The sequence below is a fragment of the Canis lupus genome, chromosome 8 (assembly GCF_048164855.1).
Source record: "Canis lupus baileyi chromosome 8, mCanLup2.hap1, whole genome shotgun sequence".
Classification (NCBI taxonomy): domain Eukaryota; kingdom Metazoa; phylum Chordata; class Mammalia; order Carnivora; family Canidae; genus Canis; species Canis lupus.
In genome coordinates, this window is record NC_132845.1 from 59,216,729 (window position 1) to 59,340,264 (window position 123,536).

Below are 123,536 nucleotides of genomic sequence, written 5' to 3' on the forward strand. Positions count from 1 at the left end.
CAAAGCTAAGAGCTGAGAAGAGGCTGTTTCTTCTGTGCACAGAAGACAGACAAAAACAAAAAATCCATCCACAGTCCCTGGGTTGCAGCAAGCAAGCCATCCAACAGGTAGCGGTTGGGAAAGTCACCATGAGAAATCAGAACCCCAAGGCTCACCAAAGTATGGGCTTGCATTTTGACTAAACTTCCGGTAACAAACACCTGAGAAACACTCTGAGAAACTCACAAATGGTCAGAAATCTGTGTTGCCCGTAAGACTGGGGTAGAAGCCAAAGCAAGCTGGCCCCTAGGAATGGGCAGGGGGCCAGGGGACTCAGGGGACTCCGGCAGGTAGGAAAAACATGAAGAGGTCAAAGAAACCTCCCCTGGTGACACCACCATGGGAAAATTCAATCCACTATGCAGATAACAGTAACCATGCCATGCCCCCTCCCTAGTGCTCTTCTTTAATTGGGAAAACCGAGGGTCATTGAGCTTAAGCAAGTTACCAACAGTCAATTAGCAATCAAAGTATTTAAGTTCTCTGTGACATTGTCTTCTCTCAGCTGTAAAATGAGAATAATTTTAGGTATCTGTCCCTCATAGGATTGCTCCAGAGATAAAATGAAATGCTACTGGTAGGGCAGTCCAGGTGGCTCGGTGGTTTAGCTCTGCCTTCGGCCCAAGGCATGATCTTGGAAACCCTGGATTGGGTCCCACGTCGGGCTCCCTGCATGGGGCCTGCTTCTCCCTCTGCCTGTGTCTCTGCCTCTCTCTCTTTGTGGGTCTCTCATGAATAAATAAATAAAATATTTAAGAAAAAAAAAAGAAAAAAGTGCTCAACGCACTTAAGTGGATTAATACCTAAGTTCTCAATGACCTTGGGAGGTTATTGCAAAGATTTTTTTTTTAATTTATGAGAGACAGAGAGAGAGAGAGAGAGAGAGGCAGAGACACAGGCAGAGGGAGAAGCAGGCTCCATGCAGGGAGCCCGATGAGGGACTCAATCCTGGGACTCCAGGATCACACCCTGGGCCAAAGGCAGGCACCAAACTGCTGAGCCACCCAGGCATCCCGCTTATTGTAAAGATCAAATGAGCTGATTGATGTTAGAATATATGAGATGTTCAGTAAATGCCAGTGATGACCACCCTTCCTGGACAGCTTCCTCTTCCTTGGGCACCCACCACCACTGGATAAGCAATCACCCAACAACTGGATGGTGGCAATGGCAGGCAAATGAGGGAGATGGGAGCAGGCCAAGCCACAGGAGGAAAAAGGCCCCTCTGTACCCAGGATGCAGCTCTTCCTCCTCTGCTGGATTCGAGTGGGGGATAGGAGTACTCACCTTCCCTTCCCCTCCCATACACAGCATTTATGTCATAGGATTGGAAAAAGTCATTGAGTTTATTGGAGGAGTGCAAGGGGAGCCCAAGATTCATTGGTTTACACATATGCGCGCACACACATACACACACACAGATACACATATCCAAGGCAATGCTGCTCCAGATGTTGACGCTGTCTGCTTAGGTTCCCAGATTTCAGGATCAGATACAGATCTCAGGAGGAGCTTAAGGAGGCCCAGGCTAGGTAGAAGACATGGTGATGGGGAGGTTCCAGAAGCCCGCCCCCTGAACACCAGGCTTGGGAACCCCTTCCCCCTTCCCTCCCTGAAAACCACTTCCACTCCTACCATCTTCCTCTTTCTCCCCCTTCCTTAGAGGACTGTTCCCAGCTCACCTGAAGGGAATCATCTCGTGCTCCAGGTGCTCATGCGACCCCCTCCTCCCCACGCTGGTTCTGGCCCATTGGGATTATCCATGTTCTCATAGGAGTCTGCATCTGGTTAGGACCAGGAAAGATAAGATGCATCTAGAGCCAGAAGTAGGCTGGGAGGGGGTGAGCCTCAGAGGACAACAGGGGACAGCAGCAGAGGCACCCACCTTCCTCGTGACTGGGACCAGGCTGCGCCCGAACAGAGCGGAGCTGGGGGGCTGCATACAGGATCCCTCTCATATCCTCGTAGGACTGGGAGCCTGCTTGGGCAGGAGAGGTGAAGGCCTAGAGCCACGCTGGGCTTGGAGAAGGGAAGTGCAGCCTAAGATACAGAGGGAATCTAAGGAGCAGAGGGAGGCGGAAGGCCTGGCCGTACTAGGAAGGGGTGGTTAGGGTCAGCATCACATTCGGGACCCTTGTTAACAGTTTGGTCAGATGTGGGTTGGATTATGATCATTGTCAAGAACAGAACTGGCACAAGTCAAAGTCAGAGCCATGAAGAGGTTGTAGAGACAGCTAGAGTCAAAGCTGTGGTTTGCATGGGGGCCGGGGTGATGGGCAAGTCAAAATCCAGGCGGGAATCCCACTAGGATCTGAATAGATGTTCATAAGTTAGGGTTGGGGTAAATACTGGGATCAGGATTAGGGTTGAGGTTAGTGTTAGAATCCATCCAAAGCCAGAATTACACCTGGGGTTAGAGTCAAGGTCAAGGTTGAGGCTGAGCCTGGAGTCAGAGCTGAGGCCAGGTCAACCCAATCTGTGCAAGGCAGGGACGGTTCCTAGCATTTCTCACCAAGAGAGGTTGCCTCCTTGCTGGGGTCCCAGACTGACCCACGGGGGCTCAGGAAGTCTAGAGAAGGGAGATGGAAGTTATTCCTCCTGGTCTCCAGGTCACACATATACTCCCCTACACACCCCACATTAATGTGACACTCCTCACACACACCTACTGTCCTGGTGACTGGCTGGGCCAGCTCTTCATCCTCATTCTCGTAAGACTCAGCAGCTGCAGAAAGAAGAGAACTCCAGAGATCACTCCTGCCCTGTAGGGGCTCCACAGCCAACTGGGTCCTCCCAAGCCTCTGAGGCCCCACAAGGACCCCAAATTACCGCTGGAGAAGGAGTCTTCATCCTCAGGACCCAAGGCCTCATCCTCAGGATTCTCATAGCCGCTGCCATCTGGTAGTGGAGAAGGAGGGGGGTCCAGCGTGGGCTCACAGTCCATGGCTGAGAAGGTGGGGGAGCCGTGGGGGGGGCGCGGTCTTACCCTGGGAGAGTTGGTCTTGCCCACGGTTGGAGTCATTCTCGTAAAACTCGGAGCCCTCCTCACTGTCTGGCTCTTCATAGGCCTCCCCTTCCTCTTCTTCTGGGCCTGGGGTTTAGGGACGCGAATAGGAACTGAGTCACGGCCCTCCCACCCCCGGCCTCCAGGCGCCGTCAGTCCAGCATTCCTGCCACAGAGCCTCAGGGGAGGACCCCCCCACCCCCCCACCCCCGTCCCCCAAGCACCTGCCGGCGGCGGGCTCCGAGACCCCGCGGCTCCAGCCTCCGGGACGTCGCTGCGCGGGCTTCCGTAAGACTGGACGGCGGCCCCGAAGCCTGCAGCCCACCTCAGGGCGCGTCCTGGAGGAAGGAGCGTGGTAGCGAGGGAGAAGGGATGCCGCGGGTCGAGGCTAAGGGTCTGCGAGGCTGTGCAGGGGACGGGAAGGTCCCGGGGCGGCGGGGGCGGGGCGGCCAGGTGCGCCTCCCGGGCCGGAGCCGAGGGGCGGGACCCACAGCCGAGGGCGTGGCCTCAGTCTCAGGAGGTGTGGCTCTCGGAACTAGACTGCAGGTCCCGCGACCTGGGGGCGGGGCCAGCGCCAGGGGCGGGGCCACGGGCTTTGGGGACGGGCCCTGGCTTTGGGGGCGGGGCTCGAGTCTGGGCGGGACTCCGCGCCCCGGGGTGCGCTCTTTTTTTCTGAAGGCGGAGCTCTGAGCTCGGGGAGGCTGGGCGCCCCGGGATTGGAGTGACGGAAAAGGGGTGGGGTTCAGCTCGGAGTCAGTGACCTGGCGGTGCCTCCTACCCGTGCCAGAGGTGGGCGTGGGAAGGGAGAGCACGTTGCCGTACTGATTCTGGGCCCCGCTTCCCGGGGGAGGCGTCACTTTGAAGAACCTGGAGGAGGACCGGGAGTTGCACTGTGAGGTCTGGCCCTCAGCGCCTAAGATGTAGTCACGTGTATTTGCTCCTCTGTTCTGCCGCGGCTTACAGAGGGGTCTGGGATGACTTCAAGGAGGTCTTCACAGAGGAGGTAGCTTTGGAACTTGGGCAGTATTTCAGGGGTAGAGGTGGGGAATAACACGATGAGCGGAGGACACAGTAAGTGCAAAGCATTGAGCCAAAGTGCAGGGATGAAAGACTGCAGGGGCGCTCGTGTCATTACCGTCTGGTGGGATCGGTCATTCGCTTTCTTTTCCTCCTGAGGATCAGGGCTGGTGAGAGTGAGGGGGCGTGATCAGAAGAGGCAGGGGGAGGTCACTTGGGTCAATGGAGGGGAGGGGACTTCAAAGTAAGTTGGAGGGCGGTTAGAGGAGTGGGAAGCAGGACTGGAGATCTGTGGGGGAGGTATGGGAAGAGAAAAGGTGGCTATCGGACTGGCTGGTGTGAGCTGTCCTGGGCGGTCCTGGGGAAGATGGGGTATGTTGGGCAGACAGGCTGGAGGACATGACTCACCTCTTCGAAGATGAAGAAAGCTCACCAGGGAACCCAGGCAGAAGATCAGATAAAGTAATGGCACAGCAGGGACTTTCCAGCCACCAGTCTCCAGCAGCCAGTACCTTACTGTGAGGGAGAAGCAGCTATGAGAAGGGACCCCAGGCTGGCATGCTGCTCCCCAGCCTCAAGACCTCAAAGGGGCATAAGTCTGGGGACATGGACAAGACACAACCCCCAAATCACAAGCTACCAGGGGGGCTCGCCTCCCTCCCTCTGAGGTCCGGGACCATGCCCCAGAGCCTGACCTGAGGCCTAGGGCAGTATCTACAGAAAAAAAACATTACTATAGTTAGACTATGTTGGGATTCAGGAGAGCATGAAGATCAGCTTCCTGCTGCAGTTAAGGACAGTCATGTTCAAAGTGAAGGACAGAGTCACATTCACAAAGTTAGAGGTAGGAAGCAGCAATGTACTGGGGTGAAGTGTAGAGTGAAAGTTGAGGTTGAGTTTGAGAACTGTGGTTACGGTTAGCATGGGAGGATTATATCAAGGGAGTAAGAAGGGGCAGAGCACTGTGACCAGTTTGATGGGTGGGTGAGGAAAAGGAAGGATACCCAGGTTCCTGGCTTTGGCCCATGGGCAGGTGGTAGTGTCCTTCACTGACACACAGACACCCACAAGACTTGGGGAAGATATTGAGTATGACTGTATATTTTGAACCTTCAGGGGCATCAAATGACAGGAAATGGCTGGGGGTGAGGTGTATGGAGCCTGGAATCAAGTCACTAAGGCGTGGAGGCCTAAGGAGTCATGGGAGTAAAGGAGGTCAAACAGGAAGAGTGTGTAAACAAGAATGAGAGAGCACTGATGGAACAGGATGAGGCCTCAGAGGTCCAACAGTGAGGGGGGAGGAGGAGAAGGAAGACCCTACCAAAGCAGTTGGGAAGAAGTAACCAGTGATAGGAGACCCAGAAAAGTAGTGATTTGGAAACAAGGGAGGGCAGAGGTAGCGTCAGTGGTCAGGATAGAAGCTGGGGTTTGGGATGAGTCTGGTACTAGCTCCCAGGTAGGGGCGCCAAGGTTGACTGGCTCCCAGTTCTTCCCAGGAGCCCCACACAGATGCCCCACCATTGGGAGAAGCTCTACCTGACTGGGCAATGACCTTCAGCTGCATCTCGACGGTCCTGTTGCCATGGTAACAACGATAGGTACCAGCATCTCGAACTGTGGCCTGGGGCAGCAACAGAACAGCCCCTCCGCTGAGGGTGCCCAGGACCCACATCTCTCTGCCTGGGGCATCCTCCCTCAGGTCTAAGCTCAGCAAGGAGATGTTATGCTTCTTGGGGCGCACGTGGGTCCAGGAGATGGGGCCTCTGGCCACGAAGGCAGGGGGCACCTCACAGGGCAGCCAGAATGTGGAGCCAGGGGCCACGATGAGGTCTGGGGCAGGGAGAGCCAAGGCTAGGAAAATGTGATCCTTGGGGTCTCCTCCCTGCAAACCCTCCAATTCCCAATCACCATCCCCTCATCCCTGAAACCCTCCCTTCCCGGCATCTCCGCAGCACCTTACCTTGGTTGAGGCTCTGGTTCAGAGTGCCCCGGGGCAGGGCACATTCAGGGTCTGTCTCCCAGATCTCAGGGTGGTCTTTTTCCCACACGTACAGCTGGGAGCTTGTGGGGTAACGAGAAGAGGGCTTGGGGCCCTCTGAGGGTCGGTTCCCCAGGCCACAGCCTGAGTCATTTAGGGCTGAAGCATTCCACCGGAAGAGCTCCCCTGGGAAGAGACCCAGAACCAGATACAGACACATCCAGGAAAGGCAGAGAGATACAGAGACCCAGAAAACCAAAGACAGATGGAGACAAAGACCCAGAGAGAGAGATAAGAACGACAACTCAGAGAGAGGAGAGAGTGAAAGATGGAACAGCTCAGTGTTGAAGTCACAAAGCCACAGGAGTTTTGAGGAGCCACCTGGAACCAGCGGCAGGCATGCTCGATCCTCAGCCCCTCCAGCCCCTCCTCCCAAATCTGTTTTAGCTGCTGAAGGCCTCCATCCGAGCTGGGCCTCCCTCTTCTCGTCCGCCCCTCCCTGCCCCAGCCCAGACCTCACCACTGCCTTCCACGCTGACTGTCCAGCCGGACTGCCAGGCCTGCTCGGAAGGGGGCCCCGGCTGGCACAAGTAGAAGCCCCCCATCTGGTCAGAGACGTTGAAGACGAACAGCTGGATGCCCAGAGACCCCTTCCGGACGCCCAGGCCTTGTGACCAGAGGCCCAGCTCTGACTGAGCCCCCTGAAACCAGGCCTGCTGCTCAAGGGGACCATCTGAGGGAACTTTGAGGCATGGCAGCTCAGCTTTGCCTCCCTCTGAGGAGAAAGAAAGAGGGAGAGGAACCCTTCGCCCCCTTCATTCCTCACACTGGATTATTACCCAGCACCCCCCACCAGCTGGGAGTGTGTGAGCTCTCAGAGTCCCAACTCCTCCCTGAATTTTGCAAATAACAAAATGAAGGCCCAGAGAGGGTGGGTTCCTTGGCCGAGGGCACCCAGCGGAAGCCAAGTTTCCACCCCCAACTCTTTCCATCTGTACCCTTTGGACATACCTTTAGCCTCCACCTGCAGTGTTTCCTGGGGCCTGACTCCCTCGGGTGTAAGGAAGAGGAGGAAGAAGAGGAGGAGAGGAGGTGGCATGGCGGCCAGACTCCCCGGGGCACCCAGCTTGGCCGCGCAGGGGATGCTGGGGCAGGCGGGGGCCTGGGGGGCACTGAACCATGAGCGTCTGTGGGGGCGGGCGAGCGGGCAGTCCCCCAGGGAGGAAGGGGTGGTCACACCTCCAGTCCCCTTCTCCATGCACCCCTCTAGACCCACAAAACTTGTCTTCTCCCTGCCACGCTTTTATTTTCATCCCGATACTTACCACCGTGTGAAATGATCTTGTTTGTGTGTCTACTTGTTCACTTTCTGTTCCTCCCACTAGAATGTAAGCCCCTTGAGGCAGAGCCTTGGTCTTGTTCAACACTGTATGCTCGGTGCTCTGGGACGGTGCTTGGGGCATAGCAGGGGGCCCAATAAATATTTGTTGAATTGAGTGGCTCCACTTTTGGGGGCTCTCTCCTCCCCTTCCCTTCTTTAACCCCAGGCTTTAAACCCATTTCTCTTCACACACACACATACACCCCATTCATTTTTTCGACTGACATTTCTTGGGCCTCCTTCCCACTCGGTAAAACCAGCCTGTCACACATCCTTTGAGATCTGGAAGACTTGACTGAATGCTCTGTGCCTGGGCAGCCCGGGTGGCTCGGTGGTTTAGCACTACCTTCGGCCCAGAGTGTGATCCTGGAGACCCAGGGTCGAGTCCCACGTTGGGCTCCCTGCATGGAGCCTGCTTTTCCCTCTGACTATGTCTCTGCCTCTTTCTCTGTGTCTCTCATGAATAAATAAATAAAATCTTAAAAAAAAAAAAAAAAAAAGAATACTCTGTGCCTACCACTTGGCTAAGTTTCTTCATCTCTCTAAGCTCTGGTTTCTTTCTCTGTAAACTGGGGATAATAATAGCGCTAGCAAAATCTCATTTGGGGGGCACTGGGTGGCTCAGTGGTTGAGCTCAGTCTGCCTTCAGCCCAAGGCAGGATCCAGGATCCTGGGGTCCCAGGATCGAGTTCCGCATCAGGCTCCCCTTGAGGAGCCTGCTTCTCCCTCTGCCTATGTCTGTGTCTCTCAAGAATAAATAACTAAAATATTTTTTTTAAAATCTTGTTTGTGAACAGTTTTTAAAAAGATTTTACTTAATTATCCATGAGAAACACAGACAGAGAGGCAGAGGAAGAAGCAGGCTCCATGCAAGGAGCCCGATATGGGACTCAACCCCAGGACTCCAGGATCACACCCTGAACCAAAGGCAGGCGCTCAACCACTGAGCCACCCAGGCGTCCCTTGTTTGTGGACATTAAACAGGGTGGTGTACCTATGGCATTTGTCCCCAGGGCCCAGTACATAGTAGGCCCTCAGTTACTGAGAGACAGCATCAGTCAATGGCCAAGAGCACAAGCCAGGCTGCCCCTGGAGCTCCTGCACAGCAAACCCAAGACATGCCTGGTGACAAATGCCCCTTAGTCTCCCACTTCTTCCCCCAAGAAGCCCCTGCTTTGGTGATGGAAGGAACCCACTTAGAAATGGGGAAATTGAGGCCCCCAAAGGGCAAAGTGTTGCCTGAGATCACACGAGAACTGGTGGTATAGTGACGCCTGGGTGGCTGAGCAGTTGAGCGCTGAGCGTCTGCCTTGACTCAAGGTGATTCCAGATCTGGGGATCAAGTCCTGTATCAGGCTCCCCACAGGGAGCCTGCCTCTCTCTCTGCCTGTGCCTCTGCCTCTCTGTGTCTCTCATAACTAAATAAAATCTTAAAAAAAAAAAAAAGAGCTAGTGGTGCACTAGAACTCCAGGGTCCCAACTCTGAAATCTGTGCTCTGCCACCCCACCCCCCCACCCCCACCCCCACCAACGTCTGTCTCTTCGTCTCCCTCCTCCTCTGGCTCTCTCTGCACGTTTTTCACTCTGCAGTCACTCGGAAAGGGGCCAGGCACCCAGGAGATCTGCTCTCTCAGTTGCTGGTTCCCAGGACCGGGGCTTGCTGGGCTGCAGCTTCCTGTTTGCTTCAGGCAAACCCCAGGGGACCCTCCAGCTGTCAGGGCCCCCACTTCCTTTTGGTCGGGTTGGGGTGGCCCAGAGGGGGAGAGTGGGGCATTGGAGAATGAGAAGATGAGGTAGCAGGACCCCGTTTGCCTTCCGTCCAACAAAATCTGTCCAGTTCTCTTCATTAGCTTTCCAGCCGCCTCATGGGCAGTTTCCTGATGAGCACACATCATCCCCCTGCTCAGAACAAGAATGGCTGTTTCTCTGCCTAAAATACACACTCCAAGCCATGGCCTCCAAAGGCCTGAGGCTCCCCCAGCTGCAGTTCCCACCTCCACCCTCCGCTGCTCAGGGCAGCCATCACTCCAAATAAAGCCTTCGCACTTCCTTGCTGCTCTTCCTCCTGGATGTACCCTCGGCTCTTCAGTCTTCAGGGTCTCAGCTTCACTGGCTCCTTTTCATCCCTCAGGCCTCCATTCAAATGTTACTTCCTCACAGAGGTCTTCCCTAACACCCCCTCCCACCTACTTTTTGATTTCACACCCCACTTTTATTTCTTTCCCAGCATTTGCCTGGTTCCCAAATATGCTTGTTTCTTTGTTCATCCCTCATTTGCTTCCTGTGGCAGAACGTTTGCTCTTTCACAACAGGGATCTTTCCTGTCTCGCTCTCCAGCATCTAGTAGGTGCTCAATTAAGTATCTGTTCCGCCAGAGCATGAGAGTCCCTCAAGGGAAACCAGGCCAGAGGGGGAGCTTTCATGCTGTACCACCCAACCCCAATCATAGGAAGCCCAGTAAATTACAGACCCAACAGAAAAGCCCTCCAGGGAAACAGTCACCAGTTACAGGCCCTGGGTGGGTTGATGTAGGTTGGAAAGATGTAGGTTGGGTCTCCTACAAGAAAAGATGTAGGAAAAGGAAGGATGGATGTAGGTTGGGTCTCCTACAAGAAATAGACCACCCCTACAACTCAGCCAATAAGAAACTATCATCGCCCTGAACTCCTGCTTTTCCCCAGTGGACTTTCTTCCAAACAACCCCTCCTGACTTCTTTTTCCTTCTCCCTAAAATAACATTCCTCTCCTTTGTTTGTTGGGCTAGCCTATGGTTTTTGGTGTGCTTGCCTCTTCTGAGTTGCAAGTCTCTGCTCTTCCCAAATAAACTCAGTTTTTTTTTTTTAATTTTTATTTATTTATGATAGTCACAGAGAGAGAGAGAGAGAGAGAGAGAGGCAGAGACACAGGCAGAGGGAGAAGCAGGCTCCATGCACCGGGAGCCCGACGTGGGATTCGATCCCGGGTCTCCAGGATCGCGCCCTGGGCCAAAGGCAGGCGCTAAACCGCTGTGCCACCCAGGGATCCCTAAACTCAGTTTTCGCTGGTAGAGTACCTTTTATTTTTAACATCCACAAAAGGAAGGAAATTAGGAAGAGCAAAAGAAAACTTTCTCTTCACTTCCCTCTCATGCACTCAGTTGCCAAGGCTAGCACAGTTTTCATCCTAAATATTTCTAGGATCAACTTCCTCCTCTTATTGGACTCTTCCCTTCCAATCAGAACCACATCAACAGCCTCTTTTGTTGTGGGCTGTCTTCTGCCTCTTTTGCTTTTACCTATACTCCACACAGAAAGAACTTCCTTGGTATTAGTCAAGTGTGTCTCCTGCTCAACAGCCTTCAGAGGCTCCCAGGGTCTCAGGATAAACTCCAAGCCTAATAGTTGACTGGAGCTGTTATCATCTTCATTTCACCTTTTCAAGAAACTCTGCCTCACACACAGGGAATCTTAGGGCAGTCAGCCACTATGGGCAGTAAGCTGCTGGGGATTTATAAACTGGAGTTAACCTAGCTAGATTTCTTTTTAAGTTTACTTATTTTAGTAATCTCTACATCCAACATGAGGCTTGAACTCACAACCTGACCAGGAGATCAAGGGTCACTTGCTCCTCATGCTGAGCCAGCCTGGCACCCCTAATCTGGCCAGATTTGCATTTTCTAAAACTCTCACTGGCTGGCTGCAATGTGGAGGGGGAGAGTAGAGAGAGGCCAGAGAGATCACTAAGCAAAGTGTTCATTCTTCATTCATTTATTTATTCATCAAATGTTTATTTTATTTTCTTTAAAGATTTTATTTATTAATTCATGAGAGACACAGAGAGAGAGAGAGGCAGAGAGACACAGGCAGAAGCAGGCCTCATGCAGGGAGCCCGACTTGGGACTCAATCCCCGGGGCATCTAGGATCACACCCTGGGCTGAAGGCAGCACTAAACCGCTGAGCCACCTGGCTGCCTCCCAAATGTTTATTTACTATGTTTTGGTTGTTTGTTTTTAAAGATTTATTTATTTATTTATTTATTTATTCATGAGAAACACAGAGAGAGGCAGAGACACAGGCAGAGGGAAAAGTGGGCTCCTGCAGGGATCCTCAATCCCGGAATTCCAGGATCACACCCTGAGCCAAATGCAGATGTTCAACAGCTAAGCCATCCAGGTGTGTTCCCCCCCCCCACCCCCCGCCCACCTTTTTTTTGTAATCAGGCCCTGTGCTAGGTGCTGGGGAAATAGCAGGAGACAAGACACTTCATAGAGTTTTGATTCAAGTTTTGGGGACTTGGAAGGGCAAAGAGTGACAGGTAATAAGCAAGTTAATCAGTAAACAATTTCAAATGGTGAGAAGTTATCTAATGATGGATCGGTGATACAGGTAGCTCCTTGAGACAGGATGGTCAGGGAAGGCCTCATGAAGAATGTGACTTCTGAGGTGGGGAAAAGTTTAGTATTCAAGTAAGGTCATGTTTAGTTTTGTTAGGAACTGTTTTTTAGAAGTTTGCTTGTTTATTTAAGTAATCTCTACACCCAATGTGGGGCTAAAACTCGGTACCCCAAGATCAAGAGTCACATGCTCTTGATCAGTCAGGCACCTCCAGAGTGGCTATACCGTTTACATTTACCACCAGGAATATAAGAGAAATCCAGTTTTTCCACATACCCACCAGCATTTGGTATTATCACTCTTTTTTTTAATTTTAGCCATCCTGGTAGGTTTGTACTGATAACTCCTTGTGGTTTTAATCTGCATTTCCCTAATGGCTGATGACTGCGAAAGTCTTTTCTTGCGCATATTTGCCATCCGTGACATCAGTGAAAGGTCTATTCCTGTCCTTTGCCCGTGCATTGAACTAGATTTTAAGCTGACATATGATGTTTTTGCAAAGATCACTCTAAACGCTTTGAGAATTAACTAAAGGAGCCAAAAGGTGACACAGGGAAACAGGAGACGTTATGGAAGTCTAGGAGAGAGATGGCGTTAGTGGAGAGAAGAAAAAGGAACACCTTCTGGAATATTCAGTCCTTTGGAGGTAGAGGTTTACAGGACTTGCAGGCTCCTGGAATGTACTTCAAAGAGGGAGAAACGGGCTTGGGAGAATGAGAATCAAGATCCTAGACCTAAGTTTGAGCTGCTTGTCACCGCCCAAGGGAAGATGTCAGGTCGCCTGTTGGAAAGTTCACAGATAATGAGACCTTGATTTAGGGCAGGGGCCCCGGGAGGAGAGGAGGGATTTGAGAGGCCCAGGAAAGGGCGGCGGGGCGGCGGGGCGGCGGGGCGGCGGGGCGGGGAGGGGGGGATTAGCAGGAAGCCCTGACTGGTTGAGTATCAAGGTGGGGGCGGGGACGTGGAAGTTTCCGACTTCTCGAACGGACTACGCGGGACTCCGGCGCCCTGAAAAGTGAAGCCGACGCAGCCCTGCCCCGAGGGACGCTCTACCAGGGCAGAGGTGCAGGCAGGCTCGGCCACAACTCGCTGTCATGCGAGCCGCGCCCCGGCGGAAGGGGGTCAGGGGACCATCGAGGAGCTGGCTGCGGGGCTCGGAAGAGACCGCGAAGCTTCACCCCCTTTAGGCCGAGGCGGGCGTCCCGGAGAAGGTGTAACTTGAGCAGACCCTCCAAGGTCACGCGGAAATGCCAGAAGGCCTTTGATGAAAGCACTTCTTCAGGGTTTGAAGGACAAGCGTCCTTCTGGAACAGCGCTGCCCAGGAAAGAAGGCGGGGCGGGGCGGGGCGTGGGCCCGCGGCCGGGCTCGCGCTGCGACTCGGAAATCTTCGGCCCGGGCTCGGCAATCGGGCCCCGACTCCCGCCTGGGCCTCGAGCCCGGGGCCTATCCGGAAACAGCCGAGCGGATCCGGAAACAGCCGAGGAGACCCGGAAGGGGTGAGCGCCGTCACCGGGGAGTGCTGGAACCCGCCGTTTGCGCGGAGGCGATGGCGGCGGCTGCGCCGGCGGCCGCGGGCGAGGATGGCTGGCCACGGCGGCCGGGGGCCGGTACGTGAGGGCGCGTCCATGCACGCGAGGGGCGGTGGAGCCGGAGGCGGGGCCGAGCTCGGAGCGGGCGGATGGGGGGCGGTGAGGGGAGACTGGAGAAAGGGGCGGGGCCACGCCGTCTGGAGGGAGGGGGCGGGGCCTGCGGCCACCGAGGAGGGGGCGTGGCCCGGCCGTCGAGGGGGCCCTCGGCAGGTGAGAGGCGGCACCGTGGGGGAGGGGGCGGGACCATTGGAAGGGAGGGGTCTCGTCTGGGAGAAGAGGTGGGTGGAGGGGGAAGGCGGGGCTCCAAGCAGCACGTGGCAGAGCGAGGTGAGAAGGAGGCGGGGCCAGGTGAGCGGGGCGGGGCCAGGTGGGGGTGGGAGGACCGTGGCAGCAAGCGCTAGGTTGCAGTACTTATAGATTTGAGAGTCTGGGGGTACAGGGGAACCTGGGAGTGATGGGGAAAAAGGTTGATCCTTGTCCTCCACAGCCCTGGACCCCCAACCCCAAGAGGGGGCGGAGGTTGAAACCGAGTCAGAGCTCAGCCGGCTGCGGGCTGAGCTGGCAGGCGCCCTGGCAGAAATGGAGACCATGAAGGCTGTGGCGGAGGTGAGCGAGAGCACGAAGGCTGAGGCCGTGGCTGCAGTGCAGCGGCAGTGCCAAGAGGAGGTGGCTTCGCTGCAGGCCATCCTGAAAGGTGAGGCAGCCCCGATCAGAGGGCCCAGATGTGCTGTGGGGTAGGTTAATGGGGCTGCCTAGCATGGGGCAGGCCTCAGGGCCCAGAGGAAGGGGTGTCCTTTTCTGATTTGCATAGAGGTGCTGCCCCTGCTAGAAGCAGCTCTATTGGGTTCCAACTAAGTTTAGTTCTGAGCTCCTACCTCTTCCCTTGCCCGGTGTCATTTCTGGTCCCTCACTGATGACTGATCAACCCTGAAAGATGGGCAAGTTTTCAGTTCCTGGAACCAGCCTCATGTAAGCCTCTGGGTTTCAGACTCAGCCCTGGGCCCCATTGCTGTGAGTCTAACCCTCTGGTTTCCTTCCTTCCACAAGCACTCGTACATTTGTACTGCCCTACACATATTCAGACTTTCTGTCCTCCCTTCCATTCTGTCCTTGAGCTGCACCAGCTCCCGATACCCCAGATTCCACCCTCCCCCACCCCGCCAGCCAACGTTGTTATTTCCCCCTTCTACTCTAGTCTCTGAAATTGCTTCCAGCCCTCTCCCACTCCTCTGTTTCCGTGGCCCCTGCTGAAGTGAGGTTCTGGATAACTCCCCTAGAGCATGCCCCCAGCCTTCTCACAGGTCTGGCCCTGTAGTCTGGCCTTGACATTGGCTTCCACAGTAAACTTCCTAAAATTCCCATCTCACCATGTCATTTCCTTTTCTCACAACCACTGCTGGCTCCAGACTTCTATGGGTCTGTATCCACACTGCAGGCATCCACATACCATCTGTGCACCATGGTTATCTCCTCATACAACTTACTCTGTTATCTACTTACTATTTATTCTTTAAATTAGATCCATTTTTGGGGAGTGCTGGGTGGCTCAGTTGGTTAAGCCTCTGGCTCTTGACTTCAGCTCAGGCCATGATCTCAGGGTGGCGATATCGAGTCCCATGTCAGGCTCTGTGCTGAGTACGGAGTCTGCTTAAGATTCTCTCTCCCCGGGGGACCCCTGGGTGGTGCAGCGGTTTGGCGCCTGCCTTTGGCCCAGGGCGTGATCCTGGAGACCCGGGATCGAGTCCTGCGTCGGGCTCCCAGTGCATGGAGCCTGCTTCTCCCTCTGCCTGTGTCTCTGCCTCTCTCTCTCTCCGTGACTATCATAAATAAATAAAAATTAAAAAAAAAAAAAAAAAGGATTCTCTCTCCCCGGGATTCCCGGTGGCTCAGCGGTTTAGTCCCTGCCTTCGGCCCAGGGCGTGATCCTGGAGACCTGGGATCGAGTCCCACGTTGGGCTCCCTGCATGGAGTCTGCTCCTCCCTCTGCCTCTGTGTCTCTGCCTCTCTCTGTGTATCTCTCATGAATAGATAAGTGAAATCTTTAAAAAAAAATAAAGGATTCTCTCTCCCCTCTCCACCCCTCACATTTATTTTATTTTAATTTTTTAAAATTTTTACTTATTTATGATAGTCACACAAATAAGTAAATAAAATCTAGAAAGAAAAAGAGAAAAAGAAAAAGAAAGAGAAAAAGAAAAAGTTTGGGGCACCTAGCTGGCTCAGTTGGTAGGAACATGCAACTTTTGATCTCAGGGTTATGAGTTGAAGCCCCATGTTGGGTGTAGAGATTACTTAAATAAATAAACTTAAAAAAATAATGATGAAGAAAAGAAATTTCCTGTCCGTATGAGAGAAGCTGTGTCCTAAATGATAATAATGTAGGTTTCCCCCACTATCCAAAATTCAAGCATTCCTATGAAAATTTTCTAAACCAAAATAGCGTGTAAAATGAAGGTGAAGGCACAATTACCACTAATTTATGTGGAAAATTTTTTGAGTATTCCCAGATCTAAAAAATAATCCCTGATACTTTATGATTTTTCTGATACTTTACCACCCTTTTCTGATGCTTTACGACCCATTTTGCTCATGAATGCATAAAATAAATCAAGATGCTCACACAGTTCAAGGCCATGATACTGAGAGGCTGAGTGTAGTGCCCTGGCAAGGGGCGTGGCAGTGCCACTGTGGCTGCTCGGGGTGCACACTGCCTCTGAGGGCTCTGCAAAACAAGCACTAACCACCATTTTCACCTTTTGCCATTTTTTTGCAAAAGTGAAAATCCTCTTTGGTTTCTTTTAGTTAGTAAAAACAGGTACTAATACAGGATTTTTGTAAAAGTGAAGTGGTGTAATGTGAACTTTCGAAAAATGCAGCATACCTGTAGTCATAATAATAACAAAAGTCAACGTTTATTTGTTTTATTTTAAGATTTTATTTATTTATTTGAGAGAAAGTGAGACAAGAGAGAGCACAGAGGGAGAGGAAGATGCAGACGCCCCACTGAGCAGGAAGCCCCACTTGGGGCTTGATCTCACAACCCAGAGATCACGACTTCAGCTGATACCAAGAGTCGGATGCTCAACTGACTGTGCTACCCAGGTACCCCAATAGTTAACATTTGTTGAGCACTTACTATGTGCCAGGCTCTGAGTTAAATACTTTATGACTATCTATTTAAATTTTATTTATTTGGGGGTGCTTGAGTGGTTCAATTGGTTAAGCGTCTACCTTCAGCTCAGGTTATGATCTCAGGGTCCTGGGATCAAGCCCCACATCAGGCTCCCTGCTCAGCGGGGAGCCTGCTTCTCCCTCTCCTCCCTGGTCATGTTCTTTCTCTCTATCTCTGTTGCTATCTCTATATCTCTCAAATGAATAAATAAAATCTTTAAATAAATAAGTAAATAAATAAATAAATTTTATTTATTTGGGACGACTGGGTGGCTTAACGGTTGAGCATTTGCCTTTGGCTCAGGGTGTGATCCCAGGTCTAGGGATAGAGTTCCACATTGGGCTCCCAGTGAGGAGCCTGCTTCTCCCTCTAATGTCTTGCCTCTCTCTCTCTGTGTCTCTCATGAATAAATAAGTAAAATCTTTAAAAATAAATAAATAAATTTTATTTACTTAAGTAATCTCTATATCCAACCTAGGACTCAAACTCACAACCCTGAGGTCAAGAGTTGCATGATCTTCTGACTAAGGCAGCCAGGGACACCACTTTATGAGTATTTAATCTGCATAACAATCTCCATGAGGTAGGAATTAGTATCTGTTTCCATTTTGCAGGGGATGCTTTGAGGCCCAGAGAGGTTAAATAACTTGCCCCAGGTCATACAACTAGAAAGCAGAAGATTGAACCCAGGTAGTCTGGAAAGAGAATCTTTACTTCAAATGTTAGTACATGTTAAAATAAATAACTATGCAAATAAAAAGTGGTGGGGCGCCTGGCTGGCTCAGTTGGTAGAGCATGGGACTCTTGATCTTGGGATTGTAAATTTGAGCCCTACATTGGTTGGAGCGATGACTTAAAAAAAGAAACTTTAGGGGGGCGCCTGGGTGGCTTAGTCAGTTAAGTGACCCTTAATTTCGTCTCAGGTCATGCTCTCACGGGTGTGAAGTCAAGTCTCGAGTTGAGCCCTACATGGGGCTCTGCACGAGGCTCTATGCTGGGAGTGGAGCTTGCTTAAGATTCTCTCTCTCCTTCTGCCCCTGCCACTCACACATGCGTACTCTCTCTCAAAAAAATATCTTTAAAAAAAGTGGCCCCGTGCCACCCAGCATCACCTCCACCTCCCACTAACCCGTAGGACAAATTTCAAACTCCTTGGTGTGGCATTCAGGGCCTCAGGAGCCATCCACTACCACCCTGTCCCGCCTTTCTGGCATCTCTCCTCAGGCACCTTCACTCTAACTCTTGCAACATGCCCAGCCTGCCCCAGATACACCATCCACTTCCCCACTGAGCCTTTTCTCAGGCTGGTCCTGTGACTTAGTCTGTCTCTTGTCTCCTCCACTGCCTGCTGGTGTCCTCTCCTGGCCAGGCAAGCAGACTGGAGAGCTCCTCCTCTGAGACCCACAAGCCCGAGAATGGTCCTCTTGGAGCTGTATATCACGCTCCTCTGTAGCTGTTCCCACAGCTGCCTTCCCCATCAGAATGTGGGTTTCTGGTGTCAGCCTTTGTGTTTGATTCATTTCTCTGTTTCCGGAACCCAGCTCAGAGTCTGGCCCAGAGTAAAAATTCACTACTGTTATTGGAGGTTGCTCGTTACTGGTGCATAGCAATGAGAATAGAGATCATATCTTCCTCATTTATTGTGTACCGGGAGGAGGGCTGAACACCTTCCAGATGTCATCTCATTTGCCAACAAGCTTGTGGGGTACTCGTTAGTGTCCTCGTTTCGCAGCTGAGGACGCCGATGGCCCAGGGCCATCTCTCCACAAAGCCCATGGCCTCCGTCGCTCTGATAAATGGCCTCGCAGAGAGCGATGGGGGTAAAGAGCCCCCCCGTCGTCACCCACAGGTAGAGCCAGGGCGCTGACCCTTTCTCCTCTGCCCTCCCCACCTCTCCAGACTCCATCAGCAGCTATGAAGCTCAGATCACTTCCCTGAAGCAGGAGCGGCAGCAACAGCAGCAGGACTGTGAGGAGAAGGATCGGGAGCTGGGGCGCCTGAAGCAGCTGCTGTCCCGGGCTCACCCCCTGGATTCCTTGGAGAAGCAGATGGAAAAGGTTGGGGTGACTCCCCCCCCCCACACACACACACACTCCCCAGGATTTGGAAAGATGTTGAGGCAGCCAAGGTGACCACGGGGCAGAGGGATTGTTGGAGTCCCATTCCCAGATGGTGGGGAGCAGGGCACCCAGTAATAATTCCAGGTGTGTCACATACGGACTCTGTACTGGGCAAGGTCCTGGCTTTACTGCTTCCTGGCAGGATGGCTCGATTTGTTTGCCTCCAAAATGAAGGAGATCACGTAAGGGGAAGGGAGCTGACACTTAAGGACGGCACTTGTGCATCAGGCCCTGAGAACAGTGCTTGACAGATCTGTCTCCAAGCTTTCCTCATTGGCCCATTTCACAGATGAGTAAGGCAAGGTTAAGAAAAGTTCAGTAAATCTCCCGGGTTATACATATAAAATGCAGAGGAGGGATTTATTTTATTTTGTTTTGTTTATTTTTTTTTTAAATTTTGTTTATTCGTGAGAGACAGAGAGAGGCAGAGACATAGCCAGAGGGAGAAGCAGGTTCCCTATGGGGAATCCATTGCAGAACTCGATCCCAGGACCCTGGAATCACTACCTGAGCCAAAGGCAAATGCTCAACCACTGAGCCACCCAGGTAGCCTGCAGAGTAGGAATTTAAAAATCTAGGCAGTCTGGTTCTAAAAATCTTGTTCTTAATCTCTGTGGCTTATCACCGCCTTTATCATCGGTGTCCCCTTGATGTGGTAGGGAACTGATTTCCCAGACTTCAGTCTTTCAAAACGAGTTCACATCATTACCTCATTTGATCCTCAGAGCAGCCCTGTGAGGTAGTGTAGGTGCTTACCTCATTTCATGCAGGAGGAAGCAAAGGCTCGGGAAGATGGCCTGGATAGAAACACAAAGATCCAAATAGGAGCCTGAGAAAGGAGGCTTGCAACCCACGGCTTCCCAGCAGAGGCTGCTGCTTGCATTGCCAGTGATGCTAGGGAGCAGTTCCACGGTGGGTGAGGGAGAGGGCCCTGCCGAGCAGTAGCCTAGTGCAGCGAGCAGAAGGACAGCAGGCGTAGGTTCGGGCAGTCAGTCCCCACCCACCTCCTGCATCGGCCATGTCCGCCCAGTGCACGGGCATCTGCAGAGCGTGTATTCCAGGACTTCGGATGGGACCAGAAGTGTTTTTATTTGGGCCATTCAGGCTTACTCTGCTGTTGCAACTTTTCACAGAAGGGATTTGGAGGGTTAAACTGAGCTTCCTTGAGACAGGCGTTTGAGTGATTCAAGAGGTAGAAATGGCATGGATCAGAAGAGGTTGGGTGACTGGCAGATTTCAGCCTTGGACAGCTGGGCAGGTGACCTGATGCCCATAGGGGGACAAACAGCGTTGTAAGTGCTTGGCTGTACTTGAATAGAGGAGCCTGTGTGACATCCAGGTAGAGATGGCCAGAGGCCATTGGCTTTGCAAGTTCACCAGGATCCCAAACCTGAAAACAGACCAAAAAGAAATGGCCAGCAATGCGGGGGTGATGGGAGTAAATGACATATCAGTTAGGATGAGATTTGAAAACCCAAATCAACGGTAGCTTAAATAAGATAGAAGTTTATTTTTCTTAAAATCCACAGATAGACATTCCAGGAATGATGTTAGCTCAACAAGTCATCAGGAACACAGGTTCCTGTTATGTTACTGTATTGCCATGGTAGCTTATTGCCTCACAGTCCAAGATGACCGCTGGAGTGCCAGCCATCATGTCCACAGTCTAAGCATCAAGGAGGAGGAGGAGTAAAGAAAAGCACACCCTGTCCCTTGAAGGAGTTGTCCCGGAAGTTTGCATTAACATTTCATTAGCTGGAAATGAGTCATGTGACTATGCTTAGTTACAGGGAAGCTGAAAAATGTAGATGGTGGTGTAGGATTTAGGGCATGTGTTCAACTACAAATGTAAGCGCCTGTGATAAAAAATACAAGTGAAAAAGGATGGTGGGGAAGGAAAGGATGATGAGTGAGTGGGCACCAGGCAGATGGTCATGACTTCAGCCCCTTTGCCTCCTGTGGGACCTGGGCAAGTCGTGTAAGTTCTCAGAGCCTCTGTGTTCTTATCTTTAAAACGGGGATGGGGGTAGCCCTGGTGGCGGCAGCGGTTTAGCGCCACCTGCAGCCCGGGGTGTGATCCTGGAGACCTGGGATCGAGTCCCACATCAGGCTTCCTGCATGGAGCCTGCTTCTCCCTCTGCTGGTGTCTCTGCCTCTCTCTCACTCTCTCTGAATGAATAAATAAATAAATCTTTAAAAAATAAATAAACAAAATAAAATAAAATGGGGATGGACAGCACCTCCTGGGGAGGATTAGAAGGGTTGACATGCTTAGAGAGAAGGCTCGGCACAGACCTGAGGGTTCCAGTTGTCTAGAGATGGGGGAGGGGGGCCTGCTACCACCTAACCCCCTTCTTCCAGGCCCATGAGGACTCGGAGAAGCTTCGGGAGATCGTGCTGCCTATGGAGCAAGAGATTGAGGAGCTGAAGGCAAAACTGCTCAGGGCAGAGGAACTGATTCAAGAGATCCAGGTGAGGGGGCGGCCAGGGGGTACGGCGGGAAGAGGGGGCACTGCAGGACCCTGGCCCCCCAGCCTCCTCCCTGATCCTTCCCCTAGAGACGTCCCCGGCACCCCCCTTCCTTGCACGGCTCCACGGAGTTGCTGACTCTGTCCCGGGACCCATCGCCCCCGCTGGAGCCTCTCGAGGAGCTGAGTGGAGACGGTGGTGCAGCGGCCGAAGCTTTCGCCCACAACTGTGATGACAGTGCCTCCATCTCTTCCTTTTCCCTCGGCGGTGGGGCCGGCAGCACCTTCCTGCCCCGCAGCCGCCAGGGCCTGAGCCCCGAGCAGGAGGAGACAGCCTCTCTGGTGTCCACGGGCACCCTGGTCCCCGAGGGCATCTACCTGCCCCCTCCTGGTTACCAGCTCGTGCCTGACACCCAGTGGGAGCAGCTGCAAACAGAGGTGAGTGGAGGGGGCGGGGCAGCCCACCCAGGGGCACACATCCTCTTCCTCCCCCGGATGCTCACTGAGCACCTGCTGCGTCCACACCCAGAGCTAGAAGCAGGGCTCGGGCCACAGAAGCAGGGGGGCCAGTTGGAAGCTGTCTCCCCACCCCTGCCTAGCCCCTGTGATGCAGAAGCAGCCCCAAGGGGCACAGTGAGGAGTGCAGGCCTCCGCTTGGAGGCTGAGACTGAGGCTGGCATCTGTGGCAGGGGCGGCAGCTGCAGAAGGACCTGGAGAGCATGAGCCAGGAGCGGGACGAACTGCAGGAGGGCCTGAGACGGAGCAACGAAGACTGCGCCAAGCAGGTGGGGCCCGCTCTGCCGCCGTCCCAGCAGGGTCCCTGGCTGCTTGCCTCCTGGCCCCGACCTCACCCTTGCTTCCTACCCGCAGATGCAAGTACTCCTGGCCCAGGTCCAGAACTCAGAGCAGCTGCTACGGACCCTGCAGGGGACTGTGAGCCAGGCCCAGGAGCGGGTTCAGCTACAGATGGTGAGGGGCCGGGGCATGAGGGACAGGAGTGTGTGACGGGAATTGGCTGAGAGGGGCCTGCAGGAAGGTCAAGGCACCTGTCCTGCACCGCCCGCCTCCAGCCACTCCAGCTGCCCCCTGGAGTTTGGTGCCCGGTGCATAAAATGTTTCCAAGTACCAGGCACTGTGGTTGGAGCAGGAGTTCTAGGGGGCCCACCACATACCAGCTCTGTGATCTTGAGCTGATCCCACGAGTTCAGAGCCTCTGCCTTACCTCCTTGAAATAGAGATGGCAGGATCTCGCTTGCGCTTGCAGAGTCATGAGTGAGGCTTGCAAAATCAAATGTGCCCGGAGTCAGGCCAGGTGTAGACTGGAAGGAGCAGTGCGGAGGCCGGGAGGCTCGCAAAGGGCTCTGCTGTCCCTCGGCTCTGTGATGGGAGCCACGTGGGAATGTGAGCCCGATGCCAACACACTTTCTGATTTGTCAACAGAAGCCAGAAACCTGGGTACTTCTGTATTGTCTCCCAGTTTTTAAAGTTGATGACTAATTTCATCTTTAAAAAAAAAACAACAAAAAACACATGGAACAAATAAAACACTCGAAGTGGCCTGCCACTTGTGACCTCCAGGCCATCGGGGAGCATGCATAAAGAGCTTGCGGGTCAGGGGCGCCTGGCTGGCTAGTCGGTGGGGTACACAACTCTTGATCTCAGTGTCGTGAGTTCGAGCCCCACATTGGCATGGAGTTTACTTAAAAAAAAAAAAAAAAGAGCTTGGTGGTCAAAGGTACTTAATAGAGTATGATCCTTCCTTTCTCAGCAGAGGAGGAGTATGATCCTTCCTTTCTGGCCCTCAGCGGTGTCGGGAGGAGGGTTCAGGGTTTGGCCTCATGGGGCACTGGTGACAGCTGGTCCCCATCATCCCATCCTACTGACTGTCCATCCCCAGGCAGAGCTGGCCACCTCACACAAGTGCCTGAGCCACAAGGTGAAGAAGCTGACTGAGGAAAACCAAGGGCTCCGGGCTGAGCAGCCGCCGTCCTCAGCCCCCTGGGGTCTGGAGCAGGATGAGGGCCATGAGGACTCGCTGCCCAGCTCGGTGCCGGTAAGCGGAGTGTGGGTGCTGAGGACCCAAGGGCCACTCCTCTGGCCCCCTCCCTCCACACACAGAAAGGCATTGGCCCGGGACCATGGGACTCAGGAACTCACCCCGGGCTGCTGTGTATTAGCTGTGTCACCTTGACCAACTCACTCGACTCGTCTGAAAAATGGGACTGTACCCCCTTCCCAGCCTTGGTGTGAAGAGAAAATGAGTTAGCAGAATGTGTGACACGGAGAAGCAGTGATTTGGTTGATTAGTTATTTTTAAGTGAGATCCACAAAACGGAGTTGATCATTGTCTTGGTTTATAAGAAACTGTCATCATTGACTGAGTTCATTAGAACCCTTGCCCACCCTGAGAACCACCACGTCTGCCTCCCGACATGCACCCCTGCGGTCCTTGGTTCTGTGTTTGCTGTCCTGACCTCTGCCATTGCCTTGCTCTTTCTTGGTGTTGTTTTCACAACTGCACAGCTGCCCAAACACAAACTGACCTTTGTGTTCTTTTTTTTTTTTTTGACCTTTGTGTCCTGAGCATGACAAAGGGGCATCCTGCTCTAGGGAACTGGGCAGGACTATCACTAGGCACCGGCACCGGGCCTGGGCTCCTCCTCCAGGTGGCCATCTCTGGACGTCCCCACTCCTTGTGCCCGGCACTTTGGTGGTTTCCCTTTTAAGTTTCCTCCCTCCCTCCCCTCCTCCTCCCCCCCACCCTTGGGATGGTGGCTCCCCTCCAGGACCTACAGCAGCTGGTGCGCCACACGAGGCAGGAGGCACGGGCCCAGCAGCAGGCCCGGGAGCACGAGGCCGAGAGGCTCCGGATTGAGATCGTGACACTCCGGGAGGCGCTAGAGGAGGAGACAGCAGCCAGGGCCAGCCTGGAGGGGCAGCTGAGGGTGCAGCGGGAGGAGACAGGTAAGGGAGGAAGAACGGAGGCTGACCTCCCCCACAGGGGAGCACCTGGGCTTGCCAGGAGGGGAGAGGGAGGAGCCTGTGTGAGGAGGAGCTTTGACCTCTCTCTCTTTCTCTCCACACAGAGGTGTTAGAGGGTGAGTACCGCCAGAGCCCTGCCAGGTGGGGCAGGATGGGAGGGAGGGAGGACAGAGGGCGTGGGCCTGACAGCTGGCTCCTGCCTGACTTCCCAGCCTCCCTGTGCAGCCTGAGGACAGAGATGGAGCGGGTCCAGCAGGAACAGAGCAAGGTGAGGCTAGGCTGGGCTCTGGAGCCAGACTCTGTGACTGTGGCGGGAGGGACTACAGTGTGGGGACCCTCAGTGGGCCCTTCTGTCCTTTCTCCAGGAGGCCGGGTGGGGCTCTGGCCTCACAGAAGAGGTCAGAGCCAGGGATGGCTCCCCTATCCAGACCTCCTGTGTCTCCGGCTCCACCCCCTCCCATGTGGCACAAGGCCCCACCCCTGTGTTCTGTCCCCCCAGGCCCAGCTCACAGACCTGCTCTCGGAACAGAGGGCAAAGGTGCTGCGGCTGCAGGCGGAGCTGGAGACCAGTGAACAGGTGCAGAGGGATTTTGTCCGACTGTCTCAGGCCCTGCAGGTATGGTGTGTCCCCTTTCCATTGGGCTGGCATGGTCCAGGTGGCTAATCCTAGGTCCTACAACAGTCCCCCAATCAGGGGAATCCTCTTCCTCCTCCTGAGGCTGTCATCCTTTTATCCTCTGAGCTTTGTTCAAAACAAACTGTTGTGTGCAGGTCTCTGTTGGATGTGTAAAGCCCCGGGCCCACCCAAGGATGACACCTGGGTGGGAGTCCCAGCCCCTTCCGGGCACCAGAGGTGCAGGCTTCACCCTGTGGCTTTAGCTACCATGCTGCCTCCTGGGTCCCAGCCTTCTTGCTGCTGCCCCCCTCCCAGCTGGACTAACAGCCTGTTATGCTGCCGTGCCTTCCTGAGGCACAGCCAAGCTGAGACTGGTGGCTGGGAGCCTCTGGCTTGTGGCAGCAGTCCCTCCACACTCCCTGTGTCAGCCCCACCTGCCCTGCCCACCCTTGGTCAGGCCACTTTCTTAGGACCCATTTCTTCCCTTGAATCCCAGTTTCACCGTGGCTTGGGGAAGGTGGGGACCCTTGCCCCATTAGAGGCCTGGCAGATGGGAGGGGGCTGCATTTACCCACCAAGGGCCCTCTTCCTCCCGCACTGAACCCTGCAGGTGCGCCTGGAACGGATCCGCCAGGCAGAAAGTTTGGAGCAAGTGCGCAGTATCATGGATGAGGCGCCCCTGAGGGACGTCAGGGACATCCAGGACACCTGAGGGGCTAGGACCCACCCACCTGGGGGAGACTGCCTTTCCCCACATCTGAACTGAGAGGCCTGGGCTTTGCAGGTCTCAGGATAGAGGCTTGATCCCCTCCAAGCCCGGGCTTGAGGTGATGGGGCCTCCACTGCCCTGTCTCTGCAGCACCTCCTCCCAGGGGTGGCTGGCCTTCTGCTCCCGAGGATGACACCTGGGTGGGAGTCCCAGCCCCTTCCAGGCACCAGAGGTGCAGGCTTCACCCTGTGGCTTTTGGCTGCCATGCTGCCTCCTGGGTCCCAACCTTCTTGCCACTGGCCCCCTCCCAGCCGGACTAACAGCCTGTTATGGCACCGTCCCTTCCCGAGATACAGCCAAGCTGTAAGCGGTGGCTGGGCGCCTCTGGCCTGTGGTAGCAGTCCCTCCATACGTGCACCTGGGACAGGCAGCTGCTTTCTGGACTGCATGACACTAAGATGCTTGTCCCCCCAGGGCCCCACCCAGGCCCCAAGATGCGCACGGAGGCAAGACCAGACTTTTCTGTCATTTATTTTCAATAAATAAGCAGCTCAGCTCAATCCGTCGCCTTGTCCCTGCAAGCCCCACGGGGTTGGGGAGGGGAGGTTTTACAAGAGCAGAAGGGAAGATGGGGTGTTGAGGGTGCAAAGTGGAAGGGACCATCATGTTTATAAACAGAAAAATGTCAGGGAGGGGAACGTGGGAGTTTGTGCCACAGCTCTGGCTGAAGATGCATCACTATCAGGGTGGGGAAGAAGGGGCAAAAGGACTGGTTACTTCCTTCTTTCATCTTCTGGATCTGGAAGGCGAAAGGGGAGGATGAAGTGGAGTGAGGGGGGGCAGGAGGGGAGAGGTAACGTCCCTCTCAGGCTCTCTGTCCCCTCTCCCCTGGCACACTCACCTGGAGGGTTGCTGCAGCCCCCCCCCCCACTCACCTGTGTCCCAGACCCCACTCCTCCCCAGCACTGCAGCCCAGGCAGCGGACAGCTCAGCGCCCAGCCAGCGCAGCGCAGCGCAGCGCAGCCCAGCAGGCACCATGCCGTCCGAGGCGGGGCGGCACTGACCGTACAGGGTGAGGGCAGCAGCCCACCCACTGGGAAGCGTGGCAGTGGCAGCAGCGGCTCCGGGTGGAGCAGCGAGCGCAAGTGACCTCGGATGCCACCGAGGGGGAGAGAGGAGGACGCGCGGGGGGCGGGGGTGGCACAGCAGCTGGGGGCGAGGGCGAGAAGGGGGCGATACCTGTGACACGGTTCAAAGAGATGGAGGAAGGGGAAACGGGTTATCCTATGGCCAGAGAGGACAGAGAGACAGAGTTACGGAGGGCAGAGGTGGGCGTGGAGGGCCAGAAAGGCTAAGGAGGCTGTGGGCACCTGCAAAGGTGCAGGGACGTGGGGGCCCGGGGCAGGGACGCTGGTCCTCTCAGGGCCAGAGCACCCTGCTGAAAAGGAAGGGGGGCGGGCACCTTCGCAGCGCAGAGGGAGGGCCTGTGGGGGGCCAGGGGCAAACATGGCTCAGAGGAGGGCTGAGGCTTACCCTCCAGGTAGTTCCGAGCAATGAACTTGAGGACCTCATCGAGCCCAATGACTGGAAATGAGATCTTGAGGACCATAAGCCACTGGGTGAAGTCCAGGGCCCGGAGCTTGAAGATCATCTGCGAGGGCAGGTGGAGGTGGTGAGGACTGGTGTTCCTCTCTGGGAGGGGGCCAGGGTTCCGGCACCGCCCCCCTCACCCTTTCCTCCCTCTGTCTGCGTCCCCACCCACAGAGGCTCCCTGTGGGGTGCAGAACAGTGGTCCCTGGCCCAGAGAAGGCTCACCGGCAGAGGGTCAACGTAGAGGATGAGGAAGTGGAGGGACATGGAGAGGCAGATGGAGCCCAGCAGCCAGATGTTTACCCAGGGGGGCATCCGCAGGAGGGACTGGTTCTCAGACAGGCTGCAAAGGGCCGGGCAGAGGCCAGGGTGGGGGACAGCACAAGAAAGTGGTGGTGAGCAGAGCAAGGAAGGGGGAGGACACAGAGGCCCCTGGAAGGCAGCCGGGGTGGGTGGGCAGGCCTAACCTGTTGAGAGCGTTGCACATTTCGATGGTGACCAGCACGGACAAGGCCATGGTCATGGGCTCAGGGGCCTCAAAGATCTCGCAGTCCACGCCCTCAAAATTAGGGTTTTCCTCATTGCACTGCATGAAGTGAGTCTGCAGGGGGAGGAGTGAGAAAGTGGCATCCCACAGAAGCCTCCATGCCTCCCTCCTGCTCCCCACCCTCCTCCTTTCTCTGTCCTCCCTACCAGCTGGCTGTAGGTGACACCGGGCCCGTCATCTGCATACATGAACCACCAGGCAGCAGCTCCCACAGTGGCTGCACCCACATAGCCTGTGGTAGAGAGAAGATGGAATTTGGGGTCCCAGCTGGGAAGACAGGAATTGTCAAGAGGGCTCATGGCCATCAACAGCTTGTTGAGGAAGAGGGCCCTTGAGGTGTCTGTGCTAGGGGAACAGGTATCCCAGAGGGGGGGGTTAGTCCCAAGGGTTGGGAAGGGTGGGGCTCCCATCCTGCTCACCCCCAATTGCCATGTAGCGGAAGAAGAGCCAGCCACTGATGAGGGGCTCCTTGGGGCTCCGGGGGGGGCGGTCCATGATGTCTAGATCTGGTGGGTTGAAGCCCAGGGCCGTGGCCGGGAGCCCGTCAGTCACCAAGTTCACCCACAGCAGCTGCACAGGGATCAGGGCCTCAGGCAGCCCCAGGGCGGCGGTCAGGAAGATGCTGCCAGAAGGAGGTGGTCACATGTCTGGCCTGGCCCTGGCCCTGTGGTCACCGGCCCTCCACCCCCACCCACCGGCCCTGGGTTCCTGCAGGGGCCTGCCCTGGCTGCTCACCAGACCACCTCGCCCACATTGGAGGAGATGAGGTAGCGGATAAACTGCTTCATGTTGTTGTAGATGGCACGGCCTTCCTCCACCGCAGCCACGATGGTGGAGAAGTTGTCATCGGCCAGCACCATCTCAGAAGCAGTCTTGGCCACGGCGGTGCCAGATCCCATGGCAATGCCGATCTCGGCCTTCTTCAGGGCAGGGGCGTCATTGACTCCATCACCTGTCTGAGGGCAGAATGAGAAGGTGGAGCGTGGACTCTTGCACTTACTCCTCCTTGGGAGTTGATCCCCCTGCCCCCCCTGCTCCTGAGACCCTCCTGTCAAGGGGCTCTGGGCAGAGACTGCCCCTCACCCCACAGCCGCACAGCCCCTCTGTCCGCTCACCATGGCTGTGATCTCATCGTAGGACTGCAGGTACTCCACAATCTTTGACTTGTGGGATGGCTCCACGCGGGCGAAGCAGCAGGCACGACGGCAGGCCTCACGCTGCTCTGCCAGGGGCAGGTCGTCGAACTCTCGGCCTGTGTAGGCTCGGTCCGCCACCTCCTCGTTCTCCCCGAAGATGCCGATCCGCCGGCAGATGGCAATGGCTGTGCCCTTATTGTCGCCAGTGATCATGATGACGCGGATTCCGGCATCCCGACAGAGCTGAATAGAGCCGGTGACTTCCTTTCGTGGTGGATCCAGCATGCCTACCACACCAACGAATGTCAGGTCCGTCTGAGGAGACAGCAGAGAGTGACGGGGTCAGGGAAGGACTTGGAAGTAAGCCAGGGAGGAAGCTCAGGGGTTTGGGGGTGGAGATGGGGAGAAAGCTGCCCCTGGCCTGGTGTGCACATCTCAGTGGGGTCCCATAAGACCAGGGGCAGGAGACGCTCCGTGTTCACATGCGTGCCTGTAGGTCTGGCGCTGCCAGGCCCAGAGTAGATAGCGACCGCCTGTATTTCAAGGAAAGAACTGGAGCTGGGAGTTAGAGCAGTGATTTCTGCCTTCAGTGGGGCCACTTCCTTGGCCTACAACCCTGAGCAAATCCAGGCTACCTGCCGGGCCACTGGGTCCCATCTAGAAAAGGAAGTGGTGGACTTTGGTGCTATTTGGAAAGCCTGTCCACCATAAGATAAGGCGCTGGCACCAGAATGCAGGTCTATGCCCCGTTTCTCGTCTCAAGGGTGTCTCACTACGGAAACATGTAGCAGAACCAAGAATGGCCAGCTACCACCTGGGTCTCTGTTCTGGCTGCAAGCGCCTCACCTCATCCGGGACAAGTCCACGACCACAGGCAGAGCAGCCTTGGACTAGATGATTCCTGACACTCTTCTTCCAGATTCTAAGTCCTTTCCTGGGACTCCAGGGCCCGTGACGCAATAGGAATGACATGGGTGGAGCAGGGGGGTGGCAGATGATTCTGAGGCAATGGGAGGCCCCTCGCTGCTCACCTCATATTCCATGAACCTGGCAGAGTCGTCCAGAATCATCTCCTCTCGCTTCGGGGGGGTGTCCCGGGTGGCCAGGGCCAGGCAGCGCAGTGTGTCCCGGCCAGTGCCCCACTCCTTGATCACCGACAGGATCTTGTCCTTCACCGGCCCCGTCATCGGCACTCGAGTGGTGCCAACTCGCACATAGTTACAGCGGTCAATGACCCCCTCAGGGGCGCCCTAGGTGACCAAGAGAGCTTTCAGAGACTACGGTCTTTTTTCTGGGCCACAGTGACAGGGAGCAGGAATAGGAGAGGGCTCTGAGATTAGGAAGAAGAGGGGGACTGAGGCCCATTCTGATTTCTGACCTTAACAAACATCTTGTTGCCCACAGCAGCCCGGGATTTGGCTGGGGAGCAATAGACAGACATGGACTTTCTGTCCCGGGAGAACTCCAGGGTAAATTCCTTCTTCATTAGCTGGCGGATCACCTGGAAAAGAGGAGACAGAGAGGGAGAGGCCAGATGTGAAATTGGTAGGCTGAGAATGATGATGCTGTGCTAGAAGGGCAGAGTCTCAGACCCCGTAAAACACAGCCAAAGATGATCTGGGGATCAGAGCAGACCCCAAGCTGAGTCTCAGACTGAAGCTTAGTCTGGTGCCTGTAGCACAAATGGAGAGAACTTTAAGACTGATGCTGCCACTTTCTTAGTGTCCAGTTTAAAGCGCAACAGGAACAGGATGGCACAATATGGCACCGTCTAGTGGAACTTTCAGGGTTGGCAGGAATGTTCTGTACTCTGAACTGCCCGGTAGGATGTAATTAAGCACGGTTATTCAAGATGGAAAATATGGCTAGTGAAGCTGAAGAAGTGAGTTTTTACTTTTATTTATCAATTTAAATTGGAAGAACTATATGAGAGCTCCTAGAGACGCGTTATCAGACAATGCAGCCCGAGTGCCTGGCATGCAGTGATAAGCACTCCCCAAAAAGGAATGAGACCCTTTTTTCATCAAATGTGTCAGAGGTGTTTCAAAATAAAACACGAACAAAAGTAACAATAAATAGAAGTTGACATTAATATTCTCATTTGTAAATTTCTTACAGTACTCTCTACTGATATTTAGATCGTTTTCATTAATCTTGTCATATTAGGCAGCAATGAGCATCTTACATATGTAAAAAAAGAAAACAAAAGAATGAGCTATATGAAGAACATAATATATAAGAGGAGCTCAATATACACATTCAGTAAATATTAACAGTAGCATCCTAGAGAGGAGCAGAATGGGTTTGTTCATCTGGACAAGGGGAAGCACTGTGATGGGTGGCTTGTGATTTCTGTGCCCAGTGCCACTGCTTCCAGCTAGGGACACAACGGGAGAAGTGTCATCCAGGGAGGCTACAGCTAGGCGGCAGACGGCACGTCCGTCCACGGGCAAGAGGTCTTGCCCCTGCCAGTGGCGTCCCAGCTTGGGGCCTGAGGCCCTTCCTGGCTGGACTGGGGGCCTCTGCTCCCCTGAGGTTCTCTGGTCCTTGCCTGTGCAATGCGACACAGGGCAAAGAAGGACCCTGTGGAAAGGAGCGCCCACACTCACCGAGTTGCAGGCATTGGCCCTCTCCACCTTTGAGAGGTTTCTCACGTCAGTGTTGAATACATTCATCTTCTCCACCAGGGTGGTGAGTGCAGTCTCGGTGGCCTCACCCACCTTCTCATAAACACCTTTGGTCTGAGAGGACAGAGGAGGAAGAGGAAGTAAGTGCCCTGTGCTCCCGGCCCCTTGCTTCCACCTTCCCCCTAGAACGGGAAGGGGGCCAGCCACTCCTTCCCCCTTCCACCCAGAAGAGGACTCAGTACAAGGTGTCTCCCTCCCATGTGGCCTTGGCCAGCTGGAAGAGGACAGAGGGGCTGCGTCAGGAGTGAAGAAGTTACCTCATTGAAGTCCAAGGCGGAGTCATTGCAGAGGGCACAAATGGTGGCCAGCTCCACCAGCCCATCATACTGCCCTGACCGGACTGGCTTATCATTCTTCAAGCTGGTAGCAGGGCAGGGAGGAAGGAAGGAAAAGAGACAGGTAGAGAATAGAGACCGAGATGCAGAGAGGACTTGGGGAAAGAGTGAGGGACAGTCAGGGACGTGGCAACCAGCATGGAGAATAATCAGGGTGGGAGGGGGAGAGAGAACAAGGTCGGTGAAGGAAGAGGAGAGAGGAAGGAAGATAAAACGAGAGGGAGGCCCTCGGGAAAGTGGGGTGTGCATGTGTCTAGTGGAGGCACAAGGAGCTGAGGGAAGGGCTTTGGGGCACTTACACCTCTCCTTCTGGAGCGTAAGTGGAACCAGTGATAGCGAACTCGTTCAGGACACAGAGGTTTCCATCCACCTTGTCAATGATAAACATCTGCAGGGAGAAGGACACGAGCACACATGTCTGGTTGTCACCATCCCTGACAGTTGGTACAGAGGAGAGGCTGGCGTCCCGTTCCTCTCCCAACCACCCTTGTAGACTAACCAAGGCTCCCCACTACCTGCCTCCCTTCTCCCGCCACCCCTTGGCTGTCATTCTCCTTGTTCAGTGTTTTGTTTTTTTTTTAAAGATTTTATTTATTTATTCATGAGAGACACAGAGAGAGAGGCAGAGACACAGGCAGAGGGAGAAGCAGGCTCCATGCAAGGAGCCCAACATGGGACTCGATCCCGGGTCTCCAGGATCACACCCCAGGCTGAAGGCGGCACTAAACCGCTGGCCACCAGAGCTGCCCTTCTTGTTCGGCGTTAATGGCTTCAAAACAGAAGTCATTAGTTTCTGAAGGCCACACTGGAGGCTCCTTTAGATGAGTTGGTAAAAGCAGGTGTGAGCAATAAGGTACACAATAGCATGTGGCCCAGCTATAGCTCTAGCCACTCATGGCCAGGATCTTCCAGTTTTGCAGGAAGAGCCAGAAATTCAGGTTATTTTCCTGTGAAATCTCTTGACTTTCAAATGAGGGCAATCAATTCATTTTTAGGAACCGGTTGCAGAAGCCTGAGGTCTGGCTTTGAAGCCTGTGCTTTGGAAGGTCCCAGAGAGAAGCAGCCCATCCCAAACTGTAGCCAGTGGGGGCCGGGGGGGGGGGGGGAGGGGGATAGGGCTTAAGACAGGTTCCAAGAGAGACACCTGGGTGGCTCAGTGGTTGAGCATCTGCCTTTGGCTCAGGTTGTGATCCCGGGGTCCTGGGATCAAGGTCCTGGGATCAAGTCTCACATCGGGCTCCCTGCAGGGAGCCTGCTTCTCCCTCTGCCTATGTCTCTGCCTCTCTCTCTCTCTCTCTCTATCATAAATAAACAAAAATTAAAAAAAAAGAAAGAAAAGAAAGGAAGGAAGGAAGAAAAGAAAAGAAAAGAAAGAAAGAAAGAAAGAAAGAAAGAAAGAAAGAAAGAAAGAAAGAAAGAAAGAAAAATTTCTTATTTTCTCTCTGACATGAGCATTTCCTTCCAATCATGAATGTAGGCAGTGGATCACATCGATATTAGCAAAACCCATAACTTTACCACCCATATGATCACAGATCCCTTCCTATCACACTGCACTGTTGCAAAGCCCTCAAAATTGCTCAGACCCGCCGCTAGGTCTGCTACCGAATGCATTCGTGCAGAAGCATAAGTGTGACCACATCACAAATTTGTTTTTAAAATACTTTGATAACTGTATCTCAATCACTGGTTTCCTCTGTAACCCAATGCATTTTTAAAAACAGAATCCTGTGTATTTTATTTTATACATTTAAACTATTATATTGAGAAGAGGTCCAGACTGCTTGAGTCTGAGGCTCAGGAAAGATTAAGAGCCCTGGTTTAGGAAATGCTATTAAAGATTACTGTGGCCAGACTCCCCAGATCCTGCCATGGAGGGCCATTCTGAGGGCAGGGGGTCATCTTTTTCACAGCTGGCAGGGTGGCAATCTATACCTGTCCTCTGTACATTTATTTCCCTGGCCAGAAGCAGAAGCTGCCAGTGATGAACCGCTAACCCCATCTTTGGAGGGCTTATTTCCCCTCAAAGGCAGTTTTTGGAGTGGGAGTCTCCCACACTTCCCCTGACCTTGCAGACAGACATCTGGTTGGTGGTGAGGGTGCCCGTCTTGTCAGAACAGATGACAGAAGTGCAGCCCAGAGTCTCTACAGAGGGCAAGCTCCTCACGATGGCATTTTTCTTTGCCATCCGCCGGGTGCCCAGGGCCAGACAGGTGGTAATGACTGCAGGAAGGCCTGTGGGGGAGGAAGGAGAAGGAGTGAAGGGTCAGTGATGGGGGAGGACCACAGCCCCCCAAGGAAATTGAGTCCTGATCCCTGGAACTTGAAAATGTTACCCTGCTTGCAAAAGGGGCCTTTGCAGTTCAGATTAGCCAGTGGGAGATGAAAGGAAGCTTGCCGTACCTTCTGGGATTGCGGCCACAGCCAAGGCCACAGCAATTTTAAAGTAGTAGATGGCCCCACGGATCCAGGAGCCCCCGTGGACGGGGTCATTGAAGTGGCCGATGTTGATGAGCCAGACGGCCACACAGATAAGGGAGATGACCTTGGAAAGTTGCTCCCCAAACTCATCGAGCTTCTGCTGCAGAGGGGTCTTATCCTGTTCTGTGGCTGCCATTTGGTCTCGGATCTTCCCGATCTCAGTGCTCACACCAGTGGTGGCCACGATGCCTAAGGCCTTGCCAGCAGCAATGTTGGTACCCTGAGAGGGCAAGCAAGAGGCAAGGACTCAGGCGAGAGGCAGCCCTCACTCGGCACCCTCCTGATGGCAGGGCTCATCTCTCCTCGCACTGCCACGTCTCTCCCACACCAGGGCCTCTGGCTCGAGCGCATGACAGCTGGCCCTGCATGGCTCACCGAGAAAAGCATGTTCTTCTTATCCTGGTTGACAGCTCGGGGGTCAGGGACGGGGTCTGTGTGTTTGATGACGGACACGGACTCGCCTGTGGGGAAGGAGCCAAGAGGTTTCCAGATGACATCATGTCCTCCTCCCATCCTTCCCACCCCTAACTCGCCCTGCTTGGCAGGACAGAGCCTGGTAAGGACCAAGCTGCAGTCCTGGAGGAAGGCTGAACACTGGAAAAGCCACTGGAGGCAGATAGGAAATCCATATTTTTACTTACAGTAAAAAGACCTTGACCTGAGCCTCAGCCTGACCATTGAAAAGCTGTATAATTTGGGATCACTTAACCTCTGGTCTCTGTAAAATGGGGACGATGCTATATAGCCTCCAGAACCAGGTCTTGGTGAAAGTCAAAGAAGCTGACATATGTGAAGAGGTGGGGTCAAGGGCAGAGCCGCCTCCTTCCCTACATTGGGCAGGGGCTCAGGCAGCTGCCCCACACCCGTCCAGCCTTGCCTTTTTGGACCACAGGGAACGCTCGCTGGCTCTTCACCCTCTCTCTCCCAGCAGATAAGCAGAAGCAGCTGTGGTTTTAAGTGCATCCAGACCCTCCATCTTGTCCTAGAATCTATGGTTCCTCACTTGGGGGCTTTTGAAGCAACAGGACAGTTCTCTGGGTGTCTGAATGTCCATGGGGAAGGATGGGGTCGATGACCATGTGGAGAATGGGCACAAATGTCCCACCCTCTCCCATGACCCCTTTTGTTTCAGGCTTGCCATGATGAATGAAGCTGAGCCATGCTGACATCACTGTTGCTACAGAGCCAGGAGCGGGCCATGTGGCTGGCTATTCTTTTTTATCCACCTAGAGTTTCATCCTTGTGTGGCACTCAGCTCCCCACTTCATCCCCACACCCCCTTGAAGCATCCTCCCACCTCTGGCCCACCAGACCTGTCAGGATGGATTGGTCCACCCGGAGGGTGGTGGACTTGATGGACAGGATGCGGATATCTGCAGGGACTTTGTCCCCCACTGTGGAGAGAGTAAACGAGAGTCAAGTCAGTTGAGAAAGCAGTTTTCTTCCTTCCCATTAAAGCCCAACCTCTGTCTGACAACCTCACCTCGTCCTCAGGTCACCAGGGTTGGCTGCCCATCATGGGCTTGAGTCAGGCCCTTGGCATGGGCTCCTGTAGCTCCAGCAAGCATCCCCCCTCTCAGCACTTATTCCAACTGCCCCCTCGTTGCTTTCTCTCCCCTTCCCTAAACCCTGGGGCAATGAGCCTGTGAGAGGGCCCTGCGCACTGCCTGGCACACAGCATGTGCTCAATAAACGTACGCTGAATGGCTGAAGGGAAAATTAGGAACCATCCAGTTGTGTAATGAGACAGCAAAACCAAGAGGGAAACAAGAGAAAGAAAGATGGAGAGAGAAGAGCAAGAAAAGAACGAAAGGAGACTGAATTTGAAAGACACGCCTGGAGGGGGAGAGTAGGTCGTGGAATCACAGACGGGGGCGGGAGGGGGACAGGAAGACACAGGAAGAAACAGGAGAAGTTATGAGAATCGAGAAAAGCAGTGTCCAATAGGACAGAAGGCAGAGCAAAAGAAAGGGTAAGAAGGGCAGAAGCAGAAGGAGAGGGGAGGCACAGGGGCAGAGGGTGCAGGTCCAGCAGAGCCTGGTGAAAACCACCTGTCAGACCCCTGTCAGGCCCCGGTTTGTGCACCTGAAGGAAGGCAGGAAGCCACAGCGAGTGAGTGAGCCGGGGAGATGGGCAGGACAGAGAGAAGGGGAGGTCTGCAGGGAACAAGGAACGGCAGGGCAGGAGGGAGCCGAGCCAGAGTGGGGGCAGAGCGCAGGAGATGCATGGGAGAGGGTCAGTACAGGAGACCCCCCTGCAGAGGGGCTGACAAGGCGGATGATGCCCCCCTGGAACTTCAGGGCTTTCCACTGCCTCGACCTAGTGCCCCCTGTTCCAACGGGGGATACTGGGGACAAGGCTGGTTGGGCTGCTTTCTTTTCCCTGTTTTTAAGGTTCCTCCTCCTATGTCAGAGGAAGCTGACAGAGGAGGGAGGAGGTCGGCAAAGGAGTTGGGCGGGACACCCTGTCACCCAAGCCCAAGCGATATTTATAGACATTCATGGCGCTGACTCCAAACTGTCACCGTGGCAGGACGGCCCTGTGATGGTGCCCCGGGGTCCTCAGCCTGCTCCCCCCTCCCTAGGCTTCCTGAGGTACAACTGGGGAGTCTAGTGGAGGGAAGCAGGCCTAGATCCTTTCCCCTCTGCCAGGGGCCTGAAGATGTGGGAAGGCCTGCACAAGGCAAATATAAAAACCGCTGAAGGGGGCAGAATCCCAGTAATCTTAGCCACCCGGCCCCCACCCCTCCCTGGTCAGGCATTAAGTGTCCCTCACCGGAGAGGCGGGGCCCCTCCTTGAGCTCCCCTCCTCCCAGGTCCCGTGTTCCCCGCTGGGGCCTGAGTTTCCCTTACATGGTTGGGGGCTTGAGCCTTCGGCCCCCCTCCTCCCTTCTACCCTCACTCCTTCCCCTTCAAGAGGCCTCAAGGGCACCAAGAGGTCAAGATTTAAAGCTGACCAAGCTTGGGGGTGGGTGGAAGGAGAGAGAAGCCAGGCCTCGCGAGGGGGGTGGAGACGGGGCCATTGGCAGGGACTAGGTTCCACCTGTTGCTTGCAAGTGCTGGGTGAGAGGAGGGGGAGCAGGGGGTCCGCCTGGAGCGTCAGGGACAGGACTGGCTGTTCCTGCTGAGACTCCGACAGGGAGGGGTGCTACAGCCACGGTGCCCTGGGGTGACCTCCTGAGGAGTCTGAGAAGGAGAAGCAAAGACTCCACCATCCCAGCTACATCCTGGACAGCAGGATCAGGGGCCCCCACCCTCACCATATGCATCCTCTCGGCCTCAAAGTCAAGACTTCCCTTCCTGGACCACTTATTCCCATCACTCACCAGCCACCTCCACAATGTCTCCAGGGACAATGTCCCGAGCCTTGATCCTTTGCACTGACTTGCGGTCAGCCCGGTACACTTTTCCCATCTCGGGTTCATATTCCTTCAGAGCCTCGATGGCATTCTCTGCATTTCGCTCCTGGAGGGGCAGGGTGGAAGAGAGAAGGGTCATCGGAGGGAGGAAGGTTGGGGAATGGGAGGGGACTGGGTGGGGAGAGTTAGGAGGGGCAGGGGCCAGAGTCCTGGGGGAAACAGGGACATTACAGAGGAAGAGGCAGGTCATGCAGTAGTGGCTCCTGGCATAGGAGTAGACAAAGTCTACGTGAGGGTAGGTGTCTGTGTTGAGGAAATTGCCATTTATGGCTGAAGACACATAAGGAGGCTTAGGGGAGAGAAGAAAAGAGAATCAGAAAGCAAAGGACAGGAAAAGTAGAGGGTGGTAAGGGAAGAGAAGGAAAACCAAGCTAGCATTTATTGACCTGCTACTATATGTCAGGTGCAGGGCTGGGCATGCCACATGCATCACTCTGTTCCATCTCAGCACAACTCAGGGACAGGATTATTAGCCCCATTTTATGGATGAGGATACTGAGGCTGAGAGAGGTGAAGGAACCTGCCTGGGTTATGAAGCCAGCAAGTGACAGTGGGAACACCAGTCTCCCATCTCTTTCCTGCACTCCATCCCCTTTCCAAACTGGGCATTAGAGACAGGGATCAAGGCAAGTCCAGAGGAAGTGACGGAGGAGGAGGAGACTGGGAGGAAGACAGTGAGGCGGGGTCATGGCTAACCTGCCAAACCCCTACAATGGCGTTGGCGATGAGGATCAAGAGGATGACAAAGGGTTCCACAAAGGCAGTGATGGTCTCTTCGCCTTCCTCGAACCAGGCCAGCACCTGGGGAGCAGGGAAATGGAGACTAACGGTAATGAAACCCCTCAAACACATAGTGAGGGTGAGTGTGTGTGCAGGAGCAAATGGGGCTGGGCATCTCGGGGATACTGCAGCCCCTCATCAGTCTGAGGTCCTACACACTCCACAGGAGCACTGCCCCTGCTCTCAGGCAACAGGAACTGGCAGGTGTAGACATGCACAACTCCGGATTTAACTGGGAATGCTTTCAGGTTTTCCCTGGCCGGGCTGTTGGCCTGTAAACAAAGCTCATGGGCCACCCAGGCCAATGGTCCCCTACAGCCACATCCATCCCACGGGAGCCAAAACTCCGCAGGGAAAACCCTGTGGTCCTTGCAGACACTGCCCGCACCCCCCCCCCAGCCCTCCCCAACAGCAAGGGAAGCTCCAATTTCATGAGGGAACAGGAGGGGGGATAGTGTTACGGGGCCTCCTGTACACACCCCACCCCAGCTGTTGCCACTGCCAAGCAACAGCCACAGGCAAATGTCAAGGAGCAAATCTGAGACGGGAGAAGGGAGGCCCTGCCAGCTAGTACTCAGAGGCCCACAGGGCCTCCGTGAAGGAGACCAGGGGACAGGGAAACTTCTTTGCCCCCAGCCTTATCTTCTGGTGGGACTAAGATGTTAAGGAAGAAACTCCAGAAGGCAGGCGGTCTGCTGGGGTGGTGGGTGCTGGTGGGGGGTGGGGGGGGGTGGCCTCAGGGGCCAGAGAGGTGGCGGCCTTGCGGCTGCGAGGGATCCAGAGAGGGCGGGCAAGGTCAGGCCGGGTGGGTGAGGAGGGGGTCCCGGAGCCCTAGCGCTGACGGGCGGCAGGCATCAAAGCCCGGGGCCAGCGGAGGGGTCCGGCCGGCCGGCCCTCGGGTGCACTCAGAGGCACCCTCACACCAGCAGCTCTTTCCCGCCTCTGGGAGGGAGTCTCTGCGGCGACCAATCAGCGCCAGGAGGGAGGGGCGGGGGCGCCAGGAGGCTCGGGGATTGGTGGAGCGGCTGCGCGCCTCGGGGCATGCCGGGAGTGCTGGTGCCTGAGCGCCACAGAGCCGGAGCCGGAGCCGGGGAGCCCGGCGCTTGGGGGTAACCCGAGCCCTCGAAGCCCTTGAGGCTGCGGGGGTGGCTTAGCTTCAGTGTTTTGGCTGAGAACACCCTTAAAGCTTAAAATAAAACCTGCCTGTGGGGTGTGGAGGAGGACCGAGGCGTGCGCATCAGCGCCCCTCCCTGCCCCCTCAGTTCTGGTGTAGGGGAGAGGATGGTGAGGACTTGGACCCGAGGAGCCGAGGAACCGGAGCGCCCCCGACCCACACCTCAGCCCGCCCCCAGATGCCTGCCCAAACTTACGAAGGAAATGCAGGCGGCCAGGAGAAGGATCCGCACCAGGAGGTCTTCAAACTGCTCTATCACCAACTCCCACAGGGTCTTCCCTGGGGGAAGAGGCAGGGGAGGGTCCCCCCCCGGGGGAGGGGGTTAAGGTCTGGAGGATGAATGGCTCGGACTCTAAGGGCAGGCTGGGATCCAGGGACCGACAGTGGCCTAACTTCCAGCCTGAGCAGGAAGGTTCTAGGGGGATGAGCAGGCCGCCTGGCACTGAGAGGAGGCACTCTCGCCGGGAGTCCTGAAACGGGCTCCACAAACTGGTGGTGGGCAGTTAGTTGCTCAAGGACTGGAGGCCTCTGGGAGAAAGTGCCTGGAAACTCCTGCCCCCAGCCAGACTCTAACCTTTGGAGAGGGTATTTGCCCCGGGAGTCAGTAGGGAGAAGGTGGGGATAAAGGAGTGGGCACAGGGGCTGGGAGGCGGGGGCTGGTCATTAAGAGAGCTCAGGGATTCCAGTAACTTACCTTCCTCAGCAGGGAGCTCTACCCAGGAAAAAGAAGAAAAGGACATATTCATTTGGGGTTCAGTCTAATGCCCCCCACACCCAGGATTCTGGCTAAGGTAAGAGAATCAGGCTACCTAAAGGGCATCTGAGGTTCACCAAGGTCATCCCATGAAACCTCCCAAAACTCTCTCAGGCACTCTGTTTTGTCAGAATCCCCTGCAGTCACTGGACCATGGCCCAGCTCTTCCCTGAGGTACTCTGGAGGGAGAGACTCCAGTGTAAGTGTGTGAGTGTGTGTATGTGTCCGTCTGTGTTGTGAGGGAGCAAGAGGGCGTTACCAGCCTCTCCTCCAAGAGACACTTACCATTGGGGCCATATTTCTCCAGATGCCGCTTCACTTGGTCCGGGCTAAGGCCTGTAGTCTCGCTCACCCCAAAATAGGCCAAACATTCTTCTGTGGTCTTGGAGTGTGCAGCCTCCATTGTGCTCCCTTCCTGGGGGCCAGGGGGCGGTGTGCTCCTTCTGGGGGGGTCCTCACGCTTTGGGGGCCTTCCTCAGTGTCCACCTGCCTGTTTGCCTGGGTTTCTTGCTTTTCTCTCCTGCCCCCCCCCCAGGTTTTTCTTCCTTCCACAAAGCTCTGACCCCCGTCCCACTTGCAGCAGCCGGCCACCCCCCAACCCCCAGCTGGTCCTTATGAGGGAGTAGGGGGGGCCAGCCTCCCCCCCCCCCAGATCAGGGATTGGCTGGCTAAGACTCTGGCAGGAGGGGTCAGAAGAAAGATATTTCTGCTGACAGAGGGGGAACAGTGGGGCTGCAGCCTGAGATGTCACTCATGAGGGAAGCTAAGGTGGCCCCAGCCCCAGGGAAAGGGGGCAGGGAGAGACTTCACTTTCTGTCTTTTGCTGACCCCTCCCTCAATTGCCCAGACTTCCTCAGTTGTACCGAATTTCCTGGTCCAAACTTATCCCTGAAGTTCTCCACTTCTACTCTCAGGCCTCCACCTTTCTCTTTTCCTGATCCCCTCCCGTCCTACCCACTCTCAACCTGTTTCTATTGCCACAGTCTCCTTCCTCACCCAGTCTGCTGAAAGGGCAGCAGATACTCCAGCCTTCAGGGGACTGGAGAGGGGAACAACATCCTTTGGGGGCGAGAGGAAATGGCTCTAGAGGGACAAGGGGAAGTAGGGAGGGGAGAGGGTCAAGGCGACAGGGCAGAAGACGGTAACCCTACCCTCGGGAGGGGTTGCTACAGCCATCAACAAGGGATTTAGTGTCCAAGCCCTGGTGAGCAAAGCCAGGACTGCCTGTCTCTCCCCCAAACACCCCCCCTCCCCATCGCTCTAACTCAGCCTCTGGAAATGTAGCCTTGGGGGGCCCCCTTCCCTGACAGGGAATTCCCCCCCCCCCAAGAAAATGGGATACCCAGGCAGCTAGGTAATCCAGGAGGCCACAAAATGTGCTGATGGTGAGGGGGAGGGATGAATGTTTCAGGATGGCGGCAAGAGTCCCTCCAAGTGTTGGAATGAGGGTCCCCTCAGCCTCTACTGTGCTCTTTAACTCAAGGGGTTCACATAGCAGATCCCAGATGGTGTGTAGTCCGCACTCTGCCCTGGCTCTGAAGTGTTTCCTTCAGGGGAGAGAGGATGGCAGCTGCATGCTCAGGTGCTGGGCGTATAACCTCCAGGAAGAGGCGCGAGGGAAGAAGCGTCAAAGACGGGGCTGAGAAGCTGCACAGAGCAGACAGACACTCCAGACCAAAGGAGTGGGGAGGGGGCAGACTTATGAGGACAGGTCTAGGGGAAATAAGGACAGAATCGGACTGGGGAAACCGAGACAGGGCTGCCAGGGTCAGAGGGAAGTCTGAGGAGCAGTGGGAAAAGGGACAGCAGGAAGCTGGCAGGCAGCAGCCAGGTGGGTGGGGGCCCAGGGCTGGGTGCAAAGCCACAAGTTGTTGCTGAGCGGCTGGCCTTGGTGTCAGCTTCCTTGTAGAAGCAGCTGCTTTGAGCCCCCCACCCCCACCCCCGCTCCTGGATGGGGGCGTCTTGGTTACTAACAGGGCAGCTGCTGGAGGAGCAGACAGAGGATAGCCTGCACCGGGGGCAGGGGAGGAAAGGGCAGAGAGAGGAGAGCCTCTCAATGAGAGTTAGTGATGGAAGGTCCAGGAGGGGAAGAAGGAGCCTTGAGCCCTTCCTGTGGCCAGGCCTCTGGCTTCCTGAGATGGACAGTCAGGAGTGTGGGCCACTGAAAGGGTTCTCCAAGCAGCTCCCCCTTCCTGCCCCCAGCACTCAGGTTCCTAAGCAGAGGATGGCAGGCAGACAGTGGGAAAAGGAAAGGGCAGCCCCACTTCTGGGGGAGCAGGCAGGCCAGGAGACAGGCCAGGAGCCCCACTTCTGGGGGAGCAGGCAGACATTTAAGGACTTAGCCCCCCCCCCCCCCCCCCCCGCACTTATCCCTTCCTCTGCCTGGACTTGGAGGGGAGGGGAGCCTCGGGGGTGAGGTGAGGACACGGTACTCCTTCCCTGCCCATTTTCATGGTTCCCATGAACCCCTCCTTTGAGCTGTGACCTGAGGAGGGGGGTGCTCAGACAATGAGATCCCATCCCCAGGCACCTCCATGTGGCCCAGCATCCCCCTTATTAGGCAGAGTCAGGCTCAGCATGGGCCAAGCCTTTTGGTGCTCTCTGGCTTCTCCCTGCCACCACCTGGAGGAGTGACAGGGGCACGGTCCCGAAAGGAGCAGGAATGCCCAAACATGGAGAAGGGGGAGAAGACTGGAGGGATCCAGGCTTCAGAGGAGCTGAGAGCAGGAGGCTGAGGACAAGACACTGCTGCCAGCAGGGGCCCTCTAAGGTGACCCCGCCCCCCACCCCCAACTTCCAGAGGGGAAGCCGAAGCTAGAGAGGGAGAAACAAAAGGCTGGCAGCTGGGGAGGCTGGGGGTGTGGACTGGGGTGGAGGACCAGTGTCTTACTGGTTCTCTAGGATTCCTCCCCCCCCCTGCCCCGCCCCCCGGGGGGGTCTCCAAGCCCACAGTGGGAGTGTTCCTCCCCTCCTAGGAGGGCTGAAGCTGGGAATGGGAGAGGCCTGGTTCCGAAGGACAGGGACACAGAGCCTGGCTGGTCTCTGGCTGGTCCCAAACTTCATCTCAACCCCATCCTTAAAGCAAAGCTGAGAGGGAAACAGCCTCTTAGGCTTCTCCAGCCAAGACATGCAAACCTTGGGGTGGGGGGTTGCTCCTTGGCCCCCTCCCCCACCCAACTTCAGAAGGCAAGTCCCTGAAGCTGATAGGGTTTAGGGGGAGGGGGAGCCTTGCAGCACCAGTTGCTGCTAGATTAGGAGGGGATCAGTTCCTGCTTACCCTGGGGTGCCACAGCCTTCACTCACCACCTCCTTTTCCAGAACACAGCACCTAGATCCCCAAACCATCCCCTCCTTTGCAAGGCCAATTCTATCCCCGGTCTCCTGAGGTCAAGGTTTGGGGGAGTCCCAGGAATTAGACAAAACTGGGAGAGCCAGCAGGCTTCCCCCAGCTAGCCCCCAGCCTGGGTGGCCTGTGAGCCCAGCTGTCTCCTGTCCATCTCCCAACAGGACACAAGGCCCAGAATAGCAAGGTCATAAGCATGGCTAGGGCCTCTTAGAGGTGGGGACAGTGGCTGAGGGGCGTGAGAACATAGGCTCCATGCTGCCTGCGAAGGAAGGTGATAGGCAGCCCTGGGTGGAGGTGAGGAGGGGAGAGGGCCAAGCAAAACAGGTTTTTTCAAATCTGGCCCCTCCTTGTGGGCACCTGCCACCCAAAGAGCTGGGAAACCCAAAGGTGCCCTCCGTTGGAGGAGGGCATGGCTGCAGTTCCGTTAAAAGAGTAGAGCCTGGGTTTAATGAGGGGTGCCACAATGAGGGAGAGATGTTGCAAACTCATGCCCAGTGCTGAGAAGGTCACATGGGTGCAGTGGGCCAGTGGGGATGGAGCAGGTGTGGAATGTGGAAGGTGGGGAGCATGGGAGGTTGGATCTTCAGATTTTCAGAAGCCGGTAATCTGAACTTCTATTGTGAAATCCCAATGGAGATGATATCCAGGCCAAGCAAATCATGTCCACGGCACCAACCCAGATAAAACCTCCCACTCTACAGATGGGGACACTGAGGCCGCAGAGCCTACCTCCTTGCCTAGGCCGAAGAGCAAAGGAGAGGAAAAGCCAGGAGTGAAAAAAAATGGGGCTCCATCCTCTACCCTCCAGCTTCCCAGCTCAGCCCTGAGAAGGGGGCAGCCAGCCTGTGACTGCCACTTTAAATTTCTTCTGACACAGCCACCAACCAGGCCCTGGCCCCACTCACTCTCCCTAGGGTGAGAAGCCTTAACTGAAGAATTCAGAGTGTGTGTGTGTGGGGTCCTTAGAAGTTGTCAATCTCGTTGCTCCCTGTCCTGTCCTGTCCCATTATGAGAACTTGGCTGGAGACACTGGGAAGCAAGGTATGGCTCTGCACTTACCACTCTACAGCACAGGGGAACAACGGGCCGAAAGCACAGTGCTGGAGGGCAACAGGGACTTCACCTGACCCTCTGGCCTCTCAGCTCTGGAGTGGAAACACTGAGTGGACTGCCTTCCTGACTCCCCTGTCCCAGCCCCCCACTGCAAACACTGGCCACAGCCATCGCGATGCAACTGAGATAAACCCTTTTATTTATTTATGCTTCTCCATTTTGTTTAAAACAACAACAACAACCACCTTAATATAACTGACAGCCCTTCCCCCTCACCCTTCCTCGGGCTAGGGGGTGGTTAGCGGGGAAATGGCCCCCAGGGGTGGGGCTGACCATAAGAGCCCCTCGGGGAGGTAATGGAGCCCAAATCCCCTGCCCAGGGGATGGGGCACCTGTAGTGTATGAACTGGGGAGTTAACAGGGCTCTTGAACCTCTTGTACCAACGTATATTCCCTTGGCCATCAAGGGTCAGGAAGCACATGGGGGAGGGGATTCCTACCGCTCCTCTACGACCGGCCCAGCCCCAATTTCACGCACTAGGGGCTGGGGAGCAAGAAGAGTGGAGAAAGGGTGGGGTAGGGTGTCTCACACGAAGGAGTACTGATTATTAATGGCTCTGGGATGGCCCCCTTCTTCTCCATCGCCCCCTAGTGGTAACTGCTGGAGCTGCACCATCGGGGTGGCTCCTGGGGCCCCACCGGATCCAGCGCCTCCCTGGTCCTCCTGGCCTGGTGCTACGGCCTCTTCCAATTCAACCACGGGGACCAGCTCAACCACGGGGACCAGCTCTTCCTGGACCCCTCCACTGCCCGCTTTCTCTTTCTCTTGCCTCTCTTTGGCTGCTGCGGCTGCTGCTGCCGCCACTTCTGGCGCCCCCGACGCCTCTTCTGCCCCAGGATGTGGGGGATCTGTCCATGAAGGGGGTTCAGGGGGCTGGGGTGGGTCATGGGAGGTGTTCGGTTCTGGATAGGAAGGGCAAGAAGACAGACTGTGGAGGGAGGCCAGCTCTCGCAGCAGCCTCCCCTCTGCACTCACCCCCCCAGAAGCCATGTGCTATCTCCCCCACAGCCCATCTCCTGAGCAGCACCCCCCCCACTCCATGGAAGATGGATCATGGGCGGTGGTGAGAGGAGGACCACACTTACACACAGTCACTCGCTCCGAAGGGCATGAGGGTGGAGGAGGCATCGGGGTAGCATCGATCTCCCTCGCACACCCCTGCATGGCTCCCGGCCTGCTCCCGGCCTGGGGGGGGAGGGGCAATGTGGGGACAGATGGGACGTTGGGGTGGGGAAAAGGAGAGATCAGACATCAGGGAAGGAGGGAGCAGGATCAGACCAAGCATCCCCAAGGAGGACAGGCCCAAGGCAAGACTGTGACAAAGGGCAAAGACAAGGCTGAGGAGGATGGATCCAGGAGACACACAGATGATGGAATGGGGATGCACCAACCCAACTTCCACTTCCTCCCGGCTCCAGCAAGGAGCCCTCTGCCTCCCTATGTCCTTAGCGTCCTGATTCCTCTTCAAAAGCCCAACACCCAGAAACTTTCTCTACCCTACTCTCCCTCACGAAGCTTCTCCTCCTCATAGCCCCCCCCCTGCCCCGTCTTTCTGGCACACACACCTCCTCACTTCTTGGGTGCACGGGCACCTCCTCCCCTGCAGACCTGCTCTGCTCACCCTGCTGTCGCTGGGAGGACACGACATAGCTGACAAGAACAACGTCACTGGAGCCTCCAGACTCCAGAGGGATGGGGTGCACCCGGAAATGCTCGAGCATATCGAAAATGGACTGGAACCACAAGTGCTGGACCCGGCACTGACCCTCCTCATTCAGCGACAGGCGCAGGTGCTAAGGGCGGGATGAGGGAGGTGAAACAGGAGCCCACGCCCTGTGTGTCCCAGAAGCACCTCCCCTGGCCAGCCCCACTCCCGGCAGGCTCCCTCTGTGGCACACAGCCTCTTCCTCACTGACCTTGGCCTTGCCCTGGAAGTTGAAAGTGAGGACGTACTCGCCCCGCCTCGTCTCACTCTGCCGTACCAGGAAAACACCATGGGAGCCAGTGCCTCCGGCCAGCACCAGCTGCGCAGCCTTGAGTCGAGAGAGCATCCCGTGGAACCAAGGGTACCCTGAGAGGGGCTGGTCCCCTTCACCTCCCTCTGACTCCCCCTGGAACAGGAATGATCCTTCAGGAAGGAGAGAGGGAGGGAAACCGGGGCGTCAGGGAAGCCTCCCCCATCCTGGGAGAAGAGAAGCCTGGCTTCCCCTCCGCCTGTCACTTCCTTCCCCCGGGGTCCGATCCCTCAGGATCCCGAGACAAGGGTTTAGGCAGCTGGGCCTGGAACTGGACACACGCTCACCTCTGGTACCTGTGGCTGTCTCTGGAGTGTCCAGGGGTGGGTAGGGGGCCGAGAGGGGATGAACTGTGCCCGCTGGGGGACCCTCTTCAATGGGGATGCGGGGGGGCAACTCTGGGGGGAGCAGTTCCATTGAGTCAAAGTGGGAGGCAGCGATGGAGGCAGAGCTGGGGGAGATGGATGCTGAAGGGCGGTCAGAAAGACCCCCATAGGCCCCTGGGAAGAGAGGGAGGAGGGCAAAGTTGAGAACCAGCGAAATTGCCCTGTGTGTGCTGGATGTGCTGTGCTCGGGCAGAGTCAGTGGGCTGAGATGCCCACCCCTTCCTCAGGCAGCCACTCTGATGGTTCTGCTGGCTGCAGGCTCCTGACTGAGGCTCAGGCACTGCTAGGGGACCGGAGAGTTACTGCAAGGAGGTCCTGGAATCCAAAAGTGCCTCCATTTTTTATGAATCAATAGCTGAAATGACAGCGATTGTTGCCAGGATTGGGGGAAGAATCCTGCAAGTATTCTCACATTAAAAAGTGTCTTTTTTTTTTTTTTTTAAAGATTTCATTTATTTATTCATGAGAGACAGAGAGAGAGAGATGGGCAGAGACACAGGCAGAGGGAGAAGCAGGCTCCATGCAGGGAGCCCGATGTGGGACTCGATCCCGGGTCTCCAGGATCACACCCTGGGCTGAAGGTGGCACTAAACCGCTGAGCCACCGGGACTGCCCAAAAGTGTCCTTTTTTGGCCTACAGGACAAAGTCCCCAAGTCTCAGAGGCATCAAAGATCCTCCTATTAATCAGCCCAACCTCCCCACCTTGATGTTCACATTGGCTTATATTCCTGGAGTCTCCACATGAGCTTGATCATCCTGCCCGATTTTCCCAAGCTCCCAGGCTCTCCCCACCTTAGGTCTGGCTCTGGCCATTTGCTTCCTCTAAGCCCTGTTCTCTCTCACCTCCCCTGTGTGGTATCCTGTCTATCCCACTTTCCTCGATTCCCTTCTTCCTCTGAGCTCCCACAGTGCTTCCTGCTAGTGCTGCTCAGAGGACACTAGCACAGGCTCTCCATTCTGGAGTCCTACTTTTCAGAGGGAGTGACAGCTTATCAATTCAGCTGGTCTGGGACAAGGAGCTCATCTCGAGCATCTCTGGGTTCCTGCATCCTGCCCCAGACCCTAGCACAGGCTCAGTTGTGGACTAGGGCATTCCTGAATGTCTGCTGGCTGGCAGGCCTGAGCCTGTGGGAATAGGCTGAGCACATAGTCAGTGCTCAGAAGACAGGTGTATGTGGGGTATGGAGAGCAGGGGGGCAGAGAGCAGACTTGCATAGCCTTGGTCTTTTTCAGGGGCTTTCGGGTACCCTCAGAAAAGCCATTTCCCAGGGATGTTTGGGTGGCTCAGTGGTTGAGCACCTGCCTTTGGCTCAGGGCGTGATCCTGGAGTCCCCAGATCGAGTCCCACATTCGGCTCCCTGCATGGAGCCTGCTTCTCCCTCTGCCTGTGTCTCTGCCAATCTCTCTCTCTCTCTCTCTGTCTCTCATGAATAAATAAATAAAAATATTAAGAAAGAAAGAAAGAAAGAAAGAAAGAAAAAGAAAGAAAGAAAGAAAGAAAGAAAGAAAGAAAGAAAGAAAGAAAGAAAGAAAGAAAGAAAGAAAGAAAAGAAAAGAAAAGAAAAGAAAGAAAAGCCTTTGCTTCTCCCTGGTCTTAGCTGCCTGAGGGGCATAGAACCGATGACTTGTAAGGTCCATCTTAGCTCCAAGACTGTTCAATCTGTTTGTTTACTCAGTGAGCACAGCCAGGGTGCCAGGCACCACTGAACCTCCACTCGGAATAGAGGAGCAAGACAAAGGGAATAAAAGAGTCTAAAAAGGTGAGAGCTGGGCCAGGCAGACACATGTCTCTGGGCATACCTGTGTGCAAGTCGGGCTGTGTATGTTCAGTCAGGCCAAGAAATAAAGAGTCAAAAACATCTGGTTTTTGACTGAAAAACATCGACATACCTACAGAGATGCAGAGTAAAAGCAAAACAAAGACGTGTATGAAGTGTTCCAGAAGCTTGGGAAAGAGAGTCGTTATCTCCAGCCAGAGTGGAGGTCTGCACGAGCTTTATAGAAAAGGAGCAGGGATCCCTGGGTGGCTCAGCGGTTTAGCGCCTGCCTTTGGCCCAGGGTGCGATCCTGGAGTCCCAGGATTGAGTCCCACATCGGGCTCCCTGCATGGATCTTGCTTCTCCCTCTGCCTGTGTCTCCGCCTCTCTCTCTATGTGTCTATCATGAATAAATAAATAAATCTAAAAAAAAAAAAAAAAAAAAAGAAAAGGAGCAAAGGCTGGGTACGGAAGGCTGGAAGGGAGTTTGCTTGGGGCTCGTGCAAGGTGGTGATGGTGATGATTCTAAGTGGCCAACTGTGGCAGGGTACGTTCTGGGACAAAAGCCAGACATTCGGTGTGTAGGGGGTGCAGCTGAGGGGCAGGAATGGGGTGCGCAGTTGAGTTTGGAAGGAAGTCCTGGGCCTGGCACGGGGGGCGGGGGCGGCTTTGAGGTTCCCAGCCCTGTGAGGTTCCACCCTTACCCTGCGACAGGCGATCATTGCTCTCACTGGGTCCCAGCAGCAGATCCTGGCTAGGCAGACTCTCTGAGTGATTGAGACAGGGCAGCTCCAGGCTGTCTGTGTTCTCCCGTGTAAGGAATGAGGTCCCAGGGGCCAGGGGGAGGGTCATAGGGCGGGGACTGGTGGAAGGGCAGGGTCTGCAGAGACAGGGAGAATGGTGCTGTGAAGAAACTCAGCAGGTGAGAGGCACAAGGCTGCTCCCCATCCCCTCCTGATCCCCTCAATGACAGCAGTCAGGCTCCTCACCCTGGGCTCAGGCATTCTTGGATGTCAGACACCCAGGCCTTCACATGTAGAGCATCAGTTGTCTCCAGGATGTACTCGGAGGGGCCTTCCACCTACGAGGACAAGAGGAGGCCCACAGGCCACTTCCAGGTCCAGAGGCTATAAGCCTCCCCTAATAAGAACAAAAACATCCTCCTCCTGTTCCCTCCTGCTAGAGAAGCTACAGCCCCAGGGACACACTCTCAAGGCACTTGACACACAGGCACCTCCTTCCACAAAGTCCCTTCCTTCAATGAGCTACGTGAACTTCTTCCCCAACACAAGTGCTCCAAAGGGGGCAGGAGCTCGGAGCTCCTACCTTAACCACAAACGTATTCTCCCGGTCAGGCATCTCCAGGGCTGTTGTTGTCCGCACGTCCGTGATGGTAGAGCAGGGAATGCTGAGTCGAGGCCGAGACGCCTAAGTTGGGAAAGAGAACAGGATCCAAACTTTTGGTGTGCAGGAACCACCTTTCACTTCCTTCCAGAGACCCATCTTTCCTTCTATGCCCTAAGGGGGTTAGACAAAGGGTCATAATGTTATTTTTTCAGCCCTGCCCACAACTACTACCCCAGAGTCAGAAGCTGGCTTTAAAAACCAAAGTGAGGGGATGCCTGGGTGGCTCAGTTGGTTAAGCGTCTACCTTCGGCTCAGGTCATGATCCCGGGGTTCTGGGACTGAGCCCTGCATTGGGCTCCCTGCTCAGTGGGGAGTCTGCTTCTCCCTCTACCCCTCCCTCTGCTCATGCTCTCTCTCTTACATACTCTCTCTCTCAAATAAATAAAAATCTTAAAAAAATCAAAGTGAGCAAAACTATGCACATGGGCTCAACTGCCCCGCTCCCGGGTACCCACCCTTGTCGGAGCCTCACCTTAGGCGGTACAAAGAACTCCAGACGACTTCCTCCTCCTCCTTCTCCTTCACTTCGGAGCAGTAAGCGACACTTCTGCCACTGAGGCTGCCCTCCTCCCCCTGAGGTAGGCCCGGCTGCCCCTCCTCCCCGGCCCATTCCTGCTGGGTCAGGGGCTGCCTCTTCGGCCCCCATGAAACTCAGCAGCTCTTCCCTCTGCACCATCCCCGCTCCGTCCTTCAAGGCGCCCCCTCCCCGACTGAGTCTCAGCCTCTCAAATCGGTGAGTCCATCTGTCTCCAGGGGATGTTCCGTCACTAACCAGTCCCCTGCCAATGGTCCCAGCCCCACCAGAGGAGTTGGAGTTGCTGTTTCCACCCAGGACTGGGGGGCCTGATGAGGTCTCGAGGGGCCCAGCAGGGGACGGGGGGTCAACAGTCCCCCGCCACTGTAGGATGCCACGGACTGAACCGCGGACTGAGCGACCCACTGAGCGGAGGGAGAAGCGCTTCTTTAGCTTCGGCTTCGAGGAGGTCGTAGAAGAGGAAGAGACTGAGGAAGGGAGGGGGCCGGCCAGGTCCTCAGATGATCGAGAAGGGCCCAGCACAGCCAGGGGCCCGCCCACCCTACAGCTCTCAAGGGACAGGTCATGTGGCGGAATCTCCACACCGGGACTCAGGGGAGCCAGGATGGGTGGCGAGAGGGAGCCGGAGGCCCGGGCCACCTCAGCTTCAAAGTGCTGCAGGAAGAGCTCAGCAAAACGGCGGGAGAAGGCAGCCTCAGCCCCAGGCCCTGCATACTGGGGGTGGGAGGCCAGGTAGAGGCGGAAACGGCGGGCAAAATCCAGGGCAGCAGCCCGGGCATGGGACTCGCAGAACTCCCGCCAACTAGGAGGAGGGGGTGGTGGCAAAGGGGGAGGAGAGGGGGAGGCCCCGTCCTCTGGGGAAGGGGCACCATTCATGATGGTCCCCAGGAGGTGGAGAGGGAGAGCCTGTAGGGAGGGGCAGCAAAGAGGGAAGCGGCCAGAAGACACGGGGTGAGCGGCAGCAGCTGCAGAAGGAAGAGAGGCACATACAGAGTCACTGCTGAGGTGGGACTGGGGGCTGAGCCCCACCCCCAGCCAGACTCCCTACTCTGGTCTGGACTCCTTGGAGAGCCATGGGGAACACCACACACTGCCCCCCTTCCCTCTCCCGATCCTCACACCCCACACACCCCCAGTTGGCTGGCTCCCCGGGGTCCAGCCCGCACCTACTCTGCTGCCATCCCAACCCACTCCCCCTGGCTCTGGTTCTGGGAGTGACAGACAGCTGTGGAGCACCTTCCTCTAAAAAGGAATCTATCCCTCACGCCACCTCCCTTCTCTAAAACAGGTCCTTCAAGATTTATCACATGCTTCCCAGGTGCTGTTCTTACCTTTCCCTGTAACAGGCTTTAATAACCTTGACAACAGATGAGAAAACCGAAGCTCAGAACAGTTTCAGAACCCCCAGTCTACAGTTTTGCCTACTGCATAGTCCTCATCCCCAGGGACTGGCTGCCCCAGCCTCATGCACAGCCCCTCACTGCCCCAGCTCTCAGGGGAGGTAGGTCTGCAGCGCTTACAGACCCTGCCTCATATGTCCTGAGATCCAGCTCTGAGGAGGGTGGCTGCTCAGGAAGGAGGACAGATGAATGATGGATCGAAACCACACCTGTCCTGAAAGCAGACCCCGGGGCCCAGTTCCCTGGCACAGTGTGACGGAGGCTTAGAATGGCCACAGCCCGCTTCTTTGGTGCCCCTTCACCCTGGGGCCCAGAAGCAGCAGCACCAGGCAGGGAAAGACTGTGGGTTGGGTCAGAGCAAGTCTCTGCTGGCCACAAAGTAAATAAAACATAACAGGGAGCTGGGGCCCTAGGCTTTTTCACTTCCTCTTCTTTCACTAGGGAGTGTGCCCTAAAGGCTGGTTAGCCTGGTGGTTAAGGCTATCGGATCTGGAGTTAGACCTGGGATGAAATCCCAGCTCTGCCACCTATTAGCCGGGTGATCTGGAAGAGATTATATATCCTCTCTGAAGTGCAGATTTGTAGCTATAAAAGAGCTAATGCTCTCTAACCCACAGAATCATCGGGAGAATTAAATGGAACAAGTCAGGGTTCGATACAAAGTAAGCACACAATAAACGACCGCCATTATTACTAACTTTATAGGTTCCAATTTTTCTAAAAGAGCAACGAGAAAGGAAGAGGCCTCCCAAGATCTTACAACTAGCAAGTGGCAGAGCTGGGCATGGCATTTACAACCCATGGCTCTTTTGTTAGTGTTCCTCCCCCATATTATACTGGAAGATGACTGGCACCAGGACAGGGAGGGATGGGGGAGGGCAGCTCAGGAGCTCAGGAAAGTCTCCCCAAACCTCAGCCTTCTGCTCAGACCCACAATCCCACAATCAGCAACCCCTCCCCTGCCTCCTTGGCCTAGACCCTACACATTCAGATGGCTCCAGCCGCAGGGACAATTCCAAACCAACGAGAAGCAGCCAAGAGATGCAAGAGTCATGGAGCACAGGGGAACCGAGCCAAGAGGTGCAGACACAGCAGGGAGACCAATCTCCAGGCAGAGGCCACCTCAGCTCACACAGGGCCCACCCAAACCTCTGCACCACAAGCAGACCCAGCCCCCTTCAGGCCCGCTGACCCTGCGGCTCCTGAGCTGGTGACTCAGTTTCTCTTCTGCCAAGCAGGACTCAGACACATTTTCCCGGTGCACCTGCCTCTTGGCTCAGTTCTGAAATTTCCCGAAGGGCGGGTGGTGGAGGGTGCAGGCTCCGCTCCCGGCTCGGACCCTCCGGGCCCGGTGGTCAATGCACTCCGACCCGACCCTACTCCCTGGACACCCTCGACCCGCCCATTCCCCGGGGCCGCAGACGCCTCGGGACCAGCCCCGTCTGCTGCACTGTGCGGGGCCGAGCGCCCCTCCTGCCTCTGGCCCCCCTACGCCCGCCCCCACCCAGGGCTCCTCTCAGGCGCCGGGGCCGGGTCGCGGAGAGGGAAGAGGTACTTGAAGAGGGGGGTTCCGGTTCCGGTCCCACCTGCATCTCGGTCCCCGCGGTTTGCTCCGGCGGCGGCGGCGGCTCCCGCTCCCTGCCCCTCCCCCCGCACTCCGCGACTAGCTCCCAGGCCGCCTCTGCGCAGGCGCCGGGACCCCTTTTCCCGTCACCGAAGGAAGCGACCATAGAGAAGAGCGGCGAGAGGGAAGGGCGGCTATACACTCACTTCCGCCATCCTCCTGTTCCGCGCCGGCCCTTCGAGTGCTGCGAGGTTGCGACTCTCGGTGGGCTCAGGGCCTTCTCCGGTTGCCCCCGAAAGGGCCCTAAAAGCGGCCGTGGGAAGGGGTTCCCACCAGGAGCCCTCCCGGAGGAAACTCGGCACAAAGGAGAGGCGCCAGCCATAGGGAAGCCGGCCTAGGGGATCGAGTCCCGAGGCCCTGTTGTGGGCTAGAGCGGCCACCGGCTACCGGAAACCAGCGAGCTGAGGAGGGTCTCTGCAGGCTCGCCGCCGCCGCCTAGAGCGCCGGGCCCTGCGGCTGAGGGGTTCGCGGACACCGCCCCCAAGGAGCCAGGCGAGGGAAGACGCGGGTGACCTTGGGTGAGGCCCCGCGAAGAGGCGGCGCCTGAACTTACGACCTTGGCTTCTCGGAGCCGAGGGACTGGAGTACACGTCTAGGAGATTCCATCTGAGGCGGGAAATAAAGACAGAGGGCGGAAATAAGGGGGATCCCTTCGGACGTGCGTGTGGGACGTCAGGGCGCCGGTGGACATTCCGCCTGGAGCTCATTAGAGTCAGCGAGGCCAGTTACAGACCCTGGGAATCGTTAAGCGAGAGCGAGCCGTTGAAATCCTAAGCATGATGAAGATCAGTAAGGTCTGTCACTGACCCACCTCCAACTGGCCTAAGGAAGAGGGGAATCTTGGCTGAAACCATTGAAAAGAACAGATCGAGCTTCTTCAGCAACAGCCGAGTAAAAGAGACAAAAGATGTGAGGAACCGTGGTTCACTTTCTCTGAGCTCTGCCTTCATTCGCAGGCAGGCCTATCTCCGTGGCAAAATGGCTTTCCATGGCTCCAAACTGAATTCCTAATAGCTTAGCAACTCACGTGGAAGGAACGTGCCCCTTTCCAAGATTTGCCAAAAAATTTCCAGAACTGACCTTAGCTGATTTGCTTCCATCAAATGCTCATCCTGGAACACAAGAGACGGGGGATGAGTAAATGCCCTGACTCACACAAGGATGTTTGGTCAAGGCTGAGGCTGCCAGATGGAATTGGAAAACTTCCTTGCGGAGGGCAGGTTCTGGCCTATCCAGCCTTAGTCCCCCACCTCTCCTCAGTGTTCTAAGCAATCTAACATCAGCTCACAGGTGGCCTTTGCTAAGGTCCTCATCACCATCTTCGTCCATCCGTCTTCCCAGTTCAGAGGAAGATATCAATGGAAAAGACTCTAGTTCTTTGGTCACCTCCCTCGTCCCTGAAACCCTTCCACACCCTCTCTCTCTAGTTTCTAGTTTCTGTAGTCTCTGTAGTTTCTGCCCACTGTCTCCAGGAGAGGGACACAGTTGAGGAATACAGAAAAGCAAGGGTCTGGTGATGATGAGTTAGGTTTGGAAATGTGTCTAAGCTGTCCAGTAAGACTTTCTGCCATGATGGATGTTCTGTATCAGCACTATCCAGTGTGATAGCCTGGATCTATTGAGTAGCTGTTGAGCACTTGAAATGTGGCTAGTGAGACTAGGGAACAATTTAAGTTTTAATTAAAATAGCCACATGTGGCTAATGACTATTAGTGTAGGGGTGTCTGCGGACAGCTAGGTGGAGCTGTCCAGCAGAGATGGAGCTACAGTTTGATAAAGCATAAAGCAGTTTGGTGATAATCAGAAGTGAGGAGCAGCTGAAGGTATGGACATGAGTGCCTGTCCAGGCAATATCTATAGAGAATAGCACCCAGGACCTAGCTGTGGAAAACAAGCCACGTTTATTAGGTAGGCAGTGAAAGAGTAGAAAGTACTCAGATGATCTCTTGGGCCAGGTTTCCCAGAAGCAGACCTTGAGATGAGGATTTATGTGTGAGTGATTTAGTCAAACAATGCTACTAGAAGAAACCCGTAAGGAGAGAAGCAGGAGAGGGTAGGAGAGAAAAAACAAACATGATCTCAGGCAGAGAGTAGTTCAACTTGATCCTGCAGAGGAGCTTGATGAACGTTATTTGTCAGATTTGTCCAGAGCGGGGCCTTTCATATACCAACATGCCTCAGCCGTTGACCAAGGAATACTCCTAGAGACATCAGTTCATCAAGACAACGCCTCCAGTGGCCTGGGGACATTGCTCCAAAAAAGAAAAAAATCTGGACATTCTAACTGTTGGAAGAGAAACCACACAACAAAGATCAGGGGGTGTGGGAATATAGAATGTGTGTGTCCGTGTGTGTGTGTGTGCAGTTGGTCAGATACATCACAAGCAAATGATTAGAAAGGTATCCATGGCACTGCCATTGTCTCCTATGGAAAACATTGATGACTAATGATGTGGGGCCATGGGTGAATGGTCGAGAAAGAATTCTTGAGGTGTTTTTGGTGCAAAAAGGTGCTTTTATTATAGCATAGGGACAAGACCTGTGGGTAGAAAGAGCTGCATTTTGCCCTATGAAGCTGGTGGTTATATGCTTAGTGTTCAGGGGGAGGAGACATGTAGGGAGATCATAAATGTTTTCTTCCAATTTCTACTCGTAACTACTTTCGCAAGATTTCTCTGGTGCTTATCAGTCAGTTGGATATTAACTATCAGTGAGATGTACAGACAGTCACAAGACCCTTTAAGAATGTAGCAGCCAGCACGTAGTTGATCCTTGTCAGGGCTATGCAGGGGTTAGGTCAGCCTTCCGGGCTAAAGGTGAATATTTTTCTACTTCTATCCCTCATCACCTAAGACGGCATAGGGGCTTTAGTGAGAGTAATTTTAGGTAAGTGGGAAAAGCAGAAGCCAAATGGTAGTGGATTGAGGAATTAATGGAAGTGAAGAAATGGGAGGAGGAATATTGAGAGCTGTCCCCAGGGAGACTTGATCATGTGGAAAGTCTAAAGAGAGGGATGCCTGGGTGGCTCAGTGGTTGAGCATCTGCCTTCAGCTCAGGGTGTGATCCCAGGGTGCTGGGATTGAGTCCTGCATCCAGCTCCCCACAGGGAGCCTGCTTCTCCCTCTGCCTGTGTCTCCGCCTCTCTTTGTGTGTCTCTCTTGAATAAACTTTTCAAAAACAGGGCAGTACGGGTGGCTCAGTGATTTAGCGCCACCTTCAGTCCAGGGCCTGATCCTGGAGACCTGGGATCTCAGGTCCGGCTCCCTGCATGGAGCCTGCTTCTCCCTCTGCCTGTGTCTCTGCCTCTCTCTCTGTGTGTCTCTCATGAATAAATAAATAAAATCTTAAAAAAAAAAAAAAAAAGAAAGAAACCTTTTCAAAAACAAAAACAGTCTAAAGGGAAAGGAGCCAGTAGAAATGACAGTAATAGGGGATCCCTGGGTGGCGCAGCGGTTTAGCGCCTGCCTTTGGCCCAGGGCGCGATCCTGGAGACCTGGGATCGAATCCCATATCAGGCTCCCGGTGCATGGAGCCTGCTTCTCCCTCTCCCTGTGTCTCTGCCCCTGTCTCTCTCTCTCTGTGTGTGTGTGTGACTATCATAAATAAATAAAAATCTTAAAAAAAAAAAAAAAGAAATGACAGAAGAAGGGTTTGGGGAAGGTGGAAACGGTAGGATGCAAGACCCATGTTAAGCCAAGGTATTAATACAAAAAGGAGAAACACTTTTTCCTCAGGAACAGGGGATGTGATGGGATGCTTTTAGCTACCGGTAATGGAACCCTCCACCACACACACCACACTCCCAATTTAAAGTAATTTAAATATGAAACGAGAGGGAGCTTACTGGTTCACAGAATTGAAAAATCAGAGGTAGAATGACTTCAGGCATGGCTGAAGCCAGAGGCTCAAATAATATCCATTTGAACTTGTTCTCTTAGCTCTGCTCCCCTCTGGACTATCTCAATTCTTAGGCAGATTGTCCCCTAGTAGGTAGCGAGATGGCTACCAGCAGCTCCAAACATACATCCTACTAGCTTAACAATTGTAGTGGGAAAAGATCAGAGCTTTCCCAATAGCTCTGGCAAATGCAACAGAACTGACTCTCATAAGCTCCGCCTGGGTCACCGGGTATAATGAAGAATTTGGGTTTTGTCCTAGCTTCCTGGCACAGAGCTTTTAAAATACTTGGAATTTACCAAGTAGTACCAAGAAGTGCCCCTTAGATCACACCCGAGTTTTAGCTAATGAGATAACTAATGGTAAGTCCCTAGATAGAGTCAGGATGAGGGCTGGTCACCAAAGAGCCTATCCTGGTGATTAGAGGTTTGGGATTTTTTTTAAAGGTTTGTTTGTTTAATCTCTACACTTTTTTTTAAAAAAGATTTTATTGATTTATTCCTGAGAGACACAGAGAAGCAGAGACATAAGCAGAGGAAGAAGCAGGCTCCCTGTGGGGAACCCAATGTGGGACTCCCATCACAGATCCCGGGATCACGCCCTGAGCCAAAGGCAGACAGATGCTCAACCACTGAGCTACCCAGGCATCCCTTAATCTCTACACTTATCATGGGGTTTGAACTCACAATCCCTGAGATCAAAAGTCACATGTTCTCCTGAGTCAGCTAGGCGCCCCAGAAGCTTGGGATTTTGAGGCAGCTGGACCTCCGGGAAGGGGAGGAGGACCTAGAGATTCAGTCACATGGCAATGATTTAATCAAGCATGCCCAAGAAATGAAACGAGGTCTCCCAGACCTCACTCTATGCCTCTCTTCATTTGGCTGTTCCTGACTTGTATTCTCTACTATAAAACTGTAATCATAAGTATAGCATCTTCCTGCATTCTGTGAGTTGTTCTAGCAAATTATCACACCTGGGGCGGGGGGGGGGGGGAACCCATGGGAAACTCCCAGATCTGTAGCAGGGTGGTCAGAAGCAAAGATGGCTGGGGAACCCCACCTGCAGCTCACATCTGAAAGGGGTCAGTCTGTGGAGTTCTGAGCCCTTTAACTTGTGGGGTCTGAGTTAACTTTGGGCAGTTAGTGCCAGAACTGAACTTCAGTGCACTAGTTGGGATTGAAGCTAGAATACCAACCCTGAACCAGTATTTATGATCACAAGGGATAGATTACTGGATCACAGACCACTCATCTGAGATTGGGATGGGCTGAGCACGGCAGAAAGTAGCTCTTCAAAGGATAACTAGGGAGATGCCTGGGTGGCTCAGTGATTGAGCGTCTGCCTTCGGCTCAGGGTGTGATCCCGGAGTCAGGGGATAGAGTCTCGCATAGGGCTCCCTGTATGGAGCCTGCTTCTCCTCCCTCTGCCTATGTCTTTGCCTCTCCTCTCATGAATAAATAAAATCTTAAAACAAAGAATAACTAGGGTCTCTGACAGGAAGGGAAGTGGTTGCTCATGGGATTCTTCTGGAGGTCATCTTGACCCTACCCCATTGTAAGAGATGGGGATTTCTCCTATTATGTCGTCTTTTCTGGGATGTCAAATTCAGCTTTGGTGCTTTGGTCAGGACCTCCTGCCCCTCTAAATCATACTCTGCTCACTCAGGACATTTTGACAGCCTAAAATACTCCAGCTTCACTCCATACACCATTTCCCCTACTTGTGCCAAGCTTCGTCCTTCTGTTTCAGGCTTCAAAGTGTGGCGTCTTCTTGGATGGCCAACCCACCTAGGCCACCTCAAAAGTGCCTTCTACTCCTTTGTTATTGTGTGATATTCACAAAGTGTTTCCAATTGGAATGTCTTCAGTCACATCTGAGTGACCGGGGTAGTAGTGATCAGATTTATGTGTTTGGAAGGAAATCCAGGGCCAGTATGGGGGTGGGTGGGGACTGGAAGCAGAGGAGACTAGTGCTGTGGTCCAGGAGGGGCTGGTGCTGACCTGGCCAAGGCAGTACAGTGGGGTTAGCAGCAAGGAGAATAACCAGTGAGATCTCTGAGGAGGCACTGCCAAGGCTGGCTGGTGGGGAAGAGTGAAGAATGCCCTTGAGTTTCCAATAAGTCTGATGAGGACAAAGCTCTGGGCCCTAGTGCCCCATTTGCCAATAAGTTGTTGACCAACCTACTACTCATTCCAGTTACACCAGACCCCACCCTCCCTTTAGAGGTCAGACCTGGAAGAAACCTTAGAGATCATAACATTTAACTTCATCATTCCCTCCCAATCTTATAAAGCAGAGGCTTCAAGAGTTACAGGGGCTCACGTTTATTTTTAACATGAATGTGATTACAAGAATTGCTTTCCATTGAAAACATCAGACACTTAATAAGCCCAGCATAAATGCTCAACTGAAATAATTCAACACATAGCTGCTTCAACAAATCCTTCTTCACCTGAGTGTCAGGCACTGTTCGCAGAATTAAAAAAAAAAAAGCTCTGATTGTCATGATCTGGTGAGACAGGGAACAGCAACAACCCCAGAAACCAACCAACAAGCAAACTATTAAGACAGTTTTAGACATTTAGGTGCTATGAAGAAAATCACAGAGGACCATTGGTAAGAGGATGGCTAGGAGCTACTTTGGACAGAAGAGGTGGTATCCGAGGTAGACCTGAATGGTGAAAGAAACAGCCCTGGGGAAAGCTACATTGAAGAACACAACAGGGACAGGGAAGGCTGAGGTAGAAACAGTGGTGGGATGTTTGCAGAACAGGATGGCCGGTGTGGCTGGGAGTGAGGAAAATCATACTAGATGGAGTCAAAGAGGTGGGCCACAGGGGGAGTTTGGATTTTTATACAACTTTATTGAGATACAGTTCATCTGCCATACAATTTTCCCATTTAAAGTAGGAATTGGGATTTTATTCTAAGTATAGTAAGGAATCACAAGGGGAGGGTTAATTTCTGATCCACATTAATTAACTTATTTAAATTTGAAAGGCAATCTTTATTTTTATTTTATTTACTTATCTCTACATGGGTGGGCCTCGATCTCACATTCTCAAGACCAAGAGTCACATGCTGAGGGTGCCTGGATGGCTCAGTTGGTTAAGTATCTGCCTTTGGCTTAGGTCATGGGATCCCAGTCATGGGATTGAGTCCTGTAACAGGCTCCCTCCTTAGCACGGAGCCTGCTTCTCCCTCTCCTTCTGCTCCACCTCCCTGCCCCTGCTCTCTCTCTAATAAAAAATCTGAAAAAACAAAACAAAACAAACTTGCATGCTGTACCAACTGAGCCCCTTCTGATCCACATTTTAAAGGCTGATTTGAGGACTGGGTGGAGGATGGATTTGCCAGCTATTGAGAAGAACAGGAGCTGTAGAGGTTGTGAACTAACCTAGGTGACAGATGATCCCAGAATGAACCACAGGGTTGACAGTGGAGATAGACAGAAATGGTCACATCTGAGATAATTTTGGAGACGAAACCAGCAGGCCTGAGTAAATGGGTTAGACTTTGGGCTTGAGGGGAAGTTAGAAAGGTGGCACCTTTTATTCAGATGTGCAAGCAGAGCTTGGGAGAGAATGAAGGGTTCTGTTTTAGACGTGATTGTTTGGTCTATACACACCACATGGTGGCACCCTTTAGTTTGGAAGGCTCATTAATAGTTCAAGCGCAATCAACCAGAGCCCTACAGTGGCCAAGCGGAGGATACAGACAGAAAGGAAATCCATTCCTTGCCCTACTCAGGCCACTCTGTCTCAGACAAGTGAAACCAAGAAACATGTCTCAGGGTATCAAGTGCAGTAAGACAGATTATCTGTTAGGAGGTATTTGAATGCAAACAGAAAACTGTGACACAGTCTGGCTTAAATAATGACATTCGTCTTCACAAGGAGTCCAGTCTTCTAAAATCCTGTTTTGCCCTCTTCTGGATCTCGGCTTCATCACTGACTGGAAATATGATGGGCAGAGCAGTTCCAGGTTTGGTCCAGTGTGCGTCCAGACCCACCCAGCAACACCCAGAATCAGAAGGCAGTCCATCTCTTTGGTGTCTCCTTCAGAGTGAGGGACCCTTTCCTGGAAGCCCCCCAAAGCAGATCTCCTCTTACCAATCACCGGCCCCAAGAAAGTCACACACCCAACCCTAAACAAAGCCCCTGGCAAAGAGAATGGGACCACCAGAAGTAGACGAGACCTGTCAGGATTTATTCTCAGAACTGGGAAAAGGGCCACCTTGAGCAGACTCGAGACCCTGTGTGTAGGAAGATGGAAAAATGGCCGTTAAGCATGAGCTCAAACGCACAGACTCCTGGCCTGTGATTTGCCATTTGATTTCAAGAGTATCTTTTTTTTTTTTTTCAAGAGTATCTTTTTAAAGAGTTCAAGATTCTGCACAAAAAAGTCTTTATAATCACTCAAAAACTCACGTCTGAAAGAGAAAAATGTTTCTCTAAGCAAATTCACAGCCTCCTAAAGTCCTGATTTTTTTCCCATTTCCTTTGCTGTTCATCCCCTCACTCCCCATTCTTCCTCTAACCCTAACCCTCGCCAACCCCCACATGCTGTGTTTCTCCAGCAGTCAGCCTTCCTTCTTCACTTGGCACTGCTCACAAGCATTTTTCCAGGCGGTTGGCTCCCCTTGTCTCTGCAACTCTGAGCCCCCTCTATTACTATGTCATCTAGTGGCTATGCCAGATTCATGCTCCCACATCCACATGCAGGACATCTGGGTTCACTGGGCAAGGCTGACACCTGGGGAAATTCCCTGCTAGCACTCTTGTTCTCCAGCATCAAAGTGAAGCCAGCTCTCTCAGACTCCTCTGACACAGACACAGGATGATTTAGACTTCTCCAATCAGACGCATTCAAAGGAGGTTTTGAATGTGCCTGACTTTGGGGGGCAGGAGGGTCGGAAGGGAAGGTCATTTTCTTGATGTAGACGTGGCTTCAGTGCCATGAGCAAGTAGGTGGCACAGATAAGTCAAAGTCCTGGCCTTTTGCGTTTGGTGGCAGTAGCGAGAGCAGCGCTTCTCTTGCCAAGTCAGATTCAGTTCTGTGGCTTGGTAGTAATTTTTCTAGCCTGTCCCACAATTCTGTAAGCTAACTCAAACAGTTAAACAAATCCTTCTTCTGTGTAAACCAGCCAATGTAAATTCTGTTACTCGTAAATCAAGGAATCCAACTTTTACAGAGGATGCCACAGTCAACAGCTCATCAACAACAAAAAGTCTTCTTCCTTTGGACTCCTTTCCAGCGGCTGCTGTTTCTCAAATTTCAGTCATCCGTATACCATCTGCCCCCCAAATCTGCCATATAGTTACACTACCCATATCATCTACCACATAGTTTCTTAAATTGACTCATTTTTTAAAAAATTGACTCATTTTTTCTTTCTTTTTTTTTAATTTTTATTTATTTATGATAGTCACAGAGAGAGAGAGAGAGGCAGAGACACAGGCAGATGGAGAAGCAGGCTCCATGCACCGGGAGCCCGACGTGGGATTCGATCCCGGGTCTCCGGGATCGCGCCCTGGGCCAAAGGCAGGCGCCAAACCGCTGAGCCACCCAGGGATCCCTGACTCATTTTTTAAGCTCAGTATTTGCCATCCCAGTTTTTTTCCTCCAAATTAACACACATTCAAATAAACACAGTACCACTAAAACAGAAAGCATTTGTTCAAGTGCCACTCCCTCCCCCCAAAATCTTACATTCTGATAGTGGCAGGTAGTGTTTTAGGAGAAATTCCTAGAAGTGGAGTGACAAAGGTACAGAATAAAGACAAAGAAAGCCTTTAGTTATGGCACCAGCCCTTCCAAAGCAGAGTTGACGGGTTGGAGGGCCAGGAGGACAGAAGTCTTAGCAAGTTCTTCATTTTATCTGAGTAGATTGACAGCTCAATGCCAGTACCAGGCAGTGGTTAAGTGCACACTTTTTTGGAGGTTAGCTGTATTGAGTTCCTAAATCACCCTGATGCTCAGTTTTCTCACCTGTAAAATGGGGGAAATAATGGCTCCAATCACACAGGGCAACATGGGTGCCTTGAATGTGAGCCTATACGAAGCATTTGCACAATGCCTGATACACACACAAAGCTCTAGCTCTGAGTTTTGGAGCGTGGGAAACAGCGTGTGGTATAATAAATAGTTTCCCTGTCTGTGCTCAGACCCTCCTGAATTATAATCTTCAAGGGAGGAATTAGGGGATCTATTTGAAACAAAAACCATGGGTGGAGTCTTAGGATCTGATGAGTTTGGGAAACACCATTTGGGTTAAGCACTGCCATTCTCATCCCAGGGTGATGAGATGATGGAGGTGAAAGTTAAAGGTCATTTGCGAGGTTTGCACTCACTTGTTCAGTCAACAGAAGTTTCCTGAGCGCTCACTGGGTGCCCCACCCTATGTTTGGTGCTGGGGACACTGCAGGAACAAGAAAGACTCAGGCTGCGGGTATGGGCACCTGCGGCGGGTCCCTCACCTCGGTACCATCTGCGTTAACTGGGTAGCGATCAAGGGAATTAGTCTCTGGCCTGCTGGGGGGCCCCAGGGGTGGACGGCCAAGTTGTCTCTCCCCGCAGGTTGTGAGCCCGAGGGCGGGTATTTGAGGGTCAAGGACTGTGGGGCCCGGAGGCCCCTGGGCTCATTGCTGCCTCCTGTCCAGCTCATTTCCTCTCAGGGCCAGATGTCAGAATCTCCCCACGAAGTAGATACTACTGTTCCCATTTTACAGATAAGAAAACAAAGGCTCAGCGGAGAGATGGGTCACATTTGCGCGCTACCCGCGAAAGGCTTCCAGGCCCGTGTGTCTCAGCCTGGCCGCAGGGCCTGATCCTACCTCCAGCGGCGGCTCAACGGCCGCCAGATCTCTCGCCAGACCCGCGCGGTGCGTCGGCCTCCCGGGGGCTCTGGGCCAGAACGCCCCCGAGCAGCCCGGGCCCGGGCCGCCGCCTCGGGCTCCTGGAGGCCGGCCCCCTCGCTCCCGACCCCGCCTAGCCCTACCTGACTCCCAGGCCCCGCGCAAACACAGCGCGCCGCCCCGGGAACTACAACGCCCGTGAGCCTCCGCGGCGCTGGGGAGAGACCGGACGCTCCACGTCGCCGCCAGAGACAACCGCTTTGCCCTCATCAGCACGCGAGGCCCGAGGGCGCTGCGGAAACCTCCCTCCCTCCCCGCCCTCGAGACACCGGCACCTTCCCGGCCTTGTCTTGGGTCCTACGCCCGGAAGTCGTATGATGGCCATGAAGACTGGAGGCTAGAGAGACCCAGACTTGTGCTCTGGGCCTTCACTTCCGCCGGAAGTGACCTCCAGTCCCCCGTGCCCTTCCCTTTCAGCACGCGCGGGCGCCCGGGACCCGGCACTCGGGGCTCGAGTACGACCACCATGGCGGCCACCACCCTGCTGCGCGCGACGCCCCTCTTGAGCGGTGAGGGGGCGGGGAAGGCCATGGCGGCGCGGGGCCACGTGGGGGTTGTCGCGAGCGGCCGGGATCGGACCCGCGCCCTGACTCCCAGCCTCTGCCCCGGCAGGTCTCGGCGCCGGCCCGACCTCCCTGCTGCAGGGTCTGTTGCGGCCGCTGAAGGCCCCAGCCCTGCCCCGCTTATGCCGTGGCCTGGCCGTGGAGGCCAAGAAGACCTATGTGCGCGACAAGCCCCATGTGAACGTGGGCACCATCGGCCATGTGGACCACGGCAAGACCACACTGACCGCGGCCATCACCAAGAGTAAGCGGGGATGGGTCGGGGGCGTCCGGAAGCGCCCGCCCAGCAGGAGAGACCTGGAGCTGGGGAGGTGCTGCTGGAAGTGTTGTGGCCCCAGGAGCCAGAACCCTGCGGGCAGTGGATTGCAAGATGCGGGAAACACATTTCTCCTGAACGTGAAAGATTTTGTGATGCATAAGCTGGGGAGCCGGAATGGCCTCTCTCTTGTCGTGGCCAGTACCCTGTAGGCAGAGGGTGCTTTACCCTAGAGAAGTCGCAGGGCTGGACCATGAGGCCTTGTTACATTTCCCTCTGACCCGAGTTACACCCACTGCAGGAGCTGAGGGTGTGTCATGGACACATTATTCTGGCCGACGGTCCTTTTGTATAGTAGGTGGGAGGGACTCGGTGTGGCTTAAGCCTTGCCTCCTTACCTCTGGTACTTCATCTGAGAGGCTTATTCTTCTCCTTCCCCTTAGTTTTAGCCGAGGGAGGTGGAGCCAAGTTTAAGAAATATGAAGAGATTGACAATGCCCCTGAAGAACGAGCCCGAGGAATCACAATTAACGCGGCTCACGTCGAGTACAGCACTGCTGCCCGCCACTATGCCCACACAGATTGCCCAGGTCATGCAGATTACGTTAAGGTGAGTGTTGCTGGGTACAGGGTCAGGGGCTGTCTCCCACCAGAAAAAATGTTGGACTTGTGGAGAGGTTAGGATATTCAGGGTGCATGGGTTGAGGTCCTGGATTTCTGGGCATAGCCACTCAAAGTGGGTGGTAAGGAGATAGCAGAAAAAGGTGGGCCTCCATTCCTAACTGCTGTGCTTGGTTAGACGGATTTGGAGCTGAGGTGAGGGGGTCCTTGAACTGGGCTGTTGTTTCCTCTCTTCCTACTCAGAATATGATCACAGGCACCGCCCCTCTTGATGGCTGCATCCTGGTGGTGGCGGCCAATGACGGCCCTATGCCCCAGACCCGAGAGCATCTGCTTCTGGCCAGACAGGTACTCAAGAGCCTGGGGAGGGGTGGAAAGAGAAAGAGTGGGAAATTGGGTCCATTCAGGACACTATTTCTCTCTCTTTGCCATCCACAGATTGGAGTAGAGCATGTTGTGGTGTACGTAAACAAAGCAGATGCTGTCCAAGACCCTGAGATGGTGGAGCTGGTTGAGCTGGAGATCCGGGAACTGCTCACTGAGTTTGGCTACAAAGGGGAAGAGACCCCCGTCATCATAGGCTCTGCCCTCTGTGCCCTTGAGGTGAGGGGGGGGGAGGGGGTCAGGCAAGGGCTGTTACTGGCATCGGATGGGGCTGGATGGGTGTCCAGAGCTTTGCTTTGAGTCTGGGGAGCATCTCTTAGTAAGAGGAACAGAATGACAATTTCAGAATCCTGTCATCTCCCCCCATAGCAACGAGACCCCGAGCTAGGCGTGAAGTCTGTGCAGAAGCTGCTGGATGCTGTGGACACTTACATCCCAGTACCCACCCGAGACCTGGAGAAGCCTTTCCTGCTGCCTGTAGAGTCCATTTACTCTATTCCTGGTGAGGACCCTGTTCACTTGCACCCTTCTCTAGCTATAGCCTGATCCAGAATACCTGATGTCCTGTCCTATTTTTTTCCAGGCCGGGGCACGGTGGTGACAGGTACACTAGAGCGTGGCATTTTGAAGAAGGGAGATGAGTGTGAGTTCCTGGGACATAGCAAGAACATTCGCACTGTGGTAACAGGTATGGGAAAGATGCCTTGGGACCCAGGGTCTGGCTCCAGGATTTCCCTTGCAGATCCTTTGTGCCTTCCCTCTGCCCTAGACCCTCCTCCCTTGTCTCGCCTCCCTCCTAGGTATTGAAATGTTCCACAAGAGTCTGGAGAGGGCAGAGGCAGGCGACAACCTGGGGGCCCTGGTCCGAGGCTTGAAGCGGGAGGACCTGAGGCGTGGCCTGGTCATGGCTAAGCCAGGATCCATCCAGCCCCACCAGAAGGTGGAGGCACAGGTGAGGGAGGGCTCCCAATGAGGATGGGCAGTGCTGAGCCAAACTGCCCCATGCAGAGGCAGTCTTTCCAACCAAGCATAGCTTCACCCTTGTTCTCTCTCTTGCAGGTTTATATCCTCAGCAAAGAAGAGGGTGGCCGCCATAAGCCTTTTGTGTCCCACTTCATGCCTGTCATGTTCTCCCTGACTTGGGACATGGCCTGTCGGGTTATCTTGCCACCAGGGAAGGTATGGTGGGTACAGGGAATGTGAAGAAGTAGAAGAGACACTCTTCGTTATCAGCTCTATCTACTCACAGTTCCAATTATGTGACAACATGGGTGACTTTTCCTTGATTGGTATAAAGCCAGTGATGGAAAGGTGGCTGGGTGGGTTTAGAGTGAGAATCTCCACCCAGTATTCCCTGGGCCAGTGAAAAACTTAGCATGGCCTATCATTTATTTATCTGTACAAAGATCTTCCAGAAAAGGATTCTCCCTGTTGAGAGTTCCGCTACACATAATGGCTCAGAAAAGTTTTGTGACTAAGAAAGCTGCATGACCCAAAGTTTTCTGGACTTTCAAGAAGGAACCTTAGGACACTGGTCACCTTATCCTTTTCTGTCACCATATATGCTGTTTGTATCTGCCTGGCAGCTGGGGTGAAGCTGTCCCCAGAAAGACACCCCCCCCACACACACACACACCGCCCTGCTGCATTTCCTAGAACTTTAAAAATTTAAAGTCAATTGCTTTTAACTCTAGTAGGCAGCAAATAGTTGGGAAGGTGTCCTGAGGGCCATGCATGAACCCTGTCTCTGCCCCCGCCAGGAGCTTGCTATGCCCGGGGAGGACTTGAAGCTCAGCCTAATCCTGAGGCAGCCCATGATCTTAGAGAAAGGCCAGCGTTTCACCCTGCGAGATGGCAACCGGACCATTGGCACAGGCCTGGTTACCGAGACACCAGCCATGACTGAGGAAGACAAGAACCTCAAGTGGAGTTGAGTCTGGCCTCTGCTCTGGCTCTGTTGTTGGAAGGCCGCACCGCCCAGCATTCTCTCCTAGCTCTGATGCTCCCTCCCCAGAGCGTGGGTTACAGCCCAGCGGTGCAGCTAGACTGACCCTTCCCTGGTCAGGAGGGGCCCCAGGGCCTGCCAGGTGAGGTAGGTCAATAAACTGTTCTGTGAATAGTGAGGGACGCCGTGTGTCTTGTGTCCTTTGTTTCTCCCTCCCCCATCCTCTCCAACTTAAACATGGAGCTGGGGACATGTGAGCTTGTGAGATCCCTCAATTCATCTCTGGTAGTTTGGAAAAGCTCGTGTCTTAATGCTGTCACAACTGTTACGAATGACTTGAGAAAAGGAGCACAGTTGGTCTATTGAAGTTAGTTGTGGCTGCCTAGCAAAATACTGTGGTTGGATTGTTGGCTGTCCTATGGGAGACACTGGGGACTTATCCTTTGGAGCCAGCGCGTGTTCAGCTGAGGTGCCAAGCCCACCTCTCCTCTCGTAGTAGTTACTGAGGCTCTTAACATCTACCTACCCTTGTCTAAGCTTTAGGACAGTGGTAACTGTAGCTCACTGCTAGAACCAACACCCTGCATTTAAAAGGAGGAACCTGGTAAGTCTGTGTAGGTTATCCCCCTACCATTTCAGACACAGAATTGAGAAATAATAAAGTGAAGGTTTCATTTTGAACATGTACTGAGATTTAAAATTAAAGTAAGGATGGGAATGCGTATGTATTTAAAACTTGAAACGATTGGCCAGGATGCTGACCCCAAACAAAAACAAAAAAGCTTAACTTTCAGCAGGGATTAAAGGGCAGGGCACCCCTTTCAACCTTACTTCCTGACAAATGAGCATATTCAGCACTGACTAGCCACCCAGAAAGGGGAGGCTTGTAGGCCCAACCCAAGAGCTGTTTTGAGTCACAACTGAAATCTGTGACTTTACAGCACAGGCAGAGAGGTGGGCTAAACAAAGGACAAAAGCTTCACAAAAGACTATCCAGCAACAGGGCAGGTTTGCTTTACTCTCCTTCCTCAGCTTCTGAGGTGAGCTGAAGTTTTGTGGGACTTCTGACTGCATGAAGGCAGGGACCTTCCCGTGAGCCTCAAGGCCACCCAAAAGCACTGCAGTCCCATCTGCACCTGAGCCATCCTGACCCCAGGTGACTTTCCTGCTGCCCCCTTGCCCCTAGTGCCAGCCCCTGAGCTCTTCCGCTGGGGACCCCAACCCTGCACATTTGTTTTCCTCTATCTCTATATACCCTCTCCCTCCCACATCACAGCCACCAATTATGTTTTCAGACTCACACTGGATCTCTTCCCCGTGATGTGATGCAACCTTTACTTTTCCTGCCCTGCTTTCAGCTCCTCTTCTCTGGCTTTGGTCTCAGCTGAAACACCTCTACCTACCCATGAATACCAGCCCTGTCCCCTTGATGCTCTAAGGGCAAAATGATGTTCACTTAAAAGACAAGAAAACCGAGGCCAGGACACAGTAAAAATTGCAACCTGTTTCCTTGGGAATAACCGAACACTTCTGCAACCTATCACTTCCACATTCCCAAACCTAGCTCTTTTGTGCCATTTAGGCCCTGGTTTAGTTTCTTGCTCCCCTAAACCAGGCTCCTCAACCCAGCCATCTCCCCTCTTCTGCCAATGGGCTCATCTTCACAACACCCACCAACACACCACACCTCCCAGCTATGCATCCTGTAGGCTGTTTCCAGCAGCCAAAACCACTTTTCAGTGCAGAGGTAGATGAAATTCGTAAGTACTCACACTAGCAATAAAAACTTGAAATCGTACCTCAGGATGAGGCCAGCATCCAAGAATAAAGCCACTGGGAAGCTGGGTGACCCGTGGCAGTGACAGGACAAGCATCCTCAGACCGTACTGCCACATTCTCCCCACTGCTGGGGGCTACCTCAGTCCTCCGAAGACTTCACAGCTACCATCCTCACTCTGTTCTCCAGAGGAAACCACAGGCAGGTTAAGTTAGTTTAAAATTTTATTTTTTTTAATTTTTTTTTAATATTTTTTATGTAATAAAAAGTAAAAGTCCTTGTCCAACCATCCTTGTGGGGCATCTGTCTGTCTGTCTCTCACACAGGTCACTTCAAGTTAATGGGGAAGAAAGAAACAGGGGCCCAAGTCTGAGGTTATAAATAATAGAAAATAAAAGATCTTCCGTCTCCAGCGGGGGATAGATGAGAGGATGGGAGGGCAAGATGGGGTGGGGACGGGCAGGGGCAGAGCAGGAACCCCCCCACCCCCGCTGGACCCTGGCCCTGCCCACTTGAGGCCCCTCCCCTTCAAGGTGCTTGGCAGGAATTCCCCAGCTCCCCCAGGGGAAAGGGGGGATTGGGGAGCTGGGACTGGTCCGAGCTGCTTGGGGGAAGAGACATAGATCACTCTTCCCTCCACTCATGGAGGTCTCAGGTCGCGGCCAGGACAATCTTCAGTTCCCCGGGGGGTGGAAGGGGAGCTGCTGGGAGGGATGAGATTGAACTGGTTGGAGGGGAAAGAGAAGAGAGCAGGAGCATTAGAACCCAAGCAGCTGTCCCTTCATCCAATGCCGTCCAGTGTGGGGTGTGGGGGGAGTGTTTGGGTAGGAGCGGCCTCCTCAAGGTGTCTCATGGGGCTGTCAGAAGCACAGATCAATCGCTGTTTCCCAGTGAGCCAGAGCCCTTACTCATGTGCCCAGCTCAGCCCCCCACACCCCAGCCTGGCCCTGTCTGCTGCGCTGACCTTACCTCGGCTAAGTCAGGAGACAGTCGGGGTCACTGAGAGCTGGGGAGGCAGTGGGGAGGGGGGCTGCTGGATCACAACTGAGCGAGGACGGAGGGAAGCAAAGGACAGAGCCAGGAGCAAGCCCCTGGCGGCGGCGACTGTGGCTTCTGCCCACCCTACATACTTCACAGACAGGTGCAGGTCGGCGGGCGCCCTGTGGGACAGCCCTGCCTCCAAGACCCCTCACTCCCCTCCCAGAACCCGTGCATCCTGCCCCACCTGCAGCCCATCAGCTCTTCCATGCCAAATTCCCCCAGCTAACGAGAACTCACGAATCCTGTCATCGGCTCCTCCTGGAAATCCAGGCGCCTGGCCAGGCTGCTCACCTTGGGGGTGTCCGATGTAGGGATAGGGTGAGGGTGTGGAAGCTGAGAGTGCAGGCACCCCACTCTGGGGCACCGCGCCTTGGGGGGGGCCCCCATGGCTCTGGGGTGGGTGCAGCAGCATCACCTGGGGCGGGTGGGGAGCCCCAGGGTGAGGGGGCGGGGCTGCTGTGATTCCAGTTTGGACATGGGCCTGTAGAGAATGAGAACAGCTGTGAGCAACCCAGAAGCTAGACATGGGCTCTGAGAATGCCGGTGTTAAGAGCACTCAGGAAAGGAACACCAAGGATTGAACAACAGGACAGGCCTGGGTCTTGAGTCCTGACAGCAAAACAGAAGCACAGGAAATAAGTTCCTTGGGTTCTTACCTGGGTAACATGGGCCATGTTGGTGAAGCCGTGGGGCAGCTGCTGGTGGGCATGGATGGCATACACAGCGGCTGGTTGGGGGAAGCTGCTCTGAGGGGACTGGGCAGAAGGTCCCGGTGGCAGAGAAGGCGGCGTGCCTGTCAGGGCCCCTGGGTGGTACAGATTCTGCTGTGGCTGTCCACTGCCCAGGTGTGGGGCCTGCCCCGCCTGGTGCTGTTAGGGGGAGGGGAAGGGTGAGTGCCACCCCGCTCCTCAGGTGCCAGGGCTACCACCCACTGACCCTGAACCTCCCCCTGGGGCTCCAACCCCCTCTTCCAGCTACCCCCTTCTGCCCGGACCACTCAGGATCTCCCAGGGCAGGCACCTGGACGGGACTGGGGGCCGCATGCTGGGACTGCGGCTGGCTCCCAGTAGGCGTGGTGGCCGGCTGCGGCTGGTGGGCATGGAGCTGCGTGGCATGGTGTGGATAGGACTGGTGAACAGTGGCTACAGCAGGAAAGAGGGAGAGAATCAGTGCTAAGCACACTGGAGGCAGCTAAGGAGCACAGTCCAAGAAGGACACAGAACTCACCATAGAGGGCTTGGGGGGTGGGCTGCTCTGCAGAAGGGTACTGAGGAGTGGAGGACGACACAATGGCCTGGGGATGGCTCCCCGAAGTCAGCATGCGTGGGTTGCTTTGAAGCATGGGGGCAAACACCGGCTGGAGGGGCAAGAGAGAAGTGGTCAGCACATCCTGCCACCTGAGAACCCGAGTACAGCACAATTCTGGCCTTGTCACAACCACTCCTTTATAACATTCACAGTGACCCCAACAAGGAGATAACTATTTTATCTCTACTGCAAAGAACAGCAGCACCTTGCTACAAGTCCTACCACAGTGAGGACTGAAGCCCAAGTCTGACACCCAGAACACTGCTGGCCTCTCTCAGCCAACTGAGTCTGGATGATGGACAGATGTGATCCTTAGCTCTGTTCCCCACCCCACCCCCACATCCTCCCTGTGCCTCGGTCACCTGCGAAGGGTAGTGGGCCATGGGCTGCATCATGGCAGGCTGGCCTGGGAACTGCTGCGGGGTATAAGGGATGTAGGAAGAGTAAGGTGTGGCAGCCACCAGAGGTGGGCCAGCAGCAGCGGCGGCCTGCATCATCGGAGGGGCTGAGGCTGGCTGGTGTTGGTCCGAGCGCTGGGGGGGCAGGGAGCCTGGGATATGGGAAAGAGTGCCAAGCTCAAGCTCCATCTGGAGGCAATAAATGGGGCAGCCCCACCAACCAGCCTGCGAACTCCGCTCACCTTTTGCTCCCCGGTACTTGCCCTGCTGTCCAGGCACAGAGTTGGATACAGGATATGGATACATCTGAGGTGCCTAGGGACAAGAACACAGATGAAGCTGAATACCTTGCTCACAAATGCCCAGAACAGACCTCATCTGGTCCTCACCAGCCCAACTGAGCCTTATTCCAGACCTGGCTCAGTCTCTCTTACCTGAACAGCTGGTCCCATATGGATCTGAGGTATGTAAGAAATGTACTGGGGGCTATAGAGCCCACTCTGGCCTGCTGTCAGCACCGGGATAGAGGGAGTTGAATGAGTTCGGGGCCCCGGAGAAGTTGGGGTACTGGTCGATTTATTCTGTAAGAGACAACGGAAGACACGTAATTTTGCTTTTCGTATGCCCCTCCAGTGCCTAAACAGCAATACAGCATTCACAGTGCTGCATGCCAGATGCATTCCACCCTGCATCTTGGTTAAGCCTCACATTGGACACCAGGAGACGGGCATTTTCAAATTATAGGTGAGGAAACCAAGGCAAAAAAGTTAAATAGTTTTTCCATGATCACCAAGCTTTTTTTTTTAAGCACAGGAGTTCGAACCAAATCAGGGGCCTGAATGAAATCCACACTTAACTACCCCAACTCACATTTTCCTTGAGCTGAACCCCCTAAACCTCAGGGAGAAACATATAAACACTCCTCAGAAATATCATGACCCTTCATTCCCAAGCGTGACACCTGTTTTCCCCAGAGTAGCCCAACTTTCACAGCCCCTCCCCCATGCTCTATCACCCCAACTCTCAAGCCTCTCAGGAAACCAGTCCTCATTTTCCCATCCCATCTCACCACAGACAGCAGAGGCTTTGTGGGATTGAACTCCTTGGCGTTGGGGTTCAGTGTTGATTTCTTCACTTGTCTGTGAGGAAAGAGGAAAGTCAATCTTCACAGCCCTTCATTAAGGGCTCCTCTCCCTTAATGCCCACCCAGCTCCCCATCCTACTCACTCAGCAACCGGGCCCTCATCCTTGTCGTCTCCCTTGATGAGGCCCACTGGGGGGCTGCCAGTTTGGCTTGGGCAAGGTGGCGGGGGCTGCTCTGGCCCCTCAGTGCCTCCTGCTGGTGGCAGGGGCGGCTTGTCCTCTTTATCCGATACAGACTCCGTCTTGGAGGAGACCGGGGACCCCACTGGCTCTGAAGTCAACAGACCATCAACCTCCTTCTCTTTCCCTTTGGCATCCTCCTTTAAGATCCGGGGAGGAAAAGGATCCAGGCTGGTCTCAGGGGAGCTACTGGACTGCAGCTGGAAGGAAAGCAGCACGCATAGAGTACTCAGACAGCTGGTTTGGACCCCAGGCTTGGCCTCCCTTCTTGCATCCTTGCTCTCATCTATCCCCCCTGGTCCTAGTCCTGTGCCTCGCCTCTTCTATAAGCCCCCTTACCACCTTCATCCTAACAACCCTGGCTCTTTCTCAGACTCCTCACCTTAAATTGGGCCCCAAACTTTCTCAGCTCTTCCAGTTGAAAGCGTTTCTGTTCATTCTGAAGGCCAGGGACTAGGACAAACAGGGAAAAAGGAAAAAATACACATTTCTCTTCTAAAAGGTGGTAACAATGCCAGTACCCCAAAGGACAAAGAAAACAAGAAAAAAACCCTCACGAGTTCTATAAAGCAAATCAGGATCACACAACCAACCACACGCTGTTTCTGAACCCCCACAACTCTCGTTACCTTTTTTTAAAGATTTTATTCATTTTCTTAGAGAGAGAGAGAGAAAGAGAGAAGGGGAGAGAGCGAGAAAGAAAGAGAGGAGAGAGAGAGAGAGCGCGCGCACACGTGCGCAAAAGCAGGGAGAAGGAGCAGAGGGAGAAGGAGCAGCAGACCCTGCCGATCAGGGAGCCCGATGCGGGGCTCAATCCCAAAACCCTAGGATCATGACTGAGCCGAAGGCAGACACTTAACTATCTGAAGTGCTCTCCTAATCAAAGGGACATTACACCTCAGAAAACAAAATCCTCACCTTTCCCAGCTATCCGGGACAGCTCCTGGGACTCCAGAGTTCTCCCAGGTTCCTTGGCTGGAAGTTCTTTTACTGAGCAAGACAAGACACATGCCTGAAGGTCCTTCTGTCCAGAACCACACTTCACACTGTCCACAAGCCCTCATCCAGTTGGCTCTTACCATCTGTGGGGGCCAATGAGATCTTTGGAGAAGCTGGGGAAATGGAGCCTACCCCAGGATCCACAACCGATGACGTCACAGGGATGGAAGCTGAAGAGGTCGGTACTGCTGAGCCGACGACGGGGGGCTCAGGACAGGAAGCTGAGATTGGGGCAGGGGCAGCCGACTTGGGAGAGCGCGGGGGGTACATCCGGCCCACTGCAAGAAAAGGGAAAGCTGTACGATGGTTACTGCTGGTCAATGAGTAAGGGGCATAGGAAACCCATCAGAAACACAAGGAAAGTTTATCCACTTTTTTTTTTTTATATGCAAGGTCACAAACCTAAATGCCCAAGAGAACAGACAGGTGACAAATACAGGTAAGATAGACTCTTGGGCACTATAAGAGATCGGAATGTTTATAAAGGCAGTCACAACTCAGCAGCCCCAACTAACTAGGATCATGCTGTCAGAATACGTTCAGTGTTTGCAGAACTTTTTTTTTTAAAAGAACTTTCTGTATTTCCAAAGAAACCAGAAATTTTGTCTCCTGTTTGAAACCTGTTTTAAAATGTTGATAGCTAAGTTTGACTTTTTTTTTTTTTTTTTTTTTTTTTAAGGAGACTTGGCCCAATGTGGGGCTTGAACTCACGACCTTAAGATCAAGAATCACATGTTCCATGACTGAGCCAGCCAGGCATCCTGACAACTAACAAAAAACATCTGCCAGCCAAATGCAAGCCATGGATTGCTGTGCTGGCATTTCTACATGAGGGAAATAAATTCTTTCCTAAAAAAGCATAAATCCAAGCCCCTATAAAACATCTCATATTGGGGCAGTCCCAGTGGCCCAGCGGTTTAGCGCCGCCTTTGGCCCAGGGCGTGACCCTGGAGACCCGGGATCGAGTCCCACGTCGGGGTCCCTGCATGGAGCCCGCTTCTCCCTCTGCATGTGCCTCTGCCTCTCTCTTTCCCTCTCTCTCACGGTGTGATCCTGGAGACCCGGGATCGAGTCCCACATCGGGGTCCCTGGATGGAGCCTGCTTCTCCCTCTGCCTCTCTCTCTCTCGCTCTTTCATGATTAAAATAAATAAAATCTTAAAAAAAAAAAAACAACTCGTATCTTGAAACTGTCTCCCATTTCAGTATTCCCATAACTGATACTTACAGCCCCCCACCAATTTGTTTCTTCATATATAACACTGAAATTTTACCTGCAGGAGGAGGTGGAACAGAAGCTTCTCCAGAAGGCCTACTGCTGGGTGAAGACAGAGTCTTGGCACCACCTCTCAGAGGCCGCTGTGCCTTAGGGGACATGCGGGAAGGGCCTAATTTTTTTTTTTTTTTTTAAAGATGGGAAAAAAGAGGCAGAGTATCTGCTATTACATTATCACCAACACATCACCCTTCCAGCCCGATCATGTACCCTTTCAAGGATCCTTCCCACACCTCCCTTCCTTTCCTCTTTTCTACCCCCTTAACAAAAGCCTGCTTGCTTGATAACTCACCTCCATTGATACCACGTGTCTCAGAACCTGGGCCAGGACTGCTACTGTCAAGGTGGTGAGGGCCACGAGGCGGCAGAGAGCTAAGGCCAGGCCGGCCACCCCGGGAACTACTGCATCGAACTCCTCCCCGAGGACCTTCCCGAACTCGTTGGGGTAGAGGGATATATTTTCCCTCCCTAAGGGAGAGAGTTCAAGTATGGTCAATTAGTCATAAACCCCACACATTTTGGAAGATGAAACCTTTCCTTCTAAAAGTGCACACGCACACATGCATGCGTGCACACATGCACACACAGAGCCTAGTTCCAGCTTTTTGCACTACCCCGCTTGAAGATCTGTTCTGGTTAAATGCTCTGTAGCTATAAGCTTATGACCTTAGGTTGCCTCAATGCTGACCTGACCAACCTCCACAGTTCTACCACTCCTCACCTATGAGAAAGATAGAGTCACAGCGTAGTTCAAAGTACAGCTTTTACAAGTTATTGAACATCATGTACGCTTTGATTTCATTTACTTTAAAGCAGATGTACACATATGGATGAATGTGCAGAGAAAAAAAAAAAAAAAGGACTATCAAAACTCAATACTTTTCCCTTAATCTGTAAGTTTTAGTTTTGTTACTTTGGGAAAGTTACTCATCTGCTCTAGGCCTCCATTTTTTTCCCCCCAAGGCCCAGCGGGAAGGGCCGGCGTGGGGCTGAGCGTGGACACGGAGCGTCCTCCGCTGGTCACTCCCTTGGAGGCCTCCATTCTTAAACCTGCAAATTGGGAGTAACTATGTACTAACCTACATCTCACATGGCCGTGAAGCTTAAATTGGAGCATACAAAGCTCTTGGCCCAATCCCTGGAGCATCCAGAACCCCAAACACACCAGGCTGTCCCCAGCAATCACCTAGATGCCAGGCTGGGGCTCTCTCGTCCTGAACCCTGCCGCTGGACTGCACTATGCTTCTCCTCTTCAGTGCGTCCATCATCGTTCTCCATGGCGATCCGCAGGCGGTACTGGGGGCTTGATTCAATCTCTCGAGCCAATTGGGCTGCACGCAGCTCCCGCTGACGAAACTCTTCCGAGTTGTCCTTCTCCAAGGGTACCCTGAGAGGATCACCATAGACCAGCACCACCCCAGTGTCAGGGGACAAGAGAAGAGAAGAGAAAGGAAAAACATTTGCCAGTCCTATCAGCAGCTCAAGTATACAGATGTTTAAGCCCTCCAGCAACTCAGCACACATATAATGGGCACCTACTAGGTCCCAGGAGGGGCAACAAGGCCTCTCTCTGAACTAGAAGAGTATTATCTAAGCATGGGTTAAGTTCTAGAGGAAAAGTATGGATGAATGGACAAGCAGCAGCTAATTCTACCCATGAGATGGCCTGATATTTTGAGAGGACAATTACACATAAAGCAGACCAGGAGTGTGGTAAAGGCAACCTGGACACCCAGAAAAGCATGAACAAATGCCATGACCCCATGCCTCAAACTACACCATGTGGCAAGTACCAAGACACTCACGTGTAAGAAGAAAGACTGCTATCATAGGTGGTCTTCACACCATAGTTCTCCTCGTTGAACTTGAACATTTCATTGGGGTCCCATCCGTTGGACTGAGGAGGGATGCAGGAGAATGTTTTTAAAACTCAGCAAGGAAAACAACAATGACCTGTCATTCTCCAACACCCGGTTGAAAAACATACAAATCTGACCACACCAAGAATAGAAAAATAGGAAGGAACAAGGCTGGTAGAAATATCAACAGTACTACCAATTTGTAGCACAGATTGGCAACAAGTAAAACCAAAGTTTTAAGACCTAACAAATCCATTTCCGGGTTTATGTGCTAGAAAAATTTGGCATAGGTGTACATGGGGACACACATTCTTAAGTTCAGTAAGGCACTATTTTTAACAGCAAAATAATGGCAACAAGTACCAATCAGTAAACAAAAAGATAAACACGTTTTGTTGTATATACATGTATGTGTACACATATAAGCACAAGTAGATGGAAGTTAAAAGCAGTAACTAGAACTATACACCAACATGAAAATTCAAAAACAAGCAGGGAAAACAAATTCTTGTGCAAATGAAATAAAGTGTAACAATGCATTAACTCATAAGAATTTTTAAATGATGCAAAGTATTTGTTTTTAGAAGGTATATGGGTCTACATGGTCCACAATCTTGCTTATGCTTTGTTAAATTGAAGAAAAAAAAAATCTTCAAGCAAATGCTAATAGCTGTCAATCAGAGATAGTGGGAGAATACAAATTTTTGCTATTATTTTTTTGTAGCTTTTTGTTTGGAACCTGACAGCCATCAATGGGCAACAGTAAAAGACTTTTCTCTCCCTCCCCAGAAGCACTCTTGGTTCAAGAGTGACATCATGGTCAACAACCCACACTCGGGCAGCAGAGTGCCCTGCTCTCAGGTTCTCAGGGAAGGGGGGCTGTACCATGTCAGACTCGAGGTCATAGTCATCGCTGTTGCTGTCGCCCCCTTCCCAGCGCTGAAGCACCTTCTCTTTGTGCTCCCCATTCACCTTTGAGTTCATGGCAATAGCTGAATCAGTGAACTTGTCTGTGGGGGTAGAGTCAAAGATCAGGAGTCAGGGGATTCTTTCACAGCCTTCTTCCAACACTCCCACCCCCAGTAAGTAGTTGGGGAGCAGAGAAAAGTGTGTCAGGGTTGGGGGAGGGGAGAATGTGGCGGGTGCAGCACAAGACTCATCTTAAGAGATCAAGAGGAAGGAGTTGAAAACAAAGCAAGGAAAACATGAAGAATAGCAACACAGGCCAGAAATTCATCCCACTGTAACTTAGACATCAAGACATATTTTCAAGAAGAAAAATCCAGCCCATCTCCTCAGACAAAAAGATGGTAAAGGGGAAAGGAAAAAAAAAAAAAAAAAGTCATTATGTAATTGCTCTCTGCCCTCTAGTCTGACATAAAAACCCAATACCTTTAGTAGCATAATTGAAGTCAACATTCCGGAAGTGGACAAGCATGACATCGCTTGGCTTAAACACCATTGTGTCTACAATGTCTTCCCGACGAGGGCCACCTGCTGGCTCAGATGCTTTCCGGTGTACAGCGTCTACTGCTAGTTCAAACTATAAAAGTCCCATTCCCGAATAGTAAAGGGTCAATATCAGGAAATGTGATGGTAAAAATATGACTACTTTTCTTTTACTCTTTCCAACCTTGTCCCAACACCACACTATCTCTCACAAACAGCCTTCTCAACATCAGCCCAGGACTAAGTATTTTAACATTAAAGTACCCAGTCCTCAAACTTCCAACCCACATTTCTTATTGCTTCCAGCACCACTCTGGCACAGAGCTACAGAAATGAGTAACACAATGCTGTCCAATGCTATTCAACTCACATCTCCAGTAAGCTTATTTCATCCTCCTCCTCCCATGAAATTCCAAAAATAAACTATTTTGAGTACACTAACCTTTGAGCTCAGAGTCTTGAAGATACCTTCATATATGGTACCATTCTTCACCTTTACATCACAAGTGGAGCCCTGGAAGAGTGGAGAAAAAAAAAAGTGTCTCCAGCAAACTGGTGCTTTACTCGTCTCAAACAACCTAGGGTTTAGCTACCAACTTACCACAACAGCTGTAAGAAAATGCAGCATTCTGGAATTGTTGTAGACACCCTCGAACACCTATCAATAACATAAAAGAGCTAGTCAGCACTTCACCTTCCTTCTGAATACCCACACTCCACTCACACCCACTTTGTATGTGCTGGGCCCCAGCTCTTCTGAGCCCAACTATTTGTGCACATGATCTGTCCTATATCCCCACACGTTCCTCTGTACTTTGGGGGTGAGGGGTGGCACTCACCGGTGATGGTGGGGGTCCCTTTCCTGTGCTTTGTCCCCTGTGAGAAAGGAAACGAGAAACTAGTTACTTAACCACATTCAATCCGTCTTATAGAATTAATTTCAAAGAACTCGGTTTCCTAGAACCACATACCCTGAGAAAATAATTTAGACTACCAACCAATTAATCAACAAGATTTTCAAGTTCTCACCTCTCAGAGGAAGAAAGGCATAGACAGTAAAAGTCAGGAAACACGTTCCACCAAATGCCACTAAAAATAAGACCTTGATCAACAACGGTTGTCAATTCACAACCTTCTCACTTTCTCCAAGAGACCAGGGCCTCATGCTTCCAAGAAAGCAATGCTACAGTAGTCGTTAACCAACAATCCACCCTAGACATAGAGGTGAAAGCTCAGGGAATGCAGATTCAGAACCACCTAGCTCAGGTACGTTACCTCTCAAACAGAAAAGACAATCATTTTCACCAGCCCTACGCCCCAAAGTCTGGGAGGAGGGTACTCCCTTTACAACCCACCCTTCTCGACCTCTTTTACTCAATACCACCCACTCCAGGAGGGGTCACCGATCGCCTGGTTACCCTGCTCCTCGCTGGCTGATGTAACCGGCGGTTGAGGAGGGCGATGAGGGGGCCGTTGGCGGGGCTGGGGGACAGCGCAGCCGCAAAAACCATCCACGGGGAGGCCTCGCCCGGTTCGCGCCTGCGCAGTAAAGCCCACGGGCCTCCAAAATCCCCCCTCCCGCGACCAGAACCCACTGCGCCTGCGTGTACCGCCACTCTCAATTCCATTAACCCACACACAGAAGAAACCGAGTGCGGTGTCCACGACTCATCCACAAACACCAGGCGAACCCGTCCACGCACACTTCCGAACCCTGCCCTATAGGTTACCCTCGGCTCACGAACGCCCGGGTCATGAGACAGAGCATCCGCGCGCACGTACGGGGAGAGCGCGCGCGCGCTGGAGGTTCCCAGCCCGCAGTCCTCCCAGGCGTCCCTCCTTCCGTCCCCCCGCCCACCCCGCTCCCCTCCTACTGGCCAGACCGGGAACGGGGAGGTAGCAACCCGCTCCCAAGTCCCTCCCTCCCCATTGGCCAAACTGTGGGCCGCGCGCCCCCCTCCATTGGCTACGGCCGGGGACCCCTTCCCGCAGCTGACTCCCTATTGGCTGAAGCCGGGGACCGCGAGACCCTTCGTGGTAATGGAGCCGGGGACCCCGATCACCTCTTCGCCCCCCCAAAGCCTCGTTCTGACGGCGCTGGGGGGATGCGCCCCGCCTGCCCTTAGGGCCCGAGCCCCGAGGCCCAACGAGGCTCTGAGAGCTGAGCACGGCCCCCAAATGTCCCGGTGGCCGCGCGGGGACCCTTTCCCTCCGACCTGTTAGGACCGGAGGGGGCCCGCCCCTAGCCTCGCGGGAGTTCCCCACTCCCCCCCGGCGCCCCGCCAAGGTGGCCGGACTGGGTGCCCGCCTCGCGCAGGGTCCTCGGGTCCCGGCCGCTGGGCCGGAGCCGCCGCCGCCGCCGCCGCCGCCCCGCAGCCTCGGCACCAGCGCCCGGAAGCCCACCCCTCCTCACCTGGCGCTGCCGATAGCCGCTGCCCCTGGCCTCTCCTGATGTTGCTGCTGCGGCGGCGGCGGCTGCGGCGCCAAGATGCCCTCGGCTCCCCGGCGGAGCCCGCTCCCGGCGGCGGCTGCAGGCCCCAGGCAGGGAGAAGCGGCCGCGGGAGGCCCTGGGGGAGCCGAGGCGGAGGCCAAGGGCCCCGGGAGGCCGCCGTTGGGAGGGCTGGTACCCCCGGGAGGCCGGCGGGCCACGGCCTGTTGCGTGGGGGGCGGCTGCTGGGGCTGGGAGGTCTGTTGTGGCGGCTGAGGCTTCAACATGATGGCAGCGTCCGGAAGGGGAATTAGGGGGAAGGGAGGGAGAGAGGAGGCCGGGGCTAGGCCCCCGCCGGAGAGCGCGGGAAGCAAGGGGGCTCGGGAAGCCGGGGACCCGCCGTTGGCGGGCGCGGGGGGAGCCCCGCGATGTCGGGGGTGGATAGAGAAGACCGCGGCGCGAGGAAGCGCCGCGAGGCGGAAGGGGAGGGGGGTCTCGCGGGCCGGAGGAAAGCGAGAGGGCGCGAGCCGGCCTGGCGCGCGTGCGCGTCGCCGGGGAAAGGGGAGGAGGAGGAGCGCGCGGGCGGGAGCTCCCGACGGGGGAGGGGCGGGGAGGAGGGAGCGGCGGCGCGAGAGGTCCGCGCGCGCCGGGGCGGTTGGCTCCGGGCCGGAGCGGGGAATAAAAAGGCGAGTCTCGCGCGCGCCCCCGGCCCCTGGGGTGCGGAAGGAGCGGCGCGGGCGCTCACGCGCGCCAAGGGGTTCGGGTCTCTAGGTCTCAGACAGCCCTAGAGGTTGGCTGCCGCTGTCGCTTCACAATGAGCGTGTGAAGCGCGGGGGGAGGAGCCCAAGTAGCCGTGAGGAAGGAAGAGCCGGCCGCCCCGCCTACGCCGGCGGCGAAGCGTCGGGATGCCTCCGCCGCAGAGTGAGGTGTCACGGCGGGGCGCGCGGTTCTTCCGCCGTTTGGGGCCCGTGGGCGGAGTCTAGTGCAAAGAAATCCCACGTCTAAACCCGCGTGCGCCCCTCTTAGGCCGGTCCGAGGCGTCGTGAGCGGTTACTCGGGACCTTGTCTGCTTTAAGGAGAAGGCGGGCGGACCTTAGGAGGTACCGGCTTGAAACGCCGCCTGTTACAGAGAAGTCTGCGCTAGATCCGAAATCGTTTTAAGTGTCGACGGTTTAATACCTAAATGGTTTCTCCGTGCCCTAGAACGAACCCTTACACCGTAGTAACAGGGACAGAAGGCCAGAGCACCTATAGGTGTAATTCAAAGATCCTCATTCAACTCTTCAATGAAACCAGGCTTCATGGCCTCAAAATTAGTTGGGGGTTAGAACACGGGGCTGAATGCGTCGGATACAACCGTGATGTAAGCACGTCCTGTCCTCCCCGAGGTAAAGCTGGCGGTAGAGGACATCCACTAGGTGAAGCATAGGGCGCCATGAGAGCAGAGAGGAGTGACACTGAATCCGGCGTTGGGTGATGGATTTCTAGGCAGGGGAATGTGGCCAAGTTAAGAAAAAGCGTGGCAGAAGTATAAAATGAAAGAGATTAAAAAAAAAAAAAAAAAATGAGGCTGGAGAGGTAAGGAACCTGGGACTAGATTTTTAAGGAGACTGGGACATCGTCTTCAAAGGAGCAGGGAGCCTTTCACAGAAAACCAGGAGGTCAGATTTGCATTTCTAGAGGATTACTCCTTGCAGTGTGGAGAGTGGAGTAGAGCAGTGATGAGTCTGTGGTCTTAATCCCAATGAAACTTTGGATATCTCAGTCTCCCTGGATCTCAAATCTCCCTTCGCTCCAGACATTAGCATTGGAACCCTTCCCAAGCCCTCTACCACCAACAGGCACATACCTAGCTAAAAGCCAGCCTTACTTTTGGGGGAAGTATTCCTTCTCTCCCATCTACCTCCAGGCTTCAAGTGTGTTACGTTCTCCTCCCGTGCTTAGCTGGCAGATTTCCCCGTTTCATTCTAAGAAGTTTAATTCTTTTTCTGTCCACTCCCTATGGGACCTTACTGATACCGTTCCTGCAGTATCTAGCACAATGCAGGTAGTTGATTAAATACTTGTGAAGTGAATGGATCTGAGTGGTGTCTTTAAGACTCTGTCTCCTGGATGCTTAAATAACACAGCCCAGTGTTCTCCTGGCATTCCTGGCATAGACTGCCGCGCCTCACTCCAGCCTCTCTATGCCACTTCTGTCTCCCCCCAGGTACATCCTGCTCCTACCCTCAAATTCTAAGTTTTAGCCTCATGAAACTCCCATTCCCATGGCACACTTTGCCCTTTTTCTTTTTATTTTTTTAGATTTTATTTATTTATTTATTTATTTATTTATTTATTTATTTATTCATGAGAGACAGAGAGAGGCAGAGACATAGGCAGAGGGAGAAGCAGGCTCCCTGAATGGAGCCTGATGTGGGACTCAATCCCAGATCCTGGGATCAGGCCCTGAGCCAAAGGGCCTCAACTGCTGAGCCACCCAGGCATCCCTCACCTTGCCCTTTTTCAACTCTTCCTTTACAAGTGCTGTTTTTTCACTCACCATCTCATTCTTCAACCTCAGGCATCAGTCTTTTTTTTTTTTTTTTTAAGATTTTATTTATTCATGAGAGACACAGAGAGGCAGAGACATAGGCAGAGAGAGAAGCAGGCTCCCTGCGGGGAGCCTAATGGCGTGACTCAATCTCAACACCCCAAGATAATGACCTGAGCCAAAGGTAGATGCTCAACCACCACTGAGCCACCCAGGCATCCAGGCATCTCTTGTCCTTTTTTTTTTTTTTTTTTTTTTTTCATGAGAGAGAGAGAGACAGAGGCAGAGGGAGAGCAGGCTCCATGCAGGGAGCCCGACATGGGGCTTGATCCCGGGTCTCCAGGATCACGCCCTGGGCCAAAGGCAGGTGCTTAAACTGCTGAGCCACCCAGGCTGCCCTCCCTAGTCCTTTTGAACATCCTGTTACTGACCTGCTCCTCTGGGCTCCCAGAGCACTGGGATGTTTTGGTTACATGCAGTTGAGGTTATAAAGGGCAGGGACTATATTTACTCATTTTCCTATCCTTCATGTTTAGATCAGTGACTGGCACGCAGTCACTCAAATTGTTTGGTAAGTGAATGGAATGTTATCTTACTGAATGCAATTTAGAAATTATATATTGCTGTGATTTGATATGGACTGATTTCCATGATATATTATTATCTGAAGAGAGCAAAGTTTATAGTCTAAACCATGCTACCTCTTGTTTAAGGAAGAGGGGAAGAAAAGAAAACAAATGTATCTGCAAGTTTTTGCAAAAAAAAGGGTGCCTGGGTGGCTCAGTTGGCTAAGCGGCTCCCTTCCGCTCAGGTTGTGATCCCAGGGTGTTGGGATCAAGCCCCACATCGGGCTCCTTGCTCCATGGGGGGCTCCCCACTCAGAGGGAGCCTGCTTCTTCCTCTCCTTCTAGCCCCCCCTCCCCCAACCCTGCTTGTGGTCTCTCTCTCTAATAAATAAAGAAAATCTTAAAAAAAAAAAAAAAAGAAGAGGAGAATCAAGAGACGTGTAAACCCCAATAAAATTGGTTACCTATGACAGTTAGGGGTAAATGAGGGTTGCTTAGTTGTTCACATTCTTATGGAAGGAAACAATGGAATACAGACATTTATAAATGAACACAACTCTATTTCAGATGAATAAAAGTAATCCACTGAAAGGGGAAATATAGAACTAATTCAAGTAACTTTCAGGCACCCTCTGCCTAAAGAAAAAACTGGAAACCTTGAGTTCTTAGTAGGTTTGCAATAGTGATAGTGGCATGGCAATTTGAAATTATTTTGGGTATGGGGATTGAACATGCAAGTAAACATAGACATTGCTAGGAACCAGGGTTCTCACTGGAGAAGTAGGGAAGAGCAATTATGGAATGAAAGAAGTGAGCAAAAACTTTGTGGGGCTGAGCAGGAACAGGACATATCAGTGTAAAATTTATGGGAAAAAAAAAAGATGATAGATTGATTTACACATACCTAGTTCTCAGTTCTTGGTTTCTAAATATCCCACAAAAAAAAGCCCAGGGCCCAGGGCCTCTTGAGGGCTCCTTCCTAAGTCCAGCTTGGGCAAGAACAAGGAAGATACCAGGGGAGTTTGGAATATTTTGTTGTGCCAGGAAATAAGTACTAAAAAAAAGTATTAGGGCATAGGAGCTAGCTTGAAGAGGCCAAATCTGATACAATTTGAGTACCACAGTATGCAAGTATAACAATAGATTATAATCCATTGAATAAAAGAAGAATCCATACTGTTAATAGGTATAAATACACATGCATACACACATAAAAAGAAAAACATATAGGAGAAATAACAAGATCATATTCTTCAAAACTGCCCCATGGCATAAAAGACAAAAGGTTGGGGGGCAGCCTGGGTGGCTCAGCGGTTTAGCGCCGCCTTCGGTCCAGGGCCTGATCCTGGGAGACCCAGGATTGAGTCCCGCGTGAGGCTCCATGCATGAGGCCTGCTTCTCCCTTTGCCTGTGTCTCTGCCTCTCTCTGTCTCTCATGAATAAATAAAGAAAACCTTAAAAAAAAAAAGACAAAAGGTTGAGGAACTGTTCCAGGTTAAAGAAGGCTAAAGTGACTAACAATAAATGAACTTGATCCTGGCCTAGATCAAGAAAAAAAAAATGCGGGATCCCTGGGTGGCGCAGCGGTTTGGCGCCTGCCTTTGGCCCGGGGCGCGATCCTGGAGACCCGGGATCGAATCCCACGTTGGGCTCCCGGTGCATGGAGCCTGCTTCTCCCTCTGCCTGTGTCTCTGCCTCTCTCTCTGTGTGACTATCATAAATAAATTAAAAAATTAAAAAAAAATGCTATAAAAGACATAATGGGGTGCACCTGGGTGGCTCAGTTGGCTGACTGACTCTTGTTTTCAGCTCAGGTCATAATTTCAGGGTCATGCTATGGAGCCCCATGTGGGATTCCATGCTCAGTGGGAAAGTCTGGTTCCCCTCTCTGGCTCTCTCCTCTCTGCCCCTCCCCCTGCTTGCACACTCTGTCTCTCTAAAATAAATACATATCTTAAAAAAAAAAAAAGAGGCATGGGGGGGAAATCAATGAATTTGTAATATAGACTATAATACAACCATGATAATTTCCTGAATGTGATAACTACTTTAGATATGTAAAAGTAGGGGGATCCCTGGGTGGCGCAGCGGTTTGGCGCCTGCCTTTGGCCCAGGGCGCGATCCTGGAGACCCGGGATCGAATCCCACATCGGGCTCCCGGTGCATGGAGCCTGCTTCTCCCTCTGCCTATGTCTCTGCCTCTCTCTCTTTCTCTCTCTGTAACTATCATAAATAAATAAAAATAAAAAAAAAAGATATGTAAAAGTATATTCTTTTTTTTTTTTATGATAGTCACACAGAGAGAGAGGGAGAGACAGAGACACAGGCTATGTCTCTGCCTCTCTCTCTCTCTCTCTCTGTAACTATCATAAATAAATAAAAATTAAAAAAAGATATGTAAAAGTATATTCTTTTTTTTTTTTTTTTATGACAGTCACACAGAGAGAGAGAGGGAGAGACAGAGACACAGGCAGAGGGAGAAGCAGGCTCCATGCACCGGGAGCCCGACGTGGGATTTGATCCCGGGTCTCCAGGATCTTGCCCTGGGCCAAAGGCAGGCGCTAAACCGCTGCGCCACCCAGGAATCCCTATGTAAAAGTATATTCTTAATAAAGATACAGATAATAGCCAACCTACTCTCAAATAGTTCAAATTATACGTATTTTCTTTTTTAAAAAGATTTTATTTATCCATTCATGAGAGACACAGAGAGAGATAGAGACAGACGTAGGTAGAGGGAGAAACAGGCTCCCTGCAGGTAGCCCGATTCAGGACTCTATCCCAGGACCCTGTAACCATGACCTGAGCCGAAGGCACTCAACCACTGAGCCACCCAGGTGCCCCTATATGTATTTTCTTTATGTACACACAAAGAAAATAGTAGGTATGGCAAAATGTTAACTAGTGAAAAGTTTACTAGGGTAAACTTTATTTTTTTTAATTTTATTTTTAAATATCTCTGCACCCAACATGGGGCTCGAACTCACAACCCAGAGATCAATTGACTGAGCCAGAAAGGCACCCCATTCTGGGTAAACATACTAAGTTCTTTGTTAGGAGCCTTTCAATTTCTCTGTTTGAAATGATTTTCAAAATAAGGAATTTACATATAAGTAAGAATCATTTGGTACCCCTAAAGTAAGGGAAAGGAGAAGAGTAAACCACCTAATTTTATATACTGAACACTCACAAACTCGTTGATAAATTAGGTGAGCAGTTTTTAGCTCTCCAGAGTACCCTTAGGCAGTATTCCAGTGTTCACTGTGTTTTATCCAAGTGTATCTGAGTAATCCCATTTGAGGCTCAAATGATAGTAGAACCCTTATTCATACAAAACAATAAAGCCATATTCCTCACTCAAGACATGTCAGAGAGTGGCTGGGGCAACAAGATGAGACATTCCTGAGGAAGAACTTTAACCCAATTACATCTCCCCAACACCCATCCTCTAAGGACAGTTTTCCTTCATAAATGCCAAAACATATTTCAAGAAGAGGCAGCACCTAGTAGCAGAAAGAAAAGAGGATATGTCCCAGGAGACAAGAATTCTAGCTCTGCCTTTGTCTCTTACTAGTGCTACCAACTAGAGCAAGCAATTGGATCTCTGGGGCCCAAGTCTCAATCTAAAAGGAGAGGCCAGAATAGAGGAGGGTTCCCTAACTCAAATACCTACATGAAAAGGACTGGTAATCAAAAGGAGTGAAGCAAGGAGGCACCCATGACAGCTGGAGAGCATGTACTCTGTCTAAAAGAGGTTTCTGCTTTTCAGTTCCAATCAACTTCTGCCAGGTAGGGTTGTGTCCCAGGATTGCCAGAGATCTTGACACAGAACATTCTCCAGAATAGATCACATTGTTAGGCCACAAAACAAGTCTCAACAAATTCAAAAGGATGAAAGTCATACCATGCATATTTTCTGACCATAGCGCAATGAAACTAGAAATCAACCACAAGAAAAAAATCTGGAAAGAGCACAAAGACATGGAGGTTAAATAACATGCTACTAAACAGCGAATGGGTCAACCAAGAAATTGAAGAAGAAATTTAAAAAATTACATGGAAACAAATAAAAATGAAAACACAATGGTCCAAAATCTTTGGGATGCAGCAAAAGTGATTTTAAGAGAGAAGTTTATGGCGATACAGGCCTACCTCAAGAAGCAAGAAAAATCTCAAACAACCTAACCTTACACCTAAAGGAGTGAGAACACCACCAACAACAAAACCCAAACCTAGCAGAAGGAAGAAAAAAAGATTAGAACACAAATAGTGATATAAGAACTAAAAAAATAGATAAATGATCTGTTCAGGTCTTTGAAAAGAGCAAAATAAATAAACGTCTAGCTAGAAACGTCTTCTTTCACAAAAGAAAGAGAAGAAATAACAACCAACACCACGGAAATACAATGATAAGAAAATACTATGAAAAATATGCCAACAAACTGCCACCTAGAAGAAATGGATAAATTCCTAGAAAACATAAAAACTACCAAGGGGTGCATGAGTGGCTCAGTTGGTTACGTTAAGTGTCTACCTTCGGTTGAGTCGGTGATTCCAAGGTCCTGGGATCAACCCCTTGGTGGGCTGCCTGCTCAGCAGAAAGTCTGCTTCTCCCTCTCCCTCTGCTCCTCCCCTGTTTGTGCTCTCTCGCTCTCTCTCAAATAAATAAATAAAATCTTAGAAAGAAAGATATAAACTACCAAAACTGAAGCAGGAAGAAATGGAAAATTTGAACAGATGGATTACCAATGATGAAATTGAATCAGCAATCAATAAATTCCCAACAAAAAAAAAAGTCCAGGACTAGATGGCTTCATGGGTGAATTCTTTTTTTTTTAATTTAGATTTTGTTCATTTATTCATGAGAGACACACACACAGAGAGAGAGGCAGAGTAAGAAGCAGCTCCATGCAGGGAGCCCGATGTGGGACTCTATCCCAGGACTCCAAGATTGTGTCCTGGACCGAAGGCAGGCGCCAAACCGCTAAGCCACCCAGGGATCCCCTTCTATAAAATATTTTTAAAGAAGAGTTAATACCTATTCTCGGGGCACCTGGGTGGCTCAGCAGTTGAGCATCTGCCTTTGGCTCAGGGAGTGATCCCGGGGTCCTGGGATCCTAGTCCCACATAGGGCTGCCCGCAGGGAGCCTGCTTCTCCCTCTGCACCTCTCTCTGTGTCTCTCATGAGTAAATAAATAAAATCTTTTTAAAATACCTATTTTTCTCATACTATTCCAAAAAATAGAAAAGGAAGGAAAACTTCCAAATTCATTCTGTGAGGCCAGTATTACCATGATACCAAAACCAGACAAAGACACCACAGAGAGAGAGAGAGAATGCTGCAGGCCAATATCTTTGATGAACTTGGATGCAAAAATCCTCAACAAAATACTAGAAAACTGAATCCAACAATACATTAAAAAAAATATACACCACAATTGGGTAGGATTTATTCCCAAGATGCAAGAGTGGTTCAATATTCACAAATCAAAAAAAAAATTCACAAATCAATTAATGTGATACATCACATCAGTAAAAGAAAGAATAAAAACAATGTGATTATTTCAATAAATGCAGAAAAAGCATTTGACAAAGTACAACATTCATTCATGATAAAAACCCTCAACTACGTAGATCTAGAGGGAACATACCTCAACATAATAAAGGCCATATATGAAAAACCCACAGTGAACATCAACCCCAGGTCAGGAATAAGACAAGGATGTCCACTCTCATCACTTTTATTCTGCATGGTACTGGAAGTCCTAGTGACAGCAATCAGACAACAAAAGAAATAAAGTACATCCAGGGACGGCTGTTGAGCATCTGCCTTTGGCTCAGGGTATGATCCTGGAGTACCAGTCCTGCTTCTCCCTCTGCCTGTGTTTCTGCCTCTCTCTGTGTGTCTCTCATGAATAAATAAAATACTTAAAACTTAAAAAAAAAGTACATCCAAATTTATAAGAAAGAAGTAAAACTTTCATTATTTGAAGATGATATGATGCTATATGTATAAAACCCTAAAGATTCCACCAAAAAATTACTAGAACTGGTAAATGAATTCAGTAAAGTCACAGGATACAAAACTCATGTACAGGAATCTGTTGCATTTCTACACACTAATAATGAAACAGTATAGGAGAAAGGAGAAATTAAGAAAACAACGACATTTACAATTGCACCAAAAGTAATAAAATACCCAGGAACAAGTTTAACCAAAGAAGTGAAAGACTTGTATTCTGAAAACTGTAAAACACTGATGAAAGAATTTGAAGATGACACAAATGGAAAGATATTCCATGCTCATGGATTATAAGAACAAATATTATTAAAATGTCTATACTCCCCAAAGCAATCTACAGATTTAATGCAATCCTATCAAAATACCAACAGCATTTTTTCACAGAACTAGAATAAACAATCCTAAAATTTGTGTGAAATCACAAAAGACCCTGAATAGCCCAAGCAATCTTGAAGAAGAAAAACAAAACTCGAAGTATCACAATTTCAGACTTCAACTTATATTACAAAGTTGTATAAATCAAAACAGTATGGTACTGGCACCAAAATAAACACAGATCAATGAAATAGAATAGAGAGCCCAGAAATAAACCCACAATTATATGGTCAATTAATCTTTGACAAAGCAGGAAAGAATATTCAATAGGAAAAAAAATCTCTTCAACAAATGGTTTTGGGAAAGCTGGACACTAATACATAAAAAAATGAAACTGGATCACTTTCACCACACACAAAAATAAACTCAAAATGGATTAAAGATGGGATCCCTGGGTGGCAGCGATTTAGCGCCTGCCTTTGGCCCAGAGCGCGATCCTGGAGACCCGGGATCGAATCCCACGTCGGGCTCCCGGTGCATGGAGCCTGCTCTCCCTCTGCCTGTGTCTCTGCCTCTCTCTCTCTCTCTCTCTCTCTCTCTCTCTCTGTGTGTGTGACTATCATAAATAAATAAAAATTTAAAAAATGGATTAAAGACTTAAATGTGAGACCTAAAATCATAAACATCCTGGAAGAGAGCATAGGCAGTAATTTGTCTGATGTTGCTATAGTAACATTTTCCTAGATAAGTCCCTTGAGGTAAGGGAAATAAAAGTAAAAATAAACTGTCAGGGGACGCCTGGGTGGCTCCGTGGTTGGGCGCCTGCCTTTGGCTCAGGGTATGGTCCTAGAGTCCTGGGATTGAGTCCCACATCAGGCTCCCTGTAGGGGGCCTGCTTCTCCCTCTGCCTATGTCTCTGCCTCTCTCTTTCTCTGTGTCTCTCATGAATAAATAAATAAAATTTAAAAAATAAACTGTTGGGATATCAGGTTAAAGTTTCTGCACAGTGAAGGAAACAACAAAACAAAAAGACAGCCTACTGAATGAGAGAAGATATCTGCACATATCTCTGATAAAGGTTAACATCCAAAATATATAAACAACTGATAGAACTCAACACCCAGAAAACAACCCAATTAAAAAATGAGCAGAAGACATGAACAGATATTTCTCCAAAGAAGACATATGGATGACCAACAGATATATGAAAAGATGCTCAGCCCTCATCATCAGGGAAATGCAAATCAAAACCACAAGGAGATATCACCTCACACATGTCAGAATAGCTAAAATAAAAAACACAAGAAACAAGTGTTGTCAAGGATGTGGGGGAAACGGGAACCCTCCTGAACTGTTGCCTGGAAATGCAAACTGGTGCAGCCACTGTTCCGCAGAACAGGGGGGTCCAGCATCCCTGTCTCCTGGAAGCTCCAGCCTATATCTTAATAGAGACTATGCTTCCAAGTTTCCCTCAAGGCCAGAAACTCAGTTTTCTGTGGCACTTCTTTCCTGTCCTCTCCATCTGCTTCTCTTTAGATCTTGGAGACTGGGAATGCACAAGGCAGCCAGAGTAGAGAAGTATTTCCTTCAAAAGAAATAACTGCCTAATTTCCTCCTTTCTATGTCCCAAATCCTAGAATTTCCACATTGACCTAGAAGGCAGCAAGGTTCTTGCCTTTCTCAAGCTGTCCTGTCCCTCCCAGTCCATGTCACCATGCACCCATCTTTCATATCTTTCTTGATCTGGGCCCCTCATTCACCTTGCTCCTTCTCCACCCTGGATACCTCTATGCTTCTTTAGATGTAGAAAATAGCATGGCCAGGGAAGTGATACTCATCCAAATAGCCAAGATGATTCATCATCACTCTGAAAACCCTGCCATCACTGCCAGTCTCTTGACCATAGAGGAAAGAAGAAATGGGAATCAGTTTCCTAAAACCTCTGGAGCCAGCTCTTCTTGAGACTTTCCCCTTTATACCAAGAAGAAAGGTCTTTCCATAACTCAATATTCAAATCCTTTAGAAATGATCCCCCCACCACCCAAGTATTCCCCAAATCCCTGAATTTCCAGCCTTTTCTTGATGTGGGGAAGGTGAGTCCATATTCAGGAACTTTCTTTGTCTAATTCCACATAAACCTCAGACTTTGCTCTACAAACTCTCTTCTCCCTCTTAGACCTGTACTCATTTCCCCAGTGCCCCTCCCATTTCTCATGTCTAAAATGCCACTCACTGACTTAGAGTTCACCTTTTCATTCATTTTTCCAGGTGCCTTCTGTCCTCTTTTTTTCTGTCTGATTCCTCTTTCTGGTTCCCTCCCAAATTCTACCTTCTCCTCTCCTTCAACCTATCCAATTCTCTTTCAGCTGGACTCATTTTGTACCCATGTTCTATCTGTTAATTTCTGTTTCCCAGAACTATATCATATTTCCGGCAGTTACCTTCTAATCCATCCCATTCTCTAAACTCAGGGTTGAAATTCAGTCTCTTGGGACGCCTCGGTGGCTCAGCGGTTGGCATCTGCCTTTGACTCAGGGCGTGATCCCAGAGTCCTGGGATGGAGTCCCGCATTGGGCTCCCCGCAGGAAGCCTGCTTCTCCCTCTGCCTCTCTCTCTTTCTCTGTGTCTCTCATGAACAAATGAATAAAAAATCTTAAAAATAAAAAAGAAATTCAGTCATTCATTCACCTATCAGCATCCATTATGTGCTAGACACAAGCAGAGCAATGAGAGTGAATTTGGAGCTGAGAGGCAATAAATTGACAATTGTCATAGTATCTTTGGCTGCTCAGCTTTCAAGGATGTACCCTTCTTTATCCATTAGAACAGCCATACCACAATGAAACAAATATGTTTCCATCAAATAAGACATAGCTATCCTTCATACAAGTGAAGTTCTTATTTTTCCCTAAAATGAGGGAACTACCATTGTATAAATCGCTAGTTATGTTAATTACTACTCAAATTCAGTCACAATCCTGAATATTCTACTACCTAAAGGTGAATTGTAATGTTAACTTGCAACAATGTGTATAAAAAATTTAAAAGGAGGGGCACCTGGGTGGCTCAGTGGGTTGACCTTCTGACTCTTGATTTTGGCTCAGGTCATGATCTCAGGGTCATGAGATCAAGCCCAAGCCCCACACTGGGCTCTTTGCTCAGCATGTAGTCTGCTTGAGATTCTCTCCCTCACCTTCTCCCTCTTCCTCCCCTGATCATGTGTGCGTGCTATAAATCAATCAATCAATCTTTTAAAATTTAAAAAAAGAAAATGGCCATCATATACAAATAAATACACGAAAGATTAAGCAAAGAGAAACTATACCAAGCTTCTATGATGATTCTTGTTTCTGTAATTGGTCATAGTTAATAACTATGGTTCCTTCTTCAAGAATCCAAGCCATATTTCCTCTGCACTCAGTCAGAATCTCAGTTTTTACCCAGTGGAGTGATACAAAGCTTCATCTCCGAAGGGTCCTCAATTGTCCTGCCTTCTTGTAGTTGCTCTAGCTTTCTTTTTTTTTTTAAGATTTTTTTTTTATTTATTCACGAGAGACACACACAGAGAGAGGCAGAGACACAGGCAGAGGAAGAAGCAGGCTCCATGCAGGGAGCCCAACATGGGACTCGATTCTGGGTCCCCAGGATCATACCCTGGGCTGAAGGCGGCACTAAACTGCTGAGCCACCCGGGCTGCCCTGCTTTAGCTTTCTGTTAACATTTATTATTGGGCATGGAAGCAGTAAGAGGCACCCCAGAAAACCCCTAGGTTCCAAACACCCATTCTCCTCCCATTGTGTAGCAGCAACCCAGTTTCCCTGGTCATAGGATCAATCACAGCAGCCGGAGAAGTCATCCCTTTTTCTGCCAGGTGTTTCAGTGGCATAAAAAGTCCAATACAGCCCAGTGGCAGTCTCATCTTCCAATTCAATGGAACCATCCTGGTGTCACCTCGTTGAAGAATTCCCCTCTTAAAGATTAGGACCTCCAAATTAGCAGAGTTCAAAGTTGCCATGATAGGAAGCAAAAATTCTACAAGTAGTTTACTAAGTGTGATACTGAAATAAAGCAAGATCCATTTCTATCCCTTGATTCTCAAACCCATGTATTCTGGCTGTAGGGGAGACAGCACCACATAACCTCATATTTCTAGGGTATGGTCTCCCAAGTGATACCATGATTGAGTCTTTAGTAAGCCATTCCACCACATAGAGGCTGTGTTCATTTGCTCTAAAAAGGATACTACATCTGAGACAGCAGCTACAATTGGAGTCCCCGACTAATAAAGTTTATGATAGTCCACAGTCACCCCCCAAGATCCATCTGATTTCTGCACAGGTCAAACTCCTGTTCATTTAAGTCTTCAAGGTTGGCATTAATCTCTGCAGTTCCCTGAGGGATGTGATATTTCTTTTGGTTAACTCTTAATAGGATATAGAAGTTCCAGGGGCTTTTACCTAGACCTACTTGTCATAATGTTCTCACTCCGAGGGTCAGAGAGCCAATGAGGGAATCCTGGTAGTTGCCACAGATGTCTATGCTAATTATACTCTCAGGAATTTGGAAATAACCACAGGACATCTGACTGGCTCAGCAGTTGAGCGTCTGCCTTTGCCTCAGGGTGTGATCCTAGAGTCCCAGGATAGAGTCCCCCATTGGGCTCCCTGCATGGGGCCTGCTTCTCCCTCTGCCTATGTCTCTGCCTCTTCCTCTCTGTGTCTCTAATGAATAAATAAATAAATCTTAAAAAAAAAAAGGTAAAAAAAAAAAAAAAGCCCCACAGGTTGGGACTGTGAATCAGCTGAGACCCTCTGTGAGTTGGACTTGAGAAAAGAATCTATTACGTGGCCACCCTAAGCCCTCACCTTGATTGGTGGGCCATAATGCAATTGGATCCTCCAGGAATTAGCATCAATTCAGAGCCAGTATCTAGTAATTCTCAAAAGATCTGGGTATTTTCTTTTCCCTAATGCATGTTCTAGTAAATAGTCCACAGTTCTTTTCTCAAGGAGACCCAATCTCCTTTAAAAGGGGGGGGGGGAGGTAAAAAAAGGGTGTGTGTGTGTAGTTTGTTTGTTTGTTTGTTTGTTTGTTTATGAAAGACAGCCCAAGAGCAGGGTGAGGGGCAGCAGGAGAGGGAGAGAAGCAGACTTCCCACTGAGCCCACGACCCTGAGATCATGACCTGAACAGAAATCAAGAGTCAGATGCTTACCTGACTAAGCCACTCAGACGGCACTCCAATCTCTCTCTTTTAAAAAAAGATTTATGAGAGAGAGAGAGAGAGAGAGAATGCGGTGGACAGGGACGGAGGGAGGGGAGAATCTCAAGCCGACTCCATGCTGAGCACAGAGCCCAAGGCAGGGCTCATTCCCAAGACCCTGTGATCACAACCTGAACTGAATGAAACTAAAAGTTGGCACCCAGCCGGTTATGCCAACCGGGCGCCCCCAACCCCATCTTCCTTTTAATCAAGGTGCTCTGAATCTGTACTGATTTAGGTCTAGAAACTGGGAGAGAGTCTGTGGCTTTCCACTGTAACGACTCAAGTTAGATATTTCGGCTACCAGAGCAAGATTTTTTTTTTCTTATTATGTACATCAAGTGACTTCTTAGTAGGCGGCTCAGCTCATTTGTTTTTTTCCTTAGGAACATGGTGACCAATTAGCCACCACCAAAGATTGCTCTTGGCCAAGGTATTCTGATTACTGGTATGTCTCTGCTGCCCTTTACAGCAGATGTACTGATCATATCTTTGGTGGAAATATAATGTCATTTGGCCTCTGCTACTTCAGATTCCCATTATCCTCACTGAAATCAGGGAGCCCATCTGATGAACCTATTGCAGGGTGAATCCTCCATAGAATACCAGTTGGCTTACACAAACACAGAGCAACAGCAGAGCTTTTCAGTAACGCAGGTGCTTTCTTCACCAACGCATTTCTCAATGCCTTAGTGGAGGAAATGTCTTCTAGGACTTCTTGTAGAATGCAGTTAGGAGGTAAGTATGTTGATTGCACATGATAAGTCTACTCCAATATTCCTATCAGTCTAAGCCTTTGGGTTCTTTTTTCCACAGCATGGGGGAAGTTCTGGCAGCTTCATTATGGTAGGCCACTGTTGAGTATGAGTTTCAGTCAGTGTAATAAGTAAACTGTTAATGCCACCTCCATCTGCATGAGCTAATACGTTAAGTCCATACTGCCTAATAAGTGCACCCACATCAAAGAATTTGACCCAACCTAGGACTATATTTTGCTCAGCTTGGCCTAATACCCATAGGATCCCTTTTCATACATATTCTCCAGGTATTTGCTGATAGATATTATCAATCTTGTAGTCCTTTTGCTGTGTAAATTGTTTCCTCCTGGGTTACAGTGTGCACCTAAATCCTTTGGGCTCAGTGATATTTGATCCTTATTATGAGTTTAATGGCAACAGGGAATTGTGATTATTTTAAGGAGGATGAACATCCTCTTCCAAGGAATCTGTCCCAGGTGAGGTTATCACAGAGTTTTCAAGGAAGAAACATTCCCAGACACTGGAAGGCAAGATACTTCTACGGGCAAGCACTCAGAAAACAGGTATTTTCACAATTTTCAGTTTCATCGTGGTTCAATAAGACATTCTTGTTCCAAGTTTCAGGATCCCATTCTTTCTCAATCAGTGCCCAGAACTGCACATAAGAAACTTATGAGACTGTTATTGTAATTCATTGACTCATGGAATTCATTTCTGAAACCAGCTTAATTAAGATATAACTAAAATACAATAAATTGAACATACATGAAGTGCAAATCTTGATGTATTTTGACATATTCATATACCTGTAAAACCATCACCAGGGACACCTGGGTGGCTCAGTGGTTGAGCATCTGCCTTCAGCTCAGGGAATGATCCTGGGGTCCCAGGATCGAGTCCCTCATCAGGTTTCCTGCATAGAGCCTGCTTCTCCCTCTGCCTATGTCTCTGCCTCTCTTTGTATCTTTCATGAATAAATAAATAAAATCTTAAAAAAAGAGAAAAAAACCATCACCATAGTAGAAATAGCATATTTGTTGCCCCCAAATTTTCCTTGTCACCCTTTGTAATCTCTCCCACCTGCCCCTCTCTGAGCCTCTTTATCCCCAAGCAACCATTGATCTGCTTTCTGTCACTATAGATTATTTGCATTTTCTAGAGCTGCAGTTGGCAAATATTTTATGTAAAGAGCCAAACAGTAAATATTTTAGGTGTGGACAACAGGCAAAAATGAAGATATTACTTGTATAATTTGTATTGTATGATAAAGTACTTGTATAACAAGAGAGAAAACAATTTTTATTGGTGAGTTTAAAAGTAGAATAATAATTGAGTACAATTTTTGTAATATAAGTCTACTAATGAAGTTTCTATAACATTTTGTCTAATTGATGTTCAAAGTTAGTGTTCCCTCTCATCAAAATCTGTCACAAATCTTTATTAATTCAGATTTGTAACATGATATTTAAAAATGTCTTTCATGCAGATAGGTACTGTTAAATGCAGATGTCAGTCCATAAGTATATGATTTTACATAATCATATTTGTCACTTGAAAAACACTTATAGACTTCTATTATATTTTTCACTTGATATTTGCTTTTCAGCATGTCACCACATTGCAGTTTGACCACTTCCAATTGAAGGTTAAGTGAAATTGCCTCAATCACACAAATGGATTTTGAAATATGGAAACTTCCTTTATACTTGTATTGAAGTCCTAAAATTGCTCCTGGAATTGTAGCTCAAGTTTGGAAAACAGACATCTCAAATTTATGTGGGGATGGATATCTTTTTGTTTTAACTTTTTGCATCATGTGTATAAAGTTGTAATTCAAACAATTGTTACCAGAATTACTTTACAGCACTATAAGTTATGTATATAAGTACTATTTTTGCCTTATGATTTTAGGTTGAATTCATTAAGAAACATTGTCAAGTCTGCAACAAAAGCTAGTTACTAAAGGCATTCAGTGTTTGACAACAGTGGCTGGCTGAGTGTGGTTCTTCTCATCCAGAAAAATTTCAATTTAAAACTTGAATTTAAAAAACCCCAACAGAACATTAGTATTGTTAAGACATCAAATTGTTATGTAGTAGGGTAAGTCAGAATATTCAGCTTCTATTTCTTACAAAAATTTATGATGGTAGAGTCCACAAGAGTAAATGAAGTTCATATAATAGATTCAAAAATTTCTGCAAAGTACCTGCTGAAGAATAATACATTAATAATTACAAGCTTTAAACACTTTACATTTTCACAAGCTTTGTAAATTTGTCCAACCAAGGCTTTTTCTACTTCACATGTTTTTACCAACATCAGTTGTAACACATTTTAGCAGATTCCACTTTAGTTTGTAACTTTAGTTTGTAAATTAGTATTTCCTCAATTTCTTTAAAAATATCTTTTGGGGCAGCCCCGGTGGCGCAGTTCAGCGCCGCCTGCAGCCCGGGGTTTGACCCTGGAGACCTGGAATCGAGTCCCACGTTGGGCTCCCTGCATGGAGCCTGCTTCTCCCTCTGCCTGTGTCTCTGCCTCTCTTTCGCTCTCTCTGAATAAATAAATAAATAAATAAATAAATAAATAAATCTTTAAAAAAATATTTTTTGCCTGTCCTTGTTCCACCCAGACTATTCACAGAAGCTAATTCTTTAGGGGCATCGGGGTGGCTTAGTCACTTGAGCATCCAGCTCTTGGTTTTGGTGAGGGTCCTTATCTCAAGGTCCCGAGGTCAAGCCCCAAGTCAGGCTCTGCACTTAGCAGGGAATCTGCTTGGGATTCTTTCTCCCTCTTTCTCCCTCTCCCACTGCTCCTCCTCCCACTGATGCTTGCTCTATTTTTCTCTCTCAAATAAATAAATAAATAATCTTAAAAAAAGAAGCTAATTCTTAAAAAAAAATATTTATTTAGCTATTTTTTAAAAGACTTTATCTATTTATTCATGAGAGACACACACACACAGAGAGACAGAGACACAGACAGAGGGAGAAGCAGGCTCCATGTAGGGAGCTGGACGCCGGACTGGATCCCGGACCTCCAGGACCAAGCCTCGGCCCGAAGGCGGCACTAAACCGCTGAGCCGCCAGGGCTGCCCTTATTTAGCTATTTATCTATTTATCTAGCAGAGATAGAGCCAGAGAGCACAAGCTGGGGCAAGGGACAGAGGGAGAGGGAGAAGCAGACTCCCCACCCAGCAGGGAGGCCAATGTGGGGCTCCATCCAGGACTCTGGAATCATGACCTGAGCCAAAGGCAGATGCCCAACGGACTGTGCCACAGGCACCCCAAAAAGAGGCTGATTCTTGAATCACTTCAAACTCATCACTGATTTCCTCAACTAAACACTAACTAGCCAGTATTGGTTATATCTGTTAAATCATTAAGAGCCAAGAAGAACCATTTGAAATCATTCCTCTTGTTTTCTGATTGTTTTTATGTTGCCCTAAATTTTCTCAACTCTTTGAGCAACTGTTCTCACTTAATGGCTAATAGTCTTTATTTTTTAAAAGATTTTTGATGTTGAATCTAAGAAGTGTTTGCCCTCACAGAAAGTCACAAAGATTTGCTTTTTTTAAAAATATTTTATTTATTTATTCATGAGAGAGACACAGAGAGAGACAGAGACACAGGCAGAGGAAGAAGCAGGCTCCCCGCAAGGAGCCCGATGTGGGACCTGAACTCGGATCCCGGGATCACGCCCTGAGCCGAAGACAGATGCCCAACCTCTGAGCCACCCAGGTGTCCCTCACAAAGATTACCTACTGTGTTTTCTTCTGGAAGATTTATAGTTTTATGTTTTACATTAAAGTCTATGATCCATTTTGAGTTACTTTTTTATATGGAGTGAGATATAGATCAAAGTATTTTGGTGGAGGATGTGAATAAAAAATTATTCTAGCATAATTTGTTGAATGGGTACCCTTGCTCCATTGCATTACTTTATTGCCTTTGTCAAAAGTCAGTCCATATTTGTGTGTGTTTATTTCCGCATTTCCTATGCTGTTTAACTGATCAGTTTGTGTGTCTTTACAACAAGACTACATTGTTTTTGATAACTGTAGCTTTACAATGAAACTTGAGATTACTGTAGTGGTAGCCCTCTACTTTGTTCTTCTTTTTCATTCTTTTACAGAGTTTTTGTTTTTGTTTTTGTTTTTTTTTTTACTATTCTAGGTCCTTTCATTTCCATATACATTTTATTTATTTTTAAATTTTTATTTATTTATGATAGTCACACACACACACACAAACACACACAGAGAGAGAGAGAGGCAGAGAGAGGCAGAGAGAGAAGCAGGCTCCATGCACCGGGAGCCCGACATGGGATTCGATCCCGGATCTCCAGGATCACGCCCTGGGCCAAAGGCAGGCGCTAAACCACTGCGCCACCCAGGGATTCCCCATATACATTTTAGAAATAGCTTGTTCTACAAAGAAGTCTGTTGGGATTTAGTTTAGATTGCATAGACCATTTTGAGAAGAATTGCTATCTTAACAATAGAGTGTTTCAATCAATAAGCAAATTATAGCTCTTTATTTGTTGAGATTATTCATTTTTCATACTTTGTAGTTCTGAGAGCACATGTCTTTCACACCTTTTGTTAGGTTTATCCCCAAGCATTTCATTTTTGGGTACTTTTGTAAGTGTTTTAAATTTTTAATTATTTGTTGCTAGAATATAGAAGTACAATTGATTTTTGCATGTTATATTGTGTTCTATAGCCTTGCTAAACTCACTTATTGGTTCTACTAGCACTTTTGCAGACTTCATTGGACTTCTTACATAGATGATTTCACATGTTCTGTGAAAAAAGAATTTCATTTCTTCTAGAGAGGATAAATCTGGTCCTTGTTACTCCATCTTGGCTGGAAGCAGAAATCCTCCACACAGTTTTTATTTTTTATTTTAAGCAAAATCAGCTTAAAATAATGTGGCTACAAGAAATAATCGATAATTTTAGAGTTGTTATAGAAGCTCTCTGGTCCTGAGAACACGACAGGGACCCGAGAGTTAAAGGATCCGAGTTTGTCAGTTTCCCTCTGTAAACATCCAGTGCACATAGAAGAATTCATCCCACACTATAGTCATCATAGTTATCATTACTGATACAACAGTCAAATGCAACAGCCACTTGGGCTCCCAAAACACATGTTTTAGTTAATATGTACTCATCAAATAAGCCACAGGTAACATTTTGATGAACTGTGACACCACTGTACATCATGGATTACTAACATCTCATTTCCTATTTTCTTCTCTTTTTTTTTTTTTAAGATTTTATTTATTTGAGGAGAGAGGGAGCATGAGTTGGGAGAGGGAGGGGCAGAGGGAGAGGAAGAGAATCTCAAGTAGACTCCTCACTGGGTGCAGAGCCCTACACGGGGCCTGATCTCATGATCCTGAGATCATGACCTGAGCTGAAACCAAGATTTGGAGGCTCAACCTACTAATCCATTCAGGTGCCTCCCTCTTCCCCCCATTTCCCATTTTCAAGGAACTCAAACCCAAGGGTATAACCAAACAAATCCCCAAATCCCATCCTTGTGGATCTATCTCCTGGCACCTCTCTTGATACTAATTCTATATCAATCAAGATTCAATCATGAGGCAGAAACAGTCATTTAAATGGGGAGGGTTTAAATAATAAATGATGAACTATTTACATGGCATTACTACTAAGTATGAATAAAATAGAACTCTAAAAAATTAAATACCAATGGCTGAAGAAGAGTTCCCAAGAAAGTAACAAACTTAAAAGGTGAGTGCCCTCTCCAGAACTGGGATTCAGACTTTACTGGAGAGATGTGAAATGCAGGCCAAAGGATGGTGGAGAGTGTTTGCTGGGTTGCCCCAGGGCAGAGTGGTCCACAGTCAGTGGGTGGAGGCTGGTTGCCAGGGAACCCATCTACTGCAGTGCTGGGAGGCTAAGGCTGTCAACAGACAAGGAACCACCAACTGGGACTGGCAAGCTGGAAGTTGAATGGGTGTTCAGCAGAGAAAAAAACAAACAAAAAACCCACCACCCACAGGGAGGACACAAGAAAAGTCCCTTCTTCCACAGTGTTCCTCTAACGCCCTCTACTGGCAACAAGAAATGTTTACCAGTTCGAACTCCAGTAGCAAGCAAAGCAATGAATGGATTTGGAGCCCAGAGGCAATAAATTGGTAACTGGCACACTGTACTGATAGTCATCATACTTTTCACCAGTATGGACTTAGAGTGAAAAAGAAAAAAAGAAGAAAAGACACTTTCACTTAAGAATGTTCCTGTAAGAGGCACCTGGGTGGCTCAGTGGTTGAGGATCTGCCTTTGGCTCAGGTCCTGATCCTGGGGATCCCAGGATACCAGGATAGAGTCCTGCACTGGGCTCCCTGCATGGAGCCTGCTTTTCCCTCTGCTTATGTCTCTGCCTCTTTCTCTGTGTCTCATTAATAAATAAACACAATCTTAAAAAAAACACAGAATGTTCTTGTTGAAGCAATCAAAATGATCAATTTTGTTAAATCTCAACACTTGAATACATATTTTTTAAATATTCTGCATGTCAAAATGGGGAGTACAGATAAAGCACTTACGTTGCATAATGAAGAATGATTGTCTCAAGGAAAAGATACTGTGAGATGGAGTTGTAAGTTACACTAACCTTTTTTTATGGAGTATCATTTTTACTCATAAAAATGAAGAATAAATTATTATTCAGAGTTGGGTATCTGGCAGACTTATTTTCTTTTAATTTCAATATAGTTAACATATAGTATTATATTAGATTCCAGTGTAAGTGACTCAGCAATTCTATACATTACTCAGTGCTCATCACAATAAGTGTACTCTTAATTCCCTTTACTTATTCCACTCATCCTCCCACCTACCTTCTCTCTGGTAACCACCAGTTTGTTCTCTGTATTTAAAAGTCTGCTTTTGAAAAAATAAAAAATAATAATAAATTTTAAAAAGAGTCTGCTTTTGGGTTGTCTCTTTTTTCTCTTTGTTCATTTGTTTCTTAAATTCCACATATGAGTGAAATCATACGATATTTATCTTTCTCTAATTGACTTATTTAACTTAGTATTATACCTTCTAGATCCACTGATGTTGTTGCAAATGTCAAGATTTCATTCTTTTTAAAGGCTGAGTAAATACCACATCTTCTTTATCCATTAATCTATTGATGTATACTTGGGTTACTTCCATATCTTGGCTATAATAAATAATGCTGCAATATACACAGGAGTACATCTATTTTTTTGAATTAATGTTTTTGTATTCTTTGGATAAATATCCAGTGGTGTGATTACTGGACTGTAGGGTGGTTCTGTTTTTAACTTTTTGAAGAAACTTCATACTGTTTTTCACAGTGGCTGCACCGGTTTGCATTTTCAGCCAACCTCACGTCCTTGACAACACTTGTTTCTTGTGTTTTTTATTTTAGCCATTCTGACATGTGTGAGGTGATATCCCATTGTGGTTTTTTATTTCATTTCTCAGGATGCTGAGCATTGAAGGATGCTGAGCATCTTTTAATGTGTCTGTTGGACATCCATATGTCTCCTTTGGAGAAATATCTGTTCATTCTTCTTCCCATTTTTTAATTGGGTTCGTTTTTGGGTGTTGAGTTCTTTTTTTAAAATATTTTATTTATTTATTCACAAGAGACAGAGAGAGGCAGAAACATAGGCAGAGGGAGAAGCAGGCTCCCTGCGAGGACCCAATGCAGGACTCAATTGCAAGACCCTGGGATCACGACTTGAGCCAAAGGCAGATGCTCAACCACTGAGCCATCCAGGCACCCTTGGGTGTTGAGTTCTACCAGTTGTTTACATATTTTGGATGTTAACCTCTTAGAAGAGATTATCATTTGCAGATATCTTCTCCCATTAAGTAGGTTCTCTTTTTGTTTTGTTGATTGTTCACTTCACTGTGCAGAAGATGTAGTCCCAATAGTTTATTCTTTCTTTTGTTACCTTGTCTGAGGACACATATCTAGAAATATGTTACTATGGTTGATGTCAGAGAAATTATTGCTTATGCTCTCTTCTAGGATTTTTATGGTTTCAGGTCTTGCATTTAGGTCTTTAATCCACCTTGAGTTTATTTTTGTGTATGGTAAAAGTGGTCCAGTTTCATTCTTTTGTATATAGCTGTCTAGTTTTCCCAATACCCTTTGTTGAAGAGACTGACCCATTGCATATTCTTGCCTACTTGTCATAGATTAATTGATCATATAATCATGGGTTTATTTCTGGGCTCTCTATTTTGTTTCATTGACCTATATGTCTATTTATGTGCTGTACCATATTGTTTTGATTACTATAGCTTTGTAGTAGGTCCCAATATCTGGGATTGTGATACCTCCAGATTTGTTTTTTTCAAGACTGCTTTTGTTATTCAGGATCTTTTGTGGTTCCATACCAATTTTAGAATTATTTGTTTTGTGAAAAAATGCTGTTGGTATTTTGATAGAGATTGCCTTAAATCTGTGAGTTGATTTGAGACATTTTCACAGTATTTGTTCTCCTAATCTATGAGCATGGGATATCTTTCCATTTCTTTGTATCATCTTCAGTTTCATTCATCAATGTTTTATAGTTTCCAGAGTACAGGTCTTTCACCTCTTTAAGTTTATTCCGGTATTTTATTATTTTTGGTGCAATTATAATTGGGATTGTTTTCTTAATTTCTGTTTCTGCTACTTCATTATTAGTGTATAGAAATGCAACAGATTTCTGTATATTGATTTTTTATCTTGCAATTGTATTGAATTAATTTATCAGTTTTGGAAGTTTTTTCGGTGGAGACTTTAGTGTTTTCTATATATAGCATTATCTCAACCCTGGCAGATATTTTTTTACAAAAATGAATTAAGTAAGCCTGTCACACCAAGGGAAAAAACTGATAGTGTTTGTTTCCAATGATAAAATTCTAACTTTTAAGTGATAATTATAATTTTTGAAAACTTATATCTGTTATCAAGATCCTGACAGCTTTTCAATACATTGAGATTTTTTTCCCAATGAAATTGGTGGTAAAAAATTTCCAATTTCTGGAATTTCATATAACAGAGTGTGATACATTCATTGATATGATTTTACATTCCAAACTTTTAACTAATCTTGAAAAAACTGTCAAATTTTGGCATAGTATCAAAAAAGTATATCAATAATTACCTGAAAAATACTCTTTCTTTTTCCAACTATATTATCTTTGTAAGGTTGGGTTTTCTTTCTATATTTCAACCAAAACAACCCATCAAGTTTTTTTTTAAGATTTTATTTATTTATTCATGAGAGACACAGAGAAAGAGAGAGGCAGAGACATAGGCAGAGGGAGAAGCAGGCTCCATGCAGGTAACCTGATGTGGGACTCGATCCCGGGACTCCAGGATTACACCCTGGGCCAAAGGCAGGTGCTCAACCACTGAGCCACCCAGGCATTCCCCCCATCAAAGTATATTGAATGCAGAACCAGATATGAGAAGCTGGCTTTCTTCTATTAGGCCATACATTAAAGAGATTTACAAAAATGTAGAATAAGCTGCCATTTTTAGTAAATTTGATTCTTTGTTTTGGAAAATATTGTTGTTTCTTCATCTAACACCATGTTATTTATGTTAACATAGTTTGTTATTGATATTTTTAAGTGAGAAGCTAACATTTAAATAATTTCTTTGTTTTAATCTGCAGTGGGATGAACATCATAGCTATAAACCACATAACCTGAAGCTTGTTGGGGTTCCTTAATTGAGAGTACCAAGGTGTCCTGACACCGAAAAATTTGAGAACCACTGTTATGAGGAAAGTGTATGATGTGAATTAAGTGTGTGTTCTCTGTACATTTGGCAATAAAGCAAAGGAAGGTGAGATGATAAAAGCTAGAGCCAGCATCAGAGCTGAGAAGATACATTTTATAATTTAAAATCATGACTGCTCATGTTTACAGGCCCTGGAGAATGAGAAATTTTTTTAAAGATTTTATTTATTTATTTGTTTATTTATTTATTTATTTATTCATTCATGAGACACACACACACACAGAGGCAGAGATGTAGGCAGAGGCTAGAATCAGGCTCCATGCAGGAAGCCCGATGTAGGACTTGATCCCAGAACTCCAGGATTACGCCCTGAAGCAAAGGCAGATGCTCAACTGCTGAACTACCCAGATGTCCCGAGAATGAGAAATTGTAAGTAGAGAAGTTATTTTGCAAATACCTAATCTAGACCATCTTCCGTCTCCCTTTTCCCTGCTCTGTACCTTTTGTGAACTCTTTATTGACCATTCCATATCTTTCTTGACCTCCTCTGCAATCTCCGTGAACTGCTTTGCACTTTCTCTGAACTTTTTAACCATAGTATCTACTGCAGGGGATGCCCCAAGGCTGGGTGGACCATGTGACAAGTAAACTCTGTCCCTTGATCTTAGGGCTATAGAGTCAGCTCCAGGTCAAAGGTGCTTTCTTTCCCCATTTCCATCCATTTTTCTGGAATCTTCCATCTCAGATGCAGACAACTAAGGGAGAGAAAGGGTTCTGTGGAAGTTGAGGGCAATGAAGAGAAACACCCACAGGCTTTCTGCATTCTAGTTATCAATAGCAAAGCATTGCCTTGATAATAGAACCTGAAGGGAAGGCCTCATTAGAACTATTCTCCTCCTCCATCTCCTCCTCCAGAAAGTGGGCCAAAATGGGTCCACTTGGGGCATAACAGTGTATGTGGAATATACCAGACCAATGGTATTCCTTATACTGAGGGGACATGTAAGTAGCACAGAGAAGCCCCCGTGGACTCATGAGTGGAGTTCTGTAAGTAGGAACCTGAAAGGGAGGGAAGGATAATGGGGAGAGTAAGAGGAAAAAAAGACGTTGAAGATGAGCAAAGAGTGAGAAGGGCTAAAAAATGAAAGGAAGAGAATAAGAGGGGAAGGAGACATAGCACTATGAAGAAGAAAAGAGGGAGAAAGAGACAGCACAAGTTAGAATCAGCTCAGTGTTCCAATTTCAAAGCCTTCATGGAGAAGAGAATATGCTATGAACAACTGCATGCCAACACACGGGATGAGCTAGATGAAATGGGCAGATTCCTAGAAATATACAATCTACCAAAACTAAATCATGAAGGAATAGAACATCTGAATACACTTATAAATAATGAGATTGAATCAGTAATCTAAAACCTCACAATAAAGAAAAGCCCTGGGCCAGATGGCCTTAGTGGTGAATTTTACCAAATATTTATAAAAGAACTAATACTAATCCTTCTCAAACTCACCTAATTGTCCTGGCTAGAAACTCTAGTTTGAATAGAAATGGTAAAAGTAGAGATCCTTGTCTTATCCAGGAGTTTATAGTTGATTTGGGGAGGATTTTCTATATAGACAATCATGTCACCTGCAACCAAGATAGTTTCTTTTCTCCTTACCAATCTTTGTACCTTTATTTTTTTTTCTTGTCTTAATGTACTAGAAGTAAGAAAGAATGTTGAATACTGGTGGTGAGAAGGGACATCCTTGCCTTATTCCAAGTCTTTTTTTTTTTAAGATTTTATTTATTTATTCATGAGAGACACGGAGAGACAGGCAGAGACTGAGGCAGAGGGAGAAGCAGGCTCTTTGACCGATCCCAGGTCTCCAGGATCACGCCCTGGGTGCTAAACAGCTGAGCCACCCAGGCTGCCCTCTTATTCCAAGTCTTAAAGGGAAAGCACCTAGCTTATCATCATTAAGTATGATGTTAGTTATAGATTTTGTTACCCTGTATCCCTGGTTTGCTGGGAAGTTTTTTTTTAAAACATGAATAAGTCTTGTATTTTGTTGAATTCTTTTTCTGTAGCATTGATATAATCATATGACTTTTATTCTTTATCCTTTTGATGTGATGGATTATATTAATCAAAATTTTAAAAGATTTTATTTATTTATTCATGAGAGACACACAGAGAGAGGCAGAGACAAAGGCAGAAGGAGAAGCAGGCTCCTTGCAGGGAGCCCTATGTGGGACTCCATCCCGGGACCCTGGGATCACGCTCTGAGCCAAAGACAGACGCCGAACCACTGAGGCACCCAGGCATCCCTATTAATCATTTTTTGAATGTTGAATCTGATTTGAATCTCTAGACTAAATCCTCCTTGGTCATGATGTACAATTATTTTTAAACTCTGATGGAGTCAGTTTGCTAGTATTTGAATGAGGATATCTGCATCTATGTTGGTGGATAGGCTCCCTGCAAGGAGCCTGCTTCTCCCTCTGCCTGTGTCTCTGCCTCTCTCTGTGTGTCTCTCATGAAAAAATAAATAAAATCTTTTAAAAATTTTCCTTGTGGAGATATTAGTGTGTAGTTTTCCTCTTTTGTATTGTCTTTATCTGATTTTGGTATTAAGATTTCCCTAGAGTTTGCAGTATACATTTACAACTAATCTAGGTTCATTTTCAAAGATATTTCAAACTACATGGATAGTGCAGGTATCTTACAATATTCCCAATTTTTCCTTTCCATCCTTTGTAACATCCATTTTCCATAGCTGTCATCACCCAATACCTTATTGCTATTATTTTGAGCAAGAAGTTATCTATTGGATCAATTAAAAATAAGAAATATAAAGGTTTTATTTTACTTTCATTTATTCTTTCTCTGACACTCTTTCTTTTTTAACGTAGATCTGGGTTCCTAGCCTGTATCATTTTCTTTTCTTTAAAGAATTTCTTTTAAAATGTCTTGCAAGCAGATTGATTCTTTTTCTTTTTTTAGAAAAATCTTTGTTGTTGTTTTAAGATTTTATTTATTTATTCATGAGAGACACACAGAGAGAGGCTGAGACACAGGCAGAGGGAGAAGCAGCCTCCCTGCAGGGAGGTTGATGTGGGACTCTATCCCAAGACCCCAGGATCACAATCTGAGCCAAAGGCAGACGCTCAACCACTGAGCCACCCACATGCCCTGAAAAATCTTCAGGCCACCCACATGCCCTGAAAAATCTTTGTTTCTCCTTCATTTTGAAAGATGATTTTATTGGATAGAGAATTGTAGAGGCTTTCCTTTGTCTTTCAATGCTTTAAATATATTACTCCACTTTGTTTCCTTGTATGTTTATGAAAGAAAAATCTGATGTAATATTTATACTTGTTCTGCTATATGCAAGGTGTTTTATTTCCTCTGGCTTTTTGCAAGATATTCTCTTCATCTTTGTCTTTCACAGTTTGAATATGATATGCCTAGATCTAGAATTGTTTATTTTTTTTAAGATTTTTTAATTTATATATTCATGATAGACAGAGAGAGAGAGAGAGAGACAGAGGCAGAGACGCGGGACCCGATCCCGGGACACGGGACCGATCCCGGGACTCAGGATCACGCCCTTGGCCAAAGGCAGGTGCTAAACCGCTGAGCCACCCAGGGATCCCCTAGAATTGTTGATATTAATCCTGGTTTTTATTCTCTGAGCTTCCTAGATCTATGGTTTGGTGTTTCGTTAATTTTGAAAAGTTCTGCCATTCATCAAATATTTCTTCTGCTCCTTTCTTTCTCCTCCTTCTGGTATTCCTATTACATGTATGTTATGCCTTTTGAGATTATCCCAAAGTTCTAGGATAATAGGATTATCCTATTCTTTTTTTTTTTCCATTATTTTTTCTGTTCACATTTGTTTGGGAGGTTTCTACTAACATAGATTCTTTCCTCACTTGTGTCCTGTTTATCAATAAGTCCATCAAAGACATTCTTCATTGTTGTTAAGTGTTTTTGGTTTCTAGTATTTCTTTTGATTTTTTTCTTAGAGTTCCAATCTTTCTGCTTACGTTATCTTTCTTGCATGTTGACTACTTTTTCCATTAGAGCCCTTAGCATATTATAGCTAATTCCCAAATCTCTGCTATATACAAATCCAGTTCTTATTTTGTCTCTTCAAACTAGTTTTTAAAAGGTATTTATTTATTTGTTTGTTTGTTTATCAGAGAGAGAGAGAGAGAGGTAGAGAGAGCTCGAGCACAAGCAGGGGGATTTGGAGAGGGAAAACTGAGCAGGACTCAATCCCAGAATCCTAGAATCATGATCCAAACCCAAGGTAGATGCTTAACCAACTGAGCCACCCAGGTGGCCCTCAAACAAGATTTTTGTTGCCTTTTAACATGCCTTGAAATCTTATGTTTAAAGCCAGACATGATGTATCAGGTAAAGAGACCTTTAGTGTGAGGATTTATGTTCATCTGGTTAGTAGTTACGCTGTGTTTACTGTGTGCTGTAGTTGTAGGTGTCAGCGGCTTCAGTTTCCTCTAGACTCCTTGTTTTTGTCTCTCCTCTTATCTTTGGGTTTCTCTAAGAACTCCCCCCATCCTTTTTTAAAAGTAGGTTCCCCCCCCCAAAAAAAATAGGTTCCCTGCCCAATGTGGGGCTTGAACTCATGACCCTGAGATTAAGAGTCACATGCTCTACTGACTGAGCCAGCTAGGTGCCCTCCTAGAAACTCCTTATTAGAGTCTAGCCCTTACAGTTCTTTCAGCTATAATCCTCTGTTATTATATGGGAGTCTTAGTCTTGATATGGTGGCAAGGAATGGTGGGGAGGGGAAGCATTCTTTTTTTTTTTTTTTTTTTTAAAGATTTTTACTTATTCATGAGAGACACAGAGAGAGGCAGAGACATAGGCAGAGGGAGAAGCAGGCTCCTCACAAGGAGCCCAATGTGAGACTCGATCCCGGACCCCTGGATCATGTCCTGAGCCAAAGGCAGACACAACCACTGAGCCACCCAGGTGTCCCTGGAATTTTTAACTCTTTTTTTTTAATTTGTTTTTTATTTTTATTTTTATGATAGTCACACACACAGAGAGAGAGAGACAGAGGCTGAGACACAGGCAGAGGGAGAAGCAGGCTCCATGCACCGGGAGCCCGACGTGGGATTCAATCCTGGGTCTCCAGGATTGTGCCCTGGGCCAAAGGCAGGCGCCAAACCGCTGCGCCACCCAGGGATCCCTGGAATTTTTTTTATGATAGTCACACACACACACAGAGAGAGAGGCAGAGACACAGGCAGAGGGAGAAGCAGGCTCCATGCACTGGGAGCCCGACGTGGGATTCGATCCCGGGTCTCCAGGATCGCGCCCTGGGCCAAAGGCAGGCGCCAAACCGCTGCGCCACCCAGGGATCCCCATCCCTGGAATTTTTAACTCTTAAGCTAAGCTAGCCTTTCCTCTGCTTCTAAGGCTCGCAAACTGCAGTTTAACTTTTCCTACCAGTTCCTGGTTCTGATTTCTTCTGAACTTGGTAAATTGTGATTCTCTGTATTTGCCAGTCTTTACAGTTTTCAGAGTGTTGGTTTGCTCTGTGACCGCCATTCTCTGATGCATCTCAAAATGGTTCTTGGTTTTTAGTTTGTTCAGCATTTTTTAAAAAAGATTTTATTTATTCATGAGAGACACACAGAGAGAGGCAGAGACACAGGCAGAGGGAGAAGCAGACTCCCTGTTGGGAGCCTGATGCAGGACTGGATCCCAGGACCCCGGGATTATGACCGAGCCAAAGGCAGATGCTCAACTGCTGAGCCACCCTGGCTGAGCCACCCAGGTACCCTATTCAGCATTTTTTCTTGTTGTGAGATCAGAGTGATAACTCCAAGGTCTTTACATGTTGGAGTGGAATTCACTCCTTTAAAAATGCTGCTGGATTCTGTTTGCTAATATTTTCTGAGGATTTTGCATCTGTATCAATAAGGGATCCTGGTGTGTAGTTTCTTGTGATCTTTGTCTAGTTTGGTATCAAGATAATAATACTCGTCTCAAAAAATAATAATAATACTCGTCTCAACATATGTTAGAAAGTGTCCCTTCCCTTTTTTAACCTCTTAATCATTTTTAATTGCACAGTTAGTTCAGTGGTATTAAGTACATTCATATTGTTGTGCAACTATCACCATCATTTCTCTAGAACTCTTTTCATGCTGCAAAACTGAAACTCTGTACCCATTAAACAATGAGTTCCTAAAAAACAAAACAAAACAAAAAACAATGAGTTCCTATTCTCCCCTCTCTCTAGCCCCTAGCCACCACCATTCTATTTTCTGTCTCTATGAATTTGAATACTCTAGATACCTTATATAATTGTAATCATGCAGTATATGTCTTTTTAAGATTGGCTTATTTCACTTACTATAATAGCCTCATGGTTCAATTCATGTCGCAACATATATCAGAATTTGATTCCTTTTTCTTTCTTTTTTTAAAAGATTTTATTTATTTATTCATGAGAAACACAGAGAGAGAGAGAGGCAGAGACACAGGCAGAGGGAGAAGCAGGCTCCATGCAGGGAGCCCGATGTGGGACTGGACCCTGAGACTCCAGGATCACACCCTGGGCAGGAGGCAGGTGGTAAACCACTGAGCCACCCAGGGATCCCCGCCTTTTTACTCTCTTGATAGTGACCTTTGGTGCACAAAGTTTTAAATTTTTTCAAAGATATTTATTTATTTGTTTGCTTATTTATTTATTTATTCATTTATTTATTTATGAGAAACACAGAGACAGAGAGAGAGAAAGAGAGAGGCAGAAATACAGGAAGGGGGAAAAGCAGGCTCCATGCAGGAAGCCTGACATGGGACTCGATCCTGGGACTCTGGGATCATGCCCGGAGCCAAAGGCAGACACTCAACCGCTGAGCCACCCAGGCGTTCCACAGCTTTAAATTTTGATGAAGTCTAATCTATGTAGTTTTTCTTTTTTTTTTCTATGTAGTTTTTCTTTTGTTGCCTGTTCTTTTGGTATTACACCCAATAAATCATTGCCAAACCCAGTGTCATGAATATTTTCCCTATGTTTTCTTCTAAGAATTTTATAGGTTTAGCTCTTCTGTTTTAAGTTTTGGAATTATTTTGAATTAATTTTTGTGGACGGTGTGAGGTAAGGGTCCAATTTCATTATTTTAGCATGTTGATATCCAGTTTTCCCAGTAACATTTGTTGAAAAGACTGCCCTTTTGTTTTTTGTGTTTTTTTAAATTTTTTTTTAAATTTTTATTTATTTATGATAGTCACACAGAGAGAAAGAGAGGCAGAGACACAGGCAGAGGGAGAAGCAGGCTCCATGCACCAGGAGCCCGATGTGGGATTCGATCCGGGGTCTCCAGGATCGCGCCCTGGGCCAAAGGCAGGCGCCAAACCGCTGCGCCACCCAGGGATCCCAAAGACTGCCCTTTTGAATGGTTTTGGAACACTTGTCAGATCATTTAGCCATATTTGCAAGGGTTTGTTTCTGGCCTCTCCATTCTATTCCAGTGGCCTATATACCTGTCTTTATGTTAAGACCACACTTTTAATTATTGCACCTTTATGGTAAATTGTGAAATCAGGAGGTGTGAGTCCTCCAACTTCATTCTTTTTCAAAATTGTTTTGGATAGGGACGCCTGGGTGGCTCAGTGGTTGAGTGCCTTTGGCTCAGGGCATGATCCCGGAATCTCAGATCGAGTCTCACATTGGGCTCCTCCTGGGGAGCCTGCTTCTCCCTCTGCCTATGTCTCTGTGTCTCTCATGAATAGATAAACAAAATCCTTAAAAAAATTGTTTTGGATATTTGGGGTACCTTGAAATTCTATGTGAATTTTAGATGGATTTTTCTATTTTTGCAATTAAAAGTTGTTGGAATTTTGATAGGAGTTGCAATGAATCTATAATTTGCTTTAGGTAGTATTGACATCTTAATAATATTATCTCTTCCAATCCATGAAAATGAGATGTATTTCTATTTATTTATTTTATGTCTTTAATTTCTTTCAGCAATATTTTGTACTTTTCAGTGTACAATTTTTTTCATCTCCTTGGTTAAGTTTATTCTTTTTTTGGTTAAGTTTATTCTAAGTATTTTATTCTTTTTTATGCTATTATAAATGGAATTGTTTTAATTTCTTTTCTGAATTGTTGTTAGGTGTATAGAAACACAATTGATTTTTATTTGTTGAGTTTATGTCCTTCAACTTTGCTTAATTTTTTTATTAGCTGTGTTTATTAGTTTAAACTGTGTGTGTGTGTGATCTTTAGGGTTTTTTACATATGAGATCATGTCATCTATAGAGATAAATTTACTTCTCCAGTTTGGAGACATTTTATGTATTTTTCTTGACTGATTGCTCTGGCTAGAATTTTCAATACTATGTTAGTTATGCCATTTCTTGCCTTGTTCCTGATCTTAGAAGAAAATCTTTCCATCTTTCACCATTGATCATGCTGTTCTCTGTGGATTTTTCATATATGACTTTTATTAAGTAGTTTCCTTTTATTCCTAGTTTGTGAAGTGTTTTTATCATGAGTGTTGAATTTTATCAGATGCTTACTCTGCATCAATTGAGATGATCATGTGGATTTTTTCTTGATTCTGGTAATGTGGTGTATTACAATGATCAATTTTTTTTTTAGATTTTATTCATTTATTCATGAGAGAGACAGAGAGAGAGAGAGAGAGAGGCAGAAACACAGGCAGAGAAGCAGTCTCCATGCAAGGAGCCCGATGGGGGACTCGATCCCGGGACCCCAGGATCATGCCCTGGGCCGAAGGCAGGTGCCAAACCGCTGAGCCACCCAGGGATCCCCACAATGATCAAGTTTTAAATGTTGAACCATTCTGGCATTTTGAGAACAAGTCCCACTTGGTCATAGCATATAATCCTTTTAATACATCACTGAGTTTGGTTTGTTAGTATTTTGTTGAGGATTTTTGCATCAGCGTTCATAAAGGATATTGGTCTTTAGTGTTTTTGTAGTGTTTTCATCAGGGCAATGCTGACCTCATAGAATCGGTTAAAGGGGCTCCTTTCTCTTCAGTTTTTGGGGAAAGTTTGAGAAGGATTAGTGTTAGTTTTTCTGTAAATGCTCAATGGAACTATCAGGTCCAGGGCTTTTTTATGTTGAAAGACTTTGCTGATTCAATCTCTTCACTAGTTACAGGTCTATTCATATTTTCTATTTCTTTGTGATTTGGTCTTGGTAGGTTATACTTTTTAGAAATTTGTCCATTTCATCTAGCCCTTTCAAATTGTTGGCATACATTGTAGTAATGTCTTATCTTTTTTATTTCATAGAATTGGTTGTAATGTCCCTAATTTCATTTCTGAATTTAGTAATTTGGCTTTCTTAGCCAATCTAGCTAGTGGTTTGTTAATTTTGTTGATCTTTTTGAAGAACTAAGTTTCAGTTTTGTTGATTTTCTCTATTGTATGTCTACTCCCTGTGTCATCTATCTCTGCTCTAATTTTTATTATTTCTTCTGCCAGCTTTGACTTGGTTCAGTTTGTTCTTTTTCTTGTTCCTTAAGTTGTAAAGTTAGGTTGTTGATTTGAGATCTCTTTTTCAATATACGCATTTATAGTTATAAATTCTTCCTTTGGGCAGCCCGGGTGGCTCAGCGGTTTAGCGCTGCCTTCAGCCCAGGGTGTGATCCTGGAGACCCAGGATCGAGACCCACGTCGGGCTCCCTGCGTGGAGCCTGCTTCTCCCTCTGCCTGTGTCTCTGCCCCTCTCTCTCTCTCTTCTGTGTATTCTCATGAATAAATAAATAAAATCTTAAAAAAAAATAAATTCCTCCTTTGCCCTGCTTTCACTGTGTTGCATAAATTTTGGTATGTTGTGTTCTAATTTTCATCCAGCTCTAATGATCATATTCCTGTTTCTCTTGTGATCTGTTATTTTATCCTCAGTTCTTTTTCCTGAGCCTAGACCTTTCCTTGGGCATGTATGAAGACTCTGTAATTTCCCATTTATGTGATTGCTTTTGAATGTTCTAGTCTTTAATGCCTGGCTCCCACAAGAGAAAGAAGAGAAAAATAAAAGGGAAAAAAATGTACCCTTTCTTTAAATCTCTTGGAAGTCACTTCAGCCAGTAGAAGAGGGACTGGCAACAATGGTGCATGTGTCTGTATGCACACATGCCACCAACGCTGCTTGCCTCTGTATGTACATCGCTATGATAAGAAGCAGCAGTCAGTGATAAGAACACAGATTACCCCGTATTTGAAGGACAAGATCGTTACTGCCCAACCTGGCTCCCACAGGTTGCATGTGAGTTTCTCCAAGAGCACATGCATTGCTGCCTGCCACCGGGTTGGGGGTTGTGGGATGGGCAGCTGCTATCAAGCTAGGAGCCAAAATGAAAATGAAATGCAATTTGCCATTCAAGAATTCCCCTGGAATTGCAAGCCTTCAATAGACTATAGTTCCAAAATAGTCACATCAGACAGATTCTGCTAGTACAACTGCTGTCTAGTGGGAAGACGGACTCCTAGTGCTTCCTATTCCATCATCTTCCTTCCTCTTTCAATTTCTGGAAGAGCTTGTGAAAGATTCATGTTAATTCTTCTTTAAATGTTTGGTAGAATTCATACTGAAGTCATGTGGCCTGGACTTTTCCTTGTGTGAAGGCTTTTTAAATTACTAGTTCAATGTCTTTAATTGTTATAGAGCTATTCAGATTTTAGATTTCTTCTTGAGTTAGTTTCAGTAGTTTGTGTTCTTCTAAGAATGTGTTGCTTTCATCGAGGTCACCTAATTTGTTGGTATACAACTGTTTTCATAATAGCCTCTTATAATCCTTTTATTTCTCTTCTGCTGGGAGCGATGTCTCTTCTTTTTTCTTGGTCAAAAAAATTTTTTTTGGTCAATCCTTTTAAAGGTTTGTCAACTTTGTGGATATTTCAAAAAATCAACTTTCAGTTTCATGGACTTTCTCCAGTGTTTTTCTATTCTCCATTTCATTTATTTCTGCTCTGATCTTATTTTCTTCCCTGGGTTTAGTTTGCTCTTGTTTTTCTAGTTTTTTAAGGTAGAAGTTCAGGTTATTGACTTAAAATCTTTCCTCTTTTTAATTTTTATTATTTTTCAAAAAATATTTTATGTATTTATTTATTTTAGACAGAGCACATGCACAGGAGTGGAGGCAGGAGCAGAGAGAGCAGGAGAGGGAAAGAATCTCAAGCAGATTCCTTGTGGAGCACAGAGCCCGACACAGGGCTCTGATCTCATGACCATGACATCATGACCTGAACTGAAACCAAGAGTTGGATGTTGAACTGAATAAGCCACCCAGGTGCCCCCAAACTCTTAGCTTTTAACTGGTCATAGTCTCTCTGTCTGACCTTAGACACACCATGTGGACCAAAGGTTTGGACTTCCTACCCCAAATAAGGCTGCCATTTGTGTTCAGGCTCCAGAATTTGTTTCTTAGATTAAGATGTGTCAAGACCAGGCCTAGGAAACCTTGTCACTTTTGTTTTCTGGGAGATGCCAACCCATGTCCAAGAATCGTGCCAGTTTCCAGGAGAGGCACCCATAACTTACAACATGAAGATCTTGGGACCTTTTCTTTCTTTTTTTCAATTAACTTATTTATTTGAGAGAGAGTGAGAGCCAGAGAGATCACAGAGGAGAGGCAGAGGAAGCAGCAGATTTGCTGCTGAGCAAAGAGCCCGATGTGGGGCTTGATCTCAGTACCTTGAGATCATGACCTAAGTGGAAGGCAGACGCTTAGCCAACTGAGCCACCCAGGTGCCCCATGGGACTGTTTCTTTCCTACACTAGACAGGAGACATCATGGAGCAAACACTGGTAGGAGTCACATTGGGAGGCAAAATACCTTGGGGAAAATCACTTTCTCTTACTGTGTTTTAATGTCCGCCTCTGGCAAAATGTGGGAAGCTGATTTGCACCTTAAAAGTCCCTTCAAAAAAAAAAAAAAAAGTCCCTTCAATTTCTAACATGTCTTTTATTAGCTGTGTGACCTCCAGCAACGAAAAGTTCCTGATGTTTGTGACAACATAGCATAACATTCTATGCTTAATCAGCTTTTTACAAACTGTATCACAGATTCTGTTAACTCTTGCAGTGTGCCAGTGATGTGGCTGTGGTACTGACGAAACTGAAGCTCAGAGGTTAAGAAAAATCTGCCCCAGATCACACGTGCAAAGAAGCGGTGGAAGAGGAACCCAGACTAGGTTCTGACCCTGCCACACGTAGGAGGGCAAACTAAGGCATGGAGAGTATTACATTGGAGTGTCTTCAATGTTTTATTTTTTTTAAGATTTTATTTTTTATTTATTTATTTATTTATTTATTTATTTATTTATTTATTTATTTATTTATTTATGAGAGAGAGAGAGAGAGAGAGAGAGAGAATGGCAGAGGGAGAAGCAGGCTCCATGGTAGGGAGCCCAATGTGGAACTCGATCTCGGTTCTCTAGGATCATGCCCTGGGCTGAAGGCAGGCGCTAAACTGCTGCGCCACCCAGGGATCCCACCTTCAATGTTCTAAATCTTGGGATCCCTGGGTGGCGCAGCAGTTTGGTGTGGGCCTTTGGCCCAGGGCATGATCCTGGAGACCCGGGATCGAATCCCACGTCGGGCTCCCGGTGCATGGAGCCTGCTTCTCCCTCTGCCTATGTCTCTGCCTCTCTCTCTCTCTCTGTTACTATCATAAATAAATAAAAATTTAAAAAAATGTTCTAAATCTCTGAGGACCTCTGTCCGTATGGTAGCTGTATGTTTAGGTTTGTAAGAAAAGTGCTGAACTGCTTTCCAGAGTGGTCATGCTGTGTTACATTCCTGCCCAGAGTGTATGGGCACATCCTCTCCAACACCTACGGTTGGTCAAATCTGTTTAATTTCACACATTCTAATAGGTGTGTAGTGGTATCTTGTGGCTTTAATTTTTCATTTCCCTAAAACTAATTGTATGGAGTCTCCTCCTAATGTGCTTATTGACCATTAATATATAATACAAGTATCTGTTTAAATCTTTTACCCAGGTCGCCTGGGTGGCTCAGTGGTTGAGCATCTGCCTTCGGCCCAGGTTGTAATCCTGGGGTCCTGGGATCGAGTCCTGCATTGGACTCCCTGCGGGGAGCCTGTGTCTCTGCCTCTCTCTGTGTCTCTTAGCCATTTCTTACTGAGTCTTGGAAGTTCTATGAACATTCAGGATGCAAGTCTTTTATCAGATACATGATTTGCAAATTTCTCCTAGTCTGTAGCTTGTCTTTTCATTCTCTTAATAGTGACTTTTGAAGAACAGAAGTTCTCAATTCTGATGAGATCCAATTTATCTTTTTCCCCATGCTCTTGGTATTCTAATAAATATTTGCTTAATTCATGGTCACAAAGATTTCCTCCAGGGTTCTCTTCTAATAGTTTTATAGTTTTAAGTTTTAGGTTTAGGCTTTTGATCTGTTTCTATTTTACTGTAGTATAATATACATAAAATAAAATTTACTTAAAAAAAGACTATTTTTTAAAATTCACAGCCAAACTGTGCATAAGGTAGGGATGTCCCATGTACCCCGATTCCACACATGTACAGCCTCCCTCATTACCCATAACTCCCACCAGAATGGTACGTTTGTTACAACTGATGAACCTACACTGATATATCATCACCCAAAGTCCATAATTTACATTGGGATTCACTTTTGGTATTATCTATTCTATGTGTTTGAACAAATGCTTAAAGGCATGTACACCATTATAGTATCATGTAATAATTTCACTAAAATCCTTTGTGTTCTACTTGCTCATCCCTCCCCACCTAACCCTTGGCAACTACTGATCTACTATCTCCATAATTTTGCCTTTTACAAATCATCAAAGTTAGAATCAAATAATATGTAGTCTTTTCAGATTGACTTCTTCCACTTAGGAACATGCATTTAAATTATTCCATGCCTATTCAAGGCTTGATCATGTTAGTACTACTCCACTCTCTGGATATACCAGTCTATTCATTCACCTCACCTCTTTTTCTTGTCTAATTACTTTGGCTCAGACTTTAGTACAATGTTGAAAGAGAACTTCCTTCTGTTGTTCCTGTTCTTGGGGGAAAAGCTTTGGTTTTTACCACTAAGTATGATAGTTGTCAGTTTTTTTACTTAAAATCTTTCCTCTTTTTAATTTTTGTTATTTTTTAAAAAATATTTTATGTATTTATTTATTTTAGACAGAGCACGTGCACAGGAGTGGGGGCACAAATGTCCTTTATCACATTAAAGAAGTTCCTTCTGTTCCTAGTTTTCTAGTATTTTATCATGAAAGGACATTGGATTTTGTCTAATGCCTTTTCTGCATCAATTGAGCTGATCCTATGAGTTTTTCCTCTGTTCTATTAATGTGGTGTATTAAACTGTTATGTTGAACCACCCTTGCATTTCTGTAGTAAATTCATTTGGTCGTGTTGTAGAATTCTTTTAATATGCTATTGGATTTTGTTTGCTTGTATTTTGTTGAGGATACACTTAAAAACTATATTTTTGTTCACTTGAAGTGTTTAGGTTTCATGCAATACTATTATAATAGGTGCTTTACAGGTTTTGGTGTCAGTTGGCATGTCAATGGACTTTTCCCTTCAGGACTGCTCACATGGAGAATAATTCTAGACTCTATCCTGAACATTTTTTTATTATGTTGTGAGAGTCTAGATTCTGGTAAAAATCACCTCATGAATATTTTTGTTTCAGCAGGTAATTTTATCTCTGGTTAGAAAGACAGGGTTCTTTAGAAGTTTTAACCTCCTGTGCAGCTATTACAGATAGAGCTCTATATAACAGGGGCATTCTTGGGCCAAAATAGGAAGAGAAAAATAAAAAGGTGATTCCCTTCTTCAGATAACTGTCCCCTTTTCCTGGTTGCTCTACCTAAATGACAAGAATTTTAGATACCAGGGCCAAAATACTGCAGTCTTGTAACTTTTGCTTGTTCTTGTGGGAAGCCCAGATGGGGAAAGAAAAAAGTAATGGTATTTCAGATTGTTTTCCAGTCACAGATTCCCTTTTCCTGGTCCTGTTACCACAGCTAAGACAGGTCCCTTTGGGGTTTTTGTAGCCTGACCTCAGAGATAAAAGGCATGAAAAAAAAAAAAAACAAAAAAACCCAACAGGAAACCCACTCCTATATACATAAGTTTGGACTCCACTTTTATTTTTCAAATTCCTTAAATAATTTTTTGTATCTTCCCATTTTTAACTGTAAACAATGGGAGGAGGTAGGATCTACTGCGCTTAACTCGACCAGTATCAGAAATTGGGAAGCAACTTTTGAGAACTCATGAACCTTTTTTTTTTATGATTTTATTTATTTATGAGAGACACACACACACAGAGGCAGAGACACAGGCATAGGGAGAAGCAGGCTCCATGCTGGGAGCCCAATGCAGGACTCGATCCTCAAACTCCAGGATCATGCCCTGGGCCAAAGGCAGGCACTCAACCACTGAGCCACCCAGGCGTCCCTGTACTGTGCTTTCACACACTTTCACCAGAGCCAGTACTGTTGTTTCCCATCTAACTTTGCTCAAACTAATGCTTGGAAGTTACATTTGAGAATTTGTGAACTTAAGCTTCCTTTCACAATAACAGCTGTCTCAAGCTCCATTTGCTCAAATTCATGATAGTTTTGAGAATTTATGAATCTGAACTTTTGTTATTTTCTTTTTAAAAGATTTTGAGGAGCATGAGCAATGGGGAGGGGCAGAAGGAGAGGGAGAAGTAGACTCCCTACTGAGAAGGGAACCTGATGCAGGGCTTGATCCCAGGACACTGGGATCATGACCTGAGCCAAACGCAGGCTCTTAACTGATTGAGCCACCCAGACGCCCCTGAATTTGAGCTTTTTTTTTTTTTTTAAAGATTTTATCTATTCATTCATAAGAGACAGAAAGAGATAGAGAGAGAGAGGAGCGGGGGGTTGGCAGACACATAGGCAG

The 123,536-nt window shown here is 49.5% G+C and overlaps 6 protein-coding genes and 2 long non-coding RNA genes across 44 annotated transcripts; 3 read left to right on the forward strand and 5 right to left on the reverse strand.

The window, feature by feature from the left end:
• Positions 1–1,366: 1,366 nt before the first annotated feature.
• CD19 (CD19 molecule) lies at positions 1,367–7,201 on the reverse strand. Of its 7 annotated transcripts, none has more exons than XM_072836301.1 (15): positions 7,050–7,201; positions 6,559–6,813; positions 6,021–6,224; positions 5,597–5,890; positions 4,469–4,576; positions 4,179–4,227; positions 3,822–3,910; positions 3,268–3,381; positions 3,026–3,130; positions 2,869–2,937; positions 2,705–2,764; positions 2,552–2,608; positions 1,925–2,017; positions 1,722–1,823; positions 1,367–1,567 (listed from the first exon to the last, which is right to left on the reverse strand). In XM_072836301.1, the coding sequence occupies exons 1-14, from the start codon at positions 7,135–7,137 to the stop codon at positions 1,732–1,734; spliced, it is 1,677 nt and encodes a 558-aa protein (XP_072692402.1). In that variant the 5' UTR covers positions 7,138–7,201; the 3' UTR covers positions 1,367–1,567; positions 1,722–1,731. The 7 variants fall into 7 exon arrangements, 6 of the variants coding, with proteins under 6 accessions (XP_072692402.1, XP_072692401.1, XP_072692406.1 ...); XM_072836300.1 differs by having other exon boundaries at positions 5,597–5,911; XM_072836305.1 differs by lacking the exon at positions 4,179–4,227 and having other exon boundaries at positions 5,597–5,681.
• Positions 7,202–12,754: 5,553 nt separating this feature from the next.
• On the forward strand, positions 12,755–26,010 carry RABEP2 (rabaptin, RAB GTPase binding effector protein 2). The gene is made up of 13 exons (XM_072836344.1): positions 12,755–13,401; positions 13,871–14,077; positions 18,455–18,612; positions 21,037–21,147; positions 21,234–21,581; positions 21,833–21,928; positions 22,014–22,112; positions 23,041–23,196; positions 23,930–24,107; positions 24,230–24,241; positions 24,338–24,393; positions 24,625–24,741; positions 25,352–26,010. Exons 1-13 carry the CDS (start codon positions 13,341–13,343, stop codon positions 25,451–25,453), a joined length of 1,701 nt encoding a protein of 566 aa, XP_072692445.1. The 5' UTR covers positions 12,755–13,340; the 3' UTR covers positions 25,454–26,010.
• On the reverse strand, positions 25,966–40,955 carry ATP2A1 (ATPase sarcoplasmic/endoplasmic reticulum Ca2+ transporting 1). 2 transcript variants are annotated; one of them, XM_072836331.1, is made up of 23 exons: positions 40,638–40,955; positions 40,293–40,310; positions 39,795–39,877; positions 38,341–38,445; positions 37,552–37,690; positions 35,540–35,620; positions 34,602–34,687; positions 34,149–34,446; positions 33,814–33,980; positions 32,045–32,133; positions 31,668–31,770; positions 31,333–31,464; positions 30,102–30,224; positions 29,755–29,973; positions 28,703–29,038; positions 28,323–28,543; positions 28,007–28,209; positions 27,734–27,819; positions 27,508–27,641; positions 27,266–27,383; positions 26,984–27,101; positions 26,690–26,734; positions 25,966–26,249 (listed from the first exon to the last, which is right to left on the reverse strand). In XM_072836331.1, exons 1-22 carry the CDS (start codon positions 40,753–40,755, stop codon positions 26,730–26,732), a joined length of 2,982 nt encoding a protein of 993 aa, XP_072692432.1. In that variant the 5' UTR covers positions 40,756–40,955; the 3' UTR covers positions 25,966–26,249; positions 26,690–26,729. The 2 variants fall into 2 exon arrangements, with proteins under 2 accessions (XP_072692432.1, XP_072692431.1); XM_072836330.1 differs by lacking the exon at positions 26,690–26,734.
• Positions 39,476–45,450, forward strand: LOC140638645 (uncharacterized). Its single transcript, XR_012035659.1, has 2 exons — positions 39,476–40,389; positions 44,400–45,450. It is a non-coding gene; the product is annotated as an uncharacterized lncRNA (long non-coding RNA).
• On the reverse strand, positions 44,928–57,117 carry SH2B1 (SH2B adaptor protein 1). Of its 9 annotated transcripts, none has more exons than XM_072836340.1 (10): positions 53,900–54,036; positions 50,851–51,878; positions 50,298–50,399; positions 49,961–50,052; positions 49,676–49,851; positions 47,115–47,327; positions 46,729–46,940; positions 46,434–46,605; positions 45,898–45,997; positions 44,928–45,714 (listed from the first exon to the last, which is right to left on the reverse strand). In XM_072836340.1, the coding sequence occupies exons 2-10, from the start codon at positions 51,787–51,789 to the stop codon at positions 45,696–45,698; spliced, it is 2,025 nt and encodes a 674-aa protein (XP_072692441.1). In that variant the 5' UTR covers positions 51,790–51,878; positions 53,900–54,036; the 3' UTR covers positions 44,928–45,695. The 9 variants fall into 9 exon arrangements, with proteins under 9 accessions (XP_072692441.1, XP_072692440.1, XP_072692436.1 ...); XM_072836339.1 differs by having other exon boundaries at positions 46,378–46,605; XM_072836335.1 differs by lacking the exon at positions 45,898–45,997 and adding an exon at positions 52,245–52,270 and having other exon boundaries at positions 53,900–53,968.
• A 5,040-nt stretch (positions 57,118–62,157) lies between these two features.
• Positions 62,158–70,313, reverse strand: LOC140638646 (uncharacterized). Its single transcript, XR_012035660.1, has 2 exons — positions 65,027–70,313; positions 62,158–64,255 (listed from the first exon to the last, which is right to left on the reverse strand). It is a non-coding gene; the product is annotated as an uncharacterized lncRNA (long non-coding RNA).
• TUFM (Tu translation elongation factor, mitochondrial) lies at positions 64,924–68,698 on the forward strand. Its single transcript, XM_072836345.1, has 10 exons — positions 64,924–65,260; positions 65,364–65,558; positions 66,014–66,180; positions 66,435–66,539; positions 66,630–66,794; positions 66,945–67,077; positions 67,159–67,263; positions 67,376–67,527; positions 67,635–67,754; positions 68,336–68,698. Exons 1-10 carry the CDS (start codon positions 65,218–65,220, stop codon positions 68,507–68,509), a joined length of 1,359 nt encoding a protein of 452 aa, XP_072692446.1. The 5' UTR covers positions 64,924–65,217; the 3' UTR covers positions 68,510–68,698.
• Positions 70,314–70,503: 190 nt separating the features above from the next.
• Positions 70,504–82,865, reverse strand: ATXN2L (ataxin 2 like). Of its 22 annotated transcripts, none has more exons than XM_072836309.1 (24): positions 82,363–82,862; positions 80,789–80,825; positions 80,551–80,607; positions 80,392–80,463; positions 79,893–80,043; positions 79,386–79,510; positions 78,447–78,538; positions 77,828–78,028; positions 76,934–77,109; positions 76,640–76,753; positions 75,447–75,662; positions 75,286–75,357; positions 74,750–74,820; positions 74,272–74,567; positions 74,114–74,183; positions 73,479–73,625; positions 73,287–73,359; positions 73,009–73,196; positions 72,566–72,695; positions 72,359–72,480; positions 71,995–72,207; positions 71,576–71,819; positions 71,267–71,426; positions 70,504–70,998 (listed from the first exon to the last, which is right to left on the reverse strand). In XM_072836309.1, exons 1-23 carry the CDS (start codon positions 82,662–82,664, stop codon positions 71,272–71,274), a joined length of 3,324 nt encoding a protein of 1,107 aa, XP_072692410.1. In that variant the 5' UTR covers positions 82,665–82,862; the 3' UTR covers positions 70,504–70,998; positions 71,267–71,271. The 22 variants fall into 22 exon arrangements, with proteins under 22 accessions (XP_072692410.1, XP_072692409.1, XP_072692426.1 ...); XM_072836308.1 differs by having other exon boundaries at positions 70,504–71,021; XM_072836325.1 differs by having other exon boundaries at positions 71,267–71,303; positions 71,630–71,819; positions 82,363–82,861.
• Between the last annotated feature and the right edge of the window lie 40,671 nt (positions 82,866–123,536).

Bases quoted from the DNA above. Each gene is read 5' to 3' on its own strand.
- CD19 (XM_072836300.1), bottom strand. From the start codon at position 7,137: ATGCCACCTCCTCTCCTCCTCTTCTTCCTCCTCTTCCTTACACCCGAG. The intron at 3,131-3,267 runs GTGCTTGGGGGA...CCTAAACCCCAG, and splicing joins TCGGAGCCCGCCGCCGGCAG to GCCCAGAAGAAGAGGAAGGG. The intron at 1,824-1,924 runs GTGGGTGCCTCT...GGTCCTAACCAG, and splicing joins TGGTCCCAGTCACGAGGAAG to ATGCAGACTCCTATGAGAAC.
- RABEP2 (XM_072836344.1), top strand. From the start codon at position 13,341: ATGGCGGCGGCTGCGCCGGCGGCCGCGGGCGAGGATGGCTGGCCACGG. The intron at 21,929-22,013 runs GTGGGGCCCGCT...TCCTACCCGCAG, and splicing joins ACGAAGACTGCGCCAAGCAG to ATGCAAGTACTCCTGGCCCA. The intron at 24,394-24,624 runs GTGAGGCTAGGC...CTGTCCCCCCAG, and splicing joins TCCAGCAGGAACAGAGCAAG to GCCCAGCTCACAGACCTGCT.
- ATP2A1 (XM_072836330.1), bottom strand. From the start codon at position 40,755: ATGGAGGCTGCACACTCCAAGACCACAGAAGAATGTTTGGCCTATTTT. The intron at 31,465-31,667 runs GTAACTTCTTCA...CTGTCCTCTCAG, and splicing joins CCGCCTTGGACTTCAATGAG to ACCAAAGGTGTTTATGAGAA. The intron at 30,225-31,332 runs GTGAGTGTGGGC...CCTCTTTTCCAG, and splicing joins GGGCCAATGCCTGCAACTCG to GTGATCCGCCAGCTAATGAA.
- SH2B1 (XM_072836336.1), bottom strand. From the start codon at position 51,789: ATGAATGGTGCCCCTTCCCCAGAGGACGGGGCCTCCCCCTCTCCTCCC. The intron at 47,328-49,675 runs GTAAGGGTGGAA...CTCTCTTCCCAG, and splicing joins CAATGATCGCCTGTCGCAGG to GGGCCTATGGGGGTCTTTCT. The intron at 46,941-47,114 runs GTGAGCGTGTGT...TCCTTCCTGAAG, and splicing joins GACAGCCACAGGTACCAGAG to GATCATTCCTGTTCCAGGGG.
- TUFM (XM_072836345.1), top strand. From the start codon at position 65,218: ATGGCGGCCACCACCCTGCTGCGCGCGACGCCCCTCTTGAGCG. The intron at 66,181-66,434 runs GTGAGTGTTGCT...CTTCCTACTCAG, and splicing joins GTCATGCAGATTACGTTAAG to AATATGATCACAGGCACCGC. The intron at 67,078-67,158 runs GTGAGGACCCTG...ATTTTTTTCCAG, and splicing joins GTCCATTTACTCTATTCCTG to GCCGGGGCACGGTGGTGACA.
- ATXN2L (XM_072836309.1), bottom strand. From the start codon at position 82,664: ATGTTGAAGCCTCAGCCGCCACAACAGACCTCCCAGCCCCAGCAGCCG. The intron at 80,464-80,550 runs GTAAGTTGGTAG...CCACTCTTCCAG, and splicing joins ATTTTCTTACAGCTGTTGTG to GGCTCCACTTGTGATGTAAA. The intron at 77,110-77,827 runs GTGATTGCTGGG...TCTCTCCCTTAG, and splicing joins AGCCCCAGCCTGGCATCTAG to GGAGGGAAAATATATCCCTC.